Source organism: Oculina patagonica, chromosome 2 (assembly GCF_052425735.1).
Source record: "Oculina patagonica isolate OP01 chromosome 2, crgOcupat, whole genome shotgun sequence".
NCBI lineage: Eukaryota > Metazoa > Cnidaria > Anthozoa > Scleractinia > Oculinidae > Oculina > Oculina patagonica.
In genome coordinates, this window is record NC_135759.1 from 39,209,823 (window position 1) to 39,331,718 (window position 121,896).

The 121,896-nt window shown below is 38.3% G+C and overlaps 10 protein-coding genes across 11 annotated transcripts in view; 6 read left to right on the top strand and 4 right to left on the bottom strand.

Annotated features, from left to right (window-relative positions):
• Window positions 1-18,690, top strand: part of LOC144640044 (uncharacterized) — a 20,005-nt gene extending 1,315 nt beyond the window's left edge. Inside the window, 4 exon segments of the mRNA XM_078499278.1 lie at window positions 13,331-13,480; window positions 14,944-15,129; window positions 16,740-16,950; window positions 18,054-18,690. Coding sequence (XP_078355404.1) covers window positions 13,331-13,480; window positions 14,944-15,129; window positions 16,740-16,950; window positions 18,054-18,594 — 1,088 coding nt within the window. The 3' untranslated portion in view covers window positions 18,595-18,690.
• A 16,952-nt stretch (window positions 18,691-35,642) lies between these two features.
• Window positions 35,643-36,071, top strand: LOC144642363 (uncharacterized). The gene has a single exon (XM_078501328.1). The coding sequence runs from the start codon at window positions 35,643-35,645 to the stop codon at window positions 36,069-36,071; it is 429 nt and encodes a 142-aa protein (XP_078357454.1).
• Window positions 36,072-41,337: 5,266 nt separating this feature from the next.
• Window positions 41,338-54,500, bottom strand: LOC144644671 (uncharacterized). Its single transcript, XM_078504203.1, has 11 exons — window positions 54,396-54,500; window positions 52,047-52,080; window positions 48,924-49,029; window positions 47,830-47,915; window positions 46,989-47,075; window positions 46,209-46,357; window positions 45,117-45,210; window positions 44,934-45,027; window positions 43,885-43,977; window positions 43,194-43,272; window positions 41,338-41,494 (listed from the first exon to the last, which is right to left on the bottom strand). The coding sequence occupies exons 1-11, from the start codon at window positions 54,396-54,398 to the stop codon at window positions 41,405-41,407; spliced, it is 915 nt and encodes a 304-aa protein (XP_078360329.1). The 5' UTR covers window positions 54,399-54,500; the 3' UTR covers window positions 41,338-41,404.
• A 25-nt stretch (window positions 54,501-54,525) lies between these two features.
• LOC144644688 (cytochrome c oxidase subunit 7C, mitochondrial-like) lies at window positions 54,526-57,057 on the top strand. The gene is made up of 2 exons (XM_078504224.1): window positions 54,526-54,681; window positions 56,675-57,057. The coding sequence occupies exons 1-2, from the start codon at window positions 54,574-54,576 to the stop codon at window positions 56,798-56,800; spliced, it is 234 nt and encodes a 77-aa protein (XP_078360350.1). The 5' UTR covers window positions 54,526-54,573; the 3' UTR covers window positions 56,801-57,057.
• Window positions 57,058-58,798: 1,741 nt separating this feature from the next.
• On the bottom strand, window positions 58,799-60,392 carry LOC144642068 (large ribosomal subunit protein uL14m-like). Its single transcript, XM_078501066.1, has 3 exons — window positions 60,283-60,392; window positions 60,031-60,094; window positions 58,799-59,280 (listed from the first exon to the last, which is right to left on the bottom strand). Exons 1-3 carry the CDS (start codon window positions 60,355-60,357, stop codon window positions 58,865-58,867), a joined length of 555 nt encoding a protein of 184 aa, XP_078357192.1. The 5' UTR covers window positions 60,358-60,392; the 3' UTR covers window positions 58,799-58,864.
• A 1,540-nt stretch (window positions 60,393-61,932) lies between these two features.
• Window positions 61,933-69,671, top strand: LOC144644663 (F-box/LRR-repeat protein 17-like). 2 transcript variants are annotated; one of them, XM_078504197.1, is made up of 4 exons: window positions 61,933-62,489; window positions 65,148-65,598; window positions 66,423-66,545; window positions 67,675-69,671. In XM_078504197.1, exons 1-4 carry the CDS (start codon window positions 62,046-62,048, stop codon window positions 67,800-67,802), a joined length of 1,146 nt encoding a protein of 381 aa, XP_078360323.1. In that variant the 5' UTR covers window positions 61,933-62,045; the 3' UTR covers window positions 67,803-69,671. The 2 variants fall into 2 exon arrangements, with proteins under 2 accessions (XP_078360323.1, XP_078360322.1); XM_078504196.1 differs by lacking the exon at window positions 67,675-69,671 and adding an exon at window positions 66,959-67,626.
• Window positions 69,672-71,730: 2,059 nt separating this feature from the next.
• LOC144644642 (proprotein convertase subtilisin/kexin type 7-like) lies at window positions 71,731-95,662 on the bottom strand. Its single transcript, XM_078504175.1, has 21 exons — window positions 95,061-95,662; window positions 88,580-88,676; window positions 87,825-87,862; window positions 85,638-85,726; window positions 84,803-84,876; window positions 84,457-84,547; window positions 83,973-84,027; window positions 83,364-83,502; window positions 83,164-83,264; window positions 81,790-81,902; window positions 79,652-79,706; window positions 78,498-78,605; window positions 77,576-77,678; window positions 77,342-77,394; window positions 76,556-76,653; window positions 76,091-76,185; window positions 75,764-75,854; window positions 75,097-75,211; window positions 74,283-74,458; window positions 73,319-73,651; window positions 71,731-72,562 (listed from the first exon to the last, which is right to left on the bottom strand). The coding sequence occupies exons 1-21, from the start codon at window positions 95,499-95,501 to the stop codon at window positions 72,547-72,549; spliced, it is 2,481 nt and encodes an 826-aa protein (XP_078360301.1). The 5' UTR covers window positions 95,502-95,662; the 3' UTR covers window positions 71,731-72,546.
• A 79-nt stretch (window positions 95,663-95,741) lies between these two features.
• On the top strand, window positions 95,742-98,700 carry LOC144644686 (protein NATD1-like). The gene is made up of 3 exons (XM_078504221.1): window positions 95,742-95,901; window positions 97,766-97,875; window positions 98,296-98,700. Exons 1-3 carry the CDS (start codon window positions 95,799-95,801, stop codon window positions 98,407-98,409), a joined length of 327 nt encoding a protein of 108 aa, XP_078360347.1. The 5' UTR covers window positions 95,742-95,798; the 3' UTR covers window positions 98,410-98,700.
• LOC144644677 (ras-related protein Rab-13-like) lies at window positions 98,547-109,431 on the bottom strand. Its single transcript, XM_078504212.1, has 9 exons — window positions 109,320-109,431; window positions 105,824-106,045; window positions 104,941-105,001; window positions 104,752-104,812; window positions 103,954-104,031; window positions 103,348-103,440; window positions 102,152-102,217; window positions 101,065-101,115; window positions 98,547-100,316 (listed from the first exon to the last, which is right to left on the bottom strand). Exons 2-9 carry the CDS (start codon window positions 105,960-105,962, stop codon window positions 100,185-100,187), a joined length of 681 nt encoding a protein of 226 aa, XP_078360338.1. The 5' UTR covers window positions 105,963-106,045; window positions 109,320-109,431; the 3' UTR covers window positions 98,547-100,184.
• A 29-nt stretch (window positions 109,432-109,460) lies between these two features.
• Window positions 109,461-121,687, top strand: LOC144644679 (ras-related protein Rab-13-like). The gene is made up of 8 exons (XM_078504214.1): window positions 109,461-109,610; window positions 111,070-111,130; window positions 113,001-113,064; window positions 113,485-113,562; window positions 116,549-116,641; window positions 118,086-118,151; window positions 118,721-118,768; window positions 119,804-121,687. The coding sequence occupies exons 1-8, from the start codon at window positions 109,505-109,507 to the stop codon at window positions 119,900-119,902; spliced, it is 615 nt and encodes a 204-aa protein (XP_078360340.1). The 5' UTR covers window positions 109,461-109,504; the 3' UTR covers window positions 119,903-121,687.
• Window positions 121,688-121,896: the final 209 nt, after the last annotated feature.

A 121,896-nucleotide genomic window follows, 5' to 3' on the forward strand; every position in this document is an offset into this window, starting at 1 on the left:
GTGTTTCTAAACATTAAAAGGCAAAGGAACAGAAACAGTCTCAGGCAGAAATTGTAGAAGAAATTGCGAGGAAATTGTTTAAGACATGCGGGATTTCGAATGCTCTCCACTGTTTAAAAAACGGTCACGTACGCCGACAAAATAATATTCTAGAGTCTCCAGAGCGACGAAGAAGAGACGAATAAAAACTTCATTCCTAACGCTGCTCCATAAAACCAAATAGCGTTTTAGGAGCCGCCACTAAAAAAAAAAGGTAATGACCAAGAATAAATTACAAACGTTTGTTAATGTTCGTTTGTTGACGATCGCTCGGCTTATAGATGAATACTTCATTCAAATTTGCATCTTTTAGGATGAAATGCTATAAGCCGAACCCCCAATTTCGTTGAGTTTTGACCAGTTCTCAGAGTAAGATTTGGTGAAAAAAATCGCTAGACTTATGGCCAATGATATTATTATTATTTGTCTTAACTTTCAGAAATCAAAAAATAAAAATAAAAAGAAAGAAATCAATTTGCAGCGGATGGGAACAATATCTCTTGGCCTTTCGGTCTGCTCTCGATCAGTCAGTTGATGGCAATCAAATTGAAGTGAACTGAAGTTTAGAAAGTTTAACATCAATTGTATTAGCAAACCTTTATTTGTCAGTTTGCTGTTTTCGATTCTTGTTTCATAATAACTTTTCCGAGTTTAGTGGCTTATAGCCACTTTGATTTGGCCTTGCCCCGAGGAAGGATAAGAAAACAACAAAACATTTTTGGCGTCCCCATTCTATTAAGGGAATGTCTTGAGCATTGCAGAAAGACAAAAAAGTTAGCATCAAAGTGGGTTTATCAACACATTAAGAAAGAAAAGTCCTTGACAGTTATTATTTTTCAGTTATAACCCTGGGCAGCATGGAATAATAATGACATTTTCGTTAGACGATTAGGATGATACAACCATGATTTCGATTATTTGGGAGGAAAAGTTTTTTTTCTGCGTGGTGAAAAGTTTTCCTTTTTTAATGGAGTTTTAGTGTTTGTATCTCTCAACCGTGTAGGTAAATAACAGTTGTCCTTAGCAATTAGCAGACTGTCAAGGACTTTTCTTTCTTAATGTGTTGATAAACCCACTTTGATGCTAACTTTTTTGTCTTTCTGCAGTGTTCAAGACATTCCGTTAAAACTGAGAATGGGGACGCCAAAAATGTTTTGTTCTTTTCTTCTCCTTCCTGGGGCAAGGCCAAAAAATGATCGAGTTCGCGTTGTGGGTTGGCGTAGTCTTTCTGAAAAACACCCACTCAAATTCGCGTCCAAAAATAATTTTTGCTGAAACTCTGGCAACTGAAAGACTTTACCGAGGCTAGAACTAAAACAGATTTGGTTTGATTCAAAATGATTTTCTGGCTCGCGTTAGGAGCCATTAAATATTTTGCCCCTTTGGGCCTGCTGCAACGCCTGAAAAATACTGAAGAAAAATAGGCATTTTTCGAGCCGCGCGCTGTCAAATATTTCAGTCATTCGCATCGAACACCAATAACTTTTTTATCAATTTCTTCATTAACATTTCTAGTTTTCTAAGAAAGTAGCAACTTTTCCCTCGATATATCTGGAAATGTGAAATCAAGGATGTAATGACCACTACTGATCGAAGTCGAACGAAAGTTAAAAAATGACCTTGATTTAGAAGCGAATATTTCAATTTCGGGACCTAGCTGATAACTCTACTCTACACAGCCGAAAAGTGTTGTCCTTTATCGGCTAAAATATGCATAATGACATGTTCGTTTTCAGTATTTTAAAAGTTATGACCGTTTGTATCAGCACATGTGCGAGTAATAACGACGACATAAGCGGAAATGTTGTTATTACTCGCACATCCGGCTGCTGATACCAGGCTGATACAAATTGTCATAACTTTTGAAATACTGCAAACGTACATGTGATTTTGCATATTTTAGCTGGTAAAAGTTGACATATATCGAGAAGCACAGTAAAATAACACCAAAAGAAATAAATCTTAATTTAAATTCCGGACAAAATGTACCTTATTCTAACTAATTTTAGCGCGTACTTAATTTCGCGAAAATTCGAGAGCCGAATTTCGCGATTATTAATTTTCGCGATTGCAGGAAGAATTAGAGGAAAAGTGTATTAAATTTCGTGACTTTGTCAGTGTTTTATGGATCAGTCATGCCGTAAAAGACTCAGGAACCACCTGAAATATACACAGGTCTTGCTCATTGTATCTACAAGGAGCCTGCAAACGTAAACTTCGAATTCATTGACTGTACTAAAGAGGTTTTGAACTAATTTACAAGCTCGAAACAGTAGAAGGTTGATAGTCAAAAACAAGACGAAAAGATATTTTTAAAGGTAGATAGTTGCAGTTCCAAACATTTAAAACTTTTATTGTTTTAATATAAAATATGGTATTAATTTTCGCGTGTTTATATTTCGCGCAATGTTTTTATCGCGCGTACTAAATTTCGTGATTATTTTAAAATCGCGAAAATCGCGAAAATTTGTACTCGCGAAAATTAGTAAAAAATAAGGTAGACGCAAGGGATATATTTCGGCAATGAAAACAACTTTTTAGCCGAAGATCATGTGTTTCATCCGATGCATGTGAGCATTTAGAAACCTTTGGATGAGATAACAAGCTACAAACAATTGTACTGTTGAACCCCTCCAATGTTTAAACAGTCAGTTGTATGAGGACAGAACGAGGAAGATGAATATCGTGGTAATCTTGTTGCTATCTGCGTTGACATACTCCGCTGCAAATCGTTTGTACATTGTTGAGTGTATTCATGTATTTTAAAAATGCTTTTATTTGTATCTATCTGGTTTAGGCTCTTACAAGAAAAGCAAATAACAAAAGAGTGAAAAGAATAATAACGATAACAAAGTAAGCCAAAACGCTGACAACATTGCGAGGACATTTAGGAACGGAAAAGCAAATTCTTTTGAAATCTTCGGATAACCAGCTACAGCTAATCACTGAATTGTTTTCCTTCCACAAGAGCGGCTGAGAAGATATAAAATCTTCTGGAAAAGAAGACACGCTTGTAAGCGAGTGATAACATTAAATTGAAATGAAATGCTGAAACAATTACCTTATTACATGAAATTTTCGCGACACGTTAATTTCGCGATTTTGAGGTGCGGGAATTTCGCGACACTTAAATTTCGCGTTTTTTCGAGAATTTTGTATTTTGAATCACTTTAATTTCGCGTTTTTGAGTAAGACACAATTTACATTTTCTTGGTAATATTATTTACCATGCCCTTGAATTAAATAAAGCGACTTCGCCAAAGGAACAATAACGTCAAAATTAACAAAAACGCAAGCACGGGACTAAATTTTGGCAAAAGCAACAACAGAGCAGTTTTCACAATGTCTACAAGATGGTCATACTTGTACGTACATGAGTTATTGTTCTTGAGTCAATTCGGACGACAACATTCCTTTACATTGATTTTAGTGGTACTAAACTTATTCTTTCTTGATTATTATCATAATGGGAGTCACTTTATTTTCGCGTCATGTTATGTTCGCAACACTTATTGTTCGCGTCACTTTAATTTCGCGATTTTTTTGGAATCGCGAAATTCACGAAATAAACGTGTCGCGAAAATTTCATGTAATAAGGTAGCTCACATCTAAGCTGTTACCTTTTCAAAACACCAAAAAGTCCGTTCTAGCCTGTGTACAGCCGTCCCGCTCCGCTCAAAAAAATCGCGGAGCCATGTCTGTTCCCTCCGCGATTTTTTTGAGCGGAGCGGGACGGCTGTACACAGGCTAGAAATTACATTTAGTATCTTTTCACACGGATTGTCTCAATCTATTTTAAGTAACTGCTGAAATAAACCGACTCTTGGGAATAAATATAGCTGAGGACCCCGAAGTTTGTTGTTGACCAGTGCGTATGTATAATATATAGATTTAGGCAAGCCTAAAATCGGAGCTCCCTGAAAGCAAACGGAAAATTCATGTTACCCCGGGCTTATTACAATTTAGTTACGCTCTAGAAAATATCCAACACAACATAAGGAAATACGGTTGACTGATTCACTACAACTAATGCCATCTGCTGCGGTGAAGTTAAACAAAACAGCACCGTGGCCAATAAACCTAAACGTTTTCGTTTGATCGTACGCAAAACATTAAATGGTAAGCACTCTTCTGTGATTTATTTCTTTATGCATTAAGCATCACAGAAAAAAGAGGTGCGTGAATGTTGAAATTCACGAAACTTAAAGATCTGAATGTGTTGGTTAGTCAATAGTCTTGCGATGTGCAATCATTCATAATGATTTTTGGTCAGTAAACTGACAAACTTACACTTTAATAAAGAACACAACTTTGGAGCTCAGTGGAACGTATTAATGGCAGTGAAATGGACTGTGTAAAGAGGACACCGTGGCACTTGTATATAGCTAATGTGTACATTTCAAAAGCTCACTCCCGGCCGGCAAGTTAATACTGTTATTATTTTTCAGTTATAACCCTGGGCAGCATGGAATAATAACGACATTTTCGTTAGACGATTAGGATGATACAACCATGATTTCGATTATTTGGGAGGAAAAGTTTTTTTCTGCGTGGTGAAAAGTTTTCCTTTTTTAATGGAGTTTTAGTGTTTGTATCTCTCAACCGTGTAGGTAAATAACAGTTGTCCTTAGCAATTAGCAGACTGTCAAGGACTTTTCTTTCTTAATGTGTTGATAAACCCACTTTGATGCTAACTTTTTTGTCTTTCTGCAGTGTTCAAGACATTCCGTTACAACTGAGAATGGGGACGCCAAAAATGTTTTGTTCTTTTCTTCTCCTTCCTGGGGCAAGGCCAAAAAATGATCGAGTTCGCGTTGTGGGTTGGCGTAGTCTTTCTGAAAAACACCCACTCAAATTCGCGTCCAAAAATAATTTTTGCTGAAACTCTGGCAACTGAAAGACTTTACCGAGGCTAGAACTAAAACAGATTTGGTTTGATTCAAAATGATTTTCTGGCTCGCGTTAGGAGCCATTAAATATTTTGCCCCTTTGGGCCTGCTGCAACGCCTGAAAAATACTGAAGAAAAATAGGCATTTTTCGAGCCGCGCGCTGTCAAATATTTCAGTCATTCGCATCGAACACCAATAACTTTTTTATCAATTTCTTCATAAACATTTCCAGTCTTCTAAGAAAGTAACAACTTTTCCCTCGATATATCTGGAAATGTGAAATCAAGGATATAATGACCACTACTGATCGGCATCGAACGAAAGTTAAAAAATGACCTTGATTTAGAAGCGAATATTTCAATTTCGGGACCTAGCTGATAGCTCTGCTCTACACAGCCAAAAAGTGTTGTCCTTTATCGGCTATGAATATCCTGGTAATCTTGTTGCGCGGAGGGAACAGACATGGCTCCGCGACTTTTTTGAGCGGAGCGGGACGGCTGTACACAGGCTAGACCGGACTTTTTGGTGTTTTGAAAAGGTAACAGCTTAGATGTGAGCTAATTGTTTCAGCATTTCATTTCAATTTAATGTTATCACTCGCTTACAAGTGTGTCTTCTTTTTCAGAAGATTTTATATCTTCTCAGCCGCTCTTGTTGAAGGAAAACAATTCAGTGATTAGCTGTAGCTGGTTATCCGAAGATTTCAAAAGAATTTTCTTTTCCGTTCCTAAATGTCCTCGCAATGTTGTCAGCGTTTTGGCTTACTTTGTTATTGTTATTATTCTTTTCACTCTTTTGTTATTTGCTTTTCTTGTAAGAGCCTAAACCAGATAGATACAAATAAAGGCATTTTTAAAATACATGAATACACTCAACAATGTACAAACGATTTGCAGCGGAGTATGTCAACGCAGATAGCAACAAGATTACCACGATATTCATCTTCCTCGTTCTGTCCTCATACAACTGACTGTTTAAACATTGGAGGGGTTCAACAGTACAATTGTTTGTAGCTTGTTATCTCATCCAAAGGTTTCTAAATGCTCACATGCATCGGATAAAACACATGATCTTCGGCTAAAAAGTTGTTTTCATTGCCGAAATATATCCCTTGTGTCTATCTTATTCTAACTAATTTTCGCGAGTACAAATTTTCGCGATTTTCGCGATTTTAAAATAATCACGAAATTTAGTACGCGCGATAAAAACATTGCGCGAAATATAAACACGCGAAAATTAATACCATATTTTATATCAAAACAATAAAAGTTTTAAATGTTTGGAACTGCAACTATCTACCTTTAAAAATATCTTTTCGTCTTGTTTTTGACTATCAACCTTCTAGTGTTTCGAGCTTGTAAATTAGTTCAAAACCCCTTTAGTACAGTCAATGAATTCGAAGTTTACGTTTGCAGGCTCCTTGTAGATACAATGAGCAAGACCTGTGTATATTTCAGGTGGTTCCTGAGTCTTTTACGGCATGACTGATCCATAAAACACTGACAAAGTCACGAAATTTAATACACTTTTCCTCTAATTCTTCCTGCAATCGCGAAAATTAATAATCGCGAAATTCGGCTCTCGAATTTTCGCGAAATTAAGTACGCGCTAAAATTAGTTAGTAGAAACTCGGCTGTGTTCTATTGGAAATCCGTGAATCTGATTGGTTCTCCCACTGATTTCTATTCGCCGATAGAAAACAGTCGCGCGCTCGCGTAGCTCTTTAAGCGGTAAATTTTCTTGATTTTTGTCTTCAAAGTGCACAATATTATAGGCTTTGGACTGAAATCCTTTAGAGTTTCTACTAAAACAATTAGACTACTCGCCCTCGTTTTCTATGAGCGATAGTCAACTCGGCTGCGCCTCGTTGACTATTTGCTCATAGAAAACTCGGGCTTGTAGTCTAATTGTTAATTAGAATAAGGTACATTTTGTCCGGAATTTAAATTAAGATTTATTTCTTTTGGTGTTATTTTACTGTGCTTCTCGATATATGTCAACTTTTACCAGCTAAAATATGCAAAATCACATGTACGTTTGCAGTATTTCAAAAGTTATGACAATTTGTATCAGCCTGGTATCAGCAGATGTGCGAGTAATAACAACATTTCCGCTTATGTCGTCGTTATTACTCGCACATGTGCTGATACAAACGGTCATAACTTTTAAAATACTGAAAACGTACATGTGATTATGCATATTTTAGCCGATAAAGGACAACACTTTTCGGCTGTGTAGAGTAGAGTTATCAGCTAGGTCCCGAAATTGAAATATTCGCTTCTAAATCAAGGTCATTTTTTAACTTTCGTTCGACTCCGATCAGTATAGTGGTCATTATATCCTTGATTTCACATTTCCAGATAAATCGAGGGAAAAGTTGCTACTTTCTTAGAAAACTAGAAATGTTTATGAAGAAATTGATAAAAAAGTTATTGGTGTTCGATGCGAATGACTGAAATATTTGACAGGGGCTCGAAAAATGCCTATTTTTCTTCAGTATTTTTCAGGCGTTGCAGCAGGCCCAAAGGGGCAAAATATTTAATGGCTCCTAACGCGAGCCAGAAAATCATTTTGAATCAAACCAAATCTGGTTTAGTTCTAGCCTCGGTAAAGTCTTTCAGTGGCCAGAGTTTCAGCAAAAATTATTTTTGGACGCGATTTTGAGTGGGTGTTTTTCGGAAAGACGGCCTCTTAAATATTAAAGCAAGAAAGTCATTTAAGTGCTGGCAACGCCAACCCACCACACGAACTCCATCATTTTTTGACCTTGCCCCAGGAAGGAGAAGAAAAGAACAAAACATTTTTGGCGTCTCCATTCTTTTAACGGAATGTCTTGAGCATTGCAGAAAGACAAAAAAGTTAGCACCAAAGTGGGCTTATCAACACATTAAAAAAGAAAAGTCCTTGACAGTCTGCTAATTGCTAAGGACAACTGTTATTTCCCTACACGGTTGAGAGATACAAACACTAAAACTCCATTAAAAAAGGAAAACTTTCACCACGCAGAAAAAAAACTTTTCCTCCCAAATAATCGAAATCATGGTTGTATCATCCTAATCGTCTAACGTATCATCCTAATCGTCTAACGAAAGTGACATTCAGGTCTTTTAGTTTCGTGAATTTCCATGCTGCCCAGGGTTATAACTGAAAAATAATAACAGTATTAACTTGCCGGTGGAGTGAGCTTTTGAAATGTACACATTAGCTATTAACAAGTGAGTGTCCTCTTTACACAGTCCATTTCACTGCCATTAATACGTTCCACTGAGCTCCAAAGTTGTGTTCTTTATTAAAGTGTAAGTTTGTCAGTTTACTGACCAAAAATCATTGTGAATGATTGCACATCGCAAGACTATTGACTAACCAACACATTCAGGTCTTTTAGTTTCGTGAATTTCAACATTCACGCACTTCTTTTTTCTGTGATGCTTAATGCATAAAGAAATAAATCACAAAAGAGTGCTTACCATTTAATATTTTGCGTACGATCAAACGAAAACGTTTAGGTTTATTGGCCACGGTGCTGTTTTGTTTAACTTCACCGCAGCAGATGGCATTAGTTGTAGTGAATCAGTCAACCGTATTTCCTTATGTTGTGTTGGATATTGTCTAGAGCGTAACTAAATTGTAATAAGCCCGGGGTAACATGAATTTCCCGTTTGCTTTCGGGTTTAAATAAGGCTAAACCCGCTGTTCCAGAGGATGGTTTTGCTATTAAAATAGGCTATAGCTTTGCGGAATTTAGACCTGAATTGGTAAAACTGATTTTTGCCAGCCCAAATAAATTCCAAACAATGAATCTTATTCGTAACATTACTGGTAAGGGTATATAAGACATTTATTACTTGGTTACTTTTTCATGTTAAGTGAAAATTATATAAATCTTTTGTGATTAAAGATTGCAAAGATGGGTCTTTCAGATGAGAGGAGTTAGGGAAACCATTAAAAGACAAAAGACAACACATTCTTTCATTTTTACATGCTTGTAAGTTTCTCGACATTTTATGCCACATGTGTTAACTGCCAACAATCAGTGACTTTACTTGCTCCTTACACGAGCATAATCTTGAACGATTTACAAGGAAAGTGAGAAATATCGTTAAAATGGTACATCCACAGTACAGTTTCAAAACTCCACTCCACGTGCAAGTTAATACTTTTATTTTCCTACGATGCCACAGTTTTTTTTGCAACTTTTTTTTCAGTTATAACCCTGGGCAGCAGTGGATGATCAGTAATGACAATTTCATTAGAATATTAAAATGATACAGCCCTGGCTTCTTTATTTAGGAGGAAAAGTTACTTTTTTTTTTCAATGGAGTTTGATGTTTGTATCTTTTAACCATGTTGGTGCTTGGATAGCTGCTTCCGCGGATAAAATAATCAGAGGTTTACTTATATATGAATTTTTTTTTATTTTTTTTTCGAATGATGATTTAAGTCTAAAGGAGTGACTTCTTACTGAAAACTTGTGAGTCTACTTTTTTCAGCCTTATATAATTGTGTGTATTAGGATTGGAACATTAACAATCTGGTAAGAAAAGATGGAATTCAGGAAAGCAGTACACCACTTTGAAATATTCTCATATGACACCAAAAGCAAATACTTTTTAATTTGGGTTTCGTTTTTGACGTGCAAAATTATGAAAAAATACACAGGATAATTACTAAATGGACCTTGATTTAAATAGCTGCCTACAGGATATTTTTCCTTTTGTGATTTTGCATTTGGAGCTGTGAAGGTTTTTATTAAAAATGTTTTGTGTGTAGTTCTGCCAAGGTGTTAAGTGGAGCTTATTTTCTTTTTTCATTTTGATTTCAAAGGGTCGTGACGTACAAATAATTTTTTAAAACTGATCACAATAAAAATAGACGCCTTTAATGTTTAAACAATTGTTAGCAAATGTGCTGGAAGTCAATGAGCGCGGTATCATTGAGAGGCGGCAATGGTTCATTCCATTCACGAAATTAAACAAATCTAAAAGTTATTTTTATGCGTTCGGAAAAGTTTTTCGTTATTTCAATGGAGTTTAATGTTTGTATTTTTTAACCATGTTGGTGCTTGGATAGCTGCTTCTGCGGATAATATCAAAGAGGTTTACTTTATATATGAATTTTTTTATTTATTTATTTTTTCGAATCAGTGTCATGATTGTTATCAAGAAGTCTAAAGGAGTGACTTCTTACTGAAAACTTGTGGGTCTACTTTTGTTCAGCCTTGTATAATTGTGTGTATTAGGATTGGAACATTAACAATCTGGTAAGAAAAGATGGAATTCAGGAAAGCAGTACACCACTTTGAAATATTCTCATATGACACCAAAAGCAAATACTTTTTAATTTGGGTTTCGTTTTTGACGTGCAAAATTATGAAAAAGTACACAGGATAATTATTAAATGGACCTTGATTTTAATAGCTGCCCACAGGATATTTTTCCTTTTGTGATTTTGCATTTGGAGCTGTGAAGGTTTTAATTAAAAATGTTTTGTGTAGTTCTGCCAAGGTGTTAAGTGGCGCTTATTTTCTTTTTTCATTTTGATTTCAAAGGGTCGTGACGTACAAATAATTTTTTTAAAACTGATCACAATAAAAATAGACGCCTTTAATGTTTAAACAATTGTTAGCAAATGTGCTGGAAGTCAATGAGCGCGGTATCATTAAAAGGCGGCAATGGTTCATTCCATTCACAAAATTAAACAAACTTAATGGCTCTTAAGTATATATATAAATACGACTAAATGTACTTCATTAAAATTTCAGTGCGATAACTATATAAAACTAACTGACTGTTTCTGTTTCTCACACTCATTTTCAGGTGTGGACAAATCCCGGGACAAATCAAGACGGCAACGAAAATGACTATTGGCGTGGTTTTGTTACTATCTGCGTTAGCATACTCCTCTGCAAATGGTTTGTACATTGTTGAGTGTATATGTATGTGCGTATTTACTAGATGCCTTCATTGCAACGATCTGGTTTAAGGTGGCCCGCGGGTATTTCCGGGAGCGTTGGTGCTATTTTTTAAATCGATTTTTGGGCATGGAAACCATAACGGATTTCTCTGTTTCTTGTTAGTCGAAATAACAAATGTTTAAATTTTATAAAGCTTTAAAATTTGGAACAAACAAAAACAATGAACACGAAATATTAGCACTTTTAAATTAACCTATTTTTTTTTAATAAAACGCGGATATTTTCTAAACGCGAAGATAGATTTTTTTCTTATTGCTGTAAATAAGTTAAAATTATCCAAGAATTCATGTGAGCAAGTTTCAACGCAATCTGCTGGGTAGAAATTTCTGCACAGTTGACTGTTAGATTTTAGCTTAAATATATTATGCTTGTGTATTTTTACCAGTTATTACAACAACGCTTGTGTAATGTTTAGAATGCATTGATTATTTGAAAGCTTAATACCAGCTAAAACAATGCTGAACATTCTGAAAAGATCGGAAACTCCTAGCAAAAGTAATAAGCAAATAAAACAGAAGAGGTTTACGGTGCGTAAAATGTATTTTTTTTTTGAAATATTCATTGTTTTTCGAACTACAAAAAAAACTACCGATTTTTTTTCTTTTATTTTTAAGTATGAGAAAATCCAGCATGTACACAAACTCCTTATCTAGTTTCGTTTGTGCAATCTGGATGCAACTCACCGAATTCAACTTGCGAAGATAGCTACTTCTCGTCTTCCATTTTGAAGCGCTTTTAGAAACCCTTGTGTTCCATTAAAAAACTCATTAATAATTCACAAAGAAAATACAAAAGAAATTAATGTTTAATGAGTGTCTTTATATCTGATAAAGACACGGCTAAACTTTACGTCCAATTTTCTAGGCCAAAATAACTCCAAATCTAAATATTAGTGCAAGAATGAGTTGATCTACATCAGAAGATTTTTAAGCCGTTCAATAACTTCGCAGTTCGTGTTTTATCAAGTCTAAAACACTCGGCTGCGCCTCGTGTTTTAAACTTGATAAAACACTGCTGCTCATTTATTAAACATTACGTAAATTATTCAAACTTGTCGCATTCTCAAGATTATTTAGCACCTGGAGATGAACGCCCGTTTATTTCAAGGTGCTAAAAAATCTTGGGAATGCGGCAAGTTTGAATAATTAACTGGAACACAAGGGTTTCCAAAGCGCTTCAAAATGGAAGTCGAAAGGTAGCTATCTTCACGTATTAAATTCGGCGAGTTGCATTAAGACTACACACACGAAATGTACATGCTGGATTTTCTCGTACTTTAAAATAAAAGATAAAAAAAAACGGTAGTTTTTTTGTAGTTCGAAAAACAATGAATATTTCAAAAAAAAAAAAAATACATTTTACGCACCGTAAACCTCTTCTGTTTTATTTGCTTATTACTTTTGCTAGGAGATTCCGATCTTTTCAGAATGTTCAGCATTGTTTTAGCTGATATTAAGCTTTCAAATAATCAATGCATTCTAAACATTACACAAGCGTTGTTGTAATAACTGGTAAAAATACACAAGCATAGTATATTTAAGCTAAAATCTAACAGTCAACTGTGCAGAAATTTCTACCCAGTAGATTGCGTTGAAACTTGCTCACATGAATTCTTGGATAATTTTAACTTATTTACAGCAATAAGAAAAAAATCTATCTTCGCGTTTAGAAAATATCCGCGTTTTATTAAAAAAAAATAGGTTAATTTAAAAGTGCTAATATTTCGTGTTCATTGTTTTTGTTTGTTCCAAATTTTAAAGCTTTATAAAATTTAAACATTTGTTATTTCGACTAACAAAAAACAGAGAAATCCGTTATGGTTTCCATGGCCAAAAATCGATTTAAAAAATAGCACCAACGCTCCCGGAAATACCCGCGGGCCACCTTTAGCTGGCAAGCAATTTTTTCATTACCGTTACAAGTATAATCAAACAAGCGAAAGGACGTTTTCAATCACAAAGTAAACTAAACACGCTAAAAATATAACTAAGACATTCAATAGCGGTAAGAAAAAGTCTTTTAAGTCTAATGAAACACCTCTTTCTTAGCTTATACTGAGCCGGAGAACTGAGTAAAACAAAAGTTTCAACAAACGTAGCGTGGAAGGTACAAATTGCTGAAAAGAAACACTTGGAAGGCATTGGTAGAGTTTAACTAGAAAGAGAATGAGAAACGCTAAGTTCGAGGCTGGCTTTGCCAGAACTGTAATCTCGATATTTTAACTTATAACCTTTTCTCTAGGATTGTTACCTTTTCGACTTTTTTATTAACTAAATGACGAACATCGTAAAAAGCATACCTCCTCTGTTGGGACAAAACATGTACAGCTGAGGGTTCTAGCGGTTGTTGTTGACCAGTGCACAAATGCTAGCTCGTTGACTCTGCTCAACAGTTTCTTTACAACAACGTTCTATTTCTTTCATCTAGTTTGCAGCGTCCAAACAGAGGATGGAAAGACCTGTCATTTCCCATTTAAGTACGCCGGTATTGTGTTTTATGGCTGCACAACTTATGATGGCAACATACCATGGTGTGGCGTGGATGATATTGAGGACGGAGACTGGAGAAATTGTTCAGGTATAACATGACCTTTAAGGTCGCGGGGGACACCTTAGGCTCATCATTATGCATTTATTTAAAGCGTATGCACGAAGTACAACGACTGACATCGACAGCTTTACGAGATATTTATGACTGACAACAATATGGGCGCGTGCGCGTGCTTTGTAAAAAAATCCCTGTTTCTTTGATATTTTAACCAATTTAAAACAACACTTAGCGATATACGTTCATATAGATTGTAGGAAGTCTTTGAGCTTATTTTCATTTAAAATTGAATATTTCTGCAACTCAGAGTAATCACAAAAATATTCGGCATAAACAATCGTGTCCTTTTTAAAAAACGCATTGTTCTCACCATAAAAGCGTGGAATATAATTATCATAATTACATCTCTCCTTGGCAAAATGATCGTATTTAGGTCGGGACACCTTCGGAAATCTCAAAGTTTGGACTTTTCCGACAATTTTGTGGCAGAGAATACAGCACGGATACAGAACTTCATGACTTGCCACTGCAGATAGGTAAACTATGAATACTGTAGTGTGTCATAACAGAAGCAGAATTTTAAAAGAGCGCTTTTAGAAAGAGGTAGAAGACATTGAATTCAAAATTGCACACTGAAACCGCCATAACTTGCTGGCAAACTTTAAATTTAAAAATCCGCTTCTGTTATGACACTCTAGAGGTATTGACTGATTAGTTTTTGATAAGATCACAGTGTGCTGTCTCCTACTCGTTCCGCAAACTCTGCCACAAAATCATGTTTTCCCCGATTTGGCACTAACGAGGCTATAACATCGCCGTTAAATGCAATCTACCAAATAAAAGATGACATTCACAATCTTTCATCATTTCTTTATGTCTCTGTAAAATTTGAGCTTAATCGCACCCATAACAGCTGAGAAATAAGCGTTTTAAAAGATGCAGGTCAAGCAAAATTTCCCTTCATGAATTTATTCATGCTGAACGTATCCCCCGCGACCTTAATACTTACTTCTCTCAGCGTTAAGGTGGCTCAACTGGATTTTTTAGGGGCAACACCGCTCAAGTTTGAGAATTGACTACGTCGCCATTAACAATGCTATCGAAAAACGATCACCACAGTTGTAGTAGATAAAGATGAAACAGTGGTGGGGATTGCTTTGGTCGATTGCGAGAAAAAAGAAATTTGAAAATCACTTGTAAATCAGTTGTAAATCACTCGCCTGACAGCTCGTGATTTAGAAGCTTTTCTCGTGTTCTCCCAACATCCCACGTGGCTTTATTACGCCAGTAAAGCCCTAGAAAGTGTGGTCTATTGCTTAAATATGACCTGTAACACTAACTTCTCTCAGCGTTAAAGTGTTAAGCATCCAGTGTCAACAACTGGTTAGTTACTATCTGTTGTTTGATAAAATTTCTTTAAAAACTGATTAAGATCGATTTAAAAAATAATATAACCATTTTTAACTTTAAAGCTTTTAATTTTTGTGTCTTAGCTTCCTCGCTTTTGGCATTAGAAGATGCGAAAGCCGAGTGCAGCGTCCAAACAGAGGATGGAAAGACCTGTCATTTCCCATTTAAGTATAACGGTTACGTGTTTTATGGCTGCACAACTTATGATGGCAACATACCATGGTGTGGCGTGGATGATATTGAGGACGGACACTGGGGAAATTGTTCAGGTATAATATGACCTTTAACACTAACTTCTCTCAGCGTTAAAGTGTTAAACATCCAGTGTCAACAATTCAGCAATTCATTGGTTTTGTAGTTAACATTTGTTTTTTGATAAATTTGATCGATTTTAAAAATAATATAACCATTTGTAACTTTTAAGCTTTTAGTTTTTGTGTCTTACTCGCTTATCGCATTAGCAAAGCTACATTTAAACTAAACTTAACGTTATAAACCACCTTTGCTTTTCTCCCTTCTACTCTACTCTACTCTACTCTACTCCTCCCACTCCACTCCACTCTACTCTACTCTACTCTACTCTACTCTACTCTACTCTACTCTACTCCTCCCACTCCACTCCACTCTACTCTACTCTACTCTACTCCACTCCACTCTACTCTACTCTACTCTACTCTCCTCTACTCCACTCCACTCTACTCTACTCTACTCTACTCTACTCTACTCTACTCTACTCTACTCTACACCACTCCACTCTACTCCACTCTACTCTACTCTACTCCACTCTACTCTTCCTTTCCCTACTCTACTCTACTCCACTCCACTCCACTCCACTCCACTCCACTCCACTCCACTCGAGCGAGCTGTGTGTGTTGTTCGCTGTGTAAGATGTCAGAAAATCTCAAGTGTTCAGTAAAGTTGTGTTTTAAACGTACCAGCCATCGTATTTATTCGTCGTCCCTGTGACAGTCGCATCAAAAATGTGACACTCGCTTTAACGGGTTGTTAGCACATGAATATCTTTAAAAAATGTATTTGTCATGACAATGCAACGATCTGGTTTAAGCTGGCAAGCACTTTTTCATTACGCTTACTAGTAATTAAACAAGCGAAAGAACGTTTTAAATCACAAAGTAAACTAAACACGCTAAAAATAACTAAGACATTCAATAGCGGTAAGAAAAAGACTTTAAGTCTAATGAAACACCTTTTCCTTAGCTGATACGGAGCCGGAGAACTGAGTAAAACAAATGTTTTAACAAACGTAGCGTGGAAGGTACAAATTGCTAAGAAGAAACACTTGGAAGGTATTGGTAAAGTTTAACTAAAAAGAGAATGAGAAACGCTAAGTTCGAGGCTGGCTTTGCCAGAACTGTAATCTCAAAGCTTATTTTTAAAAAGCCAAAGAACCCCGATAAAGTGTTAAGCATCCAGTGTCAACAATTCAACAGTTCATTGGTTTTAAATTTTTTTTACCATTTTTAACTTTTAAGCTTTTAATTTTTGTGTCTTACTAGCTTATCGCATTAGTAAAGCTTTATTTTAACTAACCTTAACGTTAAAAACCACCTTTGCTTTTCTCCCTTCTACTCTACTCTACTCTACTCTACTCTACTCTACTCTACTCTACTCTACTCTACTCTACTCTACTCTGCTCTACTCTACTCTACTCTACTCCACTCCACTCCACTCCACTCCACTCCACTCCACTCCACTCTACTCTACTCTACTCTACTCTAAAATCGGGCCAGTCAAGGTTTAAATGTTGAAAGATGTCGCATCAAATATGTGACACTCATTTTAACGGGTTGTTAGCACATGAATATCTTTTAAAAAAATGTATTTGTCATGACAATTTTATTTTCCTCACTCCTATAAGGTTTCAACTGTGGCTTGAGGGACGACGGTTCTCGTATCGTGGGTGGTGAAGACGCCAAAGAAGGCTGCTGGCCGTGGCAGGCTAGGCTGCTCACTAAGTCAGGCTTTAATTTCTGTGGTGGATCTCTTATTGATGAACAATGGGTGGTCACTGCTGCTCATTGTGTTTGAGAATGATTCTCCAGGCGATTTATTAGTAGGGTTGGTAACTCGTCTAGATAGTGAGAGGAACGTTTAGGCAAGAGTTGCCAGAATGCTTTCAACTGGATAATAGCAGTGAAGCGCAGCAAGTAAAAAACCAAACCAATTTCTTTCAACGTTTTATTTAATTACTGTACTTAGTTATACACTAAATCAATACTCTCGTTAGCCAGAGGAATGGCCTAGTTGTTTGAGGCGTTGTGTCCTAATCGTTTGGTTTTGGTAGGGACTGGTTTGAATCTGTCTGAGCTTCTTGTATTGTGTCAGAAAATAGCTTAATCTCACAGTAACCCTCTCCTCGAAGGAACTTATATGGACATCGATGAATTGCTGGGACATAATATGATACAAATGACTATCATCCATTACAGGAAGGGAAGAATCGCCTACACTGAGAAATACTTACCGTAAACGATCTAATAAACGCCTACTCTGAAATAAACGCCTCGAATCTAATAGACGCCCCCTTGAGGTGCGAAGTTTGTATTAGACGCCCCTCTCTAATAAACATCCCGTGTCTAATAGACACCCCCTCCCCCCTTCCCTACAAGAATCGCCTCAAAAACCAAGGTAACGCTCTATAGAGTGAAATCACGCAATTTATTTAGTTTCTTGCTTGACTCGGACATCAAGGAGACCAACGATGCCAACATGGTTGACCCCAATGACGATGAAGACATCGATATCGAACTATGAACGACAACTCCAGGCTTTGCAATAGTGCAAAATAGATTAGTATCCTATTCACAAACAATGTTTTCTATCTTACTCCGTCGAGCAAACTACGCGTCTTTTTTGTATTGTTGAAGTTGTTACAGTTAAAGTGATATAAACGCCTCACATTCCTTAACAACCCCCCTAGGGCTCCTTAAAGTTAATAGACGCCCCAGGCATTTATAAGATCATTTACGGTATTAAGACAACTATCCAAGTGGAAACGATAAGGGAGTCGAGTTCTTTTTAAAGGCCAATATGCTACTTACGTTAAATTTCAATATAATATATTTCTCTTTCGAATTCGGCTGACAACGATAATGCTTCACACCCTAGACAAGTTGGATATCACAAATGTGAAATCCGGCAGTTATGATAAGTTGTGTTTATTTTACTGTAGGTTCGGACACACAAATGCATTTATAGGCTACTCTTCGCAAAAGCTGCATGTTGAAAAGATCAAAGTACATGAAGACTACCAGTACGGATTTGGGTACAAACACGACATCGCGCTCCTAAAACTGAAGCCCAGCGCAATACTTGGTGAAAATGTCGGGCTCGTGAACCTTCCAGACAAGAACGTCGCCCTGGTACCAGGCAAGGAATGCTTTATTACAGGCTGGGGAGCAATATCATCCGGGGGCATAATGCAAAATTACCTTCAGGAAGCGGCAGTGCCAATCGTTTCCGAAAAAAAATGTAAAGAGGCCTACGGATCAGTCATTCACGACTCCATGATCTGCGCTGGTTTTGACAAGGGAGGGGTGGATGCCTGTCAAGGTGATAGTGGGGGTCCCTTGGTGTGCAAGTTCAATGGCAAGTGGTACCTCGAGGGAATTACAAGCTGGGGGCACGGGTGCGCTAGGCCTAACTACTATGGCGTCTATGCCAATGTGCGCTACCTTCAAGAATGGGTCGAGAAGACGATGAAGGACAACTAAGGATAACCTCACGATCAGGGTAGATAAGCAACGCTGTTGTGAAGAAAAGCAAATGTAGAAATGTGAGGTATAATAATAAAATCAGCAAGAGCATTATTTCTGTGTGTTTGAGTACTTTTTTCTACTAATATGGGATATTTTAGTAAATTCTCGACAACTGTTATTACATTTCTAGCTTTCTGATTACCTCAAAAACTACAATTGTCAGGGAAAAGCCGGAGTTTTACCTTATATCGAAATGGCGCGCAATGTCTGCCGACAAGATTTTTTTAACAACAAATTTGGGCGACTTTAGGGACCATTCATTATTTATGCCAGGGGGTGGGCTGGCAAGATTCATTATAGACAAAACCAAAACATGTTGACCCCCTTCCAAACAAAAGAAAAACATAATGACCCCCCCCCCCCAAAAAAAAAGGAACTAGCCTACTAACAACCAGTGTTTATTTTGAAAAAAAAAATAGCCTGCGTAGCAGGCTCGCACTTAAAAACAAACTAGTGACGAAAACACTAGTGAAGGAGAAAGTGACAGTAAGAAGGACATCGTTCTTGTGCACCACAGTAGCTCAGTGTCCTCGGAGAGTGAAAACAATACGGAGGAAATTCCCCTGGTGCCAGTTATATTCCGCCAAACATGATCTGGACACAACATTGCATCATCATTTTTACGAAATGAAGACTGTTTTTGTATTGACATTAATACTGTAATACACACGATCATAATTGAATAGAAGTGTTAATTAAATAAGAAAACAAATAGCCCACCTCTTTTTCTGCAACGTTTGAAGGTGACCCCCCCCCCCCCCCCTCAGAACATCCTGGATTTTTCATGAGCCCACCCCCTGGCAATGAATGTTTCCTTAGTTCAATTACACTACATTGGATTTTTGGTAGCACAAGAACAAAAATGCTTCATGAATGTGTCAATATTATTTGTGAAAATACACTGTAGATACTTAGAGAATCATTAAAAAATTCACAATGTTTATCCCAGTGGACATACCATATAAAATGCAACATAGTGTAAAGGGGTCTTCAGGCTACAATATATAGATTTAGGCAGGCCTAAAAAGCGGAGCCCCCCATTTTTTCAATTTTCACTGGAGTTTTCAATGTTTCCATTTGATAAATATGCGGTCATTCAAAGCTTTAATGTATACGCTGGCCCATAGGTGTAAGACAAATTGAAATCGATCATGGTTAAAATGAATGTCTTTTTACGGTACAACAAAAATAATAATCTCGAGGCAGAACAATTCATGGCCTAAAATTATTATTATTATTATTATTATTATTATTATTATTATTATTATTATTATTATTATTATTATTATTATTATTATTATTACTTCTAAGAATAGAAAATAGTTTCGCGATCCTCTTATCTTTTTGCTTTATACAAAAGAGACGTCAATATATTTCGTGGACAAATATTCTTCGGTGATTTCTTGACATTCTCTGTCTTTGTTATTCTTTGAACGCACGATTTTGGAGTTAAAATATTAAAAAGTATCTCTGTATCACTGCTATTAATTTCGCTGAAATCTCAGCCTCGTCAGGCATGTTCCGCCATCTTGGATTCTAATCATCTAGAATCCAAGATGGCGGAACACAGTTGTCCTGCACCGATTCAAAGCGGCTCTCTGATTGGCTGATTTTGGCTGATTTTATAAATTCTGTACCGAGACGTACCGGACCAATCACACGCGAGCTTTGGTTGTGAAGCCAAAGTTGGTCGGCGAACTGTTTGAGTTATGTCGCGTTGTTTATGGTACACCCGGTACAGTCGGTACACTCGGTACGCCCGGTACAGTCGGTACAGTCGGAAGGGCCGGGTGTACCGAGCGTACCGGGCGTACCGAGTGTACCGGGCGTACCGACTGTACCGGGTGTACCGAGTGTACCGGGCGTACAAGGCGTACCGGGTGTACCCAGCGCACCGAGCGTACCGGCTTAGATGCCGTTTTTCATACCGGTACTACGACTAATATGATCTTTTAAGCGATGTTCACCGAAATGTGCCGTTGAGTTCACAACAAACACAAACCCAAAAAGGATTAATAAAGCAGAGGGAACGCGTCTTTTACACAACTTATTGCGTCCAATCGTTTACTTCATGATTCCTATGTGTGTCGTGTGTGTGTGTGTAATTTCCTCGGGTGAGTAATTTATTGTTTTAAAATTACGCGTCATGCATATCCCCTTTACCACTATTACCACTATATTTACTACTATTATATGGCAAAGCCAGTCTTAGACAAATCCGAGCGTTTTGATTGGTTCTTTCTTGGTCGAGATTTTGCCATACGGACCACTTCCATGAAAACGGTCCAAGCCGTGTAATTTTTCGAAAGCCGGCAAATTCAAATTTCCAACTAAACCTGCTAAAACAAAACGTGTACTCTCATTCTTCGGAAAGAAACTACCGAACAGATTGATATTTTTCAGAGCTTACAACGTGGACGAAGAAAACAAATATTCACCGAGCGAATTTCAACCGAATTATCTTAAGATCTCTTAAAGTTTGGGAAACTTCTGATGTGGAAACAAACACATGTATCACCGACAGACAACAGAGCACTTCTTACAATGTCTACAAGTAGGCCATGTTTGTATGTGCATGAGTTATTGTTCTTGAGCCAATTGACGACAACATTCATTTACACACAAAACTGATCCTTCCTTGCTTCCTTTAGTGGTACTAAACTTATTTTTTTATTGTTGATATAATGTGAGTCACTTTTCGCGGCATGTCATATTCGCGACACTTATTGTTCGCGTCACTTTTATTTCGCGATTTTTTGGAATATCGAAATAAAAGGAAAAGTGTCGCGGAAATAATATGTAATAAGGTACATTGCACAAATAAGCGCACACTCTGGTTGCACGAAGTTAATTAAGAAAATTACTAGAAAATTAAATTTATAGTTAATATGCAACTCCTTGTCTCGAATATCAGTAACGGTACGATCCTGAGGAGGTAATTTAAAAAGTCCACAAAACCGGGTCATTCGGTTGCAATCTATGTAAAGAGTATTTCAGTTGATTGCTAGTATTCAACATCATTACAAGACAGCAGCGTAAATCCAGCAAACGATGGTGCCGGGTCAGCAACAGCAGCGCATTAAGTGTCATTTTCTACATGTGAAAAAGCAGGATCCGTGTCAAGCCGACTTCGGATCGTTTCAATTTTCTGCACAAAGTATTTCCCAAAGTCCTCAGTGAAAGCTGCATAGACTCCAATTGGCCATGTTCTAAACGAGGAGGGGACTGGGTACGAACATATTTTTACTTGGTACGAATATTCAATATTGATTGAATTGAAAATGGGGCACGTCATCTGAAAGAGCATCAAAAAATTAGTAAATTTACCAAATTTCATGGTAATTGGTTTAAACACAAAGGCATGGTACACTTTTAAGATAAGAGAGCTTAGTATGGATTGGAGGACGCCTGTCCCTCCAATCCAAACTAATATGTAACATGCCGTTGAGTTTAAACCAATAACCGTCAAATTTGGTGAATCTACTAATGTTTGGATGCTCTTTCAGATGACATGCCCCATTTTTCAATTCAATCGATATTGAATGTTTATACCGAAGAGAAAATATGTTTGTACCCAGTTCCCTGCTCGTTTAGAACATGGCTAATAAGACTAAAACATTATTGGACATATATTTTTTTAATGTTTTAACATACTTTTGGTCCAAATCGCGAAAATAAATTCCCACGAAATACTGTCATGCCGAAAGATGGAATAAGAGGGAGTCTGCCAGACTTTGTTGGACAAAATTATGCACCAGAATTATTTTCAGTCTCAATGTCATTAAAGATGTGAATATTGTTCATCGTGGTGTAAGATAGGTAATGAACGTTTATTCGTTTGTCTCACGATAGAATCGCTTTGAGATGTTGATCGCGACGTTTCGACTGCAGTACTGCTAGTCTTCATCAGGCGATGAGGTTGATTGTTTACGCGTCGCTATTTATGCACGTTGGTTCGCTGTGATTGGTGCATTTCGATCCTCATTATTATTCCGACTAACAGATGGTGTTCCCTCACGGGTCCGCTTTGTAGTTGAACGGCTGTTATGCTTTCTGATCGTAGGTATCCATGCTTCAGGAATTTCAATTCCGCTATCTCTATTGATGTTATTAGAATGAAGTCTTATTTGGATAGCCTCTTTGACCCTGCGTGTGTATCGGTGAGGGTCACGATCGATAAACTTGACTTGATTCCATAAAGGAATATGCCCCGTTTCGTTTGCGTGCTCCGAAACTGCGGAGTTTTGTGTATGAGCAAGCCTTATGTCTCTGTCGTGTTCTTTTATCCTGTCTTGCATCGCTCTCCCTGTTTCCCCTATATATACTTTGCCGCATTCACATGGAATTTTGTATACAACACCTTCTTGTTTGCCTGGTTCTAGGGCGTCTTTCGGTCGTACTAAGTAAGACCGTAGAGTTGTGTCAGATTTAAAGACGGTGCGAACGCCTTGTTCTTGTAGGCAGCGGCGAAGAACCTCTGATACACCTTTAATATAGGGTAAAACCGCAGTAGATTTAAATTCCTGCGTGGGTTCGTTGTTGGCTGTTGGCCTTGTGGTCTTAGTAAGTTTTCGTATGAACGAAGACGGATAACCGTTAGAAACAAGTACCGACGATAAATGTTTCTTTTCATTAGAGATAACTGATGGTTTTGTTATGAGGTGTTTGGCTCGGTCATATAGACACTTAACAATACCACGCTTCACTGACTGAGGATGGTGTGAGTCATAGGCTAAGTACTGATCAGTGTGTGTGGGCTTTCTATATACACTGGTAGTAAGAAGGCCGTTTGAGTCCCTTAAAACTGATGTGTCGAGAAAGGGAATGCTGTTATCTTTCTCGGTTTCCATGGTAAAACGAATACCGTAGAATTCCGGTTATAAGCCCTGGGCTTATTGCCAACGAGACAGCCGAGCCAAGAGGCGAGGCTGTCGAGGCGGCAGAATCATAGAGCCGTGTGCGTATGAGTGTATAGGCAGAGAAAATCTTAAGTTCTGCGTAAGGGACTTTTTTTTTACCATATTTGGGTGTAAGTAAACCCCATATTTGGGTTGTATTGTTCTTCCCAACTGGTTCCCAGTCTCTCACTCCTTGCTAGAGAGCAAATGTCCAAAATGGCGTCAACGCGGCTCGCTGTTAAAATTTTCAATGTGGTCATTCATCCCTTTACCGATCAATACACCTTTAGGGAATTATAAATCGAAAGAGAATACCCTACAGAATATTCGACCGCCGAAAAAATGAACATCAAGGTCTTCAAAGCGATGAAATAATGTTTCGACTTTGGGAGTCCTTTGATTTACGATCGAAGAGAGACATGAAAATTAAAAGCGGACTGTTGACTTCAAGTAGAGTTTTCTTGACTTATGAGAATGCTGAAGTCGGGTAAATGCTATCTTTTAGTGTTGATTGTGTTTATAGTAATTGTTTGACCGATGATTTATTCCAAATCAAATACCGTTTATATATTATTTGGCACGCATTTTCGCTCCGCGTAGGAATAACATCAATACAAAGCGACGCTCACTAAAGCATAACAGCTCTTATTAAAACGGCATCGACGCAAGCATAAGCACAAGCACAAGCACAAGGATCAAAATTTGTCCTTTTCTTGTGCTTGCGTTCGTGTGAAAACAAACATCGCATAAGCACAAGAAAAGTGTTTACGTCTAGCCGTGTCTAGCCAATTGAAGTACTAGTTCCAGCATTTGAACAAAGTCGCAGAGGCCGCGGTTGATTTTGATAAACGTTTTTCGAGAATGTTCGGAGAAGTGTAGACAAAAAAACAAAAAGGCCCAGGCGCGGACTTGAGTAGCGAAAAAAACGGAGACGAATGCTTTCTTTAAAAATATTTATAATCCCAAATGTTTCGTTTTTCTCCTTTATTAGTCGCTTTCACTTTCTTCGTCACACGAGTAGAGGAGAGATAGTTTCTGCCACAATATTTGCAGGGAGAACGGAGTCGAGAACGAAGCCTTCTAACTTGTAAACATCATATTCTTATGCTAACGTGCTTGTGCTTATGTCGACGTTCGTTTTCACTTGGCACGAACTACTTATGCTGCTTGCGTTTGTGCTTGCGCTTGTGCTTGCGTCGCTAGTGAAAACCAGGCTTAAAATTACTGCATGTCATACGCACAAGAAAGTCAAACGTTTTTTGCTTCTAACAGCAAATGTAATGTTAACTTGAATAAAAGTTTTGTTTCCAAATAATCCTTGACCGTTCAAGTTTTGTTTTCTGTTCAAATTTTTCAAGTTTTGCGTAACTTGTAACTGAACATGACACTTCGAATTCGCATGCGAGACTGAAATCTGACCCGTGCATTACTGCCTGATTACTGAAAATTATATTTAAAAAAGCATCTTAGCAGTTTTGATTTTGGGACTTGATTTATAAGAAGTTCTTGAAATGCAACTATCACTTTTGTGGACGGAAACATTTTAACCATCGTTTGTTGTATTTAAAAAACAGTGATTAAACCTCATTTATTGCCTACATTTTGTGACATTTTAACGTTGAAAAGAAAGATTTGTCAAGAGTTATCAATCTGTCAAACCTGTAGCCTGCGAAGCAGACATCTGTGTACGTTTTTTAGTGTGTTTAAAAAAGTGCGCGATCGCGAGAATACGCGCGCTGGAAACTACGGCGCCTGCTACGCAGGCTATCAAGCCTGTGTCATTTATGAACACCAGAGAAATAGCATTTTATTCGCATATTACCTAAAATACAATTTACCATATTTTGGTCAATTCAAATATAGTTCTATCAAAAACCATTCAATATCTGTTCTTATGAACAAACATGAGTATTTCGCTCGTTGGCACTTACCGATAGGTACAACTAGTACAACTTCGTAAGGGGTTTTGCGGAGGGGCTTATATCCGGGAGGGCCTATAAGCGGAATGAAAAAAACGTTTCGAAAAGAGCCACGGGAGTGTTGATCGAAATACGTTTTTAAGTTAAAAACGCATAATAAAGCAACATTCAGCCCTGTTAAGTACTGTCATCTGGCAGAGGGAGAGGGGGGCTTATATCCGGGAGGGCTTATAATCGGATGATTTTTTTTGTTTCCAGGTAGATGGGCCTATAAACGGGAGGGCTTATAAGCGGGGGGGCTTATAACCGGAGTTTTACGGTAGTGGGCTGTTGGCTATTAAGATGTTGTAAAAAGCCGTCGACTTGGTCTCGATCTAATATAGTAAAAGTGTCGTCTACATATCGTTTCCAGATCTTAGGTTTGTAGATCGCACTTGCTATCGCACGCTCCTCAAAATCTTCCATGAAGATGTTGGCTATAACCGCGGAGACAGGGCTCCCCATAGCGGCTCCGTCCTTTTGTTCGTAAATTGATCCATTGTATTGGAAATACGTGGATCGTAAAACAAAGTTTAAAAGGTCGGCAATTTGTGTAGGTGTTAGGTTTGTGCGGTCAGCATCTTCATGGAAGATTTTGAGGAGCGTGCGATAGCAAGTGCGATCTACAAACCTAAGATCTGGAAACGATATGTAGACGACACTTTTACTATATTAGATCGAGACCAAGTCGATGGCTTTTTACAACATCTTAATAGCCAACAGCCCACTATTCGTTTTACCATGGAAACCGAGAAAGATAACAGCATTCCCTTTCTCGACACATCAGTTTTAAGGGACTCAAACGGCCTTCTTACTACCAGTGTATATAGAAAGCCCACACACACTGATCAGTACTTAGCCTATGACTCACACCATCCTCAGTCAGTGAAGCGTGGTATTGTTAAGTGTCTATATGACCGAGCCAAACACCTCATAACAAAACCATCAGTTATCTCTAATGAAAAGAAACATTTATCGTCGGTACTTGTTTCTAACGGTTATCCGTCTTCGTTCATACGAAAACTTACTAAGACCACAAGGCCAACAGCCAACAACGAACCCACGCAGGAATTTAAATCTACTGCGGTTTTACCCCGGGGGGGGGGCACTCCCATACATGAGCTATATAGGTATGTGCCGCTGTGAAGGGTATGGTTTTCAAGCAGTTTAGTCTGGGATAGGGTATAGAAATCAGAGAGTTTTGGTCTAGAAAAGGGTAGCATTTTCCGGGAAACCGATCGACGGTATGACGAATATAGTCCAGAAACTCGGAAGAGAAAGAGGCTTTCCTAAACGTAAATAAAATCATCGCGGCATCGTTGTTCACAGATGGTTTTCCATTAAAACACTGATAATGATACAGTTCTAACAAAATGCAAGTCTGGGATAGGGTAGGCATTTTCAGTGTCTAGTCTAGTATAGGGTTGCAAAAATCAGCTGAACATGGTCTGGTATAGGGTAAGGGCTTCAAATTCCCAGCGGCACACCCCCACCCAAAAATATACCGGGTGCCCCCCCCGGGGGTTTTACCCTATATTAAAGGTGTATCAGAGGTTCTTCGCCGCTGCCTACAAGAACAAGGCGTTCGCACCGTCTTTAAATCTGACACAACTCTACGGTCTTACTTAGTACGACCGAAAGACGCCCTAGAACCAGGCAAACAAGAAGGTGTTGTACACAAAATTCCATGTGAATGCGGCAAAGTATATATAGGGGAAACAGGGAGAGCGATGCAAGACAGGATAAAAGAACACGACAGAGACATAAGGCTTGCTCATACACAAGACTCCGCAGTTTCGGAGCACGCAAACGAAACGGGGCATATTCCTTTATGGAATCAAGTCAAGTTTATCGATCGTGACCCTCACCGATACACACGCAGGGTCAAAGAGGCTATCCAAATAAGACTTCATTCTAATAACATCAATAGAGATAGCGGAATTGAAATTCCTGAAGCATGGATACCTACGATCAGAAAGCATAACAGCCGTTCAACTACAAAGCGGACCCGTGAGGGAACACCATCTGTTAGTCGGAATAATAATGAGGATCGAAATGCACCAATCACAGCGAACCAACGTGCATAAATAGCGACGCGTAAACAATCAACCTCATCGCCTGATGAAGACTAGCAGTACTGCAGTCGAAACGTCGCGATCAACATCTCAAAGCGATTCTATCGTGAGACAAACGAATAAACGTTCATTACCTATTTTCAGTCTATTGCCAACTTCTGTGCTACTCTCTTGTTAAAATAAATATTTTCAAACAACACCAAACATAAATCAAAGAGCTCTTCGAGCCACGACTGAATTTTTTTGCCAAGTTTAAAAGTTTAGTTTTCATTCCTTGAAAATTTATGAGCAGCAGGTGATTCAAACATTCCTTTGATGCACATGATAACAGATAAACGGCGGAATGTCAATTACATTGATATAAGATATTTTCGTCTCACGTGACTAAGTGCGCATAAGTAGCGCAGTCGGGTAGGCATCTGACTGCGGATCGAGAGGTCGCGAGTGATGTCGCGATGAGCAGCAGGTGATTCAAACATTCCTTTGATGCACATGATAACAGATAAACGGCGGAATGTCAATAGACCTTTTTAGCTAGCTGGTCACGTGGTTTGAAATGGGTAAACAAAACATTCAAAATGGCGGATTCGGTTGTTGTGTTCGAGTCGCACTGGCCAAAATAATTAAAAAACGTCCCTAAAGTATCTTCAATTACTATTGCAAAGCAACCTAACAGGCTGTGGAGAAAAGGAGACTGCGGAAAAAAGGCTATAAATGCTTTACAGAAAATTACATACACAATGTTTTTGTGAAAGAAGACAATCATGGATCGTGTTTCGTAAAGGTCTGCTGTTTCCGGAGCCAAAAGAAAAGCCGAGATTCCCTCTCAATAAATTTTAAATTGAAAAGTGACAAGAGAAGAGGAACTGTTACAGAAGCAAAATGTTCTTAATTTTGTTAAGCTGGGTAAGTTCTTACAACCACGCGCGCTAACTGCCTTGTATTTCATGCCTGGAATAATAAACTGGCTACAGAAAAACCTGTTTGTGTACGTGGTCTATTCATCTGTATTGCTAACTTTTACAATCATTTGGTGGTGAATTTTTTTTTTTAATTTGTATACTCTCTTGTCGTAGGAGTGGAGGGCACTTCAATCATGTTTTGAGCCTTTTGTATTTGCTGAACCACTGGTGTTTTTTTAAGGATCAAGTACATTCCAGTAAATAAAAACCTGCACTAGTGTTCCTCACGAATGGCATAATATAAACAAAGAGGGGATAGCATTAACCCAGAGCCAGCCATGAAATCTGTATTAAGAAAAGTTTCATTTGACATGGCTCACACACTTAAATTACATCCTGTCACTTGCAAACTTTATGATGCCTGAGGAAAGGACCCTACTGCCTAAATTAACATGACATGACAACAACAATAACAACCATTTTATTTTGCCAAAATAAACAGAAATAATTATAGCATAAAATAAATTAACTAAAATAGGCAAAAAACTACCCACTAATCAAGCTGAGTAGTTACAAGGTTGTACATGACAGTCAGGCAGATTCCCCCCCCCCCAAAAAAAAAAAAAAAACAAACAAACAAACAAACAAACAATAGTTTTGTACCTCAAAAGACGGAGCAATGAGGCAAATTTTTACTTGTAAAAATATTCTTAAAGTAGAAATGTTACACACACATGGTTCCTGAACAGCTGTTACACTCATCAGTTAAATTGGGATGAATGAGGTTTGAAAGTAAGCAACAAACTGTCCAGACTTTATTGATGGTACCCAATGAAATTATTGGTTGTAATAGTCGGGTATTAAAAATAAAGGGAAGGGAGGGACGTTCAGTTGAATTTCAACTTTCTTTACTCTTCTTCAATATCAAAGCCTTAATCTGCCACGATACTCTCACAAGCATTAAGCTTGGATACTTCTTTATTTCCTGAAAGTACCTCAAGAAATCCACCCCTTGTGAGAATTTGTTTATCAGATATTTAAACTCAGGGTTTGTACGGGTCCTGGAAGACAACTGGTCCTGGAATGTTTTGAAAATCTGTTAAACTCAAGTAACAACTGAATTCTTAGAACTTGCATCATAAGAAATGTATGGAAGACAGTAAGGAGAAATAATATTGAGATCTTGGGAGTGAAAGGTTAATGTGAATTTTAGAGTCCTGGACAGATCAATATGAGTCCTGGAAAAGTCCTAGAAAATTGTTTGTGAAAAAGGTTATGAACCCTGTAAATCTGTGTTCAGCTGTAAACAAACATAATACCTCCCTTTAAATCAACTCCCACAAGAGATTTCAAAGTATTCAGTGATGGATTTGTAATTTGAGTAACTTTGTGATTGAAGTATACAAGTCAATGGGCACTGGATTTTTATTTTAGTGCAATCTAATGTTATAATATTATAATACCGGTACAAAGAAAACACTTTTAGAAAATCTGTGCTCGCAGATTTTCTTGAGTAGCTCTCGAAAAGCAGTTAGATCGAATTAGCCTTCACCCTCTGAAGCTGTTTCAGTTAGCTTTACGTCAAGGACAGCATTTAGCTCTTCTATCTGTTTTTTCTTCTCTGAAAGCAACCGCTCAGGAGCTATTTTCGTTCAGCTGCAAACTGATGGGCAAGCGAATTGGTTTCAGTCCTCTTGAACTTGTGTCAAAGCACACAAAATTCTCTTGTTGGAATTAATGCTCCAAACAAACTTTGGTATAAGCTAATACCTTGAAATCGTTCTTAGGATCTCTTCTAATTCTTGAAATCCATACATTAAAGCGACAATGTAACAAGCTCGAGTCTAGTAAATGAATGTTTCAAGTTCATCAATAATGTTGCCGTAAATTGTAGGCAAAGCGTAGTTGGGATCACATTTTAGCGATTAAATTTCTCTTACCTTGACGACTTTTTTATCGCTGGGAAAACTATGGAAAGATATATCTTCGTTAGTAGAGATAGTAAAGCAGTTATACACACGGGAGTATAAATACTCCACATCGAAATCCACGCACAATACTTCACTTCGGGGAAACGCGTGTTTGTTTACCTATTTCAGACCACGTGATCAATGTATGACGTATTAAGCTAAGAAGGTCTATTACATTGATATACAATATTTTCGTCTCACGTGACTAAGTGCACATAAGTAGCGCAGTCGGGTAGGCATCTGACTGCGGATCGAGAGGTCGCGAGTTCGAATCCCAGAGGAGAGAGTTTTTTTTCTTTTTTCCTTTTTTTTTTCTTTTTTTAACCCGTAGCACTAAAATGGTTTGTTTATTATATCGCTCCGTAGGTATGCATTGCAGAATAATTTACATGTAGGCTGTTAAGTAATAACGCTGTAAAAAAAATATAATAGACTGATTCAGGTACAAATGTAATATTGCGCTGTTTCATCTGAAAAGCTTTTCCTTTTCTTGGGAACAAGCAGCTACGCACTCGATTTTAGCCAACGCTCTGGTTTCTAGAAAGATCCATCGCTTATGAAGCTTATGTGAAACCCGATTTAGTCTGATTTAGTTTTCGAATGCTCCTACATTCGACTACATGTACTACGCTAGCTCGAAAGATAGACACGAAAGTCATCGATCGATTAATGCAGATTACTCGCTCTCAATGTTCACTTTTTTGGCGGTCGATTACTTAATTCTTCACGTAATTGTCAGCCATATTTTGTTTCTTTGCTTCTGGTTTTTCTTGTAAACCCCTTTAAATTTAAAAGACCGCCTTTATACGGCCGCTTTTATACGGCCGCCTTGCTACACTATTTCTACAAGTATATCTGCTGGTCAGCGGAGTTGCAATGAGAAGTCTACAGATGATGGACCAACCGACCAACCAAGGCTACCCACAATACTCCTGAATAAATTCAGTCGTAAAAAGCAGGTTTGACGTTATATAGAATTACACTGAATCGCCGTACACTCGGTACACCCGGTACACCCGGTACACCCGATACGCCCGGAACGCCCGGTACACCCGGTACGCTCGGTACACCCGATACGCTCGGTACGCCCGGTACGCTCGGTGCACTCGGTACACCCGGTACACTCGGTACACCCGGTACACCCGGTACACCCGGTACACCCGGTACACCCGGTACACCCGGTACACTCGGTACAGTCGGTACACCCGGTACGCCCGGTACAGTCGGTACGCCCGGTACGCCCGGTACGCCCGGTACGCCCGGTACGCTCGGTACACTCGGTACACCCGGTACACTCGGTACACTCGGTACACACGGTGCACTTGGTACACTCGGTACAGTCGGTACGGCCGGTACACTCGGTACACCCGGTACACCGCGTACGCCCGGTACGCTCGGCAGACTCGGTACACCCGGTACAGTCGGTACGCCCGGTACGGCCGGTACAGTCGGTACGGCCGGTACACTCGGTACACTCGGTACACCCGGTACGCTCGGTACACTCGGTACACCCGGTAGACCCGGTACGCTCGGTACACTCGGTACACTCGGTACACCCGGTACACCCGGTACGCTCGGTACAGTCGGTACAGTCGGTACGGCCGGTACCGTCGGTACAGTCGGTACAGTCGGTACGGCCGGTACAGTCGGTACAGTCGGTACGGCCGGTACAGTCGGTACACCCGGTACACAGTCGGAACGGCCGGCTATGGCCGGCTCCGGTCATAGCCGTGCTTAGCCATACTTACCCATGTTTGCCCTTGCTATTATAAATACCTATGATAAACCATAAATGTTCTTTAGATGGGATGTCAATGAGAGGAACTACTAACGAAGAAAGAAATCACCACAAAACATTCGATTATTATTATTATTATTATTATTATTATTATTATTATTATTATTATTATTATTATTATTATTATTATTATTATTATTATTATTATTAACATATAAAGTCTTTATTTTAATAAATAATTTTCTATTGTTCTCGTGAATCAGCCAATCAGAGAGCCGCTTTGAACCGGTGCGGGACTGCTCGCGGAACATGCCTGACGAGGCTGAGATTTCAGCGAAATTAATAGCAGTGATACAAAGATACTTTTTAATATTTTAACTCCAAAATCGTGCGTTCAAAGAATAACAAAGACAGAGAATGTCAAGAAATCACCGAAGTTTATCTAATTCTTTTATCGCTTCGACGAAAGAACTTTCTGAAGCAGGACAAATATTCCCGTCTCGCTTTTCTTGTCTTATAAACTTCGTTGCACTCAAATGGGTTGCTCACGAAGCGATATAATTCGGTGGCTCGACGGCTCGGTAGTCGCGTTAAGTGTTTAAAGAACGAGTAAGGTATATAATTCGGCGGCTCGACGGCTCGGTAGTCGCGTTAAGTGTTTAAAGAACGAGTAAGGTATATAATTCGGTGGCTCGGCGGCTCGGTAGTCGCGTTAAGTGTTTAAAGAACGAGTAAGGTATATCATTCGGCCGCTCGACGGCTCGGTAGTCGCGTTAAGTGTTTAAAGAACGAGTAAGGTATATAATTCGGTGGCTCGGCGGCTCGGAAGTCGCGTTAAGTGTTTAAAGAACGAGTAAGGTATATAATTCGGCCGCTCGACGGCTCGGTAGTCGCGTTAAGTGTTTAAAGAACGAGTAAGGTAAATAATTCGGCCGCTCGGCGGCTCGGTAGTCGCGTTAAGTGTTTAAAGAACGAGTAAGGTATATAATTCGGCTATAATTCGGCCGCTCGGCGGCTCGGTAGTTGCGTTAAGTGTTTAAAGAACGAGTAAGGTATATAATTCGGCCGCTCGACGGCTAGGTAGTCGCGTTAAGTGTTTAAAGAACGAGTAAGGTATATAATTCGGTGGCTCGACGGCTCGGTAGTCGCGTTAAGTGTTTAAAGAACGAGTAAGGTATATAATTCGGCCGCTCGGCGGCTCGGTAGTCGCGTTAAGTGTTTAAAGAACGAGTAAAGTAAATAATTCGGCCGCTCGGCGGCTCGGTAGTCGCGTTAAGTGTTTAAAGAACGAGTAAGGTAATAATTCGGTGGCTCGGCGGCTCGGTAGTTGCGTTAAGTGTTTAAAGAACGAGTAAGGTATATAATTCGGCGGCTCGACGGCTAGGTAGTCGCGTTAAGTGTTTAAAGAACGAGTAAGGTATATAATTCGGTGGCTCGACGGCTCGGTAGTCGCGTTAAGTGTTTAAAGAACGAGTAAGGTATATAATTCGGCCGCTCGACGGCTCGGTAGTCGCGTTAAGTGTTTAAAGAACGAGTAAGGTAAATAATTCGGCCGCTCGGCGGCTCGGTAGTCGCGTTAAGTGTTTAAAGAACGAGTAAGGTAATAATTCGGTGGCTCGACGGCTCGGTAGTCGCGTTAAGTGTTTAAAGAACGAGTAAGGTATATAATTCGGCCGCTCGACGGCTCGGTAGTCGCGTTAAGTGTTTAAAGAACGAGTTAGGTAAATAATTCGGCCGCTCGGCGGCTCGGTAGTCGCGTTAAGTGTTTAAAGAACGAGTAAGGTAATAATTCGGTGGCTCGGCGGCTCGGTAGTCGCGTTAAGTGTTTAAAGAACGAGTAAGGTATATAATTCGGTGGCTCGGCGGCTCGGTAGTCGCGTTAAGTGTTTAAAGAACGAGTAAGGTATATAATTCGGCCGCTCGACGGCTCGGTAGTCGCGTTAAGTGTTTAAAGAACGAGTAAGGGATATCATTCGGTGGCTCGGCGGCTCGGAAGTCGCGTTAACTGTGTAAGGAACGAGTAAGGTATAAAATTGAGTGGCTCGGCGCCTCGACGGCTCGGTAGTCGCGTTACGCGTTTTAATCCGTTCTCTTTCATCGCCCTTTTTGTCTTGATCGTCATCTTCGTCTTCTTCCGCGAGTGGTTCGTCTTCGTAAGGGGCAAACCGGCTAAAAACTATATTGTACTCTTCTTCATCTGTTTCTTCTTTACTCTCTTCGCTACCCGAAGAGTCGTAAGTCACGCTAAATTCCAAATCACCACAGCTGTCACTCGACATACCGTAGAATTCCGGTTATAAGCCCCCCCGCTTATAAGCCCCCCCGGTTATAGGCCCATCTACCTTGAAACAAAAAAATACATCCGATTATAAGCCCCCCCGGATATAAGCCCCCTCTGCCGGATGACAGTACTGAACAAGGCTAAATTTTGCTTTATTATGCGTTTTCAACTTAAAAACGTATTTCGATCAACACTCCCGAGACTCGTTTCGAAACGTTTTTTTCATTCCGCTTATAAGCCCTCCCGGATATAAGCCCCTCCACTTATAAGCCCACCCAAAATCCCTTACGAAGTTGTTTAAGCCCAGGGCTTATAACCGGAATTCTACGGTATTTCCTTACTCAGCGGTCGGGAAACGACCGCTGGTCAAGGGGAACGTGGACTCTGGGAACGAGATTGTGATGACCATAAAAACTCAGCTACATGGTTCCTCTACTTATGGCTATGGGGCTACGCTCAGCTCCTTCGGGCCGCTAAGGAGCTCCGCTAATATAATACACCCGAGACCAGAATAAACTAGCCATCAAGGGTTTATGTTAAATTACACTATTTATAATTTTCAATAACTTATTACAAGAATATATTTAAATCGGGCTTTAAACATTACAAAAAAGTCAAAAAATGTTTGGGGACTTCAATATTTTTTTCGTGTTGAGGTATTATATACACGTGACTTTAATAGCGATTTAAGGCAATTTCATCTAAATTTACCTAAACTCAGAAGCCATTAATTTGTCACAAATGAGAACAAAATCAGCACCAAATAGCTAATTAAGCATCCTTTTATCGATAACGATTTAAATATTTAAAGGCACCTGAGGCATTTTTCGAGACATTTTCCGAGCTATGTCATATGCCAATGTCGTGACACCAATGTAAATACAACAGCGTAACAAAGACAAATTAGCCGAATGGGAAACCCTATGGAAAATGGAGTTCCATCCAGACAAGTGTGAAGTACTTAGAGTGGGGCGTAAGCGTGCTATGGTACGAAATGACTACTGACTTAGCCAAATACCTTGGAGTTACTATAGCATCAGACCTGAGATGGAACAAACACATCGACACCATCACAAGTAAAGCTAATAGAACTCTTGGATTCCTGAAAAGGAATCTAAAGGTTAACTCTACTGCAATCAAGTCCACTGCCTATAAAACACTGGTCCGACCTACCCTCGAGTATGCCTGCACCGCCATACACAGAGGGAAACATCTATAAGCTCGAGATGGTGCAGCGTCGGGCAGCGAGATTTGTCCTTGGAAGATACAACAACACATCTAGCGTAGGGGACATGCTATATGAGCTCGGCTGGACTTCCCTTCAAACTAGGAGACAGGCACTTAGACTCTGCATGATGTATAAAATTCATGAAGGCTTGATTGCCATGGACGCTCACGAGTTCATGACGCCACTTCAAAGGAGATCGCGGCACGTAAATTCAAATGCGTACGAAATTCCTCGCTCAAAGACGGACTACCACATGTACTCGTTTTTCCCGAGAACGATACGAGAATGGAACAGCCTGGCCAATGAAACAGTAAATGCTCCAAACTTGACGCCCTTCGAGAAAAGCCTGCCGTCTGACCAAGCCCAAAGCAAACGATGCTAACTTTGACTTTTTTAATCTAGTGTTATCCATAGCATTTAAGCTTTACTTTTAATTTGAATAGTATTTATTTATTTTGTATAGTAGTTATTTATTTTAACACTTACGAGAATCTTCAGTATTGAAGAAGGTGAGTTACCAGGAAGAAGAATGGAAACAAGAAGAAAGTGCTACATACTTGTGAAGATTTTATGATCCCTTTGATGAATTTGCTGTCCTTCTCATAGAATAAAAAACTGCGTTATCACAGCGACAAACCGATGAGTGGTGCCGGATCTATTGAAGACCTGGATCAGTAACTTAGTTAAAATGAAAAATATAGACTGACAGCAACTGATCCTGACGGCTAAAGCGGTCAAAAATAAACAAAGTGGATTAAAAAAAACTAGAATATATTGAAAAAACTTTGCAATATATTCTAGTTTTTTTATGCATGGAGAATGTCTGGTCTAAAATTACATAATTTTAGACCAGACATTCTATACTTCGAGGCGCGCTGAACTAAAGGAATCCATTGTTGTACATACTTCGTCAAAAGTAGAAACAGGTTGTAAACTAAAGTATTCAAAGAACCGTTTAAAATCCACGGAGACCCACTACTGAGCTAGTATATTTCCAGTGGAATGCCCAGAGGACGTAAAGATTTGTTTTAGTTTTTCAATATTAGCGGGAAATGCCCTTCACGTGGCATGTAACCATGCCCTCAACACCTCAAAAGAGCTTTTTGTTACTACGTTCACGACTTGGGCAAAGGGATGGTATGAAATCGGTTAAAAATCATGCCCATTTCATTTAAAGTGTAAAAAAAAAATGACTAAATGATTACTTTCCAAGGCCGTTCGTCAGTGTCCGGATCAGGACCTAGTCAAGAAAATTACTTACAGATTTTAATTCGCTACTTTGGACGGAAACTCAAGCGGTAAATCAATTTTTTTGGCGCTACCTTATTACAGGAATATTATGGGGCGCCGAGTGTCAAAAAACTATTTAGTGCATTTTTCGCTGTTATTTTTGTTATTTACTAAATAACAAAGATGTTCTACTTGTTATTTAGAAATCACCAAGTTAGCGACTTTTACGTTTACAAATAGAAAATTATTTTCACTCGGTGATTTATAAATTGCAAACAACTTGTCGCTGCGATTTATAAATCACCAACAACTCCTCTTTGCGATTTATAAATTGCAATCAACTTGTATTTGCGATTTACAAATTGCAGATAAATAGTCTGCAATTTATAAATCGCAGTTACGTTAATTGCGATTTCTAAATTGCATCGAGTATAGAAGTCGTTTATGCGTAATTTATAAATCGCAAATGTGCGATATGTAAATCGCAAATGTGATTTACAAATCGCAAATGCGATATATATAAATCGCAAATGCGTTTTATAAATCGCAAATGTGATTTATAAATCGCAAATATGCGATTTGTAAATCGCAGAATGTGCAATTTATAAATTGCAAATGTGCGATTTATAAATCGCAAGTGCGACTTAAACCGCAAACAAAAGTAGCGTTTGACTGCGGGCTCGTACTTCAAATTAATTAGCAGGAAACAGCAGGAAACGTCTACAATAACAATGGCGGATAAAGACGACTTCGCGAGACGGCTTTCAAGTGGAAGAAGACAAGAGGGCGGGAGCCCGAGAGAAAAGGGGCGGGAGGCGGGCAAAGAGAGAGCCGGAAGCGGGATCCTACTGCATCAGCTATCCCGCAAACCACTCGAGCTCAGTACTGTACAGTTTTCGTCTTTTCGGTGAGAAGACCACGCAGGCTACGGAACCAAGAGCTTCAGTGATTGCTCTGGAGATGGCTGTCAATAGTGAAGGGGGTGGGTAAACAGAAGGGTCTGAACCTCCCGCTTCCCGTACCTTTTTCTTCCGCTTCCTGCCCCTTTCCGTAGCGGTTTCCTCCTCTTTGTCGCATTTCTTTTGCAAAATATAGCGAAATGTTAACGGAATGTTGTGAATTTTTTATTTTTTTTAAAACCACTTTCGAATTTCTCCCTGTTTATCCCGTTTTCCGCCCTCTCTTTTCCCGCCTCCCGAGACGAGACGGCTATCAAGTGGAAGAAGACAAAAAATGACAAAAAAAATGACAAAAAGTGCACTAAATAATATAATATTAGCCGCCTTATCACATTCTGTCGTTGCCCCACAAACAATACAGCAGAAACTGTTCTTTCATGCTACAAAGAAGCTAATGAAGATGAACAATGACAAGAGCATGGGACAAAGAAAAAAATCTGAGTCCATGAAGGGAATCGAACCCATGGCCTCCCAGATACCGGTTGGGCGCTCTAACCAACTGAGCTACGAGAGACTCGTGGAGGGCTGGGCTATTTACTAGGTTGATATGTGACACACGTCCCGCAAACGAAGGATATGTATGACTGCGGGGTCGTACCCCATCACATTAAATTCTTGTTGTAACGATGATGGCGGATAAAGACGACTTCGCAAGACTGCTACCGAGTGGAAGGGGACAGGAGTGCAGGAGCCCGATCCGAGAGAAAAGGGGCGGGAGGCGGGAAAAGAGAGGGCGGAAAGCGGGATGAACAGGGAGAAATTTGAAAGTGGTTTTAAAAAAAAATAAAAAATTCACAACATTTCGTTAACATTTTGCAAAAGAAATGCGACAAAGAGGAGGGAACCGCTACGGAAAGGGGCAGGAAGCGGAAGAAAAAGGTACGGGAAGCGGGAGGTTCAGACCCTTCTGTTACCCCACCCCCTTCACTATTGACAGCCATCTCCAGAGCAATCACTGAAGCTCTTGGTTCCGTAGCCTGCGTGGTCTTCTCACCGAAAAGACGAAAACTGTACAGAACTGAGCTCGAGTGGTTTGCGGGATAGCTGATGCAGTAGGAATCCCGCTTCCCGCTCTCTCTTTGCCCGCCTCCCGCCCCTTTTCCCTCGGGCTCCCGCCCTCTTGTCTTCTTCCACTTGAAAGCCGTCTCGCGAAGTCGTCTTTATCCGCCATTGTTATTGTAGACGTTTCCTGCTAATTAATTTGAAGTACGAGCCCGCAGTCAAACGCTACTTTTGTTTGCGGTTTAAGTCGCACTTGCGATTTATAAATCGCACATTTGCAATTTATAAATTGCACATTCTGCGATTTACAAATCGCATATTTGCGATTTATAAATCACGTTTGCGATTTATAAAACGCATATTTGCGATTTATAAATCACATTTGCGATTTATAAATCACTTTTGCGATTTATAAAACGCATTTGCGATTTATATATATCGCATTTGCGATTTGTTAATCACATTTGCGATTTATAAAACGCATTTGCGATTTACATATCGCACATTTGCGATTTATAAATGACGCATAAACGACTTCTATACTCGATGCAATTTAGAAATCGCAATTAACGTAACTGCGATTTATAAACTGCAGACTATTTATCTGCAATTTGTAAATCGCAAATACAAGTTGATTGCAATTTATAAATCGCAAAGAGGAGTTGTTGGTGATTTATAAATCGCAGCGACAAGTTGTTTGCAATTTATAAATCACCGAGTGAAAATAATTTTCTATTTGTAAATGTAAAAGTCACTAACTTGGTGATTTCTAAATAACAAGTAGAACATCTTTGTTATTTAGTAAATAACAAAAATAACAGCGAAAAAAGCACTAAATAGTTTTTTGACACTCGGCGCCCCATAGGAATATAACGAGGCATTTTAACAACGCGAACAAAATTTACGCGTAATAAAATTAACGCGAATTTAGGAAAAGTTCTGGTCAAATCCTTATAGTAAAAAAGTTACCTTATTACATGAAATTTTCGCGACACGTTAATTTCGCGATTTTGAGGTGGGCATATTTCGCGACACTTAAATTTCGCGATTTTGCGAAAACTTTGTATTTTAAATCACTTTAAATTCGCGTTTTGAGGAAGACACAATTGACATTTCCTAAGCAAAATTATTTAACATGCCCTTGAATTAAATAAAACGACTTCATCAAAGGAACAATAACGTCAAAGTTAACAAAAACGCAATAGCGGGTCTTATTCTCGGCAATAGCAACAACAGAGCACTTCTTACAATGTCTACAAGTAGGCCATGTTTGTACGTGCATGAGTTATTGATCTTGAGTCAATTGACGACAACATCCATTTACACTGAAAATCCTTCCTTCAGGGTACTAAACTTATTTTTCTTGATTGTTGATATAATGTGAGTCACTTAATTTTCGCGGCATGTTATGTTCGCAACACTTATTGTGCGCGTCACTTTAATTTCGCGATTTTTTTAGAATCGCGAAATTCGCGAAATTAAAGTGTCGCGAAAATTTCATGAAATAAGGTAACATACATAAAATTAACGCGAATTTTTGAAATTCGCGTTAATAACATGTATCGTTAATTTCCTATTACAAGGGTCGAAAGAATATTTCCTATACATCGATTCTATCAAAAAATTAGCTCCTTTATCGCGCTTAATTCGGATATACAGTAGTGAAAAGAGGAAAAGACAAGTCAAGTTGCGTTTGGGGTCGCTACTTTTAGAGAGCCGTTACTTTCGGGATTTGCTTTCAACGGTGAAATTTCATCGCTACTTAAGGAGAGTCAGTATTTTTGGGTTGGCCTTACTTTCACTCACTTATTTAATACAAACACTGTATTTTCATTACCCTGAAATGTCAGTAGTCTCATAGGTTAAGTTGAGTTACGAGGAGACGACTGACATTTCAGTCTTTTACATGTAACAATCACCTACATTGCAGGATATCAGGATGGCGAAGAGTTTTTAGTCGCTAAGACATGCTCATAGAGCGGTTGTCACTTGAGGGTCGAAAAGATTTTGCGTTTGCTTTGGTTTTGCATTACTACGCTTAGTGATTGGATTAAAAATTTCGCACCACTTTCTTAGCCAATCAGAACTAAAACCAAAACCAATCGTGATTCGCATACATACGCACCACTTTCTTAGCCAATCAGAACTAAAACCAAAACCAATCGTGATTCGCATACACACGTTTTCCCGCGCTTTGTGCTTGCGACATGCATGTATTTGCTTCGAGTTTTGATTGGTTCACTGGGTTGTCTCGGTACTTTGTGATTGGCCAGAGTAATAACTTTGCTTTTCGTTTTACGACAGTCAATTGAAAACTTTCTCGAACCGCTTTCTGCTACTGGCTTTTCCTGGCCGCAGTCACGCACCTAGTCTCGTTTTGGCTATCAAGCATTGCTTCTCCCCCCTTACTAGCTGCAATAGAGGCCACCTCGAAAATAAAACAATTCAATCTCAAAGTAAGAAAAGATGAAAGAGTTTTATTTTACTACTTATTACAAGGATATACAAATACTGATGGCAGAAATCACAGAGGGCAGTTATAGACAATAATAGACTTGTCATCAGATACTGACACAATCTTGGAGCCTGTGGCATTGTACTTTACTCCCCAGACCTACAATTGATAAGAGCAGAATACAAAAGGTAAGGAATTTAGTTGAAAGAACCCATCACGTTGCCTGGCAACTATACGTATTTTCTCGATTAAACGCCGGGTACCGAATAAACGTTAGGTCTCCAAGGTAAGCTGTAGGTACATTAGCAAGATATATGTTTGGCAAAAATAATGAATAAAAACCCTTGCTTAATAAACATCGGGCTCAAATAAACTGCAGGAGTCAAATAAACACCGGGTCAACCAAGCCAAGTTTGAAATAAACACCGGGAGCGTAAAATCGAGAAAATACGGTATACCTTATTCTTACTCATTTTCGCGAGTACTAAATTTCGCGTTTTTCGCGTTTTCAAAATCACGAAATTAATACGAGCGAAAATAACATTGCGCGAAACTTAAACACGCGAAAATTAATACTATATTTTATAACAAACCAATAAAAATTTTAAATGTTTGGAACTGTAACTATGATCCTTGAAAATATCTTTTCGTTTTATTTTTGACTAGCACCCTTCCTCTGATTACTGTTTTCTTTAGACTGTAAATCGGCCAACATCTCTTTAGTACAGTCACCAAAGTTCCGTTTGCAGGCTCTCTGTAGTTACACTGAACCAGACCTTTGTATATTTCCAGTAGTTTCTTGGCCTTTGTCGACTGGTCCAGAAAACACTGACAAAATCGCGAAATTCAATACACTTTTGCTCTAATTTTTCTTGCAATCGCGAAAATTAATATTCGCGAAATTCGGCTCCCGAATATTCGCGAAATCAAGTACGCACGAAAATTAGTAAGAATAATATATTCACTCAGAAACCCATAAGGGTTGAACAACCCTTATGGGTTTCTGATTCACTCAAACTCGAAAAGTTTAGAGGAGCGAGAGGGAAGTACGAAGCGGTGATACTCGTGAGCGGAGCTGCTGTGTCAAGCACACAGGAAAAACTCTCTCCGCGCACCTTGCGAGAATGGAGATATCACACCATTTACGCGCTTTTCGTGATAGGTGTCACACTCTCCGCGTCGTCTTGCGAAAACGCAGAACACACAGGCACATTCTTTTAGCCTCCATCGCAGAGGTCCTCTTTGCAAGGGAAGGGAATTGGTCCGAAAAGGGGGCAAGGTCAAAGATTAAATTTTGTTAATAAACACCTCTCTGTATATAACAAAAATTAAGCTATTGCTGTAATTTCATTTGAAAAAAAATTGTTTTGTATATAATCTACGCTTCCAATTTTCGCCGTTAATTAACGGCTAAAAACATTCATATCTACAAAGAAAATCTAATGTGAAAGTAGCACGAAGGGCAAACACTCAAAATGTCCGCTTTCTAAATTCGCCAGAACGCGCGAATTTGATTATTTTGCAGTAGGCAGTCTACCTCGAAACTAAATAAAGCAAGGTAGCCACTGAGGAAGATTTAAGTAGCTGACTATTTGAGTATTAGACCTTTGTCAGAGCATAAAAGAGGACAAACAGCCAAGGTAACAAGAGCAGGTTTTGGTAAATCTTCACAGAATTTCCCATAAAATTCTAAATTCATCCAAATTGCCCAGTCACAAAATGAAGCGAGTATTCATGACAGTCCCAAAACCAATCCGGTCTGGGTTGTCATACATTTTCGGCACATTTTCTTGGGGGAATTTAGTTTTAGATCAAGATATAATTTGTAAATTATTCCCTGCAAGGAATATTTGTATACCTGATCGTTGTGTTCATAAAACGTCTGAACGCACTGTCTTGACCCTGCATCCCAGACTTTAACAGTCTTGTCGCTAGAACTTGAAGAAAAAAAAGAAAATGAACAAAAGATTAATTTAATAATACTTACATATAGAGAGAATAATGATATGTAGAATGTTTGCTCGATTTGTTGATTTACATCTTACAGTGGAACCCCGATATAACGATATTCCAAGGGAGCAGTAAAATTATATCGTCATATCGAGGAATCGTTATATCGAAACTCCCGATATAACGATATGTCCTTAATAATAACCGAAAATATCGTTATATCGGGGTAAACCTAACAATCATATACTTTTTTACTGGATAAAGAAACTAAAAATACAGTATCATTTTCATATATCATCGTATAAAGCTGTTGTCAGAAACGTTAGAGATAACCCCTTTACTGTTATTTTATTGTATTAAATTCAGCGTTTTGCTTAAATTGTGACTCTGTACTGATAATATCGTCATATCGGGGAAGATTTTACGCTCGGTTCGCTAGATTCTCATCGTTATATCGGGAATATCGTTATATCGAGGATCGTTATATCGGGGTTCCACTGTATTTGTTTTTCAATCTTACGTTCGAATGTTCTGTCTTTATGGTGATGTAGGCTTAATTTCTTAGTAAAGATTACCATTATATAATGTAATGTAAATACCTTGAGACAAAGTGTGTGTTGTCTGGACAAAACGAAACACCGAGAACCCATGAGCCATGACCTGACAGAGTTCCAGCTAAGTTGGCATGTTGTCTGTATAAAGTAAAGTACAAACAAACAAACAAACAAAACAAAACAACAAAAGCAAGTCATTTAAATCTGGGCACTGCCATGTAAACAGTTACTACTAAGCCAAACATCTTGTAAATAGTCAATACCGTCTACTTGTACCTACATTTGGGGGCACCCTGTATATTTTTGGGTGGGTGTGTGCCGCTGGGAATTTAAAGCCCTTATCCTATACCAGACCATGTTCAGCTGAATTTTGCAACCCTATAATAGACTAGACACCGAAAATCCCTACCCTATACCTGACTTGCATTTTTTTTAGAATTGTATTACCATAAGTGTTTTAATAGAAACCATCTGTCAACAAAGATGCTGCGATGATTTTTTTATGTTAAGGTCAACCTCTTTCTCTTCTGCGTTTCTATTCCTGTTCTGGACTTAATTCGTCATATCACCGATCAGTTTCCCGGCAAATGCTACCCTTTTCTAGACCAAAACTCTCTGATTTTTATACCCTATCCCAGACTAAACTGCTTGAAAACCATACCCTTCACAGCGGCACATACCTATATAGCTCATATATGGGAGTGCCCCCCCCCCCTCCTAGGACTGCACCATTCCAATTTGTAAAAGCTGATGGATCAAAAATTTCACAAGGACACTAATTTCACACCTCCCTTTCCCCTGTGCTTGGTCTACACACCCAGAGAACTGGCACTCTCCCCAGTTTTTGCTCACCAAGATAGCAGCTCAGCAAATGAATGCGAGGATTTGGCAATTTCAGTAGAAATAATATTTTAAAAGGAACTCTTCAATGTCTAAAATCATGCTGAGAGGGGTAAATCCTCCACCCATTTTATCTTGTGTACTTCCCTGTACTTTCACAGTTACAAATTTAGACAACGTAGCATGTTGTAAGGACTAAACTAGTCTAACAACTGTAACGAACTAACAGCTATAAAGCAAGCCCTGAATGGTACACATCATACATCTTGATGTGATTGTCGTCAGAAGCAGTAATCAACAGTTGAGAGTCTGGTGAGAATGTTAAAGATCTTATAGGCATGGCGTGACCTGTGGATAAATAAAAAAAATGCCATTACATCAAAGTCAATCCTTTTGGCTTGTGAAGAATTTTTTTCTGATGAATTTTATCTTCCTACCTTCTAGTGTGTGGAGTAATTTTCCTGTTGTCAGGTCGAAAATGTTTATTATTCCATCAATGGCTCCACACGCAATGTAGTGACCATCAGGACTCTGAAATCAGATAGAATAAAAAAAAATTGGTGTTTTAGTTCCAAGTGAAATTGTGTGAAAACTATCAATGGTGACCCCAATAAAGTATATATTTTCTGAAAGCTTAGTGAATAAAGATTGTACTTTTGGATTTTGTTTTTATCATATAGACCATAATAAGCAACGTCAGCATTTTGCTTACAATTATGATGTTGCGCAACATCAGGTTTATTTGAGAACACATTTATGCGAGAGCCTAAACTTTTATGTGGAATTTGATCTACATATATTGGTCTAAAAAACGATGTCTCAGATTTTTCTTTTCTTGCTCCATTATTTTTTTATACTTTTTTAAACTTTAAAATGGCGTTTATTAGGGCTTCTTTAGCAGTTACCATTGATAGTTTGCCCACAATTTTACTTGGAATGAAATAGCCAATTTTCCTTCCGTGATACCTGGCCAAACAGTAATGCAAGTGGGTGCAAGTAGTTGCAAGTTGAACTTGCCTGCAAACTTGCATTGGCCGGCTAAACAGAATCCCAGTTTACTCACAAGTGTACACAACTGACAAAAGTTGTGCGCGCACTGCAGCTAGGTACCTGAATTAAACAGCAAGACTTTTTGTTGAGTTGCATTGGGTGGCCAAACAGTTAAAACTTGCATCGACTTGCACATAAGTTTGATTTCCACCAAAGTAAACGCAAGTCATCACAAGTCAACGTAAATGCAAGTATGAAAGGGAACGCAAGTTGAAAACTAGCTTCTTCTTGCATCTCCGTTTGGCCAGGCCCTAACCTATGACATATTTTACCAGGGCTGTGCTCTAAGGGTGCCTGGGTGCCTCAGGCGACTAACTTTTTCTTTGGGAGACCAGATAATCTTGTTTCTTTCATATAAGCTTTATGCTGGGCACCCTGGATCTCATAGTTTGGAACCTTAGGCTTCTTGTGATTTTCCTTAGAGCACAGCCTTGAATTATTACTAGTAAGAGATTTGGAAAATACAGAAAATGACATACGTAAGCTATACTCATGGTGAATTTTCCTCTTGTGTCCAGGGCACTCTCCTTTTTCCCACTTTCCACACCTATTAAATTAATTTTCCCAGCATGGCTGCCAGTTGCAATGAACCTAGAGTCCGGTGAAAATGCAACAGTCCAAGTGTCCACTGTAAAGGCAAAATTAATAAACTGCAATTACTTCAAATATGTTTTATAAGCACTAAGAGTAATATACATAGGAAACTCTAAACAAATGTTTTATCAATTTTGTATTTTCAAGTTTCATGCTAACAGGCTAGTGGATAAATCCTGCTTTTGTTATTGTGACCAATCTTCCTTTTTGCTAACACATTGGAAACCAATCTGGATAAGCAACACCAGAGTTATGTACCAGTAGTTGATCTAGAAGAGTCTCCCCCCTTCTCCCACCCCCACAATACCACCCTAGAAAATCTTTCAAGGCCCAAAGGGCCAAATATCACACACCCTTTATTGGAGCAATAAAGGACACACCTTCTCTCTGCTCTCCCTTTTTCAAGCAACAAAGGGCTCATTTAATATCGCCACTCTACCCTTCCCTTTTTTCCAGTACCTCTAGATCTACCCCTGGTAACTGCTTTAATCAAAAATCTGTGCAATTGACAAACAACAGGTGTCAGATGTCAGGTGTTTCTGGACAAAACTTATTATAAGCACAAAAGACAGGTTTTTGTGATTAATAAGTTTTGTCCAGAAACAGTCTGACTGTCCGGAAACAATCTGACACCTATCAAACAAGGAGTTACATGTATTAAGTACCTGGTCCACAGTCAATGGCTTTCAGCTGCTTTCCAGATTCTAAATCCCATATTCTGATATGGCTGTCCAGTGAACTTGAAGCAGCAACTATTTACATCAAGGTCAAGGATTTGACTACTAGTGAGTACAGACATGGCTCTACACTACCCAACATTTACTGTGAGCTACAACTCTGAACAAGAGCAAGGAGATTCAACTGGACAGTTATGTACAGAGAATGGTAGCATCGCACATTGATTTCTCAGAAACTCTCCGATCTAGCTGCTGGGAATAAATTTAGGCTTTCGCTGCATTTAAATATCATAATTATATTTTTTAGTATATACTCAAACAGTGGATAACATCTTTTGCACGTGCTGATTGCCTACTCAGACTCTGGATATCCTTTGCTGTTCACCTCTGAGCAACTTGTCCACAAAAACTGTAGTACTTGTTAACAGAATAAACTAATCAAAAGTTATATTATCTCACTGTTTGAGTATATACTAAAACAACAAATATCCACCACTAGCCACCAACACTGAGGTGAATAGTTGTTAAATATTTAGCACACATGCTACACATCTTGCACCAAGGACAGCTGGGAAGCAGTGGAAAAAAAAGTAAGGCATCACCTCAACAATGTCTTTCCACTTGCTATTCTTTGCACTTTAAATCATGTCACTGCTTGTTTATTCTTTGCACTGCTCCCCAACCAGCTAAAAGCTTGGAACAGGATAGCTAGCTTTGTATATGTTATATATGAACAATACAAAGACTGAATTACGTTTTAACAGGACAGAACGAAAAACCACTTAAAATGCCTTACATATACTGTTAGGAAGTTCTTATTGCAGGATACTTGTCCCAGTTAAGTTTATGTCCACCGACACTACCCCAAGTTGATGTCCTTCAAAGTTAAATCTAGGCTCCAGTTTCTCCTCATTCCTGCAATCATAAAATTAAAATTTTGAAAAACACAACGCTTTTCAGTTTTCGGAACAGTCATGTTTTGATGTTTCAAACATCATCATCAGCCATAATGAATATATAAGGTTTACAGAATGACCGTTATTATATATGTAACAGCCTCTACAATGAGCCTAAATAAATTCAAATTAACGTAAAATGCAAACTTATTACAACTAACCAATAAAAATATAGAAAAGAACAAAAAACCAATAGGCATTTTCACACACTTGTTAATGAACATCTTTTTCGGGACAAAAATTCCCATGTTTTTAAACATCTTAATTGTTCTAGGCATTGTTGAGACAGCCTCCAGTTTTAAAATTATTGATTTTGCTAAGACTTTCACACAACTTAAAACCAAGGATGGATTGAACGTTTAAATCCAGAACTCAACAAACAAGTTGACCATGTCAATTTATCGTTACACTTTTAATTGTACATCTATTTCAGCTTAGTGGTTTTTTACTATTGTTCTTTTCTATTTTACGTTAATTTGAATTTATAAAGGCTCATTGCATAGGCTGTTACATATATAATAACGATCATTCTGTAAACCTTATATATTCATTGTGGCTGATGATGATGTTTGAAACATCGAAACATGTTCCGAAAACTGAAAAGCATTGTTGTGTTTTTAAAAATATTTGCAACACTTGTGCTATCATTAAAATTGTTTTTATTCCACAAATGACTAAAAAAGTTCAAAAAAAATAATAAAGTACGAAATAAACAAGGCAGGATATATTCAAGGATTCCTTTTGTTTCAGATCATCAATCTACATGTACTAAATGATCGGAAACACCAGGATGCACAAAGTCTAGGCTAAGGTAATGAGCAAAACCACACAGCTGGTCAACTTTTTGACTGAAGAAAAAAAACATTTATGATGCAAATAATATAATATAAAGTATTTGCATATATTCCTAATGTCTGTGCAATAGTATTATTTCAAGGTTGAATCATGTGAATAATTTTCTTCTTACCATCTCCAGCACTTGACCATATCATCAACAGCACCTGTTATAATATTTTCTATTCCATCTTTATCACTTGTTCCCCAGGTAACAGTCCAAATACTGTCCTCATGAGCTAAAAAGTGACAGTATGGCTATGTTTTTATATTGCTGTCAAATGGTTAGCATAAGCTTTACGTTTGTGGAGTTACTAGCTAACAGGGACATTCATAGCTATAACACAAGGAATAAAGACATGCTTAGGCTACCTCAAGTAACCAAAAATTGGGGAAAGCAGAGAGTGTGTTATCACTCTCTGAAAGACTGGAATAACCTAGACAGAGACACCAGAAATGCACTTGATTTTGTAAATTTTAAGCGTAGCGTTCTAAGTAGGTTTTTTAGTTAATTCTTTCAAGTTAGTTTTTAACCCATTGGCGCCTGTGCCGCCCGTAACCGCCCGTGCAAAAACCACCCCTAAAATGCCTGTGCCGCCCGTAACCGCCTGTAAAAACCGCATCGTGACAAATGCCCTTTCCCTCCCTCCCTGGAGACTTTTTGGTTCTCCTATTGTTCTATAGATAATAAGGGCAAATAAACCAATCAGAATCTGCTTTCTGCGCATATTTTTAGGGAACTCTTGGGGTCCTAGTAAGAAGGTTTTTTGTCTTATTCCGTGCGTTGAAAATGTACAAGAAAATCATGGCACCCGGCGACACGTATTTACAAACTTCCAAGGCCTTGTTTTTGATTCTGAAGACAAAAAATACCATCTTTGAGACTTAAAAAGGAAAGAAGAAACACTATAGGATATTTAAGTGGCCCTAAAACGGAAAACCATGGAGTACAGAGTGCTAAAACCTTGTTGAAGAAGGATTCATCTTTCCTTTCACGGCCGCGAAGACATGCCGTAATGGCGCTTACAAGTGCGTTTTGAATTCAAATCACCGGCTTGAACACGGCCTAAATGCAGCTTCTCAAGACTTCTGAAAACGAAATAGTAATGTACTGTTATTGCTTCGAATTTGAATGTAATTTTTTGAAGGATCGGTAGAACCATTAAGTGTACAATTGACTCCAAAAGCTGTCTGTTAAAATTAAAACTTCGCCTTCGACATGAACATGTGGATAATTAATTCTGCCGTGCAGTACAGCACGGCTCAAAAAATTTCGATATTTTGACGCTTGTGACCACATTTCTTAGCTTCAGCCTAACTGAAAACAAATTCTAAACAAAGTTTCTTTCAAGTTTTTGTCATTTATCAGTTTTGAGTGCGGAATTTTAGGCTTTTGAAGGCGAACAGATTTGTTGCGCACATGTTGTTATCTGACACCTATTATTTTGGGAGACTTGCTTCTTCATTGTTTAGCTCCGCTTTGTTTTGAATTATGTCTATCGCTTTAGAAATAATAATAATAATAATAATAATAATAAAAACTTTATTAACGTGTCTAAAGTGTTTAGCTGAGGGGAAAAGTCCCCTCTACTAATTGTGGACACCTGACTAAGAAAAAACTTTAAAAAACTTTAACCTATCATTATACAACTATTAATAATTTAAAGTTAAAATAAGTTAAAAAGAAGCTATTTACATAATAAAAACGGGTAAAAAAAAAGTAAATCTATTTATATGATAAAAAAAGACTATATACATGGCTAGCTATTTACATAATAAAAACGGGTAAAAAAGTAAATCTATTTATGTGATAAAAAAGACTATATACAGGGCTAGTATTAATAGTCACAGAGGCGGCAATTGCAACGTTCATTGTTTAAAAAGTTATTGAAGTCACGTTTCCGAATCGTTTTTTTAAATGTCTTAAGTGACTGGCAGTTTCTTTCATCCGTCGTCAGGTGGCCCCAGAGCTTCGGCCCCAGGTATCTAATAGAATGCTTTCCGTACGTAACTGTAGTGAAGCGGGGCATCGAAAAGTCTGATTGTCTCAGCTGGTAGGACGACTGATGAGGCTTAAATAGCTGACGGATCGGATTTGGACTAAGCCCATTTTTAACAACAGTGCTTCAGAATATACAAAGGAGTATGTTTATTAACATTAAAATTAAAGGGATGCGTAGAAAGCGGTGCTATTGTTAAGTTAGTGGTCGGAATTCTGTAATTTTGTAAGCGTTGTTTATGCTTTTTCACGCCGCCGTGATTTGAAGATAATTTTATCATCTTGAATTACCTCTTTTCTGCACCGAGAAACAAGCTCAGTGTTATTGAATTAATGACAGTGTCAGTTGAACAGATTGAAAACCTATCTTTTACCCGACTATTTTACGATTTTTCCTAAGAATTTGTAAAAAGTCTACGTGTTTTTGCAAGCTCCAAAATAACGCGCGGAGGTGAATAAAATTTTATCGCTGTCTTGTAATTTCGTTTGGGATCAATTTATCAATGCTGGGAATCTCTTTTAGTCATAAATTGATATTTCAACATGTCTAGTTTGAATAAAAGTTTACTTCAGAAACTAATGGTTTGTCTGAATTTACTGCGCATATGGTTTATTTTTTCCACTCGCACGTTTGCGTTCAATGCCGTAAAATAGCCAGGTATTTAGGGGTGGGTGCATGCGTAAAACCTTCAGGCGTCAATGGGTTAATAATAGTTTTTAATTCTTAGGTATTTTTCGTTTTATTGTATATAGTCTTATTAAGTATTTTTAATCTTAGTTAGGACCTTTCTGAAAACCACTGTATAGTGAATGAAGGCTTCCTAATAAAAGATTATTATTATTAATTTACAAAGAATAGATTGAAACAACTAGTAATGTTCACTACTGAAAGTTAATAAGTCTCTAACTGCTTTTCAAAAAGAAAAAGAAAAAGGAATCTATAATTTTATTAAAAGGCCATCCATGGGTTAATAGACTTTGAATTCTGAAGATTTCCAAACACTATCAGAAGGCTTGCAAATGCTTCAAGTTTTCCTTCAGTTGATATCAATAAGTCACATGATATTTTCTTAAGTAATATGGAGATAAGCACTTGTAAATTGTTTAAAATTGCAAAATTAATAATTGCACCTCTTGAGATTGTGTAAGCCTTAAAGAAATTACCTGTAATTTGTGCTTTTTTTTCCCAAATTTGCACAAGAAATGCTGTGACTTCCTAGTATAATAATGCTTATTGCATGCCTGGATTTTTCTTACCTTGTTCTTGTTTGCAGCATACACTGTATTGTGACTAGACAGAAAACAAGAAACAAATCATATTTACATATAGCTTGTTAATCTATCCAGGGTTAACATTAATAATTTGTTTGAACTCTGGACTGAAGTACGGTTGGAACAAGATAAAGAAGTTAAAATATTAGCTGATGTGAAAATCAAATTAGTATGCTAAATCAGGACATAGTGTCAGATCTCGAGAGAGGAAATAACCTTGATGAGAAAACAAATTCTGTCAACTGACAACTCTACCAGATTATCTGGCAGGGACCGCGGAGCATTTTTCCAATCGGGAGGGGGGGGGGGCTGACTAATTAATTATTTAATTAATTAACTAGTGACTTGAAGTGGGGGGCTTTAGAGACTCTTCTCTTCATTAATTTTTTTTTTTTTTGAAATATTGGGGGCTAGCTATGCGCCCCCTCCACAGCCCCCCGGCTCCATGGTCCCTGTCTGGGAATCTCCTTGATAAGGAATCTCCTTCACCTCTTTCACATTGGTTGTCAATTTTTTAGGCATTTTTTTTTGGGGGGGGGGGTGGGGATGGGGTGGGAAAAGGAATTTGGGATGTTTTTTGAGGTTTTATGGTTTAAGCAGTAGAGGTTTTATATTTTTTTTCTGCTGGCTGCTTTTTGGGTTGATATTTACGTAATGACATTGTAAGATATGACCTTATTAGTAAGAAGAATTAAGGTGTAGAGTGAAGAAATGATCCTCGCAGTGAATTGCAATTAAAGAAATTGCAAAGAAAGAAACCAGACAAATATTCTGGCTTCAATGGGATTCGAACCTGTGACCTTTGCAATGTTGGTGCAACGCTCTACCAACTGACCTATTGAAGACACACATTGGGAGTTTGGTCAACTGTGAGTTCATATAATATGAACTGACAATTATTGACCTTGCTCCCAATGTGTGGCTTCAATAGCTCATCGTGGAGGTCACGGTTTGAATTAGCCTGAATTTCAGACATCCCTCCTTGGTCGCCTACTCCCAGAAGAGACGTCTGAACACATTTGGCTCTAATGCCGTCCGGTGACGTCACTACACTTTGGTTTTAATTCATGCGGAAAGCTTTCTGTCGAGGCCATGAAATTGTGAAAGAAAAATCGCTTCAATAAAGGATTACAGGGCAACAAATTGTTTTAATAGTAAACTATTGAAGACTTGCGACAAATGAATGAGATTTTAATCGACTGCAGGCTATATTCTTTTACGGAACCGATTTAATCTGAACTGATTTGCTTTATCTCAGTCATCTAGCGATCAAAATATAATATGTGACGCAGCGGACAAATACAACACACTCGTGAGTACTTAAATGAATCAATTTAGACGGTTACAGAGGCATCAAGAAACGGAATTCAATACAAAAATATCCTACTTGACCGTGGGAACTGAGTTCAGAAATCACTGGCTCATCGAGGCTGCAGGACATAAGCGTCGAGTGGCTTTGTTGACAAAACAAGAATACATGTACGTATAAATTTGGCAAAACACTGCATGTCGAAGCGACGAATGCCGCCAGCTTAAAACCTACCGGTTTCCATTACTATTCTTCATCCGTAGATAAACTAATAAAGTAATAAATCAAGGTAAATCAAAATGACTAGTAAATTCATTTCTGGGAAGGTGAAATCTTTCGCACTCTTTCCAAACGTTTTCAAATTACTATTCTCGCGCGGTAAAATTCAGTCATAATTTCACATAATTATGCAAATAATTTTTAAATCAACCAATCAAAATCACTACCCGGTTTTCGGGTAGTGACGTCACTGGACGGCATTAGAGCCAAATGTGTTCAGACGTCTCTTCTGGGAGTAGGCGACCAAGGAGGGATGTCTGAAATTCAGGCTAGGTTTGAATCCTGTTAAAGCCAGAATTTTTTTTGATTTCTTTCTTTGCAATTTCTTTAATTGCAATTCACTTGGAGGATCATCTCTTCACTTAACATCTCATCCGCAGTTCACATATATGAATTACTTTATATACTTTACGTCCAGAATAAAGATATCACTCGTATACAGACAGAATCCAATGCAGTTCAAAATTTGTTTCACTTTCATTCAGAAGTCACTTCGAGACTTTGACAACTCAGTACTCAACTTACATACAGTACCACTATACAACAGCAACAATGTTTCATTTTGACACAGGAAAAGGTTAACTTTTTAAATTATTCAAACTTCATCAGCACGAGTAAGTGTTTAAAGTCTCATGGAAAAGTTCAAATAATTGTTAGAACTGGTTTTACAACCTGGATCATTCTATAAAAGGGGAAAAAAGATATAAAAAATCGTACAAACAAGTAATTTCACTTTTTTCACTTACCATGGTTTTGAATTAGACGAAAAAATCAACAGAAGAAATTGAAATATATTCAGAAAGTTTTCGTCTGTCAGGCCGCCATCTTTGCCGCCATCTTGAATATCGGCTCTGGTCAGCGTTCATTATGTTAGCGCACACTCAGTTACGTGCTAGGCCACCGAGCGCTGCTTCCCGTTTCAAGATGTCGCTTACTGGACGAACACTCAACATTCTTGGCCGATCTGCTACCCGTATTCGTTCCACAGGATTACAACGTTTGCGTTCAGAGTATGCAGAAGGACCAGGGAACGTATGTGCTTTATATTTTCAATCTGTACTCGTTTCCTTTCTTTCTATTTAAGAATTGAATTCGGTGCGTTTCGTCATCGCCGGCTAAGTTTTAAGATAAAACTGACGTACATCACTGTATATTGTGGCAAAGGAAAACTTGCATAGAAATGTGTTATTGATTGAAATTCAATTCTTGAAGTTTCTTTTTAATGTTACAGTTCCCTCGTGGTTTTATTTCTTGATCTATTGACTTGATTCCCGATTCCTTAGCCAAGGCAATATGGGACCGGAATGGGGCCTTTTATTGGTACCCTGCTAGGAGGGTCCCCTATACTTTATAAGTGACTTGTGGTTCAAACGAACACATGGACTTTCCCATGCTGGATGACAAGTGAATGTGACAGACACAAAACAATGTCAAGCTTGACTCTTTTTTGTTTTGGATGTCCCGGTGCATTCATGTATCTTGCCATCCAATATGATGGATGTTGTATCATGTGACCATTTGTTACAAATGCGCGATTTATTAAGGTCCACATAATTTTGGATTACATGTGACCTGTGAACCAAACACTCTTGATAAGAAAAACTTTGTGGAAGTGTCAATGTGTTTAGCACTGCTGTGCTAATTGAGGACACTGTAAATAGAGAAACAAATATTATAAATCGAACAGAAACTTGTTACAAATCCCAACTGGCAGGAGGCCGACCAGTTGGCTATTTACAAAGTGTAAGGTAAGGTAAAGTCTGCTTCGAGCCTAGTGGCCCATACGGGCCGGAGCTTATCCCGGTTTCTGTAGCATTGAGCAACATTTACAAAGTGTGGAGGAGATGAATTTGGGACCAACAAAGACAAATCCAACTAGTTACAGGGAGAAGGATTTTAACCCAGGACCTCTGGATTACAAGTCCAGCACCTTAAGGTGATTCCACGGTATTGCATTGCGCATCCTTTCTGCGCATAAGTTTCCGCGTCATTTAGCGCGCGCACACAGAACACTACGAGATTCCCTTCAGGCTAAGCTTGGTAAGGAAATAAATGGTCATTTTCTCTTAAACGAGCACGGTGACCCCCATTTTTTAATGCATTAATTTAAATGTCATACTGTTATCTACAATATATCGCGATTTTAAAAAAAGTTTAAAATTCTACATTGAGATATTTTAATTTTAATGCCGTAAAAAACACGTTTTTAGGTAGTGCCGTTAACGTGCGCACGAAGCAAAATCTTAAATTTCTTTCCTTATCTTATTTCCTGTACAATAAGAATAGTTTTAAATATAAGATCAAAGTCTATTTTGTTGAACTAGACTAGTTCTTTAATGCAAAATGTTTTTTCTGGAAATAATAGCGATCCCCATTTGGATTACTAGGGTTCCTAATATATATCTCGCGGGTCGTATATTTGCTATAATGTCCATCCATTTTACACAAAAACTAGCGCCGTGACCCCCATTTTTTATTTCATTTTTTTAATGCTCATAACATAATTGTAACCTGGACCAAGTTTCAGAAAATTTTTAATACTCCTTCTATTTCAGTGGAATCACCTTAACCACTACGAGGAGGTAGTATGGCCTTGTCACTAGGCCATACTGCCTCCTCCTAAGAGGCAGGCAGTGTGCTCCAATAAAATATGGAAGCAATAATTGCTTGAATCAGAGCTGCCCATAATCTAAGGTGCCCACTAAAGTTGGGAAAAAGTTACCCACCTTCTCTTTTCACATCCCATGATAACCTGACTGTACAACCATGCCAATTGCTAAACATTTGTGTTGATGGGAGTGTACATATAGAAAACCAGGAAAACATATCCAATGCACATGCTGGCAGACTGAACAAAATCAGCAAAAGCCTTCCTGTCACATTGCTAGTCTAAAACCATTCCTGAATCCACAATGGTGATACTATTTTTTAAAATCGATTGCCCCCCCCCCCCCCCCCCTATGCCTCACACATGTATCTTTTTTTAAATTACAATATATAAATTGTTTGCCATGTTTATTTGTAGAACATGCCTTTCCAGACCAAGAACAAGCCAAGGCTTCTTGCGACCATGATACTGTATGCCGGAGTGGCGTTCTCCCTACCTTTTATTGCTGTGAGATTCCAGATGGCCAAGCAGTCAAACAATTAATGTGATTTTGTGTGGTGATTTGCTCACAAGAACAGAGAATAATCTGTAAATCAAGTGGATGTGTGATAACTCTTTTAAAGCATGTACATGTATTGTTCCAGTCGATATGAACATTTCATAACCCAAGCTTTACTGTAACTTGGTAATGCCTTTGTTGGTTCATTGATTAATAGTGTCATTGGTGTAAGCTTCTGTAATTGCTGTTTCCAAGATTTGTTGGATTGAACCAAATAAACAGTTTGTTTTTGAGTATTGTAGATTTTGTGAAGAATCTTGTCAGTCCCTTTAATGCTTTTCAGACTGGGCCTTTTTTGGTCTTTTACCTCACCTTCTATAACTTTGGAGAGTATCAAGAGGCCCTGCCAGGGGGGGGGGGGTTCCGTGTCACTTGTCTAAATTTAAAAATGTACCATGTAGCTGTTTTATCAAACTTCACGTCGCTGTCGTTAGTTAAATTGAAGGAGAATTACTTGTCCTTGTCGACATTTAAGTTTTTTCAAAAGGGTTGTGGTTTGTCACGATTTTATTTTATGTGCTGTCGCTACCCTTTGGGCCATGTCGCTTGTCGAAATTTACCCTGGCAGGGCCTCTATCAAAGCTACAATAGTAAAAATTGAGGGTAAATGTGACCCTCCATATTTTAATAGTACATCAGAAAGTGTTTCCTTCGAGGGTGGCAAAATGACATGATGGTGTCGTGATCGGTCAACCTAGATATACATGTAATAACATTTGCAATTAACAACTGGAAATGTTATATATTTTAAATAGATCTATAAAAAACAGAAGATTTATTAAGATTAAAGTTAGAAGCTAAAAAATTAAGGAAAACTTAGGTAAAATCTCAACTAAGGTAATTAACTAAAATTGTGAGCTAAAAATCATTACCGGTACCTATCTAGGGAGTAAAAATTCTATTGCAGCTAAATTGGCCGATTTTATGTGTTCATACAATGCATTCTTTAAAATAAACTCCCTTTGTGACTCTTAATCCCATTTTGATCTCTTGCTTGCAAGAGAGATCAGACTGCTAATTTAAATGATGATGGTGAAAAATGCAATAATATTATTACTGATTTAAAGTGCGTCTCTCCCCAAACCCTGTCTTGTCCATACTGCCACACCCTCCAATATAAACGGATCGTAGGAAACTGAGAGAAAAGTCCCACTACAAGTTGAGATGAATTTTGATAACTCGAAACCCTCAATAACTAGAACCTCCCACTAAACTCAAACCTTTTTCGATTCCCCTCCAGGTTGTTAGTCTTACTAATCTTACCCTCAAAACTCGAACTCCTGATATCTCGACCCTTTTTCGATTTCCCTTGAAGGGTCGAGTTATCGGGAATCAACTGCAGTCTAGACTGGTAAGGGCATTGGGGTTGAGAGTCTCAATTACCAGTCGCATTTCGGGAAATGAGCCTGCGCTTACGAGCCTAGGGTTGAGCAGTAAAGATAAATTTAACATTGTTTTCAACTTTGGTTTGGGACAATTTTTTTTGTAAGTTGGGTTTTGACTTGTCTTGCAGGAAGTCTGCATCACAAAGGAGAAGGACCTGATATTTACAGGTTAGAAACCTGACAAAACTCAAGACTACAAAAATCACCGAACTGTGGAACTGGCAGGAATTTTTATATTGCTTCCCCACCCACTTTCGCTAACAAATTCCAGAAATTTCTGTTGCTCACGTGCTGTAGCCTCCTTGCTAACACAGTTGTTTCCGATCGTATGTTTGAACCGCACTTGAAAAGTGCTGCAATATGTGTCGCATGCGAAGTGAAGATTCTGGCACGTGTGAAAATAAGGGCGAGAGCAATAAAAGTGGAAAAGAAAGGGGGATATTAGCTCGCGACACGACAGGCAGTAGCAGCAATTGGCTCACAGCAGGAATGAAACTTGCTATTCCGCAGTAGTATTTTGTAGTATTAGACTGCAGAAATAGGCAACATTTGCGTATCGAGATTGTGTGTAAGTCAATTTTTTTTGGAATCAACCCAAAATCAATACAAAGCAACCGAGGAAAAGAAGCTTTTATTACACACAATTATTTTGGACTAAAAAAGTCAGATAAACCTTGTAGCAAGAGCCAGCACTTTTGACAACTTGTCTTGTCGCTTTCTTAAAATTGTTGGTATTGGTGCCTTTATTCGAGTTCCAAGAGGAGCAAGGTTCTCATCCACAAGAACAATACAGTTGTTGTCATATCTTGGTATCGTATGATGTTTTGTTTTCCTTGTACCAATAACAATTGCTTTGTTTGTCTTGCCTGCAATGGCGACTCTGACTACATCACCCTGATCAGCAGTTTTCCTTTTTCTGTAGAATCCTATCAAGTATGGTTTGCGATTCTTTTTCACTCTCTTTCCAAGGACAGAGTTGTCAACAACTTTAAAGGTTGTGAGTAATGTGATATTCCTTTTCTGAATAAAACCAGGGAAGAATGGAGTTATCGAGGAGCTTTCAGGCCAGAACTTCTTCCCTAGCAATTAGCAACAAACATATAAAATAATTTCAGTATTCAAGATATTTTTTCCTTTCTTTGGCAGCCTGTATGCAGCTGTTGGCTATTTCCTTTCCCCAGAAGGAACTACACAAGTTAGGATGAAATGGGAGAAAGCTGCATGCAGGGCCCAGGGGGTACTCAAAAAAGTTTTATACAGGAAGGCTCCGCCCCAAGTTCTAACCCCTTACCCTTTTATATACCGTTTTTGACAGAAATTGTACCCCTTTCGTATACCTTTAACTGAAAAAAGGACCCCTTTCATATACCTAAGAGACATGGCGTGTACCCAAAATAGGACGTTTTCTTGTCATTTTTATGTAGCGCTTAATAAATTAAAATAATACAGCCATAAATTGTGTCTGTTCGAAATATCTTAATAAAAGGCCCTTTTAAATAACCAAATGACAGATTTCCATACCTTTTCATATACTTAAACCCGTGAAATCCCTACCCTTTTATATACCTGAAGCCTGAAAAAGGTACCCCTTTTCGGGCGGAGCCTCCCCGTATAGGCCATTATAGGGAGTACCCCCCCCCCCCCAGGATGCAGGGTAACATTTTGCTGATAATAACTGCAAGCAAGCAATTCCTAAAAACCTAATAATAAGGTACATTAAGAGCCCTGCATGTGCAAAAGGATGTGAATTTTTGAAATAAAAATATTAAATATTATATATAGCATTGATAATAAAATTAAATTCTTAGATTAATTCTTTCTGGACTTACCAGGGATGTGTATATTCCATACATTCCTTGTCTGGCTAAATAATGGACTGGAACCAGGGATAAACTAGCAAACAGGAATATAAAAGCGAGGTCAGTAATATAAAACATAACTTGTTACATCATTTGAAAGACAGTGGGACATGTTCATAATTTGGTAGCCTGATGGTTTAATATTTTATTGAACTCCAGTATTTTGTACAGTCTATGTTTTATATTATTAAACATTCGAACTGAGTACAAAAATGCCCTTACCAAAGACGTCAACGGTCCGTTCGAGCGAATGGTTTGCGAAACAACTTTCAGCAACGACGCCATCTTGCCTGCCATCTTGCTTTATCAGATGCGGGAGGTCTGGAACGAGTCACGACGGTCAAAAAGTTCTTCATGTATGCTACATTTACCGTCCCATACACAATTTTAAAAAGGCCCCCACCCATTACATTGTGTAAGTCTTCGCCTACCAGAAAACCATTATTTTGACTGTATGTTTTTTGGCGCCCCACCCCCCGCCCATCTTTCGATGATATTTAACTTTTAATTAACCATGGGCTCCTGAATTAACTAACTTTGCTATGAAACATAAATCAAAATCAAACAGTCTTCCCAGATTTACATTTATGACGCTAGTTGATTTGTGATTTGAAATTAATTCTCTCATTCAAATATTCTGAATGAGTACACAAAACGGGTATAATCAAAGGCTCTTCGAGCAACCTCATGGTAATTCTGCAATTCGATGAAGTGCCGACCGTCCAATTTTTTTTCCAAATAAGCGTCCAATAATGTAACGCAATCTCACTTTATTACTATCGTTCAATACTAACGTGACACGAGATGACGTGACACGGAAGAAAAACGTGCTGTGGATGTCGTGTTAACTAAAACACGTCACACTGCAAGCGTACAATTTTGATAATACAAGCGTAACTGCATGTCGTTTAGCTGCTATCAATAACGTCACAATCTCACTTAATTTGCCTTTGAATGTTTTCTTGCGCCAATGGGTCATTGATAGTTTTTTTTCTTTCAAATAAGCGTCCAAACATGTTACACAATCTCACTTTGTTTGCCTTTGAATGTTTTATTTTCCATGAAAGTTGCGACATTGATGGTTCGTGCTCTTAGGTTTCGTAGCACGAATTCTATTTTTTCACCGTAAAATATTTAAGTGTAACCTTTGATTCCATCCTTTTTGGCATTAAGTAAATTTGTTTTGTGAATATGTTTACTTTTCTGTCAGCACGTATAGCGTTATTTTGAGCAGCGAATAAAATTAGAGAGAACTTGATGTGCGTTTCTGCTGGACTCAAAAAGATGAAAAACGGATGACGTGACACGAGATGACGTGACGCGAAACAAAAACGTGCCATGAATGTCGTGTTTACGTAAACACGTCAGATGGCAAGCATGTATCAGTAATATCACAATCTCACTTCATTTGCCTTTGAATGCGAACGGGTCATGATAGCGTATGCTCTGAGGCTTCGTACGGCGAATTATATTCTCTTTTATCACCAGAGGATAAGTGTAACTGATCCTCTTTCGATCTGTTTTGTGAAAATTCAACCTTTTTTCCCTGAAAGAGACAGACCCTGGGAACGAGGTTGTAGAATAATTTGTTTTTGATTGACATGTGCTGAATGGCGTTTTAAAGAACCTTTCTGTCAGCACGTTTACTGTTAAATGCATGAATTAATTGCGGTTTAATATCAGAATGGAGTGAGCGAGTGGTCGAGTGAGTGAAACACGTGACTTCGAGAATGATCACTACACCTTCATTACCATTCGGTAAAAATGGGGACACACCTTAGTTTATAGTTATGAGACGGTATATGCAGCATACATGACGTGTTACCCGTCTCTGGCGCGCGGAGCTTTTATAATCGAGCACTTCTGCAGAGATTTCGCGACTTGTGCAGAGATTTCAGGATTTGTGCAAGCTCGTTTTATCCCGTTATGTGATGAAAATAATATGGGAAGTGGGTCGAGCTTAACTGATATCAAAAAGCTGCCAAATGGAGAACGGAGAAAGTGGAAACTTATTTCAAATCAACCGTCTTCCCCAAGTCGTTTTTCTGAGTATTCTGTCGTATTTAGACGTGAAAGATCTTGGAAGAGCGTCTTGCGTTTCTAGGCATTGGTATAATTCAGCTCTTGATCCCTGTCTTTGGAGAAAATTGAAACTTCAGAAAAGGCAAAAAGTGGATAGCGAAGTTCTTGTTCGAATCACAAACTACGGTTCAGCTGTAACAGTGTTAGATGTTTCGGAATGTAGGAATATTACTGAAGAAGGTCTTATCAAGGCTCTACAGCAGTGTCGGTATTTAGTGGAGTTATATGTTGTCAGGTGTCGGTTTGTAACAGATAGATGTTTGGCTCAGATGGGACAAAGTTGCCAGAATATCAAGATACTGGACATCAGCGTTTGCCTTAGTGTAACAGACTGTGGGGTTAAAGAGGTTAGCTTTGTACATCTATTTGTTTCTTTGGATATTGTGTGTAAGGGACGGACCATTATTTTTTTGGAGGAGGGATGAAAAATATTGAAAAAAATTGTTTGCAGGGCCTGGAAAGACAAAATAAATTGTTTGCAAACACGATATGTATAACAAAAAATAGTAAGAATTTCGAAAAAAATGTTTGCAGAGGTGCATAAACTAAAAAATAAGTTTGCAGAGGAAAATTTTTCATCCCCCCCACCAAGAAAATAATGGTCCGTCCCTAATGAAGGGCTTATTTATTTCCCAGAGGGGTACTCCGGCTTGTAAATGACGGGGATGATCGAATGGAGGCAAAACTCAGGACCCAAAACAATCCCTTAGTCTTCCGACATTACCCAAAAAAATCCCTGGACCAAAAATAACCCCCCAAAAAATCCCTTTTCGAATTACAAATACCCCTAAATTTCCAGGGGCAATAATATAACACAAAGAAAACCATAAAAAAATGAACGCTTGTGTTTGTTTACATGTATTCATCATACCATAATTACGCTAAGTTCGTTTTTAATACCACAGAAAAATCCCCTATTTAAATCAAGTCACCCAAAAAAAATACTTGCCAAATTTTCCAACACAAAAAAATCCCGAAATTGAAAATTTCAAACCCAAAAAAATTCTTCGATCATTCTCGTCATTTAAAAGCCGGAGTACCCCCCTTGGGATTAATTTACTACACCTTTCAATAACTACAAACTCTGAGTTTGTGATCTAACTTTCAATTGCATTTTTGCTGCTGTCAATGATAGTTTACGTCCTAAATACGACAACGAACCTTGAAAAAATGTACCAAACCCACCAATCAAAACCCACAAAGGTGAATTTTTCAACCGGTTCAGTTGAAGTGAACTTCTGCAGAGATTCCAACCCTTTTTGAAGGAAAAAAGGGAGTATTTTCAGCGCTGAAGGTGTGCGCCTCTAGGGGGGTCTGGAAGCACGTTCCACCGGGAAATTTTGAAAATTTAGGTTCTCTCAAGTGCCATTTCCGGCATTTTGACATCATTTCTGAGTTATTCTATAAGGTCTTTATTCTTTTCACAAACATTTTTGGTACGTTTCTTTACTTTTGCTACACTCAGATCGCAAAAAGTACTAAAATTAGCAATTTTTCTCTTGTTTTCAGAATTTCATGATAAATCGGGAGAATCTGATATAAATCGGGAGAGCGGGAGGCAACGCATTAAATCGGGAGACTCCCGATCAAATCGGGAGGGTTGGAATCTCTGCTTCTGTTTCCTGAGAGGTCCCCTAAGCTGATTGACAGCAGTGAAACCATTGATTAAGCACAGTTTATTGATCAGGCATTATTTTTCGCGTAGCGGAAGGGTATTGTCCATGAGGAATATCATTATGTTGTTCAAGAAAAATGTATCCATATCTCCCCACAGGAGGTTTTTCAGTTTGATTCCCCACCCCCGCTAAATTCCAGTTAAGCTTCATACATCTGTACTTTCCTTAAAAATTTTGGCTTTGAGACCCCCACTACCTCGGAATTTCCAATTACCTTCTGTCGGGTGGGTATGGATATTTTCTGGATTCATGCATTCTTACTACTGTACTCATTGATTATAATTTGAGTGTGAAGAGAAAGATGCAATTGGCAAGATGCTTCATGAAAATTTGGGGGAGAGAGGTGGATATGTTGTGGTTTAAGCTTATCCTTGGTTCAAATTTTATTTTCCTTTGTTTTAAACTCATTATCATACATTGCCATACCCAAAAATAAAGGGAAATAAAATTTGAACCACAACAGATATAACTAAGGAAAAAGACAACTACAAAAAATGCACCTGATAAAACATAATTTAAGCTCAATTGTCAACATTAATTTTCCTTAACATTTTTCTCACCAAACATGTATATTTCTTACAGCACTCATAATTTGCCGGGAAAATTGTTTCAACCATCAAAACAATTTCCCAATGGTGATCATTTGGTTAAATTCTCATGACCTGTGTGATGGAACATGTTTTGTTGTTATACATTTGGGATTTCTTCCAATATGATGTGCTCTCATTGGCTATTTTTGGGTCACATGGAACTAACATTAAAACTGTTTCCTGCCAAAAGTCTCTTAATAGGCAACATTGCAAATTAACTGTGAAGTCAGAGAGTAACAATGCACTGTAACCCAGGAATGTTGACCAACCATTTATTTTCACATTGTAGCTTCTACAAGGAAAGATTTCATTTTGATTCCTCAGTTAAACCAAAGCATTATCGTTTTTTGCATACTCAAGTCGTATTCCTATGGTATGGGATTTTCAGGTTGAATTTCAGATGCTGGAGTCAAGCCAAGAAAGAATTAGCTCAGGGGGGGGGGGGGAATACAGTACTTAGGATTTCAAGTGACAGGGATGATAGAATGGGGGCAAAAATCAAGACCCAAAAAAATCCCTAGGGCTTCTAACATAACACGAAAAAATTCCTAGATCAAAAATTGACAGCAAAACACATTTGTTTGTACTCTATTTGCAGAACTATGCAGCCAAGACACTACCACAAATCTTCAGATTGACTTTAATACCCAAAAACAGATCCCTACTAAATGTTTAATACAATGTATAACAAAGAAATCTACTGAAAACCTACTTGTTGTTCAACTTTTGCTTTTTTCAGCTTTGTGAAGGGTGTACCAAGCTAGAGAGATTAACAATGGACCAGTGCCACTCCCTTACAAGTGCCAGTCTTTTTTCAGTTGCCCAGAATTGTCCAAATCTTCAAAACGTCTCGGTGGAGTACAATAGTAAATTCCAAGATGCTGGTGTCTGTGAACTTGTGCAAAGATGCCCATTACTTGAGAAACTGCACCTTAACTCCTGTGGGATTACTTCAGAGGCAGTATTGTATATTTCACAATATTGTAGAAATCTTACTGTTTTGGATCTCCGTAGCTGTTCAACTCTCACAGATGATGTGGTTAAGGAACTTGTGTCTGGTTGCAACAAGCTTAAAGCCTTGAACTTAAGTCTGTGCCTTAACGTGACAGATGGATGCTTAGAACACATAATTTCTAAGTGTGTTGCTCTACGTGGATTATACCTGGTTCACTGCAAAATAGCTGATAGTGGTAAGAGCTTGCTTTGTTTGACAAGTGTTTTGATCTACCTTGTTCTTACTAATTTTCGCGATTTTTGTGATTTCAAAATAATCACGAAATTTAGTATGCGCGAAAAAACATTGCACGCAATTTAAACACGCGAAAATTAATACCATATTATATATCAAAACAATAAATCTTTTAAATGTTTGGAAATGCAACTATCCACCTTTAAAAATATCTTTTCAGTTAGTTTTTGACTAGCACATTTCCTCTGATTACTGTTTCGAGCATGTTTATTGGTTCATAACCTCGTTAGTACAGTCACTAAAGTTTTTGTTTGCAGGCTCCTTGTAGTTACATTGAGTCAGATTGTGTATTTCCAGTGGTTCCTTGACAGATCAGTCTTTGACAACTGATCCGCGAAATTTAATAACACTTTTTCTCTAATTTATCTTGCAATCCCGAGAATTAATACTCACGAAACTCGGCTCTCCAATTTTCGCGAAATAAAGTACGCGTGAAAATTAGTAAGAATAAGGGAATACTTCTCTGATAGATAGTCCCTGGTTGCAACAAACCTGCAATAAATTGAAAATGAAACTCGCACCATTGATGCTTACATTGTTGCCCCTGAAGAGAAAAAGAGAGAGAGCCTGCTCACAGGCTAGGCTATCATAAACATACCAAGTATAACCTGAGAGGATAGAGGCCCTGGACTTAAACTATCAACTGACTGATTTCAACTCTTTCCTGTGGGCCACCTGACCACCTCATCTCAGTCTGAAAATTCTGATTATTGAAAAATAGTAATAATTTAATCTTTTTTTTTTCCATTTGTGTTTGTTCTTTAGGGTTGGAGGCATTTTCACGTTGTATTTGTAACCTGGAGAGGCTGGACCTCAGTTGGTGTCAAGATATAACGGATGAAGGAGTAAAAACTGTCCTAAAAGGATGTCCTCACCTCCAACATTTAGGTCAGTTGGAAAATGTCAATACAAAATATTATTCTCAACTGCATTGTACCAAGGTAGTTTTACAGTCAACGATAATTACCGGTATTGGCAACAGTATACAAGTTCTTCCAAGGTGGTTTCTGATGTCTCTTTGTTGCTTGTTTCCAACCCACCTGTTGCCTATTTGGTGAGAGAAATGTGGCTGTCGCAAATTAACACTGTGCTGCTGTAGGTTTGTAGTTTCTGCAATGTCGCTTGTTGCCAAAACCCCTTGGAAGGCCTCAATTTAGACCCTGGACACAGTCTCAATGCGAACCTCTTGATAAAGATTGTTATGCATTAACGATAAGACACTAAACCTCACAACATGTATTTGATGTAATTTGTGTAAAACAACTATTAGTAAGTAAACACAAAATAACTTCATTTTACAGTACTGAGAGAATATCACCCAAGGTCTTTCTGGTATGGACTGAGCAAAGGAAGGTTTGACAAGAAACACCTTAGACAATGTTTTCCTGGGGTCTCCCAGCATGGCTCTGGGCTCTCGTTGTGGGAGTTTAATAAGGAGTTCATTATACAGCTCTCTTAGCTGCACTTTGCCCTCACTATGCCAGCCAGTTGTGCATTAATATCAAACTCAATCCCACGGGCATTATGGGAAAAACCAGGCCCAACTTTTAGCCAATCACATCACATCATATTTTATTATATGGATGGCACTGTGGGCGGGCAAGATAAGGTAAACGCTGTGTTGTGATTGGCTACCTGAGTGGGTAAGATGGGCATGTATCTTGCCTGCTTGGGGCTGCCCATGATATTTCCCGCAATTTTCTTGCACTGAAATTTTGCGAGAAAAGAAAATATTTTCATTCTATAAACTTGTTAATTAATTAAATCAATGTATTTTATGATTTAATTTAATCGCAACAAAGAAGTTCACAGGGTCACTCGTGCCTCTACCCGTATGATAAATCCTTTACTGACCAAGCTATTTCAGTCAAGATGGCTGGATATCCTTCTCGTTCATTTTTTGTGTGTCATAAAAAGAACATGGCCAATGTCACGCCATCTTGACACCACGCTTCGTCGACAACCCATATTTAACAACCTCTAGTCGTATAATATTTATGTGTTGTGTTTATTTTAGGACTTGTCAGGTGTGATCAAGTCAGGGATCAGACGGTTCTAGAACTGAATCAACAATATCCTAATGTCTTCCTCAGCACTGTCATGACGGAAATGAATCGTGTGTTTAATAGGGCTGGTAGTCTTTAATTTGCAAGCACTCAAACCAAAAGAGGTTTATTGGGCTGATTACACTGCAGTAAGGCTCGGCCACGGCAAGTGAGTCCAAGCTTAAAGGCGCTGGTGTGGAACAGAGATCAGACTTAAAAGACACTGAGCAGAGCCTAACTGAAGGCTGCAACCAGCTTGCTTTGTGGTTGACACTTACATTTGTCAAGCAAAGCAAACTCAGTGGACAGGATCTCGTCTTATATACTTCACTTTTTGTGTGCAGGATTGACAGAGTATGGAAGGCTGACAAAAAGCCGGGAGAAAGTATCGGGGTGGATGTTGTTCAACAACAACCTGCAACAAGTTTTTATCAGCTAGCAAAATCTCCTGTTCTGGTCATGTTTTTTTAACTTTGTCCCGGAAAGGAAAACGTTTTTGGAAAGACGTGTGAACAAAAAGTATAATTATGTGTGTGAACGCTGTGCTTGACAATCAGTGAGGACGTAGGGTGATAATTGATCTCTAAAGAAACAGTTGCAAGGAGGCCATCTTCAACTTTAGAGTGCATAGCTCTTGTGTCTGAGTAGCAAGTAAGCTTCTCGTCCTAGGCAAAAGATGCTTACGTGAGACTAGAGCAATCTAAACGGTCTGAACAATCATGTAATTCAGTCACATAATTTTAAAGTAAGACTGTAAATACCTTACAAGGGCGGTCTTTCCCCCAGTAAATCTCTCTTACTTGCATGCACATATTTAACTGATAATTAACAAAGTTTAAACTTCAATTTCAGTCATTTCTCCTCTGACCGTCACCAAATTCTTGAAGGTCATCTTTTTTTCTTCAAAAAGAGTCGCTAATTTACCATACTAACTTTTGTGAAGTTTGGAGTACTTGAAGGTGCACTATAAATATTTATTAATTCCTTATGACGGGAGAAAAAAAATTGTGGGACCTTCGGCTGCAAATTGATTACGGCATTTTTAGATGGCATAAAACCTGTAACAGAAAACTGGAGAATAGTTGTAGAACGTATGAAAAACATTACGTTGACATGTAATGCCCCCTAAATGAGAGTGAAACTTTGTTATAAATTATTTGAAGAGTTAAGAAATCACGAGGCTAATGGCAGAGCGTAGGCTTTCTTTTTTTCCCAACCTTTTTAAAGCCAAACAAGAGAAACAAGAGTTGGTTAGGTGATTCTGCAATGGCGTGCCCGTCTTGACAGTTGTAGATAAAGCCGTTGAAAACGAGGACACATTGTTTCTCGCGATGTTTCTTGGATGAGCAAACGAGCAGGGCACAAAACAAATGTTTTGTTTCCATGCTGCGCAAAAACCGGGAAACATTTGTTGCGGACACAAAATGTTTCTGAAAAAAAAAATTAAACATTTGTTGTCTCGGACACAAATTTTGTGTCCGCAGCCAATGTTGCGCGCGGGGGCAGCGCAAACAGGAACGCAACAATGTGCCCTTGTTTGCCAGGGCCTGTAGAACTTATGAATTAATATATTCTACTGAATAAAACGAAGTATGCATTGCTGTTCAGACTAATTAAATAGAGTGGAAGATTCTAAAGAAAAACGTTCATTGCTTACGTTGGCTTCTCTGATTCCTCTTAAACATAAATTGACTTAAAGTTATTAAATGTAGGCCAGCAAATTTAAAGACAACGGTAAATTGATAGCCAATGGCAAAAATGACAGGAACACGCTGAATATTGAACCTTAATTGGTGTTATTTTAGCAAATAGGCGAGCACAGAGCGATGTCTGAAATTCAGGCAGTGTTATATTTTAGATAGACGTTTGTATAGCTGGGTGGCTTAAGTACATTGCAAGTGGAAGACAGCATTCTGTATCTCCTGATTTTATAACGACGACGTAGCCAAACGAGGATCTGAACAGTAATTCTGATTTGTTGTTCTTTATACGTCTCGTTCAGAGGCACCGTTGCATTGAATCAGAAAGGAGCGGGAAAACGGGGAGCGGACGCGGCCAGACGAGTGGCGGCGGCTTCATGACATCCACGCGCGCCGTGCCTGGGACAAGGCAAGTTTCTGTGCACTTGTATTTTTCTCGGGGTATAATGCGGATAGGGTCAAATGCGAATAGACTTCGAGAAGCCCATACTAGCCTTGTGATTGCCAAGTGAGAAAAACGATCGGGAATAATGGCCGCGCTGAGTTAAAATTGGGAACGAGACGGGAAGAGAATTAAGGTGTGTGCTACGCCAGATACGAAAAAACACTAAAAACCACCCTTTAGATGTGGCCAAAAATAAGTGGAATCGTATTCCTCATCTAATGCAGCAGCACGAAACCCCGAGGAAAGGGCACTAAATAATCTACAGCATTTTTCAATAGACTTGTTAAAAAGGTAAACAAACAATACTTTACATGTAAAGAAAAAAGGAAAGCAAGCGAAGACGAGGACTGACGACGTAGAATGACCTAAATCTCCCGCCAAAACCTATATATACCTAGACATCCCATAACAACCCGCGAACCTCTCAATCGTGCCGTCAGAATAGTAATTTCCGTCTAATTCATTCATTCAAACGTCAGAAATTACATTTTTGCGAGAATTGCTGTGGGAGGCGCGGTGGCCTAATGGTTAGCACGCTCGACTCCGAGTCGAACGGCCCGGGTTCGAGGCCTGGCCGGGGCGCTGCGTTTTGTTCTTGGGCAAGACACTTTACTCTCACAGTGCCTCTCTCTACCCAGGTGTACAAATGGGTACCGGCGAATTTACTGCTGGGGGGTAACCCTGCGATGGACTAGCATCCCATCCAGGGGGAGTAGAAATACTCCTAGTCGCTTAATGCTACGGAAACCTGGAAAAGCTCCGGCTGTATGGGCCTCATGGCACGGAGACAGACTTTACCTTAGAATACTTCAATTTACGAGCAAGCCAAGTGAACCACCAGAATTCCGAAACTCGTGCCCCTGTTTTAGATCTCATTCAGAATTTCTGGCTACAGCAGGTTTATTTCTCTCACCTGTTTCATACTTCAGCACTATTTGATTGCGATTTTTCAATTCCAACGATGAACGTCCTTTTGTTACATTTTATGCTCTTTAAAAAACATACAGTTTTATTTCGAAACAAAAAGGAAAAATCTATAGCCTAAAACGGCCCAAACACCATCGGTAAAGCCATACAGTTTATATAAGTGTTGAAATTGTTTTTAATCAACCCAGTAGTATTCCATACTTGCTCAGAATTGAACGAGGGATATTTTTTGATACCTTAAGGTTGCTTTTGTTAGTGGCTACCAGCCTGTGGCTACTAATTTTAGCTATTTCAGCGAGTTGGGCGAAAATCGCTATATTCAGTACTCGCTAAAATTTGTCTCGGTCAAATTTAATGCGCGTCAAATTTAAGTACCCCCGCCCCCTTCGACCCTAAAAGAAAACAAAATTAAACGAAGTCGAGTTGAAAAAATGGATGCCAGTAACTTTGTTCCTTCTGGCAATGCAAATGTTCGTTCAATTTTAAGTGAGTTTGTTCTTTTACTGAACATATATTTCCATCTTAGCTATATGCTCATTAAAAAGCTGTGGTTTACACGATGTCACTATTCTTACTGCATACATAGTAGCATGATGCATTGCGACCTTCGCTTCAAATATCACAGTTTCAGTCACCTCGTGGCCAGTTCAACGGAGTTCGGTGAAGTGACTGTAAAAGTTTCGCCCCTCCTACCTCCCCTGGTGGCGGTCGATCACTGCTGTATCCTACATTCTACACGCCAATTGCTCTGGCAGTCGCGGGTATCCTCCCATAACTTAGCTTCCCGTGTCAGGGCAATTGTATTCAGTGAGAATGTTTTACTAATTTTTTAAATTTTCGGAAAATCGCTTATTAATTATCTTGCTCAGAAAAAAATCGCTACAACGAGTGCCTAAGGGTACTTACAAAAAAAGTCAACTTAAAATTTCAGGGACTCTTGTGGCAAAAGTAATGAATTCAAACAGGATTTCGAAATAATTTTATTGTTTTCTTTGTTTTTATGATGGCATCTTAACATTCGCAAGATAAATTTTCACTTTCCGGTTACATCCCGCCATGACAAAATAAATAAGTCTCAATTGCTTTTTGCTTTTGTTATTAACATTTATATATATATTTTTGCTCCTTGGAACTTTGTCAACTGAAAATAAATTAATATATAAATAAGAAATAAATAACTGTGACATCCTTGAGCATCGAAGCAAAAAATGAAATATTCTCAGTGTTTCGTGTGTTCCCACGAAATTTCTAATAATCTTCCCTGTTCCAGACTCTTAGCTAGATGGGCGAACAGAAAAGGGGAAACGCGAGTAAGAAAAATGACGACAGATATTATCTACTCTCTTTTCTTCGCGCTTTTCCCCACTAATCGAATACTACACTACTTATATCCCTAGCCTCAAATTGCCGCATTCAGACATGCAAGCGTAACGTTCGCTCGCAACCAACCAAACAAAAGATGGACATGAAAAAAATATATATATATGAAAATATTACATGTTTTGAACATCACTACATTGAGCACTTCTTATTATCGCAATTAACCGCTTGGTGGACCCAATAATATCACTTGGATCTTCAGAAAGGCTTTTAGTGCTATGACTTCCTGCACGGGAAGAGAAAAAGATACACCGAGTTGCCCACGGATAAACCTCTTGTGCAAGTCTTTCGGTGGCAGGCAGCTGTCCGCGGTTTTCTCGCGCGAATAATTTCCATGGCTATAAATGACGCATCTTTCACATCTTCAAGGCCGGGATGGGGATCACCAATGGTTATCTTGAGCTTCGACTGAAATGAAGAGGATAACGATGTTACATTTTCTTAGGGCCTGTTTACATGATTCCGGAATGACTTTCATTCCGGAACGAGTACATTCCATCCCCAATATATTTCTCTGTATCTGTTTACATGATACTGAGACGAAAACGAAGTCATTCCGGTTTTCATTCCGGAATGAAATTATCGTTCTGGAATTATATTTCATTCTGGTATCATGTTAACACGAAACGAATTTCGTTTCGAGATGAAACCGCATCTCATGAAAGCGCACACACAGTTTGAACTTAGAGCGAAAAAACGTAAGAGCATTTCCTGTTTAGCCCAAAGAAGCAGCTCTATGGACGAATTGCTCGTTAAAATTGCAAATGTGGAAATTAATGGGCACAACATGTTTGTGCGAAACCTGCGCCTTCTTTGTTTTTGATCTCGCGCGAAAGCCACGCACGTGAAAACGCCTTAGGTTGAGCCGGTCGACTCTGTATGTGAATGCAGAACGAACTTCATTCCAGAGTCATGTTAACAGGCCCTTACTTTCACACTCCTCTGCCACGCAACACTAAGTAGCACTGCGTGACGCGGAGTACGACTGCGAGACCATTGGCCGGGAAACCTGGTCACGTGTTCATTACTAAGACTAATTAATCATGGATATAACAGTATTTAAAAGATAAAGACGAAGAATGTCTACGTACGAGGCTTGTTTCCAGTTTGATGAACAATAAATTCAGACAAGCTGGCCTGGCCTACACTCTGTTCTACATTTACCTTCTAGACTTCTTCAGAATCCCTTTTATCGGTGCTCTACTCTTTTTGCTTTTGGGTGCCTCTTCTAAGCGACTTTTCTGGAGCGCATGCGTGAGTAAGCTCTCTTCCTTGGCCTGTGTAAGATCCTTTTCAAATTTATCCAGATCACTTAAGTGTTGCGCTTGTAAATATAAACTTTGCTCCATTGCAAAACGAAGCCTTCTTTCGAACTCTTCGACTCGTCTTCTTTCGTCCACTGGAGACGGGGCATGTTTGGATTGAGCTGAATGATCAATCTCCTTTGAACGATCTTCATGTGTGACTTCCTTCTTAGCGCCTCTCTCCAGTATGTGGCTGAAAACAAATAAAAAAACATGCGTCACTAGAGCGGTTTTACTTGAGTGTAGAAAGGACGTCGCGTTTGCTTTGGATTTGCATTACTACGCTTTGTGACTGGGTTAAAAAATTTCGCGCCACTTTTTCGAACAATTAGAAGTAAAACCAAAACCAATCGTGATTCGCTCACACACGTTTTCCCGCGTCTCGTTCGGCTACATCAATGTACTTGCTTCAAGTTTTGATTGGTTTGCCGGATTGTCTGTGTCCTTTGTAATTGGTCAGTGATAACTTTGGTTTGGTTTTTTACCACATACCAAAATTTCTCTATTCTGTCATTCGGAAAATAGTTTGTTCCCAAGAAGTTTTAGTTATAACTGCTTTGAAAACATTCATAAATTAAAGACTTACTCAGGTTATATTAGGGAGCTCACGCAAACCACAACAACAACAACAACTCGAGAACGCCGCCGGAAAAAATTACCAGTACAATAGCGTTGCACGTGGGTGAAACATCTTAGCGTAATCGCTCTTCTAGTGCAAAACAACGACGTAAAATCGCCCGAATTCTACCGGATTTCGAGAACGTACACCACCATGGCGAACTTTGTTTCCATTTGGAATATCAAAATGTGACTATCAAGCGCACCTGAGTCTAATCTGATCCTCTTCTGCCAGTTTATTTGACAACAGTGGGGTCTCTTCTTGTGGCTCTGAGCTCATCGAATCGAGGCTTTTCTCGTCACTAGCCTCGCTATCGAACATGACGTCAACGGTATAGTAGATGGACACAAGAAGACAGAAGCCACCAAACAGAAGCAGCACCTGAAATTAGAAACACGATTATCTGTTAGGAAGGCAAAACAACACTAAGTGAATCAAAAGTACTTTGGAATTCGCCCAAACAGGAAGCGCTCGTTTTCATTTTCTTTTACAAAATACAGTCGAACCCCTATTAAGCGACCAATTGTTAAAGTCCCGAAACTGTTGTCAGTATATTACTGTAAATAAAAACCCTTTTTAAGAGGGCACGGCCATCCTTTTGCCGTCTCGATGAGTGTTTCTCTATTATTGTTTTTGCCCCAATTTAGCGGCCAGCAAGAATGTAGTATACAATGTTTGGCTTTGTTTTCAAAAAGGTCGGACTCACAAGAGTCTAAAAAAGAAAGTGATGGCTGATTTCTTTCCATGCTATTTTGCATTGAAATAACGTAACCTTCCTAAAAAGCCTAATGCTAGTTTCTAAAGAACCCCTATTAAGCGGCCAACCTCTATAAAGTGGCCAGTTGCCATTTCCCTGAGGGTGGGCGCTTAATGAGTGTTCGACTGTAAAGCCAACAAATTGCAATCCTATGGTACGTCAAACCAAGTACATAGCCTTGTGCCAAAAGACTACAAGACAAGTCAGAACGTGCGTTTTTGTGTAATACGAAGTCGTCTTCTGAACTATATACGAGCATTACCTTGAGCGTTCTCTCGGACACGACGTCCTGTGGTGCGTACAGCGGAGGCCTGGGCGGACAGGGTGGAGTGTCATTACTGTGAAGGTACTGTCCACTTGCAGCTTTCTCAACCAATCTGAGAAAAGACAACCGTACAATAATAACAATTTATGCAACACAAATCAATAAAACATAATGCAGTATCCGCACACTAATGAACTTCTTCAAAAAATACTAAGTCAAATAATACATCAATTACATCTTTCAATCCCCCCTCCACTCGTGCAGTTTGTAGGTTTCCCCGTTTCAGCATTGCAATGGCTTAGCCCTTTCGTATTAAAAACATGTCCCAATAAAATTTTTATTGAAGAATTAAGACACGTAAACAATTATTAAATATTGAGCCAAACAGCACAAATGATGTCACTCCACAAAATAATTGGACCGAGGACTAAAGGTATTAGATGTTCCGTTGTAGAGCAGCCAGGTTTTTTTCGCCTGTTGTTCCACCCTGCCGGTTTTAAAATAAACAACAACAAAAAATAAGAACAAAAACAAATACAGTGACTTTACTAAACCCGTGAAAAAGTTATTACACTAATTCCATTCATTTCTTTAGTTTTTGTTTAGTTTTGACTATTACACGCTAACTGTCATTGTAACATGTTCTTTGTTATTTTAGCCGTACCTCTGTCGCTTTTGTATCTGTTCTGGTGTCATGGACGAGCCATAAAAAGTTAATTTCCAATCTTTTAAGAAACCCCGGCTGTCATCAAATCCTATAGCGAGACAAAATTATCACTAAACAACATAACAAACCGGTAAATGGAGATCTCACTTTTAATCAAAGTAGCAATTATGCAATGTAGACAAAAATAAACACAATGAATTGCCTTTGGGCATTTCTGTTCTTCTAAGATCACAGTATTCCTCAAACTTTGCTCTCGGAAATCCGTTATCTCCTTTTAAGATCGGCGTATAATTTTATGCTAACGCAAATGACTCGATTTCATACCATTATCGATGACAATAAGCTGCCATGTTCCTTGTGGTTTTTCTCCCCAGCATCGCACAGTGGAAAAGGTCCAATCCACGAAACCATCCGAAGATCTACAATGAATAAGAAAAAAAAGAAACCCCATGCATTGTAAACTAAGAGGACACAAGATTTTATATGTTTTGTCAGCAAAATATTCGGTATTTTATAAAACTACCACTGTGTAAGAACAACGACAACAAGAACGCTGTTACAAGAATAAATAGTTTCTCTGGAAGCTGATCCAAACATGCCACGCTAGAGGGTTTTCATGAGGTGTTTTCACGGAGAACCTAATCATAATAAAAACCTACAAAGCGCAAAGCGTTGAAGCTCAAGATTTGAAAGAAAATTCCATTACGTGAGTTCTCCACGATGACCACGATGAATAATATGCTAACTGACATTGCTACTCAACAACAACAAACGCAAGTCCGGATGTACCTGTCGTGTTGTCGCGCTGTAGCCAGTTTCGATGTTGTTCCCTCAGCAGATACTAAACTGACCATCAAGTTTCCACGGCGACGATGCTGGAGGTTCACCTTAAATAAAAAGAGCGATAGAAAATATTGGCAAATGTTGAATCTTGGACACTTCGGTCGAGTCGCAGGAGGATCTCTTTCAACTGTCATCAGTGTTTTAATGGATGTACAACAGCAGGTGTGGGTTGGGAAAACTACAAAATTTCCGTAAAGTTAATCAGACTCTTCGTCCGTATGTTGAGATCCTTTGCTCTAACTGACTAAGCGAAAAGCACATGTTTCCCGCATGTGAACTTCGAATTGGCCCTGGAGATGTGAAACCGAAGCAAATAGATAACAACATTTAAAACATTGGAGAACCGGTTTAGGTGTTGGCTTAGGATTCCTGAGCTTTACAATTATGTTAATAGACATCATCTTTTCACCTTTGAGAAGCTGATATGGATTAAAAGCGCAACAGTGCCTCAGTTGCTTTACTGTCAACTTCTGTTATGTGTGTCACACCTTTTTCCTTTACGACACTAATTAACATGAAAGCGTTTTTTAAAACGCTTTTAAAAGTGTTGGCTAAGCATTTTTGAGCTTTACAATTGTGTTAATAGACATCATCTTTTCAACCCTTGAGAAGCTGATATAGCTTGGAAGCGCAACATTTCCTGAGCTACTTTTTGACTAAAACTTCTGTCATATGTGTCACACCTTTTTCCTTTACGACAAAACTCCGAGACTAGGAGTGATCTTAACTTACTGTAACTGTGACGTGTTCTAAAGTAACCACCTCTGTAACTTGGTCTTTAGAAACTGAAAAAAGAAGTTACGAGAATTGTTTACATTTTTGTGTTTTAGTATTTTTAAAGCTAAGCAAAGAAGTATGAGTGAAGAAATCGTTAGTGTATAAACGTGGGGTGGTGGGAAGGGAAGTTTTATGTTCTGCTGTGGGCCACAATTTTAGCTGTTTGTTTAAGTTATTCAGCAGACATACCGTAGTATTTTTCTATCAGTTGATTGGTTGATAGCGGGATTTGTTTGCCAATATGAATAACAGGTGTTGACCAAGATGTCATCCACGGCGCTGCCTCCCAAACCTGGAACGAACAAATTAACAAACACTACTGATAAGTGATTGATATTCCATAATTTCAAGTGCTTATACCTATCTCCAGTCAGAATAACTCTTCAAAACCACCGAACACTAAATATATGTTTCTTATTGACACGCATAGCTCAAGTTGGATGGAGTTTTCAAACTGTCCAGTTGGTAAGAGAATCTGCGCGCGACAGTTGACTTCAACGGCCTGAGAACTGATATCTTTCTTACATCAACTCAACCTAGTCAATGCTTTTTTTATTTTTCGTAACTTTATTCTACGTCCCCTGAAACTTTCACAAAGTCAAATTTTAGCTTATCGTATTGTTTTGTTTAGAAACACTTTATGTTCATGTACTTGAAAGAAGCAAAATATGGCTCCCAAAGCATTTTTTTTAATTAGTTACGCCACTTCAGTTAAGGGTGAGAGTAAAAGAATTCAGAAAGATCGGATTGTCTTGTAGCAAATTTCTAAAAATACCTTTTTTATGGCCCGCTTACAACAACATAGGAACACAAAACTGACCTCGGGCTTTTCTTCAATTTTCCCGTTGGATGCCCCTGACCAGAACTGAACATAGACTGCGCCTCTAAGTAGCACGGCATTGCGTAGTCCAGTTCCTGAAATCTCCCTTCCGCGTGCTACATAGGGGTTGAAGCCCCTATGCAGGATGGGGGTAGAGTGACATTTGTCCAAATTCCAATTCGATCGGAAATACACGGCCCCACAAGCTTCTAGCTTTAAATATTACCATGTCTAGATAAAGTTAATTTATTTTATTTTTATTATTTACGACAAACGAAATTAGCCTCATACCTTAGCAGTGTTCACCAGTCGCCAGGAGTCCAGGAGTCCAAATCCATACTTATGACTATGGTGATATCCTGCTCCGTTTGTGTAGTAATCACTGTTATCAACATCATGCTGCAAAAATAAATACCGTCATTATCAAATGGCTAAATTTACATAAACAGGTTTACATGATGCTGAAAAAGACGTACGGAAAATTCAGCTGCCGGTACTGCTTCAACTTCGGTCAATACAACACCAACACTTTTTATTGATAAAACTCGCTTGGATTCTAAAAATGTCTACTTCAAGCATTCACTAATAAAACCTAAGAAAAAAAACTCCACGCATCTTTGTTCTCTTTGAACTGAAAAAAACGAAAGAAAATCCAGACCGAGGCGTCCTATATTTCTGGCGCCTCGCTTTCGTAAAGCGTTTGACGTCCCCTCACGTGATCAAGTCATGCGCTCCAAAAAGGGCGCGAAATTTTTTACCGAGCATCCTGCGCCGTCAACAGAAAGCGGGAAAACCCTGACAGCCGTTGACCTACCATTTTATTTTTCTAGCAAGTATTATGCCACCTTTTGAGTGCCAGCTCAGTCCTCGTATGAACATAGTTTACCGCGACTCACTACAAATGGAAGAGGTAACTCTTGTACAAAACTTTAAAAAATGCTACTGCATGCAGGTAGGCTTTTATCAAGATCGAACTGTTTTCAGCAACAACAAGAAGCTTTATTTTCCCTTTGATTGCACAGAAGTTTTTAGCTAGAGAGAGGGGCTTGGCTACCTGAAATCAAATTAATACACTTCTACTTCATCGTTATTATTTCACTTCAAAGATGTCGTTCGTTTTTTTAACCAACATTTCTTAAATCAAGGCTTCCTGTACTCCATGCCAGTTCACTATTCTGATCCAAAAATCATGACGTTGATTTGTATTCATTATTCCTCATGTCGACTCTAGACTATTTCTGCAGATTTGTCACAATGTCAGCTTTTTAAATTTCACAGCAGCTGTGCAAGGTTTAGAGCATGAGACTTTTGAATTATGCAGTACGATTTGAAATATAAAAGATAACCCGCTGATTTACTAGCACCAATTTTTTCTTATCCTCATTATAGGGAAACATTGAAAACAATGCAACCATTCAACACTCCAAATTGCAATTTTTCCATACCTTGACAGCAGTAATAGCAATAATGTGTTGGACATCCCTCCATGAAAGACAAGGTCTGGAGAAAAAATAATGCTTACTGGTTGGGATAACTCTTAGCGCAAATACTTAGTTAACAGTACTAAGTTCCTACTTTAAATAAACTAAGTACTGATTGCCCTGCTAAAATCAATCACAGCGTGAGGGGTGGGGGTACTAAACGAGAGTCACATGACTTAAAATGACATCATGGGGTGCTTGCTATTGGACCAAAAATTCCAGAGAGTTAACTAGGAATGGGTAGGGAGCGAATGATATTGGTAAGGAAATTCCCCCCCCCCCCCCCCCCACACCCCACAAGAAGGAAATTTCCTGTAAAAGCTTCCAGAAAATCTGAAAAGTGTTCATTTCCAAGATGAGAACAATTCAACTTATGCAAACAAATGGAACAGAAACTTCCCGGAAGAAGTTTTCAAAAATCTAGTCAGAAATGTGACACACGACGCGACTACGCATATTTGGCAATTTAGTAGATGAAACTGGTTCACTTGGCCGCTCATGAAGTTCTTAAATAGCTCATGAACTGCTTTCCATCACAAGGAAAGACAAGTAACACAATCTTGAGATAGAATTGTACAATAAAAAAATCTCGATGATTTGGTAAGTGCAGAATGCAATATGGAACAATTGAAAGTATGATGTTTTATATATGTTCGTGTTTATTTGCTTTATTTTACTTTCGGAAAAACTGTTCACAGGCTACTTGTATTCTTTCCCAGCTGTTCCTTACGTTAATCTTTGCAAACGTAACATGACACTTTTGTTCGTTTGTAACAAAATAGTTTTGTTTTCCTTGAAAATGCCGTAACATGAAACTCTTGTTTTTTGTTTGTTTTACGGCGACATCGATGACATTTGTTTAATTTAATTAAGTTACGGTTTAAACTGCACGAAAGACGATTCTCAAAAACTAAAGAACAAATCTAATCAAAAAACATCTTTTTCGAAAGGGTTTGTAAAACGCAGTACAGCTAGGATATTTGTTTCCTGGTTATCAGGTGTTCACGCCGAAAATCCCGGTGCAAGTTTTTGCATTCCTAATTACGAAAGTGCTGTGAAAGTCTAAAAATCTAATTTAATTAATTTGCGGTTTTCAATTGGCGCCACGAAGTCTGCAGGAGTCCTACCACAAACACGCAATACAAGCGATGTTCACGAGTTCCAGCAAAAACGTAGACTAAACTGCGCATGCGTTTAGCGTAAAGAACGTTGCCCTAGAACGTCGAGTAGTACCACAAGGAGAGCAAAGGGTTTTCTGAAACAAATATATACCTTTGAGATCTTCACATGAAAGTAACGTAGATGTGCTCCGGGTTTTACCTAGGGGTACGTTCAGGTGCTCCCCACCCCCACCCCCTTCACAAGGAATAATTAATTAATTGATATTAATTAATTAATTGACTATTAAAGTTTACACCATAGCGCTTTAGGGTCTTAGGGGTTTAGGGGTTTAGCGGACGACAGCCCCAACAAACCATCACAATAGTGCATTCTGCACTAAAAAGCCGACACTCGTGTTTTGCTGCTAAATTAAAACAGTCAACCAGCCATCAACGGCGAGAAAAAGCGCACTCTGCGTTTGACGCGTACAGGCTAATTTGCCTGTACGCAAATTTTGCCAAATTTGCAAAGTTTTTTACCCATCTTTTTACCATGGAATATCGTCATTTAAAAACATTTTGTACTAATAAGCTTGAACTACAAACTGTATCTGTAGCTAAGTAGCATAAGTAACGTTCAAAACAAGCGAACATATTTTAAGAAAAGCCTTTAAATCCAAATATTTTTCTACTAGCTATAGCTAACGTACGGTGCACGCGAGCGAAACAAAGTTTGCATCATCCGCGCGCAAATGCTGAAGCTGTTCATCAACCAATCAGATTGGCGAACTGAACGCACTTGAGCAGATGTGTACTACCGTGGTAAGTAGACATCTGGGTATTACAATGTTGTTTTCTTTTCCACACATTTCGAAAAAATTGCCAGTTTCTATTTGGGCTGGTACAGTCAACCAGAAAATGCAGTTCCTTTTGCCACCAGTAGGTAGGCATATAATCCAACCAATGAGTCTAATCACTAGGTAATCTAGGAACATATCTTACCTGGCTTGTAACATAAGAGCTATCATCCCAGCAGCCAAAGGTGCTGCCGCTGAAGTGCCTGTATGTTTATCTGTGCAGCCTGTACCAGTGCCTAGACGCCAATCAGTTGTTACCTGGGAAAAGATGAAATTCAGCAGTCAGACCTCGTGTTCTGTGCCAGAGCTTTTAAAGGCTACGTTTACAGGGGACCAGACTGAAACTGTTCCGAACCGAACTGGACCTGATCAGCTCCTGTTTGCACAGGACCATCCTGGAACCGATCTGGTACAGATCCAAAACTGGACTTGCAAAACAGCAGGCCTAGTTTTGGAACAGTTTGGATCCGTTCTGGACCGGTTCCAGAACAGTCTCGTGTAAACAGAAGGCCTTAGCTATCCAGTTCGATTTTCAGACCGGATCCGTTTGGAACCGGTCCTGTGTAAACATAGGGTGCGTTTCTTTGGGAAAAATCCAAATCCGGATTGTTGATCCAAAAACGGATTTTGCGTTTCTTTACCTATATCCGAAAATGGATTAATCTTGGATCAATGATCTGAAGAATCCACACTTCGAGTGGATACATCAGATCATATCTGAATCCGGATTTTTAGGATTCATGATCCGTGCGTTTCTTTGGGAAAGGATTCGAAAAAAAGTACCTTGGCCCAGCGGTCTTTGCTGTGAAAATACAGGTTCGCTCTTTGTAAACACCGGCCATACGGAAAGTTTTAGGCGGTTATTTCGATCAAACTACAAAAATATTTCACGATAAAAGGAAACGGTAGCTTCAGATAGGTATGTAGTATCATTTTAAACGGGATACAGGTTTTCTAGAACAGCCACTGTGTGCCTACGGAAGTTGTATCCTTTTGAAATTGTCACGAGTGAAATTTGCACTGATCATTTCGCAATCATTCTTCGCTCTCAGATGCTTTCTCGCCACATTGTGCTTAACGCTAAAGAAAACCTACTTCGACGTGTGGTTTTTGTAAAACATTTTGTATGCTTAAATTGTTTTAGTTAGGATACATTCGACGAAAAATAAATTTGTGCTGATATTTTATGTTCTGTGCAAAATGTGTTTACGGGGTTGTCATGGCAAAAAATCCGTTTTCGGATTCTTCGTTTCTTTGGGAGCAAAGTATCCGTGTGATCTGAGATCAATGATCCAATTTTGGATTTTCCCAAAGAAACGCACCCTTAGTCTATGTTAGAAAATTAACTAAACATTACTATTATTTTCCACCACGTAATTTGTGTTCAACTCCATGCTTAGTTTTTATTCTCTAACTTGTTTCACATACTACTGTACCTCCCAGAAATGAGCAATGAAACACAGGTCTTAGTGTTCGGGTAAGTGCACCTAAGGTCTGACTGTATAATGAAATCACATACTATGTTTCTCTGCATGCCCTGCCCACTGCTGTATGTGACTGCTAACATGGCGGCACAATGCTCTGCATAATAAGGCATATCACCTAGCTCGTCTACAGCACCTATACGAAAAGAACAACACATTTAAATGATGATTTCCAGGAAATTATAGACATACTTGTACAGCTTTGAGCTGAAATACAAGAACAATGATCGCTTACCTATTGTAACAGTGTAAATGGAGTTTGCATATCCATCAAAATTACAGTTGTCTTTGAAATGTCCTCCATTACCAGATGCGACCACAAAAATACTGCCATAACCCTTCCTGCCAGCAAGAACACCATGGGCAAGAGCAGCCTATATACATAAAAAAATTAAATATATATTACTACATGACTGTGATTATTATTTCATATGATCTAGGCTGTTCAAGGTTTTCAGGTAATTGCAAACAAGTACTTCATGTAATTTACTGTAAAAAGTTAATTAAAAATAATGTAGAGTGCAAATGCAAGACTCTCTTGATTAATATCCCCAGTCCTCCACTCCCATATTTTTTTTCGTGTTTGATCAGTTTATTTTCTTCATTCTCCAGAATTAGGAACAAACAAGTAACAACTGAAAGCAATCATAAGTTACTAAATAGTGTTTTCCTATGACCGTATTGCTTTCTTTCTTTCTTTTTTTTAAATTTTCCGAAGTGAAAACTTTTAAAGATTTGTCAAATTTTTAAAAGGGTTTCTTCAAGAATACCTTTAAAATAATTCACTTAGCTCAATCCTACTCACTGCTCCCCTTGTTAGTTGTAGTTTTGATTAGTTACAAACCTGTGCCAATTGATGAGGTCCATCAACAGTTTTTCCATTGTCATCAGGTCCCCAGCTGAAAAAGATTGAATGACTTACATAAAGCATAGTGCAGCAAGGACAGTAAACAACTGTATACTGCCTTTTTTCAAGTTGTGTCTTATCATGACCCTAGTGCCAGAAATGTCAAACAGATGCCAGTATGCTGTTTTTGAATTTGACACACGCCAGACATCGAAATATTTTAATTCTGAGAACAACAGAAATCTTAGTTCAAGATTTGAAGCAAAGTAACAGTTTTCAACAAACAGCAACTGCCACTTTTTTGCCGATATGGGTCAAAGCTACTGGGGTCAAAACAAAAGCAAATTAATTAAGGGATGTGGTTCTGGCTCAAGCAGCTGTTGGTGGGGAGACGTTTTGCGTGACGTCCCAATTAATAGCTGCAATGACTACAGTACATTCCTTATTAACTTTATTAAATTTTTTAATTATTGAAACTGACCTGCAGCTATAGATGTCATTGATGTGCATCTTACTGTTGAATGCCATGGCCTCAAGGCTGTCAGTCATGGGGCCATCTAAGATCCGTACCCCTAAAACAGTCAAGAAAAAAATAACAATTAGCATGAGTAGTTAATTTATAAACTTCCTACTGGTACTGTACAACTTTGTACATAGGAAGTCTGTGTCACATACAAGCAGTTATTAAAATGAGCTTAATATATTGATATACATGATCCCATATGTATGAAAAAGAACAAGCTAGCATTACAGCGAGCTTCGATTGCCAAAAAGTCTGTTAACAAAATTTGAGGTGGAGATAAATTTACATTGTAATTGTACATTACCTGATACTTTTGCTCCATAAGCAACACCAACTGCACAGTATGTGTTGGGTACAGCAGCAATCTCACCAGCACACCTGTTATTGAAAATATCACATAAATGGGTGTGATAGTGAATGAAAAGCAGAACTTGATTTAGATTTACATGTTACATAAATTATACTTGTCTATTAATAACACCGAGTATTATAATTAGCTGTGTTTGTATCAGGGCATCAATTAGATAGATAGACAGACAGACAGACAGACAGACAGACAGACAGACAGACAGACAGACAGATAGATAGATAGATAGATAGATAGATAGATAGATAGATAGATAGATAAAACTTTATTTAAACACGATAATAATTAAAGCTAAAAGCTTGTGGGGTTGTGTTTAAATTTATCTCTGCTAAAAATTAAGATTACAATTAAAATATCTAAAATTAATTACAATTTTTTAGATTTACAATAAAAATTATTTATTAATTAATTAATTACTAACTAGAATTACAATTATGTAAACATGCACATCATTTTCCAAATCTCAAGTGATCATGGTATTGTTCAATAGTACACAATTGTAAAAAATGTTTGACATAAGATAGTACTTATTTTTTAAGCCATACTCTGATTGGTTTATTTCAGTATTCTCTTTTCTGATGTTTAATTTTTATTTAATGTATATATATATTATTTTTGCCATTTTACTGAATGATGCTATGCATGTAGCATACTACTAATCAATTATTAATAATAATTATAGATTAATCATTAACAAAATGATATTAAATAGATATCTATGGTAAACATGACAAATTAATGAGTGCATTTTTTGAGCTGCTTGATTCTATACCTTGTTCCATGATGATTTAACCCAGCTTCGTCTGCTCTCGGCATTGGATCAGCATCGTTAGAGTTAATATCCCAGCTACCTTCTGAAGACTATGATATTGAGGATGATATGATTAGATTAATAAAAAATTTTATTTTTATTAATTACAATTATAGTCTTTTTTGTTGACAATAATTATTATTTAATAAATTAATTATTATTGGTGAGATTATTTGAAGGCGTGAGCGCAAGAAACGCACTTTGTGTTTTGGCCAAATTGAAAATTGTCACAAACAACTCCAAATTTCGCACGCAAGTTCGTTTACGTGTGCTCAACACTGCCCTGTATTTAATTTTGCTGGTCTTTCCTTCGTTTTCGAAAAATAACACATGCAAAAAGACAAGGTTTTTGCTTGCGCGGTGTCTTTTGACTTTTCTTTTGCAAACGATAAACAAAGGAAACCTTTTGTTTCTCAAGACGATGAAGTCAGCTAAATTTTTAGGGTTACAGTCCTAGCCCTAACGCAAAAAGGTAACCCCAAGGCCGTAGGGTCGGGGTTAGAGTTTCAGATTAGGGTTACAGACTTAGCCCTAACGCAAAAGCCTAGCCCTAACGCAAAAAAAAAAAAAAAAAAAAAAAAAAAAGGTTAACACTAACCCCAAGGGATTAGGGAGTTAAGCCGTTTCAAGTTAAGTTTAGGATCAGAGTCAGCCTCAACCTTTTATAGATCGCGCTTTTAATGCAGTAAGCTTTCACGCCAGTTTGCTTGCAGCTAGCTTTTTCTGCGGTCTGCTTGCGGTTAGCTAGTTTTTGTTGTTTCAGGCAAGACTATTTTACTCTGTTACCGTTAGCTGTAATTTGCCGAGGTGAAAGTGAAATAAAGACTGATTGTTGATTGAATACGTTTGCTCGTGTTGTCACATTATACTAGTTTTGCTTCCAGTTGAGTGCCGCCGGCTTGCTCTCACTTCTATCTCCACTCCTTACATCATCACACATCTACAAAATCCCGCGAAAACAAGATAAACTTATGAGGTTTTCGTTCGCACGAATCGATAGATTGATTGATGAATATTTAATGAGGCACAGAAAATAATTTTGCGAGCGAACACCCCCTGCCAAACCTATAAAGAATTTTTTAAAGTCTAAAACCAGGTCACTTCTCGGCAACTTTGTCGCGGCAGAACCCAAGCGGACCCTGTAAAACTCGCGTTGACGAAGTTCCCGGCAAGAAACCTCTTGTTTTAGGCCTTCTATGCAGCCAGGCTCAAAACTACCTTGTTTGCAACGTTTTCTCCGAAGCGCTAAACAGCGCTGTTGTACAAAACAAAGGCAGAAACATCACTCAGTTCTTCAAGCGATGCTGTAAGCTTACGGGTATTCAGACTTAATGATGTCCTTCAACCACCTGGCAGCCGCACTTACGCTAAAACTAACCAAAGGCTTCAAATGATTTTCAGGAACAAACGGCCATTTTTTTTCTCTTTCCTCTCACGTGACACCTATCAGGTGACATCGCGTCACAATGACAGTGTTATCCAGTCCTTTTCTTAAAGCGAATCCTCAAAATGGTGGCTACGAACTAAAAGCATGGCTCTGACACGTTTTTTAACCTCCCCGGACAGTTAAATAACGCTAGAAGGAAAGATTTACACGCGATGTGTCGAAAAACTCATGCTGCTGGCTGACTGTGGAGAACGTAAGCTTTGCAAAACGCCTTTGTTCTTTGCATGCGTAATTTCTAAAAAACGAAGCTAGATTCAGCGAATTTGAATACAGATCAATGTTAAGCACACGTAAACGAACTTGCGTGCGAAATTTGGAGTTGTTTGTGACATTTTTTTAATTTGGCCAAAACACAAAGTGCGTTTCTTGCGCTTAGGCCTTCATTTAATTATAAAAATTCTCTGTAGGGTTCTAGGGTAAGTATATACAGTTAACTTTCTCTTTACAGACACCTCTATAAGATGGACACTTCTTTAAGACAGACACCTGGTATTGGTCCCATCCCTGTCGTTTCTCAGTCATTTTATTGTAACTAAACTCCCTATAAGAGGGACACCTCTCTAAGACGGACAGTTGGAGCTGGTCGGGATGGCATCCGTTTGAAAGAGACTTAACTGTACATGTATCAATTTGAAACCCAGACATCTTTCTTGTAGGTGAAGGTCAAGTTTGACCCAAATACAGAGACAAGATACACTTACATAGTTGTCAAGAATATCTGGATTGGTCCATTCCACACCTTAGATATAAAGCGGGATTAAAAGAAGTGAAATAGATTTATTAGAATACACCTTAAATACTAACTGTTTTTTTCTAAACACATTGGTGCACAGAAATCAAAACAATAGACAAATCCTCATTGGGATTGTCGAAACAAGGTGGCCATATCCGCTTAATAAGGGTTTTATTACTGGCAATACTTTCCGGACATTGACGAATGGCCACTTAATAGAGGGTGGCCACTTAATTAACAGGTGGCTGCTTAATAGGGGTATGACTGTACCTTTTTTCCTACATTAAAATGAAACTAACAGTATAATGTTATTGTATAGGAGTGAAAGGAATAACTGTAATTCTTAATTACCCCTTTTACAGCAAGCCGCCCAAAAGTGTGACCACTTTTAATTTATTCACATTCTTTCGTGCAGATTTAATCCAATCAGTTTTTGATTGGATTAAATCTGCAGAAAGAATGTGAATAAATTAAAAGTGGTCACACTTTGAGCGCCTCGCTGTAAAAGTGTCTGAGCTAAATGTAATTTGTAGTGTCATTGCAAGTATTAAATTTGACACCTGTTTGAGAATATTTTGGACAGTTGTTGCATGTCACCTAAAAGAAAGGAATCTAGAATCATTATAAACATTTGCAAAATTTACATCTATGGTGGAATGACACTTTTACTCCTGCAGTCAAGAAATACAAAGCATAATGACATACATGTAGAACTTTACTCACCATCATCAATCACAGAGACAACTATTCCATGTCCTGTGATGTTGTTCTCCCAAACACCAGTGACATTGATATCATGTCCTATGAATCGTAAATTGTCCTGCAGTAAACGTGAAAAGATGTCTGATGTGACGTGTCCTTTAATTATCATGATATTTTTTCTTTTTCCATCGTCAATTAATGCAATGTAGTTCAAGTCAACAAAATGAAACACAAATTTTGATGGGATGTATGTGTTGCAGTTAAATTTTTGACCTTAGTTTATTTCTTATTTAAACTACTGGTAACTAGTTAGTTTTATTCTAACTAGTTGTTTTTTTATATACTTCCAGGTAAATAATAGGATTAGGGTTAGGGTATGAGTTGGAGTCATATATCTTTTAAAAAATAGTTTCCTGTGCAGAAAATTGGATGAGATGTTGGAAAGCAAATCCAGAGGTTGAGAGTTCAAATCTTGTAGAGGTCAGTAAAAAGTAAAAAAAAAATAGATAGTACTTAGGCCTTAGGAGAGGGGATAATAGCAGATAGTAGGGGAGGGTTAGTAAGGATGGTGGTGGGGGGGGGGGATCTTAGTGACCTTCAGATTGGACTACAAGTACGAGATTGAGTATGAGTACGAGTTTTCAAACTGAATATGTGTGCCTCCTATAATCACTTATCACACCAATTTTATCCCTAACATTTATTTAATGTGTTAGTCAGCAACAGGGAAGATTTATAGTTTGGGGTATGCAATTGTGTCGAAATTCCAAACTCGTACTTGTACTAGATCTCGTACTAGTAGTCAAATCTGACGGTTGCTAATGAGACATCAAGGGAGGGAAGGTGTTTTACTTTTTCTACTTATAACCTAGTATAAAAAAAAATAGTTAGCAAAAAAATAACAAGTAAAAATAAAAAATTAACTGAAATAAAAAAATTAACAGCAACATAAAGTACAGTATGGGGCCCAGTTCTCGGCCACTTTGTGTTCAACGCGTTTTTTCACGCCACAGTTGAATTAAAAGAAAAAGTTATTTTCTTCAAACGATAAACTGATTCTTGTGCTCTAGTATCTGATTGACTCACTCGCTAAAGATAGCTCACACGTCGAGTTCATGGAAGGTAGGTGAATTTGTTTTTCGAAAACTTTTTTTTACGGCTCCTTAAAATTCATGGATGTAGTTAAATTCGTATTTTGTCCGTGAGCCCCTACCAAACGAGCTAATTTTTGGCATGTAAAACTTAGAATAATTCAGCTTTTTGCTTAAGTTAACTTTTTTTGAACCGTTGTATATTTTGTCTTAATTTACTTCGAAATTTTTTCGTGCAACTTTTGCGTATTTGCCAGTTCTCGGCCACCCTGTTCGCTATCACAGTTTAGTGCTTTTGTTTTAAATATAATATCATCTACTGCAGCAATAATGAAAAAAAGAAATGTTTGCACATAATTTTTTTTTTCCATCACGTTGAACGAAACCAGAATAAATAATTTGTTGCGGGGAGGCGTAGAGGGGACACCTTTAATTATCTTCATGAGTTTTAGCCATTCTCTAGTATCCCTTCTATACAATAAGCCGCTTGTCGGCTCATTTATTTCTATTTGTGTTTAATTTAATTTATTTTTGTTTTTAAATAGCTGTAGTCGGGCACATCTCTTGGGAAATATCCTTTGAGCGGTGCGATTTGTTGCCCAGTAATTTATGTTTTTAAGTAAAGAATCTTAAATGTATTTCTCTGAACATCAGAGGTATAAATAAGTCGATCAAAGAAGATTATTTCGTTGGCTCCATAAGGTAAATATGAGTATTTTCTTACAAGAAACTTATAGCGACGACAAAATTAAAACATATGGCGCGGGAATGGGGTGGTGACGTTTTCTACTCCCATGGTTCAAAGAGGGAGTTTTCAACGAGGAGAAAAAAAGGAGTTGTCGAGCGAAGAAAGATCTCAAATAAATTAAAAAGCGACCCTACTAAGAACACGGGCGACAACTGCCCGTGAAGGTTGATAAGACGGGAGGAAAAGATACAAACAACGGAAGAAGCGTTATTGATAGTATCGAGCAACATTGGGTCTCGTTGAATGGCGATCATCATCCCCCTCCCAGCGTTTCACGTGGAGAACAGGGAAATACAATGCCGTAGATTACTGGTGTCTACACCTAGTGCCGCGAAGAAGGAGGACCGAACCAAAAAGAAAAAGAGAAAACCTAAAAAAAAATCACGAAAAGAAAAGACAGTTAAGAAAAAGAATGGAAATGGTTAAAAGGAAAAAGGGATTTTTATCGAGAAAACGCCTAGAAAAAAGAAGAAAAGAGTAATCGTAAACCCCAACGAATATCAAAGCGAGAAGCGTAATGGAGAAAACTGAGCGAAAACAAAAGGTGTATAATTAGGAGAGAGTAAGGTGGTACGAGAGGTGAAAGGATAAAAGTACTTCGGAACGCAAAAGGAAAAGTAAAAAAAAATAAAAAGAGTACTAGTGGAAAAAAAAATTATGGAAAGGAACATTTTACAAACGCTTCACTAGTAAGTTAATATGAACCCAGCAAACGCTTTCTAAACCCTGAAAGGTACCCAAACTAAATGCCGAACAGCAAAGATCTGCGAAGACTGCCGAGAATTACCAAAATGCAAAAAACAAAACTCCCGGTTCTGACGGCCTCACAGAGAATTTTATTTATTTTCTGGAACGATGTTGTGGGCCCTTAATTGACTGTTTAATGATGCCTACCAAAAAGGCGAATGTCAATCTCACAAAGAAGAGGCGTGATCCGATACCAAAAAAAACAAAGATATCCTGAAAATGGGACCATTTTAATACAGATCAAAATGCAACCAAATGCATTGCAAATCGACTAAGAAAGTTCTTCCGATATAAATACGATCATGGATCGTTAAAAATCGTTTATTGAAGAGAATATCCGCTAATCTCCGATGTTATCGAGTGTACGAGAAATTTGCCCGGCATGTTTTTATAGATTTCGAAAAAGCTTTCGATTCCCTCGAATGGAAGTTCTTATTCGAGGTATTGACGTATGAATGTGGGCCAATGTTCCAGAACTGGATTCATGTCTTTTATTCTAACATCTCCAGCTGCGTACTTAATAATGGTTTTGCTTCAAATTTCTTTTCTCTTCATAGAGGAGTCAGGCAAGGGTGTCCCTTATCAGGGCTGCTATTTGTCTTGGCCGTGAAACGCTGGCCCAATCCATCAGGAGAATAATAAAATGGCCTGAAATTAATGACACTAAATAAAATAAGTCTGTATCTATGACATCACTCCTTCAATAACGACTCTTTCGGACCACCTAGTGAAGTGTTAGTTTAAGATGAAATCTAAAAAGAAGGAAGTGGCTTGGCAGCCTTAAACAAAACAAGGGAAGCGATCCCCTTATATCTGTGGCCAGAGAAATAGTAATTGCTCTCGGTGTTGTTTCGCCTACGACCCGGCTGTTAGCAGAATAATCGAAAAAAAATCATAAAAAGACTTTAAACAGGTGGTCAGCGAGAAATCTAACTCTTATAGGAAGGATTGATTGTCAAGACTCTCGCCATCCTAAACTAGTCTACAACACGTCTTTCTTCAGTCTCATCCAACATATTAAACAAGTCAAGATTTGCTTCAGGTTCGTATGGAAAATGAAGCGGATAAAATTAAACGGCACACTCTTATTGGTCCTCTTGAAAAAGGTGGTCTTAACAGTGACTTTGTTATAGGACACTCTAAGGCTGCGTGGGAAAGCGATTATGTGAAGCGGAGATAGTAAAGGTGCGCTGCCTTTTCCTTGGCCACAACCCACCTCGGTGGCACTTTCCTTTTGAATGTAACTTTGATATACATGACTTAAATCTGCCTCAGAATTACCCTCCTTCTACAAAGAAATACTCTCTGCTTGGAGGAGATACACTCTACAGACCCCTCATCTGCTGATGAATACCGGAATGAAATATTGGAACAACCGATTTATTAGAATAGATGGAAAACCGATCTTTTTTCTGACATGGTATCAAAAGGGTGTGGTTAAAATACGTGACCTTCTGGAAGATGGTAGGTTCTTCTCCAGAGCCGAATTTCAAAAGAAAATGTCTAAAAGTGAATTTAAAATTTGGCCTCCTCTCGCAATCCCTAGTGGTTGGAAAAACTCCCTTTAAATACCCAGCAAATACCCTCCAATAAGACTGTCAGAGATGACCTAACACCCTCTAATGTCACTGCCAATCGCGCGAACATTTTTTTTGAAAGTTCTTAAACCCCCAAATATAGAATAAACTAACGGAAAAAACTTATCCCCGAAAGCTATCTACCAATTGCCTTTTAGAGTCACGGTAGAAAACAAATTAATGTTTCCAATATAAAATCTTCATGGCATCCTTCCCACAAACAAACGTCTTTTTAAAATGGGACTGAAAACGTCCTCGCTGCGAGCGCTGCATTTTCCCGACGAAACTTAGCTCATCTTTTATGAATGCCCCATTACGCAAATTTGCGTAATGTTTTGGTGAACGAGAAACGATCGGAGAATGTTTCTTTAAACGTGACAGATATTCTGTACGGCTATAAACCAGACTGTACTAAGTTCTACGCCTTTAACCATGTTCTAATCACGGAAAATTCACACTCAAGCTTGGTTGGATAATAGCCCCCCAAGCTTTAAAATTTTTTATCTCGTTCTCAAAGACAAAATCCTTTGTGAAAGCAGAATCGCTTTTAAAAACAACACCTTGTTGAAATTTAGATCCAAATGGGCAACATTAAGCGCTCTTCCGCCTCAAAATGTTTCCACTTAGAATGTGCCACCCGCCCTTTTTTTTCCTACTTTCTTCCTTTTTTCCTCTTGTTTCCACTAAAAATTGTATTTAGAAATTATGTTGTAAACCAACTTTGTACTTGTATTATATGTAGTGAAATTTTATTTTGTTACAAAAAAAAAAAAAAAAAGGCAATCCATGTACAAAAAAAAAAAAAAAAAAAAAAAAAGAAATGTTTTAAAAATAAAGTTCAATTAAATATTAAGTTTTGAGCTGACTTTTGTCTTTTCTTTATTTCTACAACACCTAACTCTTTAAGACCTTTTCACTGCAAAATAAACCATCTAAATGCATTGGTCACACAACGTAGTTCTGCGGGTTTGCCACACCCTGCACATAGGCAACAACTAGGCGCGTTAAAAACCTTCTTTTCCAAAGTGAAACAAAGTCTCATAAAATAATTTGGGATCGACATAACATAAATAAGTTTACAGAGTGATTTTATGACTGTGGAAATTAATTGAGCCTTTTTATACAGAAAATTACGCACAAGCTTTTTGGTGGCCGAAAACTGGGTCCGGGTGGCCGAGAACTGGGCCCACAAACGAAGCTTTTATTTTTATTATTGCTCGGGCAAATTAATTATTGACCGGTCGATAGCTTTACAACAAAAAGCTGAATAATGTAGTTAGCTCTGGGCGAAATTTCAAGTTCCTGCGGTTCTTCTGAGGTAAGAAATACAAGTTAACGTCAAAAGTGGCCGAGAACTGGGCCCCATACTGTATGTCATCATACAGGAAAACATATCATAATCACAAGGCGAGGTAAAGTACGCATTCCATACTGCTGAAGCTAATACCCCTTATTAGTATTTAGCTACTAGGAGTACGTCAACTCCCTTCCTGATTGGTATGCTTCAGTATTACATGTTATGCTACACATTTACAAAGCTTTGTATGAAAGTAACATTGAACTAGTTAGAGACCCATGCGGCATTTAATTTTATGAAGTTTACGCTGAAGATCTTTGGCAAGTTATTTAAAAGGGCTAAGCATACTGGCGTATGGTCGTAGTCGGTGTAGTGAAACTGGCATTCAAATGACATATCTAATTTTTAGGCTAAAATAACAAGGGACCTTGGCATAGATTTAAAAAAAACTGGCTTATCTCGGCAAGTGAGGTACAGGGAATGTACTCTGGTTGAGACACTACACTGTTCTTTGAATTGTTAGGTTATCAGACATATCTCTCTCCACATGTGATAAGTGAGGGTCATCTACTCAGGCTAGGTAGACTAAGACAGACAGGATTCTGCTTTGCTGTCCTTTTATTTTTGTTTCAATTTCCGCTCAGTTCTACTATATACATGTATTTTATATGACATTAAAGCTGAACATTGCAAGCCACTAAATTTCACATTTGCCTGAATCACATCTGGCATAAGTGTAAGATTATCTATATCTGGCTGGCTATCGTCACAGACACTTTCCAAATCAATATTGAGACAAGTCGTTGACCTTTTGAATGTGACTAATTTATCACGATAAAGACGCGGACTTCTTGAATTAAAAACCTCTTTGCTGATTTGAGAACACTAAGAAGGATAACAACAAAACCAATGGCAAATTAAGCCTTGAAAAGGAAAGAAATCTTAAGAGAACATGTCAAGTATTCCATTTACAGAGAGTTTCAATTCAAGATAATCCATATCTGTTTCAAGAAATAAATTAATAATAAGGAAATTCACTTACCAAGTGCCATTGACTCGGAAAATACTGATCCTTGAATTGAAGGCTTCGCCGATAACGCATTCGAACAATCTCCTGTCTTGACCACTCGATTTTTGGATGATTCGCTAAATGTTCCGTAATGCTACTTTGCACTTCTCCAAGTTCGTGTCTTTTGATCCCGCTTTGGTTGAAGAAAGTATTATGTATGTACAGGTAATGTCCTACAAGACCACCAATTTGGCCGCGGTTGACAAGGCCCGCCTCGTCCGCGATGCGGTCTGCTAGCGCATGAAGATCAGATATATTAGAGTAATGTTCCATCGGTATCCGTATTGCCCATGATGATGAGTTCAACGTTCTTCTATGGCCGAATCCATTGCTATAACACCCACACATCAAGAGAACAAAAACAAGCCAGTACAAAGCCATAAATAGCCGCCATCCTGGCAGCTTAATGGGCATAACAAGTCACTAAGAGACTAGACGAAACATTCGCCGGCATTTCAATGAAGACCGCCTTGAAAGCAAAGGAGAAATTGGCTCAAAATTCGGCGATTCCCCTGTCCTTTTTCCGCCATTCTTACAACTGCATGTAACCAAGCCTTCAGGCTTTGTCTGAACACAACCGGAAGTGGCCACCGGAAGTTATTTCAAACATTTCAAAACATCCTCACTTGCAAGGGATCCCGGGAAGGTTTTCTCTTGGTTCCAGTTTCCTCCCCGTACAGAACAAAATGGCGAATGAGTAAGCTGTGAAATATGAGGCAACTTCTTCGTCGATTTGCATCTTACATTGCGATGAGCTCGTACGAAGTGAAACATAATGTGAAGGGACGTGAATTTTACATTGCCTTAGAGAAAGGTAGGTATATTAGACTCGTATGAACCGCCAAGAACGACAGACTAGCTAGGATCGCAGTCATTGCAAAAGGATAGACTTTCTAAGAACATTTACAGATTGAAGTGATCCCACCCTGCGAGCAGAGCCTTACTCCCTACGGTTGAGACTCGGGAAGGATATCAGTGGAAAAAGAAGGGGTCTGCTCCAGGGTGAAGTGATTCATTCTCGTTAATATGGGCAACTCTTTAATTGAAAGTATTTCGAATCAGATGGGAAGTTAGTGGAGCGTGTTTATATATTTTACAATTTCCAGTGAAGCGACTTACATAAAAAATTATCTTTAGAGAAAGGGGGGGGGGGTCTTTCTTCTGATTGTGTACTAAGGGGTTACCCAGCATGCCTCAAATTTCAAAGGTAAAGGAAGAAGGGTGTACCTCTTTAAATTTTTCTAGTTGAAGGGCCTTGTAGTATACCTGGTAAGGGGGGTACACTTTCTGTAAATTGAGTATATATTTGGGTAATTGGAGGTATAAAGCATAATTCGGAGCCGAGCACTCCCACGGCATAATTAGCAATTTTTAGCACTTTTGTGGGATACACCCCCCCCCCCCCGTAAATATGGTTTCTTTCTCCAGTAATATTCTTGATGAAATTTAGGTAGTTCTGTCTTGAAATCGTGTTGTTGAGCATGCACATGCTTATTGCTAAGGCGTTAGCGGCATCTTGCATAAGGTTTAGATGCCTGGAGTAGTAATTTAGTTCCAAACCTGCCGAGGTGGAATGCCATAAACACGAATAATTTACAACAACAGTTTACTTAAAGAACATCGTAATTTGGTGACTTGTTCGCAAGTCTCTATGTATAGAATTACGTCATTTTGTGAGATCGCTTCGGATATCAGAAACGTAATTGGGCGCGTGAGGGCATGAGAAATGCATAATTTGGCGGAGGATCGTTGTGGAACTGCTAGTAGCATAATATGTCCACCTTTAGGAGCACAATTATAAAAAGCCTAAGGGGGGTTGCAGACAGTGGAAATTATGGTCCATCAGACCTGGAAGGCCATCGATGTACCTATGTCAATCTTTTTTTCTTGCGCACAGAGCTTATGAGCTTGCTGTACCCTGCCAAGCAGGTTAGCGCGTTCTTTCCCGGGCGGGAGGGGGGGCTGGCGTATTACTTTAATCACCTCTTGAGCAGGCTCCGTCCGAAAGGGGTTCCTTTTTCAGGCTTCAGGCAGTATAAAAGGGTAGGGATTTCACAAGTTTAGGAATACGAAGGGGATGGAAATTGTCATTAAGGTTTTGTGCATAGGTCCCTTAATTAAATCTTTTTGAAATGAGAGTGCCATTTAGGGCTGTATTATTTCAATGTATTTAGCGCTACATGAAAAGGAGAAGAAAACATTATGTCCTAATTTTATACACACGTCTTTCAGGCATATGCAAGGGGTACATCTTTTCAGTTAAAGGCATACGAAAGGGACATCAATACCTATAAAAGGGAAACCAAGTTCAATGGCACACAAGCCTCCCCATACAAAACTTTTTCGCGGCAATACACCTCCACCCTCAGTTTCGATTTCCTACTAATATTCTTGACGAGAAAGGGCTCTGTCAAATCGTGTCCAAATCTTTGTTGAGCATGCACGTGCTTACGCCAGGTTCATGCCAACTTGCATGAGGTGATGCCTGGATATGAATTTGTTCCACACCTGCCGGGGTGGAATGCCACCAACTTACTGTAAAAGACTTCCGAGCTGCTTTGCCTTGTCTTCTCCTTGTTTTCTTTTATATTTTACAGTTGTTGAGGAATTGGATTTAAGCTAGATGTTATCTTTAAAGTGCATTGGAATATGAATTTTTTTTCTTGTAACAAAATTAGGTAAGGCTGTATTGCAGTATGAAAATGAAGGTCACAATACCATGAACATGTACCACACCGGGGTACCAACAGAATACAGAGGACAGGGCATTGCTGGTCACCTAGCTAAGGTGAGATTTGCATTGTGCAGTTTTTACAAGATATCATCTTTTCGTATGGAATGTGCATCACAAATTTCTGATGACTTTGAAGGTTGTTAATAATAATATACTTAATTGACCACTCCATGAATTGGGCCTTTTCAGGGCCAATATTGTTAATAAACATAACATGGTTAAAAATCCTAGTATGGCAGGAGGCAGACCAGTTGGCTATTTATAAGCGTAGCCGAGGAGTTGAACTCGGGTGACCGAGGACAAATCCAGCTAGTGGTCAGAATGGGACTTGAACCTGCAACCTCCGGATTTCAAGTCCGGCGCTCTAACTACTCGGCCACGCCGCCTCCATGTTGCAATGTAGCAACCATTTCATCATGCGACTTCTGTTGAAAGAGAACTGATTTTCAGTCATTGTTTTCAATTTCTCTTTAGGCTGCTCTGGATTATGCTGTGGTCCAAGACTGCAAGGTTAAACTAACATGTACATATTTGCAAAAATATGTAAATGACAATCCTTCACCAGAGTACACATCTCGTGTTGTTTGACAGCTTCATCATTCAACCTTTACTGTTTGGGTTTATACTTACTGTCAGTATTTTAACTTAACCCTCTTTACGCCACATGGCGCATAAGGGCCTGTTTGGGCTTATACAATGCCATATTTTGCTTCACACACAGGGAATTGATGAACATTAATTTTTATTTATTTTTGTCTGACTTGATCATTGTTCCTTGATTGGTATAAACAAATTATAATTCAATATCTATAGAATCTGTATGCAACTGTTGTACTAATAATGTGATGGATTCTTTATAATAAAATCAACATGAATGAATCTAGTAGCAATATTGATAACTAAATGTGCCAGAGGATGTTGTGGTTTATGTTTATCTTTGCTTTAAAAATATTCAAATCATGTTTGATAATTTTTATTTCTCTTTGTTTCAGATTTTGATAATGAATATGAGACAATGTAAAATAAAAACCAAACTGATTTGAAAAATTTTAAACCAAACCTAAATTTAAATCAAAACAAGTACATTATTTAATAATTCAAAAAATTTGTAGCAAATAATCCTTGTGTATAATTTGAAAATTCACACATATATTCTTTAATATAATTTTCTATTGTGAAATTTGCACGTTTTTGATTGAGATGAAATATGGGTAGATATAGTAATCTTGACAATAATATTTAGCAACAGACCCGGCCTAATATTTTTTGGGTTAACTTAATGCAACAATAATTAAAATGTATATAGGACTGATATTAATGTTATATAATATAATGTTACGCAACTAAAAGTTACTGATAACTTCATAAAATATAAAACCATCCAACACCATGCATGATTACAGTAAATCCATAGAGACATGTATGATGAGGGTAGCAAAGGGTGAGTCATGATCCCGTTTCACACACAAATTTTAACTAAATTCATGTGTCACGTAAACTTAAAACAGCAGAATTCCCGAATCACGTGTCTTTTCAAGCTATTTTCACGCTTCACAGTCTAATTTTTGCCCTATATTCTTAGTCTAATTTTCGCCCTTTTCAAGTGTCACACATAAACCCTTTGCTACCCTCTATGATGTCTATTTCCTGTATGAAATGGTGCAAAGTCCTTCACTGTTTATAGTCCTGCTAGTTGAAAGAGAAATGATATTTCTAGCCCTGTTGTGGAGGATTAATAAGGGCATAATAACTTTAGCACAATTTTAAAGATTTTTAGTTTTGTAATTAGATGAATTTAGATTACCGGTAATAGTTTAGTTTTAACTTAAGCATTGTAATTTTTTTTAGAATAGAGGGCCACAAGCTTAAGTTCATCAGAATTTTTCTGTTACATGCTACCCTCTTTAAATAAAGTTGTCTATCTACCGGTATCTATCTTGTCTATTATAACAATATAATTATAGAGTCTTTTAAAATGAACCAAAACATATATATGTGCCTTTTAACCTAAACTATAATAGACTTTGTAGTGTTAACACAGTGGTTCAATCTGCTAGATAACTGTTATTTAATATTTTAAATATTTTTTTATGATAGATTTATTAACCCCCAGGGTACCCTTTAAACAAATGTACTGGTGAATATAAATGTAATATAATTATTAAACAATAGTATACAGTCTAATCTCTCTTTATGAACAACTCTATATTTTAGGTAGTTCACTTGGTCCCAGAGAAAACAGATAATTATTAATACACAATACAGATACTTCCATAATATGTACACTCAGCTCTGGCCCATTAATGTCTGTATTTACAAGTTTAACATGTTGTACATAATTTTATTAACTATAGTCTGATAAATTATTTGGCATAACAACAGCTAGCAGAATTCTTCTGTGCAGGCCTCTTTCCTTGTGGGTAATCAAATGATGGTAATCTTATCCCACCATCAATTACATCAAAATCCTCTCCGACTTGATCATCTTTTACAACCTAAAAATTAACCATCAACACAAATAGTAAATTAGTTAACATTGCAAAGATTTTATATGGCTATTACAACAGAGCTAGATTTATTATTCTTATATCAGTGACATAAAGTATATGAAATAATTCATAATGTGAACTGCGGATGAGATGTAAAGTGAAGAAATGATCCTCCCAGTGAATTGCAATTATTGAAGAAAGAAATCAGAAAAAATTCTGGCTTCAATGGAATTTGAATCTGTGACATCCGCGATACCGGTGCGTTGCTCTACCAACTGAGCTAAGCTCAGTTGGTAGAGCATCGTGGATGTCACAGGCTCAAATCTGGTTGAAGCCAGAATTTTTCTGGTTTCTTTCTTTGCAATTTCTTTAATTGCAATTCACTACGAGGATCATTTCTTCACTTTTTTTTCTATATATTGTATTTATTACTATTCATAATTATTCACTGTCATGTAAGGAGAAATTCACTTTTGAGAATTTTGAGCCACTTAAAAAAATCGTTGGAACCTTGCTCTTTTGCATTTTAACTTATCTTCCAGAAATATCATATTAAAAACTCCTTTCCTAGCTGGCTCTGGATACACCCCAATAAAATAACAGCCACATAATTTTGCCCCCTCAATAACTGACACTCTCTACACAATATCTGGAGTGAAATGTCTTGGCTGATCTCCATCAGAGTATAATTAAGACAAAGAAATGGAGTTTTATTCTTAAAATAAATTCCTAAAACTTTTTACAATAACCTTACCAGATCAGGGTTGTTTGCATACTTCATGTTTTTTGCAATTTCTTGGAATACCTATAAAGTGCATGTTAAAAAAGACAATGAGATGACCAACACGTACATGCTTTACTTTCTTTTGCTCAAACATTCAAATTATGGAATTCATGGATGGAAGCTGGTAACTTACTGCCAACTAAAAAAATAATAATAATTTTTCACTTATTATAATTAATTTCTGTCTGCAGGCCTAAGATGTAGTGATAAATTTATGAACCTTTGTAAAAGTCAGTGCACAAAGAGAAAGTCTTGTGTAGGCAGCCACACACAACACTACTTCTTTAATCTTCTGCAAGTGGCTGCCTCTCCTATAAGCAGACACTTTTTTCCAATGGACCACAGTCCATTTATGAAAAGCTAAATTGCGATCACAGTAGGCATTCTTTCTTTGTGGCAACAAACACCTGATTGCTGGCTATTGAATGTTAGTATAACCTCAGCTGTGTTCTACTGGAAATCGCGCGAATCTGATTGGTTCTCCCACTGTTTTCTATTCGATCCGATAGAAAACAGTCGGGCGCGCGCAAGTAGCTCTTTAAGCGGTAAATTTTCTTGATTTTTGTCTTCAAAGTGCACAATATTGTAGGTTGTTGGACTGCAATCCTTTAGAGTTTCTACTAAAACAATTAGACTACTTCTTTTCTATCTCTCGCCCTCGTTCTTCTATGAGCGATAGTCAACTCGGCTGTGTCTCATTGACTTTGTAATTAATATCTGCTTACTTTTTTTTTTTTTTTGTCTTGCTTTTTTTTCTTTTTTTTTTCCCGCCCCCCTTTTCTTTTTTCTCTTTTTTATTTGCTCATAGAAAACTCGGGCTTGTAGTCTAATATTATTGTTAATTAAACCCTTTATCAATATTAAAATAATTATGGTAAAAACAGTAAAGGACATGATTGATTGCACTTTTTTTTTAAGACCCTATTCTGATCTGACCATGCCTTCTTTTTTTATTTTTTATCACTGAGGGAGGGGTGCTGAAGATTCTACAGCACCCCCCCCCCATGCCGTCCACTTTCGTGTAGTTTCCTGTAGCTATAAAATCATATTTATTTACCTCTTGGACATTCTCCTTTGTTTTTGCACTTGTTTGATAAAACTTCAAACCAAGCTGTCTTGCAAACTACATTGTGCATGATAAAATAATGATGTACTCGATTCAGTATGCAAAACAAATTATTTTTACAACACCCTATACCAAGGCTCAAAAAACGTCCAGTCAGGCAAGTAACCTTTCATGCTCACATGCCCTATGGGAAAGGGCCCAAATAAATTGACTGCTGACTTAAATAATCATAAAAAATTGAACTAACAAAGCATATAACTGTACGTCCTGGGCAAACAAAGTTTGAGAGTTGCTTGTCCGAGTAGTCTTACTCCTCCCTGGATAGGATGCTATTCCAATGCAGGGTTACACCCAACATTAAATTTGCCAGTACACATTTACACACCTGGGTGGAGAGAGGCACTATAAGCCTTAAGGTCGGGACACACTAGGCGACACGTCGCTGCGACATGTTGCTGCGACATGTCGCCTCGTGTGACATGCGACAAACTATGTCGCTGCGACAGAATTTTGTTGCCGTGACGTGTCACACGAATCCAAACTGGTTTGAATTTGTGCGACACATCGCAGCGACAAAATGAGTGATAGCAGCATTGTCGCAGCGTGTGTACACTTCTGCGACAAATCGCTGCGGCAAAATATAACTGAATTAACAAAAAGGGGACCGTCATGTATTTTTGTTATTGAATTGGAAAACAAGTTTGCATATTTTCCACTCTTCCAAATTCACTGTTTGTGCAGCGAACAAACGCCTTGTCGCAGCAACTTATTTTGAAGCAGTACACACGGAGCGACTTGTCGCAGGGACCTGTCACTGCGACTTGTCGCCTAGGGTGTCCCGACCTTTAGAGTCATGTATCTTCCCTGAGAACACAACACAATGACCCCGGTCTGGGCTTGAACCTGGACTGCTAAATCCAGAGTCCAGCAAGTTAACCATTAGGCGACTGTGCCTCCTGTCTTGTCTAAAGGGCATGTTGGAATTCAAATGCGTTTGTTTGTTTTTCTTTAAGCACAGAACACAGGTCAGAGAAAATTGTGTCATCCTGATTAATTCAGTAACTTCTCAATACAACAAACCTACTGTGGGACTAATTAACTTTAATTACCAACTAAAAGCTAAAAATTTAAAAATGTATTACAAATAATGTAATTATTTACTTTTCCATTTACATTATTAATTTTACCTCCTCTCCAGTATGTGTGTCTACTTCCCAGCTTTTTTCCTCAAAATCACATTTGTTGCCCACTAAGACTACCTCTTCATACATTAATTGATACTACGAAAGAATAAATTTAAATTTATAATAATTGATTATTATAACTAAATGTTAACATGCCTCAGCAACCTTGACACTTGCACATGCCACGATTCCACTCCACTGTACTATAGATAAGACCCCTTTTATAACAATTATTTGACAGAGTTTTGAGTTCAACTGAGAACTAGTCGAGAGTGCATTCCTACCATCTAGTGAGATGCTTTGAGAAGCTATGTTGCAATATCATTACCATATTAATAGTAAATATTTATAACCAGTTTTGTAGCTTATTTTACAGTCACCAAGCTAAGAAACAAGGAAGCTTAATGCAATATAACGCTTAATGGTTTCTTTTTATGTTTCACATGTAATGTTATTACTGGGTAAAATTAAGTTTTTAATGATTATAATAATTTGGTGTGGTAAAATAATAAAAAAATACAATAAAAAATCTTCTCTCCTTTGTGTACACTAACTTGACTGTCAGAAGTGCAGGGTGAACAAAATGTTACAAAATAAATTGTTCTATACCTCATTCATTGCCTTCACCCAGTATTGAAGCTGATCAAATGAGCGAGCATTTGTTATGTCATAAACCAGCAATATCCCCTAGTAAAAGTAACAATTCAAAGAATTTAGAATGTCAATTTTTAAAATGACTCAGGAAGGACTGCAGAAATCCATCCTAATTGGTTGTCATTGCATGCAGAGTCAAACCAAGTATGAGTGGGGGGGGGGGGGGGTAACAACAGAGAGAATGCAGAAAATCCGTCCACATAATATATACATAATGTGGCGTGACAGGGCTCGAGACTAACGGTAGCCAACTAGCCAAAGGCTAGTAAAAATGCAGTTTTGGCTAGTAGGTTTTGGCCTTCCACTAGCCAAAATGGCTAGTGAAAAAATCAGGCATTAGTGGCAAGAAACCGCATTTATTAAAATCGTCTCTCAGAGAATATAACTAACAAGTAAACTGTTGACATTATAGAATGTGAAGCTTTAAACAATCTAGTTGACAAAAACGCATGTACATGTACAATTTTTATAGTGAAGAAAAAAGCCCAATTTTGTAAGAAAAAAACATAAAGATTTAAGGAACATTTTACGGCTCAAGGTTTAAACATTATCGCACATTGTTTTCCCCCTTTCCCCCCCCCCTCCCCCCTTAAAAGAAGAACTATGCTTAAAAATTGTGGCTAGTAGAAAATAAGTTTTGGCTAGTGAAATCAAAGCTGTCACTAGCCACTTGGCTAGTTAGCAAAAAAGTTAGTCTCGAGCCCTGCATGAATAGTGTACAGTTATAATCTGTTGCACGCAATTTCAACTCACTTTTGTGCCTCTAAAGTGCATTGAAGTCAGGGTTCTAAATCGCTCTTGACCTGCTGTATCCCTTGAAAGGAAACAAAATTATAAATTATAGTAAGTGTTAAATATCAAATGTCATGCAAAAAAATAACAGTAATGTGTTTTTTGAGATCTAGTTCTCACAGGTCTAAATGATATGCAAGTTTTACAAACCATATCTGAAGGCGGACACGAACCCCATCCACAATGGTTATGACATTCGCAAAATCGATTCCTGACATGAAAACAAAACACGCCTCATTAAAGGTGTGAACTCTTTTATTTGGGTACAGAACATCATGTCTTTAAAACGTTTGCTTGGCCAGGGCAGTTGCATTTTTGTCTTAGTTTACTTTTTACGATTTACAGTGGAACCCCGCCTTACGGCCACCCTGTTATTAAGGTCACTTAATTTTGTCCCGGCTAAACGCTCATACATTTCCTTATAATAACACCCCTTTAATGCGGCCACCCCGTTAATACGGCTAACAGCCACATTCTGAAATCCCAACCTGTATAATCCTTCATAAATTTACCCCAATAGTACGGCCACTCGAACCAAATACCCAATTTTTCGATCCAGTTATGTTAATTTTTCCATCATATTGTTTATGTGCTGATTGAATCTTCATTAGCATTTTAATAACTGTACATCTGCAGTCAGAATGTTTATTAAAGAACAGTTGTTTAGAAGTGCAATTGAAGTAGATTCCAGGAGTAGACCAGTCATGAAATTTGACCCTACCCCGTTAATACGGCCACCCCGTTAATACGGCCAAATTTCCATGGCCCGTTGGTGGCCGTATTAACGGGGTTCCACTGTAGTTGGCAGATAAATGACTTGCCTGGGTCTTTCCCCATTGAGCAAATGTAAATAAAAAATTATAACTTTCCCGGCATAAAATATTTACAGTGTACTTGTCCATTACATCCAGACAAATGGACTGGACTTTTCTTTTTCAGGAAACAAGGCTTGATAAACATGATTGTACAATATATGCAGGTCTAAAATCCGATAAAAGTAGTTATTATTTAAAAGTCAGAAAAATATACTCACCATATGTTGGCAGAAGAGTTGAAGTGAAAGATTGGTCAGGCTTAGAATAGCATCTTATCAAGGATGTTTTGCCAACAGCTGATTCTCCAATCAGCAGAACTTTATAACTTATGTCATAATCTTTGGGCTGTGATGACATAATTTACTTTGCATTAAGTATCACCCATTTTTTATTGAATCACGTGTTGCCCAGAGACTGTGCATGACTCCAGTGATTTTTACCTAAAAATAAGATTGTATGATAAAACTAAGAATCACATTTCATCTTGGTTAAGGGGACACAGGGAATAGTACAGTATCGATGGCAGTATGCATATGGCAGTTTGAACTTCTCTAACATCAGCAAGATTTCTGTAGGATTACAAAAGATTGATGATATATGTTATTTTAAATGCACTTGAAATTCAAACAGAGTTATAGCATATCAATGATCAAAATACCATTATTGACTTGTACTGCAGTATTTTTTTGCTAATGTATGTACTGTGCACTTGTACAAATTTAATTTTTATGAATAATTAACCAGCCTTTCTGGGAGATTTTGCTTGTCAAAGCCAAGTATCATCTCAGTCAGGAAAAACCTACGGTATTACTTTTATAACACTAATTTGGAAGGTCAAGTGAATGGTGTAATCCAAGGATTTTTTGGGGTTTGAAATTTTCGATTCCAAGATTTTTTGGGGTAGAAAAATTTGACAAGTATTTTTTGGGTGGCTTGATTTAAGTAGGGACTTTTAGGGCGTATTAAAAACAATCTTAGATTCATGGTAGTGCCTTGGCTGCGTAGTTTTGCAAATAAACTCACTTACAAACATTGCATGTGGTATTAAACTCTGGGGGATTTAACTGGTTATACAATAGTCAAGTGGCGCCCGTTTTATGAGGTCCAAATAGGCGTAGAAATTTCTGTAGAGCTGTAGGCTTCTACACATTCCATGATTCCTAATCCATAAGTGGGTAGCTCTGGAAATCATGAGTTTAAAATAGGAGTTAAAAATGAAACGTAGAGCCGTTGAAGCGTAGATTTTAAAATGAGAATGTAGAGCCGTACAAGCGTAGAGTTTAGAATGAAAATGTAGAGCCGTAGAAGCGTAGAGTTTAGAATGAAAACGGAGAGCCGTAGAACCGTAGAGTTTAGAATGAACTGAAAACGTAGAGCCGTAGAAGGGTAGAGTTAAGTACATTATTAGCGTATAGTACACTTCTCCAAGCGTACTTCTGTACGTCAGTGTTCATTCTAAACTCTACGCTTCTACGACTCTTGAAAGCATAGAGCTGTAGAAGCGTAGAGTATAAAGTACACAGCGTAAAGGACACTTCAACAAACCTGCGTGTTCATTTTAAACTATACGCTTCTACGGCTATACGTTTTCTAAACGGTACGCTTATTATTATACAACGTTATACAGCTCTATGTTCTCATTCTAAACTGTACGCTTTTACGGTCCTACGTTTTACTTTTTAATTGTACGCTTCTAAGGCTCTACGTTTTTAATCTTAAGTATATGCTGTTACGAGTCTACTTTTTTATTGTAAACGATATGCTTCTGCGGTTCAAGTCGTTTTTATTCTAAACTGTACGCTTTTACAGCACTTCATTTTATATTGACGATAAAACGAAGTTATTTGACAATAAACACAAGGTTTGAGAACGGGCAAAATTAATTTTCATTTGTATTACACAAGGACGAGTTAAGAATGAAAACGTAGAGCCGTAGAAGCGCACAGTTTAGAATGAAAACGTAGAGCCGTAGAAGCGTAAAGTGAGAATGAAAACGTAAAGCCGTAGAAGTGTGCAGTTTAAAATGAAAACGTTGAGCTGTAGAACCGTAGAGTTTGGAATGAAAACGTTGGGCTGTAGAAGCGTAGAGTTTAGAATGGAAAAATAGAGCCGTAGAAGTGTACAGTTTAGAATAAAAACGTTGCGTCGTAGAAGTGTAGAGTTTAGAATGAAAACGTAGAGCCGTAGAAGCGTAGAGTTTGGAATGAAAACGTAGAGCTTTGAAGTGAAGCGTTCAGGAAGAAAACGTAAAGCATTGATAACGAAAAGTTTAGAATGAAAACGCCTGTACTAATCTACGGCTATACGCATTTTCAAGAGTTACTGTCTTATCTGTGAGAACTGTACTAAGTAGAAGCGTAGAGCTCTACGAAAATCTCTACGCCTATTCGGACCTCATAAAACGTGCCGGGTATAACAATAGTGCGCAAAGTGTCCCGGGGTTTAAAACAAAGCTTGTTGTTGATACAAAAGTGTTCTCTACCATTGTTAAAATGACTACCATATAAGGGAAAGATAAATTCAGATGAACAAACACAAGCATTCAATTTCTAATGTTTTTCTATGTGTTATATTTCCCCCTTACTGGAACTTAAAGGTCAGAAATTCAGCACGGGATTTTTGGGGGTCAATGAGGCCTTCCAAGGGGGATAACCCTGTCGTGCGCAATGTCGCATGTTTCTGAGAACCCATGTTGCCTAGCCAACAGCTGTTAATGTCGCTGTGGTTTTTCCTTCTATTGTGTTGCCGCCGCTTTATGTCCCTGTCGCATTTCAGTTCTGTAATGATATCGCTTGTTGCTGTTAAAATGTTCCTATGTTGCCAGTATTCCATTTCAGGGTCATGCCGCTTGTCGCGTTTACCCAGCCTTGGAAGGCCTTACTTGTTAATTTTTGGTTCAGGGATTATCTTGGGTTTTGTTGGAAGTCCTTGGTTAGGGATGTTTTTGGTTCTTGATTTTTGCCCCCATTTGATCATCCCCGTCACTTGAAATCCAGAGTATCCCCTGGGATTTGCATATGTGATTTACAAATTTAAACTAGTTTCGTCTAGGACCTCATCAGTTGATTGCCAAAGTAATCAACTGACACCAGTTGATGGTCATGGAGATCAACTGACAAAATCTAAAACTAAACTAGTTTTGCAAATCGCAAATATAACTTTAAAACTTTACAATTTCAAGGTCTTGTTATGCAAAGATCAGATCCAGTCTATGTAGATTTCCACCGACAACGACAGCCAACCGCTGCATTTATCAAGGTGTCAGCCATTGCTGGCTTGCAACCACATGACAAAGCGGCCATGTTGGGAGACAAAACAATTTCGCAAAATTTGCATGATAAAAAAACTTTTCCCAGGGGAGGCAAACGCTTTGTTCTTGTCCCCCAGCATGGCCGCAGTGATGTCAGTTGCAAGCCAGCAATACCAGTTTGTTAAAAAAATGCTTTTGTGATTAAAAACGGCAGTTTATTATACGGTAATAGGCTAGTAAGCTTATAGTATGCATATGAAAGCAGTCATGTAAATTATGTACTGGAGATTTCCAAGAAAATAGACCAAAATAACCCAGGGGAAATCTAAATCTAAATGACCATGGAACGTAAAGCAAACAAGCATTCTAGGCTTTGTTATCCAGATTTCATACTTCTTAAAATAATCAAAATCGTCTTGGTGAAATGTAAAGGCAAACATAAAATTAAAGAATCGCTTACTTACCGCTGCGAAGCGTGAAGTGACTCCTTTGCTCGACACCTGACAAATCACTTCAAGTATGACGATTTGAAATGTCCTATGCTTCCCACAATTCTCCTTGAATCTTCTCTGGTCCCAGGACTTCTCTTTCAATGTGCGAAGGAAGGATCGCGGAAAAACTCCGGATCCGAAGAAGAGTTTCTACGGGAATGCCGCATAAAGTTGTACTTGTCGGAGACAGTGGCGTTGGAAAGTCCACCATCTTATCGTCATATAGAGGAGAACGTTTTAATCCATGCTATGTGCAAACTCGAGGTACGACAAGCTTTCTAGATGCTTTTATTGGCATTACGCGCAGTTATCATACGGCGGTAACATGCAATGCAATCAGTACAGTCTCTTGCCCAGTTTCCGGCCACTTTAGTTTGTAATCGCTATAACTTCTCATTTATACACGGAAAGTTACTCATTTTTTGTTCAATGACAGTTCATCTACTTACCTTTAAAATGTACAAAAATTGGCTGTGCACGACAAGTATTAAAGAAATTATGCAATTTTTCGCAGAACTAGTAAGTTGCCCAGTTTCCGACCAGGTGGTCCAGTTTCCGGCCGTCGAACTCCGGTCGAACTAAAACACATTTTTCCCCACAACCGCTCGACTTAAACCGACTTGTAAGTCCCTTGGCAAACGAAAAGTAAGTTTCAATATCAGTTTATTCGAATTTGCTTTCTCGCCTGCCGTTTTATGGAATATTTCCTCGTCAATGACCCGTTACCTTTTCTTTCGCTTATTAGGATGCATTGGCATTGTAGTTTATCACGCTATGCTTGCTTTAGCCGCTATTGTACTAGACTGCGAGCAGTCCCTATTTTTTCGCAGAGTCCGTCGAGCTTGAAGCGAGATTTTTTTTTCGAAGAGTTCGTCGAGCTTATAGCGAAAAAATTACGCGCGGGGGGAGGAGGCGGGGCAAGGCGAGAAGCGAAAAAAAATAGGGACCCTATTTTTTTTCGCTTCTCGCCTTGCCCCGCCTCCTCCCCCGACGCGTAATTTTTTTTCGCTATAAGCTCGACGAACTCTTCGAAAAAAAATTCGCTTCAAGCTCGGCGGACTCTGCGAAAAAATAGGGACTGCCCTAACTCTTCGAAAAAAAATCTCGCTTTAAGCTCGACGGACTCTGCGAAAAAATAGGGACTGCTCGTAGTCTACTATTGTACTCTTTGCTAGATTTTCATTTCATAAATTTCTTGAGCAGGAGATACTAAAATTTAGTTATTTCACTTAATAAAAATGATTTTGAACAATGTGCAACTCGGTGGCCGGAAACTGGCACAGCGAGTCCAAATCTTTGTTAAAACTCTGACTTCTGAAATTCAGAAACAGCTGAATTCTGGCTTGTGATGACAGAACCCCTAGTCACTTTCATCTTAAATCTAAATTCTGGCAAAAAATTACGAAGCTTCTCGAAAAGTTTCCTACGAAACGAGCTCTTTGTTTATGTACAGTAGCTTTGATGTGCAGTGAAAAGCGCAAAAATTAGTCGCCTAACGTTTACTCGCGTAAACAAAGCTCGACCTTACTCGTCCGTTTCTTGACCAAAAAGCCTGCCAGAACCATCAATTTGTAGCGGAAATGTTCCTTTTTCTGTTGGAAAGCTTCGGTGGACGAAAATAAAAGATAACTACGAAAATAACCGACGAATGCATTTTTTGGCCGGAAACTGGTACCGGCCGGAAACTGGGCAACAGACTGTAAATGTTCTTTTTTTTTTCTAGACAGAGACATTAAAAATGCTAAGGTACAAGTGGGAAGAGCATCTGTAGAACTTCAAATATGGTAAGGAAGGGAAATCTAAAGCATGTAAATACGTGTCCATGAGTTCAGCCGTTAATTTTTATCTGCTCGGGTTTCTCCGATCCTGTTTTTCCCGGAAGTCGAGAATTTTGTATGAGCTGAGCGTCTACCGCTTGTAAAGCTTATTAAATGATTCAAATCGAGCTCAGCAAAAGTAAATTTAAAATGATTATAGGTGTCTACCACAGGTGGTCACAAGCTAGTCATGGTACTATTGTTATGTAAAATGTCGCATTTTCTAGGAAATGAACAATTGATAGCTTTCTTACAGCATGCTAGACTTCACCGTGACGTCATTGGCACAAAATTTCAAGATTGTCAAAATTATCAACAGTGTTTGGAAGCAAAAGTCCCACACAAAACTTATAAAATCGTAACTTGCAGCAGTGTTGCAAATGGGGAAGGGGGAGGGGGCATTTTGTGGTTCAAACATCTCTCATAGCTCCTACCCTATTATGTATAGTAATATATTCCAAGTACCTACAATACACATGAATATACAAAACAATGAGGTATGGAGGGTGAAAATGGGTGCTGTCCACGAGTGTATGTTGTCTGACACTGCGTCATGCCAGGGGGTGGGCGGGCGGGTTTGCTAACCAGACAAGTGATGTCATAGGAGAAAAGTGCACAATGTAAGGAATCACGACAATATATACAGCGCATAGGATTGTGGGATATCTATTGTTATGATAATATTCATTTATTATTTCCGGTACTTGAAATAGTCTATTATTTGGGGGCCGTCTTAGTCCCCATTTTGCAATTTCAGTTTAGTCACTTTGTGTTTATAAATCTATCTTGTGAACTCTTGTGACTAAGTCTTTCATGCAGAAAACTTTAAACTACAGTGTGCAAACACTCTGTCGCATTTTTCATCTAAAAACATTTACAAGCATGCATGCATACAGCATCTCAAACCTTATCTTAGCTAAACTGTCAGATTCTTCTGTAACTGAGGGGGATGAATAGATTCGTGGATCAACAGATTTGGCAATAAAACGTGCACAGAGTGCAGATTTTCTGCAATACATTGAGCAGATTCATGGCCTTTGAAAATACAGCAGATCGCGGATTAGCTGAGAATTTTGGTGCTGATAAAGAACTGTACTCTTCATGTCAGGAAACTTGGATTACTTTGGTTGGTCTTCGTCAATATGTTGGCAAAATTGTTCCAAAAACTAGCAATGTAATGAAACTTCTTAAAAAATTGGCATAAAAAACAACATCCTCCATCAGTCGCAGTGAAACTACACCACACAAAGTTTTCAAGTCATGCGGATTTAGATTTGAATTAAAGTAGTGGCGAATTTACGGATTCTGCCCAAAAAAGTACACAGATTGGTGGTTTGTGTACCCTTATTCACCCCCTCTGTTACTAGTACTTCTATTTGAATAATTTGTGGGTTCATGTAGTCAATCCAGATAATTGGCATAAAAAACAACATCCTCCATCAGTCGCAGTGAAACTACACCACACAAAGTTTTCAAGTCATGCGGATTTAGATTTGAATTAAAGTAGTGGCGGATTTACGGATTCTGCCCAAAAAAGTACACAGATTGGTGGTTTGTGTACCCTTATTCACCCCCTCTGTTACTAGTACTTCTATTTGAATAATTTGTGGGTTCATGTAGTCAATCCAGATGTGAAAATGCTATCACATCCAACAAACACATCCCCATACATGTCTATTAAAACCAGTAGAAAATAACCCCCCTCCCCCTGGCTTGGCAGCATTTTTATTATTTTTATAACCTCTACTATTTCACCTTCATTTGACTATTTATAATTCAGCATACATAAGAAACTGGTAAAATCAGCCCATTATTTTGTGTACATCTTTGTTATCAGGGACACACCTGGTGATGACCAATGCAGGACAATGACAGCTGCTCACATGCGGGAGGATGTCCAGGTAAAGTATTTGGTGTGATTAAAGGGCATCCTCAAGCCAAGTGCCGCATACTGCCGGAGTTAATCGGCTAGGAATATTTGTTCCACCCCCTCCCCCCCCCCCTGGATGAGATGCTAGACCATTGCAGGGTACCCCCCAGTCGTTGGTATTCATTTATGCACCTAGCTGGAGAGAGGCATATTGCGAGTAAAGTGTCTTACCCAAGAACACAACACAGTGACCCCGGCCAGGGCTTGAACCCCAGAATGTCTGCTCTGGAGTCCAGCGCACTAACCAAATAAGCCACTGCGCTCCACATATTTGGTGTGATACCTTTAAAAAAAAAAAACACACCTGTGGGTAACCATGCCATAAACTTAATAACAATTATGTCAGTTATCAGTGTTTGGCTTTAGGGTCTCTTGTTTGTTGTATTTTCAGGGAGTTATTGTGGTGTTTGATGTGACTTCTGACGATACCTACTACAATGTACAACATTGGGTCAAAACAATCAAACAGGTAAGGATTGATCCATATTTGATTTCTTCTTACAATAGTGAAGGGCAGGAGGTTTAAAAATAGAGAGCAAATGATTACTTATATACCTCTACAAGGCTCAGACAACATCGGCTGTTCTAAGAAAAATAAAGGAATCTAGGTAAATGAAGCCAAGAATGAAACATCACTTTTTTCGACTAATTTGCTTGTTTACAAGCGAAAGTAGGAGATTAGGAGTGATGTGGGCAAAATTTGGAACATTCTTGTCTACTCTCAAGGGACTTTTTTAATTTCTCAAGGGACTGTTTTAATTTCTCAAGGGAGTTCTTTCCGCTTAGTGGGCGATGAAAGGGTCTCTTATTATTATTGCGTCAACACTTCCGATCTCGTGTTAAAGACGTGACTTGTCACATATTCCGCTGTAGGTGATGAAAGGGTCTCTCATTAGTATTGCGATCTCGTGTTAAAAACGTGACTTGTCACATGTATAAACGTTATATAACAGTTATTTTTATGCGTGAGTTTCTCAAATGAGATATGACACAACTAATCGAGAATGTGAGTGGTTCAGTGTTTCACAGTCTAAAGCGTTGTACTAGTACAAGCGTCTCACTCACTGAAGCCGGGCGCTAATATTTAACCTAAAATGATTAAGAACGGAAATTATCTTTTCTTTCACAAACTATTCGTCGAATACACTCCCTTTGTTCGTCTTTAAATGTTTTGTGAACAAAACTCTTGAGAGATTTTCTAAAACCTAGAAGAACTCGCTTTCTACTTCATTCCGCTCAACCTGCGCTCAACACCCGCCATGATAACAATTGTTTTTGTCTACGTGCGATATTTTTGGACCGGAAATTAGACTTGAACTCCATTAGCCGCTGTGGGTGATGAAAGGGTATCTCATTAGTATTGCGTCAACACTTGCTATCTTCTGTTAAAAACGTGACTTGTCACATGTATAAACGTTATATAACAATTATTTTTATGCGTGAGTATCTCAAATCCGATATGACACAACTAAGGATTTGTTTTCGCGACAATCGATTGCGTTAGTCACGCTTAACACGAGTGAATAATCATTTATTCGCGTTCTCAATTCAAGGGATTTCTTTTCGGTGTGGGTGAACAATGCGTCAGTCAACACTTGAAGGCAACGTATAAGTCGCGCTAATATTTAACCTAAAGGATTTGTTTTCGCGACAATCGATTGCGTTAGTCACGCTAAACACGAGTAAATAATCATTTATTCGCGTTCTTCTTACACCGAGGATGAGGCAACATGCTTGTCCCAACTTTCAAGAAACCCTTTTCAGCGATAATATTTATTTATTTTAAAATTCCGCCGTAGCACGGAAAAATGAATGTTTCGCACATTTTATCGGGCAAAAGACGAGAAAAATACGCATAAGACTCACATTACGAGCTGATCGGATGGTTTTTAAAATTTGATTTCTGCAAAGGCTGATTTTGTGTAAGGCTCAGGTCAGTCATTTAAAGGTCGTAGTTTTCGTCACTGGCACGATCGTCTGGCGTCTTTGGTGGTGTGATGTAATACTCTTCGACACCACTGGTGATAAATCACGCTCTTACCGAATCCCATCGGAAGCACCGCCAAATCATAGATCTTTTCTTTCACAAACTATTCGTCGAATACACTCCCTTTGTTCGTCTTTAAATGTTTTGTGAACAAAACTCTTGAGAGATTTTCTAAAACCTAGAAGAACTCGCTTTCTACTTCATTCCGCTCAACCTGCGCTCAACACCCGCCATGATAACAATTGTTTTTGTCTACGTGCGATATTTTTGGACCGGAAATTAGACTTGAACTCCATTAGCCGCTGTGGGTGATGAAAGGGTATCTCATTAGTATTGCGTCAACACTTGCTATCTTCTGTTAAAAACGTGACTTGTCACATGTATAAACGTTATATAACAATTATTTTTATGCGTGAGTATCTCAAATCAGATATTTTCGCGACAATCGATTGCGTTAGTCACGCTTAACACGAGTGAATAATCATTTATTCGCGTTCTCAATTCAAGGGATTTCTTTTCGGTGTGGGTGAACAATGCGTCAGTCAACACTTGAAGGCAACGTATAAGTCGCGCTAATATTTAACCTAAAGGATTTGTTTTCGCGACAATCGATTGCGTTAGTCACGCTAAACACGAGTAAATAATCATTCGCGTTCTCAATTCAAGGGAGTTCTTTTCGGTGTGGGTGAACAAAGCGTCAGCCAACACTTGAAGGCAATGTATAAGTCTTTCACAGACTAAAGCGACGCTAATATGTAACCAAGAACGTAAGAACGCAAGTTTGGACTGGTACAAGCGTCTAACACACTAAAGGAGCGCTAATATTTAACCTAAAACGATTAAGAACGCAAATTTGTACTTTTACAAGTCTTTCACATTCGCGACAATCGATTGCGTTAGTCTCGCTAAACACGAGTAAATAATCATTTATTCGCGTTCTCAATTCTAGGGATTTCTTTTCGGTGTGGGCCGGGGGTGTGGGTATATATGAAGAATGTATTGAACCGCTGAACTGTTTGTTTGCTTTAGTAGGCCGGAATAAGCGTATACGCGACACGAGTACTACAGTATATTCAATGTGTTTTCGATTGGGTTTTCTTTGGCTCCTTAATTTGCGGTTGAGTTTTGTAAACAGCGCGTTGTTGACTTCTAGGTTTCAGTTTTAATTTAGAATGTGATGTGGAAGTGTAAAGTATTCAGGTAAGCTAAGTTATTTCCAAGACTTCCACTCCTAAACAACATGAAAAGCGTCTTTCACCCTTTAGCAAAACACTACTCCATACCACAATTGACAGCCAACAGATAGACCATAGCAAAATAGTCGTAGTCTCATAGAGACCTTTGTTATTGTTCAGTTATTACAGGATGCTCCAAATAAAAAAAACAAATGTCAAGGCAACTAAAAGCACATCTTAAATTACATTTTTTTGTGTAAAATTTCTTAATTGTTTTATTGTTTTATTTTTAGTATGCAGGAAACGAGAATCTCAAGTTTGTGTTTGTTGGTAATAAAAATGATGTGCAGGAGGGAAGAAAAGTTTTTGTCGAGTCTGGAGAACAAGTGAGATATTTAATCATGTGGGAACTTATAACTTCAATTTGACGATTGGAGTTATCCAAAAAGTGTGAAATTATTTATTGAACTCCATACAAACCTTTGATCAGGGAAGCAGAGGGGCAAGATGGTGCGACTGATATCTTTTTTGAAAGCCTGGGACCTTGTTAGCCTTGCAAAAGAAATCAAGACTTCAAGAAGGCATCAAAGAAAATTTTGAGATGAGGAGACCCCTGAAATTTGGCTAAAGTTTTGCGAGACGCCCATTTTTTGAAGACCATTCACCACCCCTAAGCAGAAATGGTAACAAGCTACTGGTGAAATCCATGTTTACTCCCAAGATATCTCCCCGAGATCTGAGAGCCTCAGGGGGAACTCCCATAGGGAAGAGACCAAGCTAGGTGCAACTTCGGCAATTATTTTTTTTTTTGACCCCTGCAATGCCTGATCTTCAGGCTTTTAGCCAGGTGGGAGTCCAGGAGTCCTATGGATGGCCACTTTTCAGAAAAAATTAAAATAAATAACTGTATACAGACTGAGGGTTTTTTAGCAAATCTGGATACCTTTCCTCTCATAACTGCAGAAAAACACCTTGCCTGCTCCTTAGACCCTCTTATGGGGACAAAGTCAGGCCTTATAAAAATTTTGGACTCACTACTTTCACTTATGTCCAGGATTGAACGCAAGTATTGTTTAATGAGTACTCCATGTTTGACTGTGTTATTTGACATTTCCATATTACGTCATATTTGACAAATTTTGGTGTGTTTTGGTGAACATTTATTAATGTGAGGAATGTGCATCTCATTAGCGTTCAATCCTGGACATATCTGGTGCAACCCTGAACAAGACCTTGATGGCTAAAAATATTGGATAGTGTTTTGTTATAAACACCTTAATTTACACTCAGACAACTAGCATCTGTGACCTTTCTTTCATACGGGAGTCCTCCCTCCCCTCAAACTGAGAGCTAATTAAAAAAAGTAACAAATAATAAACGGACCTGCATAATTAGTTTGAAGAACAAACCATGGGCAAGTAATGAAAATCATTGAATTAAAAAAAAATGCAAATTCAAAGGTATTTGCAAGTGAAGTAAACCTAAGGGGTTGTCATAACACAGAAAGCTAATGCCAGAGAAAAGTGATTAAAAGCAAAATTAATGCATATTTTGTAAGAAAACACATTTTACTTGTCCACATTACAGTCAACTCTTGCCTTGTGGACACCCCACAATTGTAGACACTCTCTATTACAGACAAAATCCAGATCCCCGGCGAAAGAGGTTTGACTGGTAATGACTCCCGCTATTACAGACTCTCGCTATAGTGGACACTTAACCATGCCCCAAGCGTGTCTGCTATAACGAGAGTTGACTGTATCGGGCAGATTTCAAAAAGGAAAATAGTGTTGTTGCTAGTACGTAATTGTTGTTTTCATTGAATTTCAGCTAGCAAGACAACATAATGGAAGATACATGGATGCAAGTGCAAAGAAAAAGGAGAATATAGATCAGGTATATTATTCATCATAAAAATAGTAACTTGTACTGCACTGCACTTTCTTACAATATAAAAAAAAATTCTATTTTTTACGAGAGTTGCATGTAACAGTTTTTCAAATGACAACGAATTGGAATTTAGAAGTGTTGATTTTTGTGGAGGGAGGAAAACCGGAGAACCCAGAGAAAAACCCTTGGAGCAAGGACGAGAACCAACAACAAACTCAACCCACATGACGCCAGGTCCGGGAATCAAACACGGGTCACATTGGTAGGAGGCGAGCGCTCTCACCACTGCGCCATCCCTGCTCCCCCTTAACTTTACCAAATAAGTACAGCATTTTTTGTGCCTACATGTTTGCAAGCCAGAGATATAGATGGTTGAGTCCTGACTGGTAAACAAGCGAACATGTCCTTGTTTCCTCTATTTAAATTTTGGTAATCATGCTTGTGTTGTGCCATAGATTAAATTTTCTGTGTCAAACTATAATAACTTAAATCACAAGGAACTTAAACTCAGTACAAGCAGAGCTTTTTTTGGAGTTGATAATTCACATAATTTCATTTTTTTTTTAACTAAATAGATATTCAAAGCAATGGCAGAAAGCATAATAGGTTTTGAATCAGATATGGTAAGAATTATGTTTAGAAGATTACTTTGATTTGCATTATTTAGAGGCATAGCTAGCCTATAAACCTGTAGACCCATTTCTGCATTTTTTTAGCCCGCTCGTATTTTTTAAAAATGTCTAATAGAGAGCAATTCAGACGGGAGCATTTACACAAATAACCCCCGAACCAACATCCCCCCCTCCCCCCACCCAACACCTAGAAGCGGTCAGGCCTACAACGCTTCAGAAAGCTAGCTATGCCCCTATTATTTATTCAACAGAACTTTTACACTGTTTACAATACACCTATTTTCACCTAAAGATTCACTCCTGTGGATTCACTGAATCATCAGGAATCATCCCGTATTCTCTGGCGATTTTGCGGTTGTTCTGAACGGTCTCTACCTCAGCAACAAGTTTCACTTTGAAGGTTTAATTTTGTTGTTTGAAAACGAGTAGCTTTTGGCATGATGATCAATAACCGCTTATTTCTTCGGAAGAACGCGTGATTGTTTGAGATGGGATTCTGAACTCAGGTGAATTTTCTGTATAATTCATCTTTAAATTTTATGTTGTTTTTTCAATAACCGTTGGCGTACATAGTTGTGATTTCATCAATTCCCACTCTAGCCTTAGGTTTTAATGATTAAACGACGCTTGCAAACATTCATTTCAACTGCGATTAACTAGAATATCAAAGCCACACATATGCACATCGGCCCAAGTCTGAACACGTGTGTTGTGCTAAGACTTTCGTGAAAATTTTAGATGGGTTTCGAATTAAACATTTGAAGATTGAAGTTATATCGTGTATAGGCCGCACCCCGTTTTCAGAAAATTTATGTGGAAAAAAAGTGAGGCCTATAACGTGTTGGTCGTTAAAACAGGGATCTACTGTAGATGGTTTTTCATTATTGTTCTAGCAGCCAGTGTTAGTTAGATTAGAAACTTTTCACTGAAAGGTTATAATTTTATTGACAGGGCATTTTATGCCCTTACCAAATTAAGTACGTTTTGGAAAAAAATTTCATTCTTGCCTTTTTCTTTTCCTTTCAGCATAATACCAGTATCCGGGAACTTGACTCAGGCGATTTTAACAGATCTTACCAATACGAAGAAGAAGAGAAATGGTGGAAACGTTGTACTATATTATGATGGAATATGTTTAATAGACTTAGTAGAGTGCTTTTCCACTGGCTAATATTTAACAATTGTTCACCAAAGGCCAAGTGTTTCTTGTTGAATAATCCTAGAGACGAGCTCGAGGTTGAGGGGATTATTCAAAAATAATCACTGAGCCTAAATGATTTAGTATATTTTTCAGGGGTGAATATCAAGAACTGCAAAATAGCAATAGAAAAGTAGTAGTTTAGTAGCCAAGGGAACTGAATAAAGCAGCTTAGTAGCAGAGCCCAGAAAATTTATGCTATATTTACCGCCTAGCACGGTGAGCTAGTGCAGTGAACATAGTATCATAAACCTAGCTTCTCGACCAAAATTCACCTATGGAAATTACACTAAAAACTGATATAAAATCAAAGTAAGTCATGCAGAGAGCGACAGCAGCCAATAAACAAAAATAAAAAATAAACAAAACAAAAACATTCGTGCCAAGTGTTCCGAAGCATAGAGGTGTGAACAAACTTACAAGTTGTCTCCACGTTCTCATGGGAAATTGAGATCAAACACAGCAAAAAATGTTCTTATATTCTTGATATGTATTACAGCCACCAAAAAATAATATAAAGATCTCACCTTTTACCCGACCTGTACATGTACAGGCTTAGAGGTCTAGAGGGTGGATAGAAGCATGAGGAGAAATTAACAGCAATGTTGTTAACGAGTTGCTAGAGTGATTTCATTTAACCCGTGAAACAATGGCTGCGGTCACATCTAGACTGCTAACTATAGTTAGGACGGCGTTAACTATAGTTAGCTATTTCGATAATGTGACCGCTTCTCTGTTCGCCCTAACTATAGTTAGAAAATTTACGCCTCGCTGATCCAAAACAATACACACTAACTATAGTTATACCCAAGCAAGGTTCATGGGTTAGTCTTAAGTTTGCAAACGAAAAGCCAATCAGAATGCGACAATTCTTTTCGCACGTGCGAGATGAACATAAATTTGCAAAACAAAGCGTCAAGGGAAGGAAAACAAGAAAAACGACATGCCAAGAAATTACATATCATCAATGTTAGCAAAAATTAAGCTCGAATTCTTCGGTTTCTAGCATCCTTACTTCATTTTATTCTCTTCAACGCCGAAATGCCGTGCAAAAATTGAAAAAATAGAGGAACAACTGGACACAAATAAACAACAAGGGCTGTCATGAACTAATTTAAATACCAAATTATTCACAACCTAATCAGAACTAACTATAGTTAACTGCATTGGTGTGACCGCAAAGACGACCAAAAGCACTAACTATAGTTAGGTATGACGTCACGTAACTTGAGACTAACTATAGTTAAACTTTAGTTACGTCGTAGATGTGACCGCAGCCAATATCTACCAGTTTGTGCGTAATAGTCGAAAGGAAACAAAAGAAAACAATGGAATTTGTGTCTAAGAGTATCTAAAAGTGTAATAACTATTTCACGGGTTAACTGAAATCACTCTATCATCCAAGTTGAATATGAAAATGCATCTGAGCTTAATCCGGGGGAATAGATATTTGAATGAGTTTGCGTCCGAGAACTGGGGGTGTTGAGGGAGGTTTTTTCCGGGAAAGGGTAATTTTCGGATCTTTAATTTGCGGAACATTAAATAATTGAACTAATAATAAGAGCAGATAACGAAAGGCTTTCGAATTGCCTGGTGTAGTTATAGAAAGTAGCTAAGCTGAGTACCGTAAAATTTTTCTTTAGCTCTCATTTCTTTGGCAACTCGCAGATGAGATTTTATTTTTTTAGCAAATAAACATTTTCAATTCTTCAGAGTGTTATTTCACTTCATTGAGGGGTAGCGCGATGAAAAGGAAAAGAAACCTGAATACACAGAACAGACGTCGTTTCGCGTTGCACTTCCGGTCGCCGCTAAAACGAGAAACTACTTCTGTTTGCTCAGACCATGAACTATAGGCGACGTGGGTTCTGACTCAATAAATACAAATTTCTTACAATAGAGTAGTAATTTGCCCTGTCAT

Excerpts from the sequence above, each read along its gene's own strand:
- LOC144644679 (XM_078504214.1), top strand. The coding sequence starts at position 109,505 with ATGCCGCATAAAGTTGTACTTGTCGGAGACAGTGGCGTTGGAAAGTCC. Across the intron at positions 113,065-113,484 it reads ACATGCGGGAGGATGTCCAG|GGAGTTATTGTGGTGTTTGA; the intron begins GTAAAGTATTTG and ends TTGTATTTTCAG. Across the intron at positions 113,563-116,548 it reads GGGTCAAAACAATCAAACAG|TATGCAGGAAACGAGAATCT; the intron begins GTAAGGATTGAT and ends TTTTATTTTTAG.
- LOC144644663 (XM_078504196.1), top strand. The coding sequence starts at position 62,046 with ATGGAGAACGGAGAAAGTGGAAACTTATTTCAAATCAACCGTCTTCCC. Across the intron at positions 65,599-66,422 it reads CTGCAAAATAGCTGATAGTG|GGTTGGAGGCATTTTCACGT; the intron begins GTAAGAGCTTGC and ends TTTGTTCTTTAG. Across the intron at positions 66,546-66,958 it reads TCCTCACCTCCAACATTTAG|TACTGAGAGAATATCACCCA; the intron begins GTCAGTTGGAAA and ends TTCATTTTACAG.
- LOC144644642 (XM_078504175.1), bottom strand. The coding sequence starts at position 95,501 with ATGCCCATTAAGCTGCCAGGATGGCGGCTATTTATGGCTTTGTACTGG. Across the intron at positions 76,186-76,555 it reads ACAGCGCGACAACACGACAG|ATCTTCGGATGGTTTCGTGG; the intron begins GTACATCCGGAC and ends TATTCATTGTAG. Across the intron at positions 74,459-75,096 it reads TGTCCGAGAGAACGCTCAAG|GTGCTGCTTCTGTTTGGTGG; the intron begins GTAATGCTCGTA and ends TTCTAATTTCAG.
- LOC144642068 (XM_078501066.1), bottom strand. The coding sequence starts at position 60,357 with ATGGCAGGCAAGATGGCGTCGTTGCTGAAAGTTGTTTCGCAAACCATT. Across the intron at positions 60,095-60,282 it reads ACGGACCGTTGACGTCTTTG|TTTATCCCTGGTTCCAGTCC; the intron begins GTAAGGGCATTT and ends CCTGTTTGCTAG. Across the intron at positions 59,281-60,030 it reads ATGGAATATACACATCCCTG|GGAAGAAGTTCTGGCCTGAA; the intron begins GTAAGTCCAGAA and ends GCTAATTGCTAG.
- LOC144644671 (XM_078504203.1), bottom strand. Across the intron at positions 47,076-47,829 it reads CATAAACTTAACTGGGACAA|TTGCTGCTTCAAGTTCACTG; the intron begins GTATCCTGCAAT and ends TGATGTAAATAG. Across the intron at positions 41,495-43,193 it reads TTTATGAACACAACGATCAG|GTCTGGGGAGTAAAGTACAA; the intron begins GTATACAAATAT and ends TATCAATTGTAG.
- LOC144644686 (XM_078504221.1), top strand. The coding sequence starts at position 95,799 with ATGAGGCAACTTCTTCGTCGATTTGCATCTTACATTGCGATGAGCTCG. Across the intron at positions 95,902-97,765 it reads TTACATTGCCTTAGAGAAAG|GTAAGGCTGTATTGCAGTAT; the intron begins GTAGGTATATTA and ends TAACAAAATTAG. Across the intron at positions 97,876-98,295 it reads TTGCTGGTCACCTAGCTAAG|GCTGCTCTGGATTATGCTGT; the intron begins GTGAGATTTGCA and ends ATTTCTCTTTAG.
- LOC144644688 (XM_078504224.1), top strand. The coding sequence starts at position 54,574 with ATGTCGCTTACTGGACGAACACTCAACATTCTTGGCCGATCTGCTACC. Across the intron at positions 54,682-56,674 it reads ATGCAGAAGGACCAGGGAAC|AACATGCCTTTCCAGACCAA; the intron begins GTATGTGCTTTA and ends GTTTATTTGTAG.
- LOC144642363 (XM_078501328.1), top strand. The coding sequence starts at position 35,643 with ATGCCTGCACCGCCATACACAGAGGGAAACATCTATAAGCTCGAGATG.
- LOC144644677 (XM_078504212.1), bottom strand. The coding sequence starts at position 105,962 with ATGTCATCACAGCCCAAAGATTATGACATAAGTTATAAAGTTCTGCTG. Across the intron at positions 103,441-103,953 it reads GGGTGAAGGCAATGAATGAG|TATCAATTAATGTATGAAGA; the intron begins GTATAGAACAAT and ends ATTCTTTCGTAG. Across the intron at positions 102,218-103,347 it reads ACACACATACTGGAGAGGAG|TTTGCAAGACAGCTTGGTTT; the intron begins GTAAAATTAATA and ends TGCACAATGTAG.